Source organism: Peromyscus californicus, unplaced genomic scaffold (genome assembly GCF_007827085.1).
Source record: "Peromyscus californicus insignis strain IS unplaced genomic scaffold, ASM782708v3 Scaffold_9__1_contigs__length_137607984, whole genome shotgun sequence".
Taxonomy (NCBI): Eukaryota; Metazoa; Chordata; class Mammalia; order Rodentia; family Cricetidae; genus Peromyscus; species Peromyscus californicus.
The window spans coordinates 84,007,718-84,151,896 of NW_026294617.1; the positions used below are offsets into that span (position 1 = coordinate 84,007,718).

General features: G+C 41.6%; 5 protein-coding genes and 1 pseudogene across 5 annotated transcripts; 3 read left to right on the forward strand and 3 right to left on the reverse strand.

Annotated features, from left to right (window-relative positions):
* Positions 1-6,091: 6,091 nt before the first annotated feature.
* On the reverse strand, positions 6,092-23,746 carry Atp5pb (ATP synthase peripheral stalk-membrane subunit b). The gene is made up of 7 exons (XM_052729954.1): positions 23,612-23,746; positions 23,311-23,347; positions 18,109-18,254; positions 15,461-15,624; positions 13,040-13,165; positions 7,614-7,793; positions 6,092-6,485 (listed from the first exon to the last, which is right to left on the reverse strand). Exons 1-7 carry the CDS (start codon positions 23,649-23,651, stop codon positions 6,408-6,410), a joined length of 771 nt encoding a protein of 256 aa, XP_052585914.1. The 5' UTR covers positions 23,652-23,746; the 3' UTR covers positions 6,092-6,407.
* A 152-nt stretch (positions 23,747-23,898) lies between these two features.
* Wdr77 (WD repeat domain 77) lies at positions 23,899-32,734 on the forward strand. Its single transcript, XM_052729953.1, has 10 exons — positions 23,899-24,133; positions 24,372-24,557; positions 26,339-26,480; positions 26,752-26,801; positions 29,262-29,332; positions 29,466-29,520; positions 29,945-30,016; positions 30,595-30,703; positions 31,226-31,294; positions 32,003-32,734. Exons 1-10 carry the CDS (start codon positions 24,019-24,021, stop codon positions 32,160-32,162), a joined length of 1,029 nt encoding a protein of 342 aa, XP_052585913.1. The 5' UTR covers positions 23,899-24,018; the 3' UTR covers positions 32,163-32,734.
* A 1,245-nt stretch (positions 32,735-33,979) lies between these two features.
* Ovgp1 (oviductal glycoprotein 1) lies at positions 33,980-60,768 on the forward strand. Its single transcript, XM_052732214.1, is given in 13 exon segments — positions 33,980-34,018; positions 34,513-34,633; positions 41,336-41,365; positions 41,750-41,954; positions 42,635-42,691; positions 44,250-44,376; positions 44,379-44,417; positions 45,443-45,567; positions 55,823-55,931; positions 56,017-56,202; positions 57,509-57,625; positions 58,150-58,285; positions 59,177-60,768. Coding segments are annotated over 13 exon segments (2,505 nt in total). The 3' UTR covers positions 60,391-60,768.
* Positions 60,769-66,672: 5,904 nt separating this feature from the next.
* On the forward strand, positions 66,673-67,601 carry LOC128106755 (heterogeneous nuclear ribonucleoprotein A3-like; annotated as a pseudogene).
* A 10,793-nt stretch (positions 67,602-78,394) lies between these two features.
* On the reverse strand, positions 78,395-84,601 carry Pifo (primary cilia formation). Its single transcript, XM_052730930.1, is given in 8 exon segments — positions 78,395-79,712; positions 80,733-80,850; positions 82,715-82,845; positions 83,507-83,560; positions 83,562-83,606; positions 84,201-84,281; positions 84,283-84,344; positions 84,437-84,601. Coding segments are annotated over 8 exon segments (621 nt in total). The 5' UTR covers positions 84,498-84,601; the 3' UTR covers positions 78,395-79,643.
* Positions 84,602-99,485: 14,884 nt separating this feature from the next.
* On the reverse strand, positions 99,486-115,887 carry LOC128105895 (chitinase-like protein 3). Its single transcript, XM_052731206.1, has 11 exons — positions 115,863-115,887; positions 114,602-114,631; positions 113,877-114,078; positions 108,137-108,193; positions 107,272-107,437; positions 103,137-103,261; positions 102,861-102,984; positions 102,042-102,227; positions 100,904-101,023; positions 100,675-100,816; positions 99,486-99,604 (listed from the first exon to the last, which is right to left on the reverse strand). The coding sequence occupies exons 1-11, from the start codon at positions 115,885-115,887 to the stop codon at positions 99,486-99,488; spliced, it is 1,296 nt and encodes a 431-aa protein (XP_052587166.1).
* Between the last annotated feature and the right edge of the window lie 28,292 nt (positions 115,888-144,179).

The window sequence follows — 144,179 nt, forward strand, 5'->3', positions numbered from 1 at the left end:
GCTATTTAAAACATAAGGTTATTTTATTTATGGGTAGTTCCCATTCATATTTTCAAATCATAGTTGACCAGAAAGAACTGAAACTGGGCCTAGCAAACCCATGCGATAGCATGCTAACTGAGCACAGATGGACTTTTAAAAAAATTATTTATTCTTATTTATGTGCACTGGTGTTCTGCTTGCACATGTCTGTGTGAGGGTGTCAGATCTTGCAATTACAGACAGTTGTGAGCTGTCATGTGGGTGCTGGGAATTGAACCTGGGTCCTCTGGAAGAGCAGTTAGTGCTCTTAACCATTGTGCCATCCCTCTGGCTCCCACAGATGGACTTTCTTAGCCAGTTCCCTGATTATACAAATGCTTTCCAGTGTGTTTAATAACTTAATAATGAGACTGCTGCTTTTATGTATAAAATTTTAGTTACAACCCTGATTATTTTTTGGTGGCCACAATTATAATTAGTATTTAGCCAAACTCATGCTAAAAAAAAATTGGGATCTTCACAATTTCTGCTGAATTTTAAGGTGATTTACTTAGACAGAAAATGCCATAATTGGTTTGCATGTTTTAATCAGTCAGCTCTTATAAGTGATTTTCCCAATCCTTAGATATCTGGGAAGACTTTGAGAAGGATTCCTGTTCCTAAGTGTCATTAAAAGAGTAGCAAGTCAACGTTATAATGCACCTCACCATTTAGCAAACACTATCATATCTGCCACTATCAGATTAAAAGGAAGGTATTGACAAGAAAATTTAGTGAGAAGTCTAAACTACGAAAACAGGAAGACCATAATCCCTGCAGAATCAGGGATAATGATTTTTTTTTAACCAATCTTTGGTTCTTTTTGAAATTTATGTTGGTCGTGTGAGGTGGTACATGCTTTTTAATCCCAGCACTTGGGAGGCAGAGGCAAGTGGATGCCTGTGAGTTCGAGGCTAGCCTGGTCTACACAGTGAGTTCCAGGACAGCCAGGGTTACAGAAAGAGACCCTGCCTCAAAATAAAATAAAAATAAAACAAGTGAATGGTATTCATTTCAGAACATCGTAAATATTAGTATATCTTGTATTTTATTATAGTATATATTTATAATTGCTATAAACTATATTTAAAATATTGAAATGTATTCTTCCTGAAGAGTGTGGATTTCCACCAGATCTCACATTTAGAGCTACTTAGGGCCGTCTGCTTTTGCAGCAGTAGTTCTATACGAACGGGCAATCCAAATAAAATAATATCACATACAAAACCTAGACCCCCTACCCTGACAGATTAAATCATCTTACAGCACCACAAACAAACAGGTGACAAATCCAGGTGACAAAAACAACAATCCAGCCAGGAGTCGTGGCACACACTTGGAATCCCAGCACTTGAGAGGCTGAGGCAGGAGAATTGGCATAAGGTCAAGGACTAGCCTGGATTACACAGGATCTGTCTCAAAAATCGAAAACGAGTCTGGCATGGTGGGCCCACATTTTCAATCCTAGTATTTGGCAGAGGCAGGCAGATCTCTTTTGAGTTCAAGGACAGCCTGAGTTCTAGGCCAGTCAGGGCTCCATAGTTAGACCCTGTCTCAAAACAAAAACAACAAAAACAAACCACCAAAATAAGGGCCAGTGAGATGGCTCCGCAGGTAAAGGCACCTACCCCACAACTCTGGAAACCTGGGTTCAATTCCTAGATCCCATGTAACGGTGAAAGAAAAGAACTGACTTGAAAATTGTCCCTGATACACACACACACACACACACACACACACACACACACACACACACACACACACACACACCACAAATAATTTTTTATTTTCAAAAGAAAGTAAGAATAAGCCAAACTTGTGACAGAAGCGGGCACAAGAGACTGAGCTGTGAGACCTGTGCCACACAGTCATTCAAATGCCATCATTCCCCCGCCAAATAAGAAAAACACACCAGAAACCACCAAATAAACATTTAAAATGTCCTTTGATGATCCATTACTTAGTCTGGATTAGAAGGGTCTTTAATTTACCTTTCTGGGAAAACTCCAGTCGTAAGACGCGGCTGCCGAGGACTGAACTTTTGTTTCTCTCCCTAGTCTTCCTTTTCAGAAGTGGTGACACAGAGTGTACCCACTGTCCCCATCAGCTGTGTCGCAAAGATATGTTTGAGCTCCAAGCCACAGACTTCCTCTTTGAAACCGATGGTATTTTTTTTCCATTCCCTGGCTTCCCTCTCTTTAGAATGGGTCTCTTCTCACATTACATTTATTTAGACACTTACTTGGATATGTGTGTATACATGTACCATGGCATATGTGTTAAGGTCAGAGGACAGCTTCTGGGAGTTGGTTTTCTCCTTCCACCTTGTGGATCCCAGGGATCAAATTCAGGTTGTTGGGCTAGAAGACATGTATTTTATCCACTAAATATGTCTCCAGCCCACACCACGTGCTGTTCTAAACTGAGGACATGAAAGCAGGTAAAAGTTGGCTTTTCCCCACCTTGTGTGGAACTTTCAGGATGTCAGAGGTTGTTAACACACTGGAGGCAGATGAGTCCATGCGATGTGATGGGACAGAGTCCTTTCCATGTGGCTACAGCACGGGAAGAGTCTCAGCGGGAAAACACTGATACTGACTGACGTGAGTGAAGTGAGAGTCGGAGTTCTCGAACAGGAGGAGGGGATGCTCGGATAACAGACCATTTGAAAACTGTCAGGAAGGAGAGCAGGAAGATCAAAGACTAAAGAATGAATGAATGAAGTTGAAGAAGCAGGAATAATCCCTTGGAGCTTTTGTCTGTATAATAAGAGAAATGAGTATATCTATAGTAGAGGTTTAAGAAACAGCACATCTGCATTCTGAAACAATCACTAAAACTGAGGCGAGAACGGAATGGAAAGTGGCCAGGACAGACATGAATAGGCCAGTTGGGATCCCTGCAGGAACCCATCTGAGGACAATAGGGACTGAAATGGCAGCAGTAGAGAGATGATAGATTTGAGAGACATTAGGAGAGTGGCAGCAGAAACAAGGATAAAGACACGATGACCAAAGATAGCACTAAATGGCAAGACTCAGTCAGAACCCAAGAAGGAAACTGGAAATTCAAGACTTAAAGAGTGACAGCCATGTAACCACACATGTATTGAACACATACACTGACCCAGTCTGTTAGGTGGTAGAGAGAAAAACAAAACACAGTTATAACATAGTCCTTGAGTTGAAGTATTACGCACTCTTATGAATAGGTATCTTTATTCTACAAAACAATGTTCCAGATTGTGCATGCAAGAATGTTGTAGATGCTGTTATAGATTTACACACTATGGATTGGGACCCGAAAGAAAAAAAAAAAGTCAGGCTACTAAGGATGCTGTTGAGAAAAGCTTCAGAGAATGAAATGTTCAAGTTGCATTTTACTTTCAAAATCACAATTTGCTTTTCAAAATACAGTCTTCATATAGGCCATTGTCTTAGTTACTATTCTAGTGCTGCGAGGAGACACCAGGGCCAAGGCAACTTATACTAGAAAGCATTTAATTGGGGCTTGCTTATAGTTTTAGAGGGTTAGTCCATGACCATCATGTCAGGGGCATAGTGGCAGGCAGGCATGGTGCTGGAACAGCAGCCAAGAGCACACATACGATTTGAAAGTTGCAGGTAGAGAGAGAGCAAGACTGGGCCTGGCTTGGGCTTTTGAAACCTTAAAACCTACCCTCAATGACACACCTCCTCCAACTAGGCTACACCTCTTAATCCTCCTCTGTTCCACCAATTGGGTACCAAACATTTACATATATGAACCCACGGGGGCCATTCTCATTCAAACCACCATAGCCATGCTTAGAGAAATTCCAGTGGGATTTCTGGGCCTAGGAGCAAGAACTCCTGGGTTTGGAGATCAGAAAAGGAAAACAGAGTAAGGACAACAAACACCTACTGGATCTTTAACCACTGTCACCTTATAGGTAATGGAGAGACCACTGAGGAGTTACATGATTACTTTTGGGTTTACAGAATGTGTAGAGTGGTGAGGTACAGGACAGTGGTGAAATCCTTCCATATGGTTTGAACATAGGCCATAACTATGGGAGAGAAATGGTAGGGTAGACATCTGATGCATCCAGTCAGTTGTGAGAGGAAGTTTTCTGTACTGTATCCACTGCCCAATACTGTGGACATATAAGGATGAATGTAGAATTATGCACAAATGAGTTTCTGAATTTGGGATGCTTATGGACATTCAGAAAGATTGGGAGAGCAGTTGGGTACACAAATCTGGGATTCAGGAAACATCCTGATTTGCATGGTAGATAATGAGTTCTGGGGTCTGGGCTGCAGCTCAGTAGAATATTTATTTAACAGGTCCAAGGTTGGGGGCTCAAATCACAGCACTCTAAGAACACACATAAAACCTAAAACCACACTATTCCTCAGTGTTAATCATTTCTCTCCTTTTGAGGTGGAACATCTCTTGTGGTTAGGTAACACTACCTGACAAACCCTGGCCAGTGCATTAAAGATTTAACTGTTAATGCATGACTTCTTCTGACTGTTCCCTTCATAGGGCTCTTATGGAGGCTGTGATGAGCTAGTGACACTGACCTAGGTCTAAACGTAGATCTGAGTTCTCTACATGGAGGACAGTTTCTCTGGAGTCACCCAAACCTACACAAAATTCTCTAAGCAAAATCCAAATTCTTCCATGTTAAGCTCCTTAAATTTGGGGAAATTTTGTACACTGGTCATCTTGATTACATTTGTGATGTAGACAAGCAAGCCATCTGTATACATGTGATAGAAACTGTGGGTCTGGGTACTATCAAAGGTAGAAAATGAAGTACAATTCTGAGGATGGGACTTGGCCGAACTGCAGTAATTAGGAGAGCCAGAACAGACAGTGGAGTTGGTTAAGGGAACTGAGAAAGTGATGAGAGAAATGGCATGAATAGCCAGGTACTTGAGGCCAGAGGGGGAATGGAAGAAAAAGCAGTGGCCAAGTGTCAAATGTCACTTAGAGGTCAAATATGAGAACTGGAGAAAACATTGGATTTGGAATTAAGACATCGTAATCTTTCTGGCTAGAGCATTGGTGTAGTAAGGTAGAGACATCAGGTTCTTTGCAGATTTTGTATTTCTCCAGATACCACTGTAATTCATCACAAGACATTCATGAGCCCCTGAGCTAGACTAAATCCACGGCATATGTATGTGCCTATCATCCAGTTTTTAAAAAAGATTTTGCTTTAGGCTGTGTGTGGGTATGTGTACTTGAATGTAGGTGTCTGTGGAGGCCTGAGGCATTAGATTCCCTGGAGTTTACAGGTGGTTGTGAACTGCCCAATGTGTGAGTTGGGGACCAAATTTGGGTCTTCTGCAAGATCAATATGTGTTATTAATTACTGAGCCTGTTCTCCTACCCCACCATCCTCGTTTTGACATCAAGAACACTTGCATGGTTCAATGTCTCAATTACTTATCCTTTAACCCCACTGTCTAGATTTCAACAAAAATTACTGGCAGAAGACTTCTGAGCTATGAACCTGAAAATTTGCTTACTATTGACTTTTCCTACACAAAGTGCTCCACTCTACTTTCTGACTCCAAAATCCTCTTTTTCTCTGCCATTCCTGATCAACGTCTTTGAACACTAGTATTCTTTTATGGTTCTTTATTCAGTATTATGCTCTCTCCTGGAATATCCCATAAGCAAGATATGAATTAGTTCAATGCCATCTCTAAAACTCTGCAACATATATGTATGTACATGTGGGTTTGTGTGGAGGTGAGAAGACAACCTCTGGTGTCTATCTTGCCTGGCATCTTGTTTGCTGCTGTGTATACCATCATGGGCTACAAGCTTCTGGGGATTCTCTTGTCTCTGCCTCTCATCTTCTTCACAGGAGTGCTGTGATTACAGATGTGTGCTTCTGCACCCAGCTCTTACATGGTTCTGGCTTCTGCACCATCTGAAGTCAGGTCCTCATGAATGCATGGCAAGAACCCTTTACCCACTGAGCCACCTCCAGCTGTCAAAGACGTTTTTTAATCATATAATTCTTACTCATAATAAATGAAGTGCTATTTCAGAGTATAAAACTTATAAATTCTGTTTCAAATGTTATTTTATTGCAAGACGGTATAACTTGTTACAAGTTTAAACCATAACTTGGTAGTTTCTGTCAGGCAGCAGTTGCTGCAAATTACTAATTCAAAAGTGATCACCAGACAACTCCAGATACACAGCAAGGATCAGAAATACTTGACTGGCCAATAGTGTTAAGTCACTAAATCAATCTCGATCATTTTTCAGGAAAGGTACACTGTAATTTCAATAGCCAGCAATACAGGAAGAGTTCTTCACACAGACCAGTTCCCCTTTCAGTTAACTAACTCTGGCCATCTCAACAGAGACAGATGCATTCACATAACCGGCTGAGCCTGAGCCTTCTTTGCAAGCAGCTTTAGGTCCGCAACGCACTTGGCAATGGTCTCCTTTTCCTGTGACAAGGAAAGAGAAAGGTAGTTAGTTATCTCAAGAACATGTAAAAGGGGTATAATTCCTACTAGAACAGAACCTCAAGATTATTGCTTAATGTGGAAAGCTTACTAATTCCCTGGCCGACAGCTTTTACGAGTAAAACCTATAAAGAATTTAAGGCCAGATATGCCAATAACACCTTTACCTGATGTTAGTTTGGGTAATCAAAGCTCATTGAAAAAGACCAACCAACAAATACTAGTAATACAGAAATATTAATAATGAAAATAATTGGGGCTGAGAGATGGCTCAGCAGTCAAGTGTACTTCCTACTCTTTGAAAGGACCTGAATTTGGTTTTCAGCATCCACATCAGGTGGCTTACTGCTGTCTATAACTTCAGCTCCAGAGGATTTGAGGTTTCTGGCCTCCATAGGCACCTGCATTCATGTGTATGTACACATACATGCACCCCTACTAAAAATACCTATTATAAATAAACCTTAAAAAAATAATTATCAGTCTCTTTCCTATATATCTTTGGGTATTTTCTAAGTTTTTAAAATAAGAATTATTACAATCCATCAAATTCTGACAGACCATGTTTTTTTCTTTTTCATCATCTTTAAAAAAAAAAAAGATTATTTGTGTATGAGTGTTTTGTCACTGGGGTAGACTTTGAGATTTCAAAAGCTCATGCCAGGACTAGCCTTTTTCTTGTGGATCAGATATAAGTTCTCAGTTAGTGCTTGGTGCGGTGCCATGCCTGCCTGCCTGCCTGCCTGCCTGCTGCCCGCCATGATGTCATGGACTCTGCTACCCTTTGGAACTGTGAGCCCCAAACAATCTTTCTTTTATAAGTTGGCTTGGTCATGGTACTTTGTCAAAGTAGTAGAAAAGTAACTAAGACAGCAGGCAAAGACACTTGCCTCCAAACCTGAAAACTTCCTGAGTGCCATCCCAGGGAACTGCATGGTAGAGGGAAAGAACTGTCCTGTCCTACCCCTCCACCTCCCCACCTCAAGTTATCCTCTGACATCTACATGGGTGTCATGGCATCAGCATACGCGCACATACACAAACACACCCCCCCAGCACATTATTGTCAGGGTACCAGTCCAACCATAGAAACCACAAAATGTCATGTACCTGCTGTGCAGAAATGCTCTCCACCACATTCTTCTCCACCCAGTTTATCATGTGCTCTTCTTCCTTGCGACGCAGCATGTTCTGTACAGAAATATGGTAGTCCAGGCGATTCTTTACCTCCTTATATGCTCTATATAGCCGTTCTCGGTAGGTGACTTCCAAGGCCAAGGCAATATTATTCTGAGGGGAAGAATTAAGAAATGGTTTCATTTAATTAAGAAATGTTGTTTGCACACATGAAGGAACATTTCTGTTTCGGGGCTTTGCCAGCTAGCATACTCCATTTCTCACATGTTTATGTGAAATTCTTTTAATATGCAGGTAGTAAAACAGCATGTGGCAAATATTTACCAGCATGGCATAGACTACCATTTTCTTGCATTTCTTACATTCTTCCCTGTGGTGATATTTTATTTGTATGTTAATAAACAAAGTTTGCCTGGAGATCAGAGGACATAGATAGCCAGCCATAAACAAAAGTCAGGTGGTGGTAGCACCCTTTATCTGATCACATGGTGAGCAGAGTTTCTGTGCGTTCAAGGACACAGCCAAGCACGGTGACACACGCCTTTAATCCCAGTATCAACCATAGAGACCTGGAGGTCTGTACAGACAGGCAGTGACTAGGAAGTGAGGTGGCTGGGCTAAGAGCCAATGAAAGGGCAGAACAACAAGGCAATAAAGGCACAGTGTGGTAAGCTAAGGTTAAAAGATAGAAATAACAGAATAAAAGGGTAGATTATTAAATCTACTCTGAAAAGAATATGGCAGTGTGATAAGCTAAGGTTAGCTGGTGACTCTATTTCTCTGATCTCTACCGCTTTCGCCCCTGTATTTGGCTCTGTGTTTCTTATTTAATAAGACTGTTTAGAAATTTGTCTACATCTGGTGCCCAACTTGTTGGTATGAATTCGCAAAAAAGCTATTTGCCTGTGGCCTTATGGGCCCCAGCACCAGAGCTACACGTTGCTGGTTGCAGTGGCGCACACTTGGTAGGATTTGCTGAAGGAAGCAGAGGCAGAGTTTGAGGCCAGCCTAGGAGGCTTGCTGAGAAGCTGCGGCTGGGGCCAGGCCACAAATGGTGGTGGTGGGACCATGGAAACAGTGGCTGCTGTTCCATGTTGCTGGCTGCTTCTCATCATGTTGGTGGCTGTGGTGATGCTGCTACCTGGGACGAAGGGTTTACCGCTGCTTGTTCGGAGAAGAATTACCAGGACCATTGTGTTACAAGAAAGCATTAGCAAAAGTTAGTTTGGAGAAGTTTGTTGAGGCAAGTGGTGGGGAGAAATTGCTGTGAAGACACTCTCTTCTAGGGAAGAACGCTCGTGGTTCCAAGAAACAGACATTTATCGGACTGTGATTGCTTCAAACCACAGAGGCGGCAAAAAAAAAAAAAAAAAAAAAATTTCTGCAGGGAACCATGACCACACCTAATAGCAACTTTGAAATCTTCAAAGAGATGATGGGATCCCACAATGACAATTCCATATGGACTATGATAAAGCCATTAAACTGATTAACACCACTGAAAGATCTGCTTTGGACTACAAACTACAAAGGACAATTTTGAGATGGCTAGCTGAGATGATCCAGGATTCAGACTACTTGAGCAAGGACTTGAGACAAATGCTCTGCATTCTTCCATTATCTGAGACTGGACAACAAATAATACAGCTACCTCTCCCAGGACCTCACAATTAACCCAAAACCTTTCTTTTCAGGATCCCCTAAAGATGTTTTTGCCCCCAGAAAGCAGGAAGTTATTTTAAGAAAACGACACCCACATTTCCAAGGGTGGGTGGTTTTTGGTTGTTTAATGAGTTATGGATATTGTCATTGTTTACGATGGTTGGTTACAAGTTGTTAATTGTTAATGGTCAAAAAAAAAAAAGACTAAACAAAGGAGATTAGATTTAGGATTCTTGTTAAAAAATATAGATAAGAGGAAGATTATTGAATCTACTCTTAAAAAAAAGATAGAAATAACAGAATAAAAGGGTAGATTATTAAATCTACTCTGAAAAGAAAAAAGGGAAGATATAAAAATGGTAAGATAAAATGTAGATTTTTGACTCTACTCAGAAAAGAAAAAAGAGAGAATACGAATATGATAAGATAAAAAGGTAGATTGTTGAATCTACTGTTAAAAAGGAACTACTTGTTTTAAATAGGATAAGTAATAAAATTTTTTGTCTGAGTTTGTCAACTGTTAAAGGACTGGACATTGTTAATATATATAAAATGGGAGTTTTTTGTCTGAATCTGTCAAATGTTAATAGACTGGACATTGTTAATGTAATTCTTGACTGTATATATATTGTATATACTTATTGGATATAGTTATAAGCTTCTTTTATTGTTAAAAAAGGGGTGATATTGTGTCCCCATATATATTGTGCACCCTAATAAACTTATCTGGGGTCAGAGAACAGAACAGCCACTAGACAGATAAAGAGGCCAGAAAATGGTGGCACTCACACCTTTAATCCTAGCATTCTGGAGTCAGAGATCCATTTGGATCTCTGTGAGATCAAAGTCACACAGGAAACAGCCAGGCATGATGACACACGCCTTTAATCCCAGGAAGTGATGGCAGGAAGCAGAAAGGTATATAAGGCATGAGGACTAGGAACTAGAGTCTTGTTAAGCTTTTAGGCTTTTGAGCAGCAGTTCAGCTGAGATCCATTCGGATGAGGACACAGAGGCTTCCAGTTTGAGGAAACAAGATCAGCTGAGGAATTGGCAAGGTGAGGTTAGCTGTGGTTGGTTCTGTTTTTCTGATCTTTCAGCATTCACCCCACCTGGCTCTGGGTTTGTTTTTATTAATAAGACCTTCTAACAATTCATGTTACACTTCCCCAGAAATATTTAACACATCCAACAGAGATACATGCATACACATATTACTTTCCTTATGTTATACTACCCACCTCAATTTTAAAGTACACTGGAGTCCAGTATACTTGTGTTCCAGGATTCATTTACCCAAGATCTGCTAATAGGTTAGGCTGTTTCCGATCTTTTCTACTACAAACAGCTCCCCCCTCCCTGTGTGTGTGTGTGTGTGTGTGATATTTATCTTACGTTTGAATGGTAGTTTGTATTTTCTGAGTAACTACTATGTTCTAAACATTCTTGTGTTTGTGTCAATTTAGTCAAGTTTTAGAAATACATCATGGGTATCAGTGTATCTATTTTACAGAGAGAAACTGAGGCCGAAGTTGAACTTGCCCAAGGTTACAGAACTAATAAATTGTGAAACTAAGATCTGAACACAGGCAATCAGGCTACAAAGCCCCATACTCTTAAGATCTGTTCTTTGCTAACTGTCAAAACCAATTTGAAGGCTATCTGCAACAAGGTTACAGGGTGATCCCTTTAAATACAAGTGAAACCTTATCACTCCTCTGCCTGTGACAACTTTCTTTCAATCACTTTAGGTCAAGACCTTCTAGAAACATGAATGACTTGACATATTATAGTTCTTGGCTATGCTTCATCTTAGGTTATTCAGACCTTAAATTGCCATTTATTATCAGTTTATCATGGCCCAACACCTTTGTGACTATTAGGTAAATACTTAGGAATGTACAGACAGATCAGGTTTTATCATTTTATATATATTTGAGGCCTATAGAAGAGATTTTTTTGCTTTGCTGTAACTTGCCTACATAATGTTTCCACCAATGTGCTTTTATACGTTTTGACTGCATGTATGTAATTGCACTGTGTGTATATTTGTGTGCCCACAGAGGCCAGAAGAGAGTACCGGATCCCTTGGAACTGGGGTTACAGATGTAAGCCATCATGTGTGTGCTGGGAACCGATCCTGGGTTCTCTGCAAGAGCAGCAATTGCTCTTAACTGCTGAGCCACCTCTCCAGTGCCTCTACCAATGTATTTGAAAAATGTCTTGATTTAGAACTTCTTTTGTTCTGTTACTAAAGTGATACTATATTGGAGCACAGTATTTGGGATAACCTGAATGTGTTCTGGGGTCACTCGTATTTAGTTCCAGAATAAACTTTCTATATTCCCTTTAAGGTGAGAGTTGTCTTTTGTGTAGACAAAATACTATGCAAATACTATTGTGCAGTAAATACTATGAAGACATAAATTGTTTCTTGCTCTGTTTTTCTTCACACCTTGCCTTGACCACAGTATCCAGATAAGAACTCAACAAGTATGATGCTCAGAGCAATCCTTCTGTCTCAGCCTCCTGGGTAGTGGGTTATAGGTGTGAACCATCATACCAAGCTTGGCTTTAACATTTTCTGAGGTTTATAAATATTCATATGCTTAATGAATCCAATTAGTAAGAGTGTAGATTCTTAAGTCTTCAAGAGACCTAACTCTATAGGGCTTGAAATGGGTAAAAAAAACTAGTGAGTGGTGCATGGGGTAAGGAAACTTGAGAACCAGTGGCCTAGATCCTTACTATTAGTATTTTAGATACTTTATGTCAGTATCTGTTTTCATTGCATGCATGCTATATGTATGTGTGTAACATGCATGCCGCCTGTAGAAATCAGAAAAAGGTGTGATTCCCGAAACTGGAGTTAAGAATGGCTGTGAGCCACTATGAGGAACTGAACCTGAGTTTTCTGAAAGAGCAACAAGGGGTTGGGGATTTAGCTCAGTGATAGAGCGCTTGCCTAGCAAGTGCAAGGCCCTGGGTTCGGTCCTCAGCTCCGGAAAAAAAGAAAGAAAGAAAGAAAAAAAGAGCAACAATGTTCTTAACTGCTGAACCATCCCCACATGTGTGCTTATATAATGTAAAATTTCAGTATGAGACATCTTACCTTTAAATATCAGGCATTAGATACTAGGCTCAAAGAAAGTAATGACAAAATACCCTACATGTTTCTAATTTTAGAACCTAATTAAGCTCTGGGTACAATGAAAAGCTCTACTGCTTTCTAGACAGCTTTTTTGAATGTATGTTAAGGATCAAATTATCTAACGGCAAATGTTAAGATTTTCTTATTCAAGTATGTACAAAATGCAGAGTGTATTTCACCTTTGGCCTTTCTTACACAGTGCATGCCCTTTTAAAAAGGAGCCCTAACTTATTATTTATTTTCCTTTTGTATGGATTCAAAGAGTGTTCTTTCGCACTTTATACTGTTTCTAATTTTAGAACAATCCTAAGTATTTTTTTCACTTAGCAGTTCTTAAATATCTACATAATTGTAATTGTCAACTTCTAGGCAAATCTTCATTTCTATATAAAATAAGGCCCATCTTAAAAATTTAATCATTCCTCAAAATATTCTGACTTTTTGGTAGTGTTAGGCTTTCTTTCTTGTACATGGAAAGGAAGTAATCTACTGTTGAGCTACATCCCAGACACTAATTTTTGTTTCTGTTTTTGTCTTGGCCCACCCACAAGTGTCTTCCCCACCCTTAGAAGGTGCTGAAACCTACCCTCTGAACATCGAAGAGGTAGTGGCGCTTCTGAACCAGAGCCTGCTGTGCCTTCTCCATGTCAATTGCATCCTGGATCTGTTTTATGCTTGCTTGCTTGACTTCTTCCAGTTGAGCGATTTTTTCCTGTAATTATATTACAATGTCAGTGGAAACACAAATGGTACCAAAAAGATTCATTTTATGCTTTCTCAGTTTTAGCCTTCGTTTATAAAAATGCCCACAAGAAAGAAATACACAGGGAAACACACAAATCTTCAAAAGTATTACCTGTAAGAGTTACATATCATTCAATAAGAAAGATCAAGGAAGGAGGGTGTAGGATTAATTCAAACTAAGGATGTATGAAAAAGCCATACAAAAACTTGCTATTCTGTAGGATAATTAATGTATTATAATAATAAAGATAATAATAATAATAAAAAAAGAGCTTGAACAAAGATACCCTGCATAGGTGGGCCATACTGCTCCTAGAAGCCATAGGTTATTAAACAAACACCCCAGTGCCATGTGTGAGATAATAAATTGTTGGTTAGGGAGGCTCCAAGGGCCCCAATACAGTCTATTTCCATTGCTCTTGACTGAGCACCAGAACGAGATGGTTAAGATCCTACTGCTGAAGACACTTGGCTGCAGGACAGAGAAATCTAGTTTGAACTAAGACGGAAGTCTTTTGTCTGTCGGCTAGCTTTTACAATGCCTGAAAGTGCTAGGAAGACTGCTGAGGAAGAAAAGTCATCACTGTTTTTTTTCCTGCATCTGAACCCTTCAAGCTGTAATACCAACCTGCCAAGGAAGATATATCCAACGGTACAATAATGTTTGACTAGACTCTGTAAATCTAGTCCATATTCCATGGCTGAGAAGGCTATAACATATTGTTTTTTAAATGAATACAGTGTCAAACTGCTTTCTGCATATTTATGCTATACCCATAGATTAATGCAGCTCTTAGTCTTCGTCAGAGAAGCTTGTTTTCAGTGGGTGGCAATTATGAGACTCATTAACCAAAGTGCCAAGACTACATGACTGTGTAGTGCTCAGCCCTAAATGTGACATCCGTATCACTTTCACCAAGACTCAGGGAACATCAAGGGAGAGGAAGTGGAATGAATCTACGAGCTGGTGGCTATGGAAAATGCTGTGAGATGCTCTTTTCTGGACATGACATTAATGTCATTGCACTAATGAATTCACACCAGCTGGGAATATTTTACTTGTGCAAGACTGAGCTAGCTGTCAACATTCAATCATGGATGTGGGAGGGACTCATGAAGCCCCACACTTCACTACTGGCAGTTAATGGTTGCTGAGAGAGAGTCATTTTCTTTTCTTTTTTTTAACTGGAGCTGAGGACCGAACCCAGTGCCTTGTGCTTGCTAGGCAAGCGCTCTACCACTGAGCTAAATCCCCAACCCCAAGGGAGAGTCATTTTCTATTACCAGTATACCCACTGGTAAGTCGCCCATGCTTCTATAAAGAAACTCCCACCTATGCTCAAGCAAGCAACACTAATTAAAGTACATGAGTTACAAAAACAAAAGCAGGAAAAGGACCTGTTGGGAAGAAAGGTTCAGCAGAAATGGGAGGAGGGATGGAAGAGGGTAATGAAAAATGAATCTGATCAAAGTACATATAAGAAACTGTCAGAAGGAGAATGTCCACAAGTTCAAGGTTAGCCTGGTACACACACTGATCACTAGGCTAGCAAGGCTAGCAAGGCATACAGAGACCTTGTCTTAAAAAGTTAAAACAGCCAGGAGGTGGTGGCACACGCCTTTAATCCCAGCACTGGGAGGCATAGCCAGGTGGATCTCTGTGAGTTCAAGGCCAGCCTGGTCTACAGAGCAGCGAGATCCAGGACAGAACCAAAAGCTACACAGAGAAACCCTGTCTCAAAAAAAAAGAAAAGAAAAAGTTAAAACAAAATTCTGTCACTAAGGAGATGGACATTAAGGGATTCAGGAATTCAAGGTCAGCCTTGAATTTACAGAAAAGTTTAAGGTCAGCCTGTGCTACATGAAAGCCCTCAACAGGGTCCCAACATCACCAACCAACGAAACACAAATGGAAGCATAGTTTTTAATTCTAAAGAAATAACTGTTGCAATTTATTCCAGTTGATACTCAATGTAGAGATTAAACATCCTTAAAAATTTTTATTTGACAATTTTATACACACCGTTTTTTCTACTTAAAAGAGTTAAATGACATTTTTAGAAATGGGAAAAAGACTAGGAAAATCTGAAGAGTTCAGTAAATTTCAATTTTATATCAAAGCAGTAACTAACTACAATATGACTGTAACCATGGTAACTATTAATTGGTATACTTTCTCCTTTAACATTCATATAAATAATATTGGATAACTGAAATGTTTATGCTATAGTCTAAAGTGGGAAACAAAGTTTAAGATTCTTACCTCATTAAGTTTATCAAGAAATTCTCCAATAGAAGCACCATATTTCTTAATCACATAGACAATCAACCCTACTACTGTTATGGTAGAGAAGGTCTCTGGGGTAATCACATATATTTCTTTGGAGAGAAAATACAAGCTGAGCCCAGTTCCAAGCACGTAGGGTCCTGGAAGAACAGAGAGTTAACTCATATTTTAGATGTTATGCCTACATATTTTAAATGTTAACCTACATTTGGTTACTTCAAGGCCAAGTTAAAAATGATAATCAGATTATACACATACAGTTTAAGTAGTACACAGAGCTGAAAGAATAAAGATCTGGACTGAAGGAAATCTGTATCATATACACTACAATCTATCAGAAACAGAAATTAAAATAATCTCTGAACTCTCTTTCCACAAAGGGAAAGGGTACCTTCTTTGAAGGGCTGATAAAAACAGAAATAATATAAACATAAAGTACTTAGCACACAGGAACTATTCTACAAAGACAAACTGCTTTCTAGATTAATCTTTTCAGCAACAAATACTGATGACTGAATGGAAATACAGGACAGAACAAAACTATCCATTCTTTGCTGAGGAGTTATAAAAGATGTAAGAAAAAAGAGAAAAAAAACCCCAAATACTAAAAAATATACACATAAAAAGAATTACATTATCAGAATTCTCAACTTCTGTAGGCAACTAATTATAATACTTCCAATATAGTTACTTAAAACAAAACAAAACAAAACTAGGCCATGAGTTTAGAAAGAAGAGGATTGAGGACACAGTTTTCTTTTCTTTTTTCCTTTTTTTGGTTTTTTGAGACAAGGTTTCTCTGTGTAGCCCTGGCTGACCTCGAACTCACAGAGATCCGCCTGCTTTTGCCTCCCGAATGCTGGGATTAAAGGTGTGTGTCACCACTACGTGGCTTCAGACTTCTTATTGAAGTCTTGCATTCTTTTTAAATTTTTTTAAAGTTGGAATTTATGGGGTTGGAGAAATGCCTTAGTGGTCAAGAACATTTGCTGTTCTTGCAGAGGGCCCAGGCCTGAATTAGCACCCACAGGGCAGGTCACAACCTTTTGTAACTCCAGTTCCAGGAGATCAAAACTCTCTTCTGGCCTCTTAAGAGCACTGCATGCAAGTGGTACACAGATGTACATGCACGCAAAACATACATGCAAAAATTTAAGTCTTAAAAAGTTGAAATTTACGCCGGGCGGTGGTGGCGCACGCCTTTAATCCCAGCACTCGGGAGGCAGAGCCAGGCGGATCTCTGTGAGTTCGAGGCCAGCCTGGTCTACAGCGCGAGATCCAGGAAAGGCGCAAAGCTACACAGAGAAACCCTGTCTCGAAAAAAACCAAAAAAAAAAAAAAAAAAAAAAAAAAAAAAAAAAAAAAAGTTGAAATTTACGCTAGTGCATAGAGTGGACCTGGACTTCTCAAAAGAGTGTAACTAAAGTGACGCCCTGTCTCTCACACCTCCCAGACAAGTCTTGCTCTGTAGCCCTGGTTGGCACTAAACTTCCTGTGGCAATCTTGTCAGCTTCTGGCTGGGATTACAGGGATATGGCACCCTTGTCCAGCTAAGTGTCTACACTGTCATGATTTTTAAATTATAGTCTTTAGAACACAAATATTTGTATTAACATTCTCCTTGGCATCTTTTTTTTTTTTTTTCTCTCTCCTTGGTATCTTACCAGATGTTAGGATGGGACATAAGGCTTGTAAGAACAGCACTATAGTCTGAGTAGCAGTAGGGACAAATAATTTGAACAAGTATTACAAGAGTAAGAGTTACAGTCCCAACCATATAGAACCCAGATTTCTCAAAGTTTCAGGCTTCCCCCCGACCTCACTGTCTTTAGTGCATATATTTAAAATATGAGTTTATAAAAAAAAAGCCCATTGTATTAACATTTTAATGATTTATGAATATCTTGAAGACACTTATTTTCTTCCATTTCAAATAAGGAAATGCTATTTTAGGTCAGTCTAGGGCTAAAAACAAATTTTGGGTTTCCGGTGTTCCATGAAAGTAAGGCAGTGTGTAGAGACAAAAGAAAGCTAACTTAGCCACAGGACCTAAGATCCAATCCAGTTCAGCCGCAAGTGGGGTAAGACACCCTTGCAAACCACTTTTCTAGTGGTGAATAATGAAAGTGAAATCAGTCATTATAAAAAAATATGATTCTGAAAGTTTATGCCTTTTTATAAAAACAACTGATGAGGGAAGGTGTTCCTACTTGTTAAGACATGCATGTGAACATGCACACACACACTCCTCTCTCTAAATCTCTACTGCCTTATTTCTATTCATAGTTCCCTTTATTGTCTGACAGTATTACATACAGGTACTCATTTAAAAATTTTTTATCCTATAATACATGTTTCACAATATCAGACACTTAAACTTAGTTCATTATTGTATGGTTAGAATAATATCAGGAATAAATCAAAGAAATTAGCATGATTAGCATGTCAATAAATGGAAACAAAGCTACAAAAGTAAATTAAAATCCTGAAACAAAATTTATTTCAAAGAGAAGTTAGAGCAATTTTTTTTTTTTTAAAATATATGGAATCACTACTTTCTGAAAAAAGGACTTGACTTTAATGGTACCACTCAAATATATTACTAAAGACCAGACAATGCCCACCTGTTACACCAGTTTTAGGGTAAAGGAACTGGAAAAATTCTTCAGGGATCAGCCCTAGACGTACTTTTCCTCCATATTCGGGAAGAGGTGGTACAGGGGCAAGACGTGGCTGTCCTGTGTGAAAGACCTTTGTTGCCTGCAATACCCTACAAGCAATCATTATACAAATTAAAAACCAATTTTTCAGAGAAAACACAATGTACAAACAATTAACAAAAACAATGAATGGGGATAAAGACTGAGGTATTTCCTACTGTCATAAAAGAAAGAGAACAGACAGAAATAGGAAGGTCCAGGGCAGTGACTTAAGACTCTACTGAAATCTTTGTATAACACTATGGATCATTTACCAAGGACTTGATATGTGTCAATCAGGAGCAATGAAACACAAGAGAATGGACTACAGCCAGATGCCGTGAGTTAAAATCTTAAACCAACTACTAGACTTTGAGCAAAGAATTTGAAGTTTAAAAATATCTTTCTATTCTTCCTTTTTGTATTGTTTGTGTCTGCACACATGCACACCACCACACACGTGAAGGTCAGACAACAACTTGCAGTTGTTTCTCTCCTTCAGCTACGTGAATCTGGGAAACAGAACTCGGGTAGACCTGTCAGCTTTTGGCAGGTAGGTATCTTAACCTGCTAAGTCATCTTACCAGCACCTAGAACTGAAGTTTGTGTAATCTCAGATTTCTTTATGGAAGGAATAAAACATATTACTTTACAGGGCTATTATGAAGACTGAATTAATATATGTAACATTCTTAGAACGGAACTTGTCACATGGTAGGGTTCCACATGAATAGTTACCTAAATGCCAATGCTGCTGTAGGCAATCTGATACTGAGAATGTTGACTCTGAATATTCTCTTTGATGGACTGCTCATCACTATGTGACATAGGCCTTTTCAGTTTGCCAAGGTTACCTCAGTTGAAGCCTTCATTTTCTTTCTTAAACTATTTTAACATCCCCAAACATGATGGCTCTTCTTGTCAAATATTCCTTAAATGTAGCTCCTTCTTTCATATTACTGCCAACGCTTCTAAACATGAATCTGACATGAAAACTCTTCAGCAGGTTCTCTTCTGTTTACAGAAAACAAAACTATATAGCACAGCTGACCCAGTTCCTGCAAACTGAGCATCTTCATTTTTCTTTAGTGCCTTACCTCTACTCATATGAACTATTCATCTCTCTCAAAAACAAGCACTTGCCTTATACTGCTTCTTCTTGGTATGCCTTTTATTTAATGATAGCCAAATCCAAACAGTCTTCCAGATACCTCAAAGCATATCCTCTACAAAGACCTCAAAGCATATCCCCTACAAAGACAAACTTCAACAAATTATGCTGGGAAAAAATGGGTATCTACTTCCCAGCCTTTACAAAAACCTATCCCAAATGTAACAAAACCTTTAAGACAAACACAGGCAAGTACTTTCTGTGGGTGCTAATTGCTCAGGAAATAACGCCAACAACTGACATGTAATTTTATACAATTAAAACTCTTCTTCACAGCAAAGGAAATAAATAAATGAAGAGACAGCTACAGAATGGGAGAAAATCTTTGGTAAGTACATCTAACAGAATTAGTATCTATAAAATAAGACAAAACAAAACAAAACAACCCCTTAAATTTAAGAAATACAACCAAGTAAATAAATGAGCCAAGGAAATGGACAATATCCAAAAGGTGAGTAATAAACATAGAAAAAGGCTGAGCCTAGACCTTTAATCAAGCACTGGGGAGTTAGAGGTAGGGGAGCTCCTTGAGAGCAGCCTGGTCTACACAGCAATTTCCAGGCCAGCCAGGACTACAGAGGGAAGCTCTGTCTCAAAGAAAAATGGTTCAATATCACCAGCCAACAGGGAAATAAAAAAAACCACACTGAAGCTGGCATTGTGGTGCATGTCTTTAATCCCAGCACTCAGGAGGCAGAGGCAGGTGAATCTGAGTTCGAGGCCAGCCTGGTCTACAAAGTGAGTTCCAGGACATCGCAAGGGCTGCACACAGAGAAATCCTACCTCAAAAAACCAAAGCCAAAAAAAAAAAATCCAAACCAAAATAAAACAAAAAAACACCACATTGTCTCCCTCCTCTCCAATCAACATCTGAGGCAGGAGGGAAAGCCAGCCCTGAGGTCATAGGAGCAGGAGAGGTATCCCTGTCACTAATCAGCTACAGCACTTAGGAGAGTGGCCTCTAAACCGGCCTGGGCAATACAGCAGAGCTGATCCTGAAGGTGCAGGTGTGGGAGAACTGACCCTGAGGACATGAAAGCAGAACTGACTCAGCCCCATGCTCATCCTGTAAGGGGTGAACTAGCCAGGACAATGCAGGAGAGCTCACCCTGGTGGTGAGAACAAGGGAGAGCTGGTGGGCTGACCAATCCTGCAACTACCCAGGCCCAGAACCAGTTATGAATTAGCCCACACCAACATCTACCTCATCTGTGATCTACTGGAGCATGTGAAGGGACAGGTCCTGCAGACCCAAAGCTGCAGGATCTCCAAGACACAGGGCAACAGCAGAATAACCAACAGGAGTTCCAGTGAGGGCCTAGCAGTGTAGCAGATAGTGTGACAGAAACCAGAGGCCTCGAACCAGACCAATGACTTGCAACGAACACTTGCAAGTCAAGATATATGGATAAAAGGGTGTACTGCGTGACTCACTGTCACACTACAGCTTCCATGATGAGATTGATTTTTCCTTCTCTTCTTTTCCTCTTAAATTTTATTTTGGGGAGGGAGTGATACAAGGGCAGAGGGTAGATACAAAGGGACGGGGAAATGAATGGGACAGAGATGCATGATATAAAAGACACAAAGAATAAATAAAAGTTAAAAACAAACAAACAAAAAAATCCACCACATTGAGATTCATTCCAGTCAGAATAGAAATTATTAAGCCAAGTAACAAATGCTGGTGAGGACGTAAGGAAAAAGAGAAACCTTACATGCTGCTGGTGGGGGATGTAAATTAGTCCAGCCCCAAAATCAATAGGAAGGGCCCATAAAAAACTGAAAATAGATAATATCACTCAGCTAGAGCACCCCCGTCTATTTAAGCTAAGGATTGCAAGTCAGCATACCACAGAAATACTTGTACATCAGTGTTTATTGCATCACTATTCACAATAACTAAATTATGGAAGAAATCTAGGTGTCTGCGAACAGAGGAATGGATAGAGAAAATGTGCTATATGCACAATGAAATTTTATTCAAGTATACAGAATGAGATTATGTTGTCTGCAGGAAAATAGATATAATTGGAGATTATCATATAAGACAAATTCAGTCTCAGGAAGATAAAAATATCATGTTTTCTTTCATTTGTGGGTATTATTTTATAGAGGTACATAAAATCATGTCCATAACATGAAAATGGGAACCAAACTGTACAGAAGAATGAAGAGGACTAATGAGAGGGCAGAAAGGAGAAAAAAGATAGTAGATGAGCATGGGGGTGGGGCGCTAGGCTTGCTCAAGGTACATTATATACTTGTATAAAAATGTCCTTATAAAAGCCAGTACTTCATACAATGAACATATGACAATTAAAATTGAGCTTAGGCTGAAAAGATGGCCTAGCAGTCAAGAGTACTTGCTGTTCTTCTACAGGACCAGAGTTTAGTTCCCAGCACCTATGCTGGATTGCTCACAAGCACCCTTAACTCCAGCTGCAGATCTAACATCCTCTTCTTGCCTTTGCAAGCATTCATGCAGATACACTTGTGTGAAAGCAAGTGTGCACGCACACAGAAAAATAAAATTCTTAAAAAAACAAACAAACAAACAAGAAAACCCAAACCCAAAGCTTGGCATTTTCCAGAGAAAAGCAAGGCTGGTATGACTGGAATACAAAGCTACAGGGGAAGGTTGAAGAAGAACCAAAAGATAGGTGGGGTTGACTCAGGCTGAGTTTTCTTGGTTTTGCTAAGTCTGGATTTTATTTCAAGATGAATATGAGCTCTGAAGGTTCTAGGTGTGAGATTGTCATAATCTCTATGCTACATGGACAATGGGCTGCACTGGGATAAAAACAGAAGTTAAGACTAAAGGGCTAATGAAATTGCCCCATTCAAAACCATTGGCTGCTCATGCCATAATAATGGTGGTAGGCATAGTCAAAGAATTCCAGGAAAAGGCGCAAAGCTACACAGAGAAACCCTGTCTCAAAAAATCAAAAACAAAAACAAAAAACAAAAAAAAACCCCAAAGAATAATCTCCAGGCTGAGCATTGCTGATGTACTAGAATGGAGTGTGACAGAGGAGAAATGAAGGCTGCTTCTTGTATCTTCTCTATGCAGTTCACTTATCACTTGTGCCATGATTCATACTTGGCAGTGCCAAGGATCACACCAAGGGTACATTTCCAGCATACAGCTATTTTTCAATGTTTGCATGGAGTGATTTTTTTATAAGATGAAAGCAGTCAATGACAGTTTCACTTTATTGCACACACAAGACATTTACACCTAAATGAGGCCATTTTTTTTCAAGCATTCTGTAGTTATTTAACTGTGAAAGCTTCATGATTAAATTTAGGAGTTAAAATGTTTCACACACAGCGATATGTTTTAAGAAAAGAATTTTAACTGCAACAGCGCCAACATTTCTAAGTACACACAATGTACCAAGCACTGTTTCCTGAGTTTTACAAGAACTAAGTCTCTTATGTCTCATAATCCATAATATATGGCTCTAAGAGACAGTGAGTGGAGGAGCCAGGTGAACCCCGCTCCACCTCTGGAGCCTGTAAACTGTTCTATGCAGCTGTCCTGACTCCAGTTGTTGTGAGCTCCGTGAAGATGCACTGTCCTTCTCATTCTGTGATCGTCAAGATAAACATTTCCCAATTAATGCATGATTTCTGACTCCTGATACGACAACAGAAGACTGAAATCTGGGAGACACCCAAAACAACATGCTTTATTTTGTTACATTTAATCAGATCTGTTCTTGGGTGTAATCTAGTAACTGATTCAGAGCTTTGTGTCCCTGAAGGTCACTCACTGTGAGGGGCGAGAGTTACCCTCTTATGTGTCTGTCACAGAGGGAGATGATAACGTTCAAGGCAACTAGAATAAGCGTCTGAGTGAAGATTTAGGCTCGTCAAAATGAAGGAAAACGGTCATTTCTGGCTTAAAGCTAAGAAAAGGAAACCGAGTAATAAAACGCGGTGACACTTACCCTGGTCCCAGGACAGCCGCGTTTTTCAGACACGGGGCTGCAAACACACAAGGCGCAGGTTAGCAAAGCCAAGGTGAAATTCAGTTTCTACCTTCCTCGGTCGCCGCGAGACGGGGTCCCTACGCCCATGCATCCCTCCTTGACGTCCCCCCCGAGATCCTACATTGTCAGGCAGCTCGGCTCACTCCTCTGCTCAGGCCCAAACGTCGCTGTCCTTGCTTCACCCACTTTCCGCTTCCCTGGGACCCTAGCTTCTTCCCAGTCATCCTGACAGGCCAGCCCTGGGGTCTACGTCTCTCACCCGCTGTGGCGGCGGCAGAAAGTACCACCCGGGACAGCATGGTCCGCAAATGTCCAGACAGCGGTCTTTCGCGTCCCTTTGACCCCAAGCCGAGACTATCAGCGTAGGAGCAAGATGGCCGCTCGCATATCTCGCGAGAAGAGAGAGGAGTAGTTTCTCTCTGCCCTGCTAGATTTTTTTTTTTTTTTTTCTCGCGAGAAGGGGGGAAAAAAAAAAAAAAAACCCTGAAATCCCGCGGCAGGAAGGGCAGAAGGAAAGCGAGCTGGAAGTGTAGGCGCAGATCTCGCGAGGAGAGCGTATCCCTTGGAGAGGGGCGGAGGCGCAGAGCTGCACCACGTGGGGGGGTTCCGCCAGCGCGGAATCGGTATCGCCTAGTTTGGGTCCAGGTTGGATTTGGAATCGTGGAGATGCGGAAGGAAACCCCAACCCCGCTCGTGCCCCCGGCGGCCCGCGAGTGGAACCTGCCCCCCAATGCACCCGCCTGCATGGAACGGCAGTTGGAGGCTGCACGGTACCGGTCTGGTGAGCCGAGATTCTGGGCCTGGAAGCCCCTTTACCGAGCCCCGGTACTGACCCTGCCAAGTCCACCCAGCCCCTTGTGCCCTCCGGACTCCTACCAAGCGTTCGGGGGCTGCCCAGCCCTGGCCCACAAACCTGATCTCAAATCCAGACCCGGCCGGCGTTGGGTTTTCTGAGGTTACCATAGGAACGAGCCGGGCCTGCCACCTGACACCTTGTAACTTCCTTCTCCCCACCGTAGATGGTTCCCTTCTGCTCGGGGCCTCCAGTCTGAGTGGTCGCTGCTGGGCCGGCTCTCTGTGGTTTTTCAAGGATCCGAATGCGGCCCCCAACGAAGGCTTCTGTTCTGCGGGCGTCCAGACCGAGGCCGGAGTAGCTGACCTCACTTGGGTGGGGGACAAAGGTATCCTAGTGGCATCTGATTCAGGTGAGTCACTCCCTCCCCTGGAACTGAAGATGTAGGTTGGGATTGGAAAAGGTTTTAAACTGCTAGGGGGCCAGTTTGAATTGTCCAGTCAATTCACGCAAAAAAAATTAAGAAATGGATTGCAATTTTCCCTTGGCCCCCAGTCAGCCTAGACCAAAGAGAATGCTGATTTAAGAGGTGGTGCTGAAGACAGTCAGTACTACCTTTATTCCTGTTTATTTTGTTTTTTGAGACAGTCTCTCACCATGTAGTCCTGGCTGTCTCAGAAGTCACTAAGTAGATGAGGCTGGCCTTGAACTCACAGGGGTCTTTCCCTTGTTTCTGCCTTCCCTGTGTTGGGATAAAAGACATGTGCCACCATGCCTGGCCTCCTATTTTTACTGTTGTGGGTATTCTGGGAATTGAACCCAGCCACCTTGCTAGGCAACTGAGTGTCAGGCTGAGCAATTATAGGCTTTGGTGTTAAAGGAAAAAAAAAAAATGAATGAAATTGGGGGTGAATCTTAGGCAAGTTAGGGATGAGTATGATCAAACTATTGTGTGCATGGACAAAATTCTCAAAGAATCAAACATTACATTAAAAATCATATTAAATGAAAATTATATTAAATAAAATTTAGAAGTTGATGGGAACTGGGTGTGGGTGCTGCCTATCCCAGCAGAAGCAGGGGGGAGCTCTGTGAGTTATATGCCAGCCTGTTCTACATAGAGAGTTCCAGGCCAGCCAAAGCTATATAAGGAGACCCTGTCTCAAAAAGATTTATTTGGGGTCTGGAAAGATGACCTGGTGGTTACAAATGCTGACTGCTTTTCCAGAGGACCCAAGTTGGATTCCCAGCACCCACATTACCACTAACAACCATTTCTAACTCTAGTTTTTGGGGAATCCAGTGCTCTGTTTTGGCCTCCATGGGCACTGAATATACAGTTAAAAGTATCTCATGTGTGTGTGTGTGTGTGTGTGTGTGTGTGTGTGTGTGTGTGTGTGTAACTCTGTAGACCAGGCTGGCCTCGAACTCACAGAGATCCATCTGCCTCTACCTCCCGAGTGCTGGGATTAAAGGCGTGCGCCACCTATTGTATGCATGTATTCTTTTTTTTTTTTTTTTTTTTGGTTTTTTGAGACAGGGTTTCTCTGTGTAGCTTTGCGCCTTTCCTGGGACTCGCTTGGTAGCCCAGGCTGGCCTCGAACTCACAGAGATCCTCCTGGCTCTGCCTCCCGAGTACTGGGATTAAAGGCGTGCGCCACCACCGCCCGGCGTATGCATGTATTCTTAAGGTGTAGGGTGTGAAAGTTGAAAAGTAGAACATTAGAGATTGGGCCTCTCTGGCAGTGTTGAACGTTAAAATAGTGCAAGGCATTTTTTTTCAAGCAGTCTAATCAAATATTTATTAATGTCTGAATAACTGGGAAGAGATAATTTTATATCACTGAACTGTGCCGTGTAAGGCTTTATCTTTGTCTTCCTGGGAACCAGTTTCCCAGTATCCTCTCTGGAAGCAAAACAATTGATTTTATATCGATTTCCCTGTCTTTTTTCTAGCAGTTTTCCTCACATAGTCATCTGGGCTGTTGTTAGGAAAGCAGTAAGGTAACTTAAAACCAAAGGACCTGGAAGTTAGCTAAGCCCTTTAATTATGTGGACTTTGCTTTTACAGGAACAACTTTTTGTTAGCTCAGTAACAATGCCTGCTTGAGTCCTAGGCATGAGTTACCACCTTGGTCTAACCCAGGGTTGTGCTTCCCTCACCTACACCTCACCCCACTCTATCCTCAACAGGTGCTGTTGAATTGTGGGAACTAGATGAGAATGAGACACTTATTGTCAACAAGTTCTGCAAGTATGAGCATGATGACATTGTGTCTACTGTCACTGTCCTGAGCTCTGGCACACAAGCTGTCAGTGGTAGCAAAGACTTCTGGTGGGTCCCTGCTTTCATTACTCCCTCTCTAGGCTTCCTGTGGGTATCCTTACTATCCTCTTAATTTCACTGAGTAATGTTTTGGGCTGTTTTTAGAGTATAGTGAGTAAAAGCATGTCTGTTTCCTTAGAGATTTGGTAGTGCATTATAAATAAGACAGCAGGAGTTTAGGAGGCAGATAGGGGACATGTTGGTCAAACATGTTTTGTTTGAGTACATTTTTACATTGATAGTGCAAGTCACGATTCCTATTTCCTTTTTTGCATTATAGCATCAAAATTTGGGACCTGGCTCAGCAGATGTCACTGAATTCATACCGAGGTAAGTATTCCTTCTTGATTGGTACTGGCTGTAGTTATCTTTTATTTTCTCCTTTGGGATCTTTGAACTTTGTTTGGATAATAATAGCAAGTCTGTGTTCTCTTGGTAGCTTCTACTTACCCCCTACCTGCAGTCAGGTTCCATTATCTGTCACCTATCTGTTTCTCTGTGTTCCTGTTTCTGTTGGTTTAACAGCCTTTTGACTACATGGGTGTCTTAGTTACTGTTTTTTCCTGTGAAACAACATCATGATTAAGGAAAAAGCATTTAGTTGAAGGCTTGCTTACAGTTTCAGTGGGTTAGTCCATGACCGTCATCGTGAGAATGGGGGCAAGCAAGCAGGCATGGTGCTGGAGCGGTAACTAAGCTTACATCCTAATTCAGAAGCATGTGGCAGGAAGATAGCAAGACTGGGCCTGGTGTGGGCTTTTGAAACCTTGAGGTTTGAAGCCTATCCTCAGTGACAAACCTCCTCCAATAAGGCCACACCTCCCAGTCCTTCCTAAATAGTCCACCATTTAGGAGCCAAACATTTTAAACCACAGTGGCCAACAGCCTCTATCATCTTATACTTAGGGTTCATCAGATTCTTTTGAGTCTCCATTTGGTATGTCCCCTTCCTGTCCATTTCTTACATTCCATTTACCATCAGGCTTTAGCAGTAGCAGTAGATAGTTTCACTCATCTCTTCACCTGTAATCTTTGACTCTTTCCGTTCTTCATTGGTTTCTTGTAGCCTGCAGATCAAGATTCCATTTTCTTGTCAGCGTTCAAGCTTTATTATGACAGTAAGCTGTGCACCAGCTTGGCCCAGACAAAGTAGAGCCTTGTTCTCAGAGGATAAGCCCTGGGACTTGTGCATGTGTGTGAATGTGTGCTTGCATGTGGATGTCAGAAGTCTACTTTGGAGATACCTACTTTGTTTTTCAATCCTGATTCTCTGACTAGGACGTGGAGCTCACAGATGAGAGGAGACTGACCAGCCAGGGAGCCGCAGGGTTCACTTGTCTCTGCCTCCCCAGAGCTGAGATTATAAGCAAGTGCCACCATACTTGGCTTTTTCCGTAGATTCCGGGGTTGAATTCAGGTCTTCATGCTGATGTGGGAAGCGCTTTACTGATTGAGCTGTCTCTCCTGCCCAAGACTTTTGAATTTTCACCTCTGTAAAACATTTTTCAGGGCATTTCATCTCTTTCTTTAATGTGCTTTCTACTTTGCTTCATTAACAGAACCAGCAATTGACTTTATTTTGGTAGCAGTTCTTCATGGTTTCTGAATTCATGAAGATGGATTCTAGTGAGGATAGAAGGATGGAAGGTGATTTAATCCTTAAGACAGAACCATTTGAGTGCTCTGGAAGGGCTGGTTAAACGACCTCAGTGATTTCTTCAGCCACTAGCTAATTTGTAGCAGTGATTTTTTTTTTTTTTTTTTGCATATAGACCTCCTAAAAGAATTTAAAAGCTATACCCTCCCATACATTTTAACATTGTTAATGAAAAGATTTTAGTAGGCAAGTGAGATGGCTTGGTGGGAGACCTGTGTTTGATCTTTGGATTCCACTGGTGGAAGAACAGAACTGACTCCTGCAAGCTGTCCTTGGATCTCCATGTATGTGCTATGGCACATATGCACACATACACAATTAATAGATGAATGTTTCTAAAAAATTAGGCAGTTGCCGAGAAGTTAATTTTTTGTCATATCATTGTTATACATTTTTTTCTAAGCATGTGTTTTTCAGTGTCAGTAACCTACTCATAGAAACTATTTACAAATAGCCTAATGACGAAAACTAATTTGTATTGTTAGCAGCATTAGATTTCACTTCCTTTTAGAAAAGGTCCAGCTTGGTTTATTAATTCAGATAAGCTAATTGGTTATGTTCTTATGACAGCAACCATTTCATTTTCCAGTTTTCACTGTTAGAAACAGAAAGGCAAGTCACAGAGCTGCCCTTGTATTTGTGGGGTGGCTGAGACAGGGTCAGTCCCTTCACTGAGTTCTCCCACGAGCCTTTTGCTCTTTGGCTCTTAGGTTGAGAGCCTTAGGTTATCAGACTGGAAGGTACATGTTCCACCGATAAAGTGGGAGAAGGGTGATGGGAAAGCAGATGAGAAAACTGACTTTGCTTAAAACGTAGCACCAGAACTCCCGAGGTTTTCTGTACTACTTAGAGGTCTGTGTCTCTATTAGGGAAACTCTTAGAGAACTGGTTAGCCTCTTCCTTTGAAACATCCATATTGCAAACTCCTCCTCTGTTCTTTCCAAGATTGTAATTGGACTTCATCATCTCTACTAGTTCTTTATTTTCCCTTAGCCTTTCAGGTTTTTTAACTATCAACTTTTCCTCTGGTTGTTGTTTTGGTTTATAATCTGTCATAATATTTATTAAGTTATATGATGGAAGCAGGCCTACTTCTTAGAGTCTCTTTTCTCTGCCATGTTTCTCCTTCACAGCTCATGCTGGCCAGGTCACCTGTGTTGCTGCCTCTCCCCACAAGGACTCTGTGTTTCTTTCATGCAGTGAGGTGAGATCCAGTCACTTCTTTCCAACCACAGCTGAACTTTAATAGTCCCATATCCTATTAAATCTCCAGTGTGGAGACTGGCCAGCAGCTGTTCTTTTGGCTTATGGAACCCTTTTTCTGTTCCTCTTCCTAGGACAGTCGAATTTTGCTCTGGGATACCCGCTGTCCTAAGCCAGCATCACAGATGGGTGAGTCTTAGACCACTGATGAGGAGAAAGTGGGAATAGGAACCCACTTGGAAGAGGCTTTGTTTGCCCAGAGTCAGAGCAGAGTTGCCAGGTGCCCACCCTCTGTGACATCATTTTCAGTGTCACTGATGCTCTGCTGACCTAGTGCAGTGAGTACCAAGAGGAAGGACTAGCGTCAAACAGAGACAAAGGGCTGGAGTTATGCTATAGTTTTATGCTTTGTGCTTTAAATGTATACCCCAAATGACAAGAGACTGATGGATAGATGCAGGTTGTGAGGCTCGGGGATGAGGACAGGCATGATTGCCATAGCAGTATTTAAGAAACCCAGTGAAAGTGTTCCCAGGACTTTGTGACTTCTTTTGAAAAACTGCTTCTTCTAGGTTGTGGCTTTTGTTTCAAACCTCCCTTTTCTCCTTTCTAGGCTGCAATACTTCTGGCTACCTTCCTACCTCCCTGGCTTGGCATCCTCAGCAGAGTGAAGTCTTTGTCTTTGGTAAGGCAGCATGACATGCTGACCGGGCATGGGCAGGATGGGAAAATGCTCCCTGCACAGTGTACATGCTCTTGTCCGTACACCTAGGCACTACATGAATTATGCCAGTTTTGTTTAGCTTTGGAGAACGTATTTTTTTCCTAGTGGGTTTGATTCCTCATTGTTCCAGCTCCCCTATTCTGAGCATGGTTAGTGACTGCACATGGTAACAGCTTGTAGTTAAAGTAATAACTTTATCCAGTAATTGTCACAGCCACAGTGACTTACTGATCCTGCCTTACACAAGGAAACTGGTGCTCAGGGTGGTGCTTGTCCATATCTTGAGGGATGTAAGATTCAAATCCAGGTCTGGCTGATAACAAAGCCTATGTGGGTTTGTTGTTGTTTTCTCTCCTAAGTCAGGGTCTTTCTGTGTAGCTCTGGCTGCCCTGGAACTTGGTATGTAGACCAGGCTGGCCTTGAACTCTGGGAGATCATCCTGCCTCTGCCTCCTGAATGCTAAGATTAAAGGCATGCTTGACCATGCCCAGCCTGAAGTGTATGTTCTTAACTACTGTGACAAGCTGTTTCTTCTACAGGTGATGAGAATGGATCTGTCTCCCTTGTGGACACCAAGAATGCAAGCTGTACCCTCAGCTCAGCTGTACACTCCCAGTGTGTCACTAGACTGGTATTCTCTCCACACAGGTACTGTTTGTCACCAAGGACCTGGAAGGGATGGGTGGGGACTCTGGTGAAGGAGTAGGAATGGAGTGATAAGGGATGTGTCTATTAGCAAAGCATTAGCTGGTTACATTGTTCCTTAGATGGGACAGTGCTCTAGCTTGGTTTTCCTAAGCTAGTCAATGTAGTCCTTATTAGGGGTTGTATAGGCTGAAATGTGATCTCATTCCTGTTCAACACAGCTTGGTTAACAATGTAGGCTTCTGGCACCATGTGGTTGAGGAGTCTGATTCTGGGTAATTGCTAATGTAGAGAGGGACCCATTGGGGTAGTTGGTTGCCAGGATGGTTTCTTTGAGCATGGGCTCTGTTCGATTTTCCCTGTCTTTGTTTGGAATTGTAGTGGCAGCAAGACGTTAACCTGAACTGCGTACCAGGCTGGCTTCTCACTTGGCTCAGTTTACGGTGGGGTTGGAGCTAGCCCAGTCAGGTTTTGGTTGTGGAATCTGTGGGCTTTATCGTCTCTTCCCTTTGTGCCCTCTCCTAGTGTTCCCTTTCTGGCCTCTCTCAGTGAAGACTGCTCACTTGCTGTGCTGGATTCAAGCCTTTCTGAGATGTAAGTTTGAAGTAGAATCCCATGATCAGGAATTGGGGATCAAGACCAATGGGCAAGCAGGTCTGTTTTCTCTTCAGGAACATGCATGCAGAATTCTTCCTTTGTTGGGTCTGGAAAAATGGCTCAGCACTTAAGACCACTTCCTTTTGTTCCCAGCATCCACATCATTCTGCTCACAGCTATATACCACTCCATATAGAAAGCATATGATGCCTCTGGCTTCTGTGAGCATCTGCACTTAGGTGCACATACTCACTTAAACATTATTAAAAATAAAAATAAATAGAAGAAATTTCTCGACAACCACCCCTATTCTCGCCAAGAGTTCTCTCCATTTGTGTCTATGTGTGTGCAGAGACTGAGCACTGGAAGCAGTCTGATTGTAGGCTAAGTCTAGCTAGCATTCCAGCTTCAGGTAGGGAACCACTTTGGTAGCGTAAAAGGCACTGGGAGGAAGACCTGGGTGTACATCTTCCTTTGCTATGATTTCCTGCTTGGTTGTAGATAGATATATCCATTTCCTTGCTCTGCCCACCATTTCTTTAGACTGCATTTGATGATTGAACTTCCAGTCTGGTGATGAGGCTGTACAGTGGTGAAATGTTTCAAAAAATGTGTCCAGAGCATGTTAGGTTTTCTTTCTGTCTTATCACTTGGGTTTTTGTCTTGTCTCTTACCACACCCCCATTTCAACTCCCTTTGTTCTAGGTTTAGAAGTCGAGCCCACAGAGACTTCGTGAGAGATGCTACGTGGTCTCCACTCAACCACTCCCTCCTTACCACAGTTGGCTGGGACCATCAAGTCATCCACCATGTTGTGCCCCTAGAGCCTCTCCCAGCCCCTGGACCTGAGAATGTTGTGGAGTAGAATGGATTTCAAAAAAAAAAACAAGCCCTCCACCCGCAAGAATCTACTTGGCTTGCCCCTGCCTTCTGATTGTGAGAGCACAGGAGCCTTGTAGAGCATGTTTACTCCCTAGTCCCGTGCAGTAAATAGGCAGAATCTCAGCCTCAGGGAGGCTGCATTCCATAGTGACTAGGAGGAAAAACTTCCTTTATAAATGGATGTATGTGTGAGAACACATGTATATGAGTGTATTGAGTAGTTTGGGGTGGGGGAAATTATCCTTCAGCTTTCCCAAAGTAATGTTCTGTATTCCCCACAAAGTGACCAGAGGGTTTTATGCTCCCTAAGTCCAAGAATTGGCTATTTTGTTTGGCATATGGAATGTGGGTATCCCTAGATTCGTGGGAGTAGTTCTGCTACTCAGATGGGGTAACTTATTTTTATATAGAGTTTAATTCATTATTATGGGAAATACTTCCATTCACAAAAGTCCAGCCCACTGTACCTTGAGAGGACACAGAAAATACTACAAATCCCTGTTAAGCCGAATCAAATCCATTTTCTGGGTAAATAAATTTGGCTGTTGCAATGTAGTCCTTGCTCACCCTGTGCCCTCCTCATTGTTGTGTATGAGAGATATGAGTGCTGTCCTGTCCTAGATTTCACAGAAAGTTTTAGGGATGATGGAGCACTTAAAGGTGTTTCAGTGAAGTCACAAACAGAGAACTGTTTGTCATTTTTCCTACCTAAAGATACCCCTGAGGCCTGATTGCCACTGGACACCTTCCTCTGGAGATAGGAAGTCTGAGTGCTGTATTTGTGGACTCCTGAGATTTGAGATCTAGTATTAGGGAAACTCAGAAATACTGAAGCTGTGGTTATTTTTGGCCTGCCTCACTTAGGTGAGTCACCAGAGTGTCAGTCTTCCTGCCCACTGTATTCCACCATCCCAAAGTAGCTAGTCAAGTTAGAACTTTCTCCTTGGTGGTCTAGCCACTCCATTTAGTTCATGATAAATAACTGATTATATTGGAGCTTAGGACCACTGGTTATATACTTTAGAGCTTTCCAACTTATAGTTTGGGAAAAAGCACATGAAGTGAGCCCCTTGAAGGAATATGGGCTTCCCTTCTATACTTGCTAGTCATAAGGCTCTGTTGTGATTACCCTTGAGTGAAACACTTGAGAATTTGCAGTCATGGTCACCCAGGACTGGGTGGGAGTACGGGTTTCCAATGCTCTTAAGTTCTGGGGAAAGAATAAAATGGGTAGGTGGAATTACTGTATGCTGCTTAGAGATAAAGCTTGTGTTTTGTCGCTTAGGGAAGAAGGGCAGGTAGCATTTACATGGCCTGTCTCTTGGGCTCAAGGTTGATAGAGTGGGGGGAAAACTTAAATAAGACTTAAAAATAAAAAACCGTTAGAATGGCTAAAATGACACCATTATTTAAAAATGAATAGTGGGTAGATAAGAGCACTGCTCTTCAGAGAACCTAAGTTTGATTCCCAGGCTCACAACCACCTGTAACACCAGATCAGATACCTCTGGCCTCCAAAGTCATCACATGCACATAAAAATCTTGAAAGTTTCCTTTTAGGTCTGTATTGATAGAAAGTAGTTCACATTGATTAATGCTTGTCACAGATGTACGAAGCTAGTCAAAGCCACAAGTAATGACAAACATAATTTTTTGGGATGATTGTATATTATAAGCAGAGAAGATACTTAAGAATAAAAGACCTGGAAATAATCGGGAGTATATGGGCTGGAGTTGTAGCAGGTCATTCATTGTTTTGAGAGTATTTCCAGTCCTGCAAGGCCCGAGTAACAGTGAACAATGGGGGCATTTTGCTTGTTGAAAAGCATTGTTCATCAGGTTAGTATTACTGTTCAAATGTCTGGACATGAGTGAATGCTTTTCCTCAGCCCTGTTATTCACACTTAGAAATCTGTTAGCCTGACCACTGTTGAACTGCTGACCCCCTGGCCCACTAAGGTCTGAGACTTGTTCCTAGAGTGGTTAGTTCTTGGGATGTGAAACACTGAAGGTCTGTATAGTCTCAGGTGACATCAGATATTACTGATTCTTTATGTATCTCACTGTAGAACAGCTGGTCCCTGGTTCTTTAGTAAAGAGCCATGTGGCCATTGCTTGTGGCTTACTGTCACAGCTTCAAAATTACCCAAAGTCAGGGTCAGGAGATTGATCAGTGGGTAGAAGTGCTTGCCATCAAGCCTGATGAGCTGAGTTCTGGGACCCACATGGTGAAAGGATAGTACTGACTCTGCAAGTCGTCCTCTGCCCACCTATATGCACATAAATTTAGAAAGTACCCAAACTCAAACTGCTTTGGGCTTCTATATTTTTAGTATAAAAGGAAGGACAGGCTATTGGGGAAAAAGCCTTATATTCTAAAACTCATCAACTCCACAGGTCATCATAACATTGCTGTTGGTAGATGGGAGAGTAAAGAGCTCTGGCTTTTAAAAGGTACTGTATTTAGACAGAATGAACAATGTCTTGTTTTCTTTGTGTTTTGATAATTATCTGGCTTAGCTTTGAGTCCACCAAGTAAATGTGAATAGGAAAAGACAAGATAACCTTTATTGTGTGTGTGTGTGGTGTCGTGTGTGTGTGTGTGTGTGTGTGTGTGTGTGTGTGCGCGCGCGCGCATGCGTGTATTATGAAGGCTTAGAGCATGTAAACAAAGTCCATGTGTGGGAGAAACTACAGAGAATTTGTATCTAGGTCAGCATGTGTAGTGAGCTGCTTATTGCCAATATGGATAATACTGGGGAAAAAGTTCAGAACCAGAATTGTTTTTGTTTGGGAAAGGGTAAGCAAGCTCCAGTCTCAGAAATTTTCTCCAGAACTTCATCTCTAGTCTACACCAATACTGTTGGAAAGTAAGCAGGGCATGTAGACCACTGTTGAATATCCAAACACATTTCCTTATGAGGTTTTCCATGACTGTTGGGCTTTGGACTTCCATGGAAGCATGGATGTTTTAATCTTACTGTGTAAGATTATAGGACAGGGACACCCAAAAGGGGCTGAAGGAGGAATGAGCTTCTGGAAGGGAGGAATAATTAAGTTACATGGAACACAATGCATGATCCTACAGTCTTATGTTTAATGTGGTCTTCCATTTACTGTGGAATACTTATTATGATATTCTTGCTGTTCTTTGTGTGAAGGAATAGACTGTCAAAGTCCAAAAGCTCAGTAAATAGAGTTTAGTCCCTAACATACGGTTTTGGTGGAAGCCAGCCAGTATCACTGGTTGAAAAGTCACTCATGATAACAGATTTCATTTGCCCCTGTGATGTTAAGAGTGCCAGATTGTAGGCAAGCATTTCATTTTAGAGGCATTGTGCTAAAAGCATTAAGAATTAGTTTCAAATGAAAATTTTCCACTTTGGTAGTAGTTCTCACTTGGGATCTCAGCAATGCAATGAAGATTGTAGCTGAGAATACATTTTATATCTACAAGCTAAATTGGCTTTGGGTTCTGCAGTCTACAATTTGTCAGAAATCATGACATTGACCAGGCTTAGAAACATTAAGCTGAGTGTGCCTGGTTTCCCTGGATGTACATTTTCTCATTCCAAAGGCAGACTGCTTAACTTGTGGATCTGTAGCTATGGAGGTAGTCATGGATCCTTCAGTGAAGAGCTCACATCTTCAGCCTGGGATATGAGGGCATGTTTCAAAAACAAAAAAAAACAAACAAACAAAAAAGAAACTTGGAACAATTTGCTTAATTTTTAAATCCAGTGTTATACAAGTCTAAGTGAGTACTGGCATGCGCTCAAACATGTCAGAATAAAAAGACAAGGAACATGAGCTGTGAAAACATTGCTTTATGTGATAATGCACATTTTCTAATAAACATTCAATATGAAGATAAAAGGTAAAAGCCTTCATGCTTAACCAACAGTTATCTTTTATAATAAATACTGGGAAACAGCCTTCACAAGATGAGGTAATTGGCTAGAAAATGCTCATTCAGGTCTACTGTGAAACATGCTCAATACTCTGGAATTTTGTATCATTCACACAACTAATTTAAACATGCTTCTGCAATTCCTCCACAGTGTCAAAAGTTTTTAGTCAAATGCTTTGATCAAACAAAAGACTTCACATCTGCTGCTTCACGTCATGCTCCTTCGGGGAATTTTTTAGTTACCCAAGTAACATACCTTAGTAAATGCCTTTCCCCATAAGAATGGGCTAAGCACTAAGGAATATATTGCTAGTAAATGCCTTTCCCCATAAGAATGGGCTAAGCACTAAGGAATATATTCTAAGTGCCAGTGGATGTGTTACATAAGCCTTGGCTGGGTTGTTTGTTTGTTTGTTTGTTTGTTTGTTTTTTTTTCTTTTTTTAAATTTATTTTAATTTATTTTGCAATACAATTCAGTTCTACATATCAGTCACGGATTCCCTTGTTTTCCCCCCTCCCGTCCCCCTCACCTTCCCCCCAACGCCCCCCCCCCATTCCCATCTCCTCCACGGGCAAAGCCTTCCCCACAGACTGAGGTCAACCTGGTAGACTCAGTCCAGGTAGGTCTAGTACCCTCGCTCCCCGGCCAAGCCAAACAATCCTGCATAGGCCCCAGGTTTCAAACAGCCAACTCATGCAATGAGCACAAGATCTGGTCCCACTGCCTGGATGCCTCCCAAACAGATCAAGCCAATCAACTGTCTCACCCATTCGGAGGGCCTAATCCAGTGTGGACCCCTCAGCCATTGGTTCATAGTTCATGTGTTTCCATTCATTTGGCTATTTGTCCCTGTGCTTTATCCAACATTGGTCTCAACAATTCTCGCTCATCTAAACCCTCCTCATTCTCGTTGATTGGACTCCCAGAGATCCACCCAGGGCCTAGTCATGGATCTCTGCATCCAGATCCCTCAGTAGTTGGATGAGGTTTCTAGCACAACAATTAGGGTGTTTGGCCATCCCATCACCAGAGTAGGTCAGTTCGGCGCTGTCTCTCGACCATTGCCGGCAGTCTGTTGTGTGGGTATGTTTGTGGATTTCTGTGGGCCTCTCTAGCACTTTTGCTTCTTCCTGTTCTCATGTGGTCTTCATTTACCATGGTCTCCTATTCCTTGTTCTCCCTCTCTGTTGTTGATCCAGCTGGGATCTCCCGCTCCCCCAAGCTCTCTTTCCCTTGACCCTCGCCTTTCATTACCCCCACTCATGTCCAGGCTGTTCATGTAGATCTCATTCCATTTCTCTGTCATTGGGCGATCCCTGTGTCTTTCTTGGGGTCCTGTTTTCTGGTAGTCTTGAACGCATTGGCATTGGAGACTACTTCCTAAATAGAACACCAGTAGCACAGACTCTGAGAGAAACAATCAATCAATGGGACCTTTTGAAACTGAGAAGCTTTTGTAGAGCAAAAGATACGGTCAACAAGGCAAAGCGACAGCCTACAGAATGGGGAAAAGATCTTCACCAACCCCACATCTGACAGAGGACTGATATCCAGAATATATAAGGAACTCAAGAAATTAGACATCAAAATGCCCAACAGTCCAATTAAGAAATGGGCTATAGAACTAAACAGAGAATTCTCAACAGAGGAAACTCAAATGGCCGAAAGACATTTAAGGAATTGCTCATCATCCCTAATCATCAGGGAAATGCAAATCAAAATAACTCTGAGATACCACCTTACGCCTGTCAGAAATGGCTAAGATCAAAACACTGAAGACACCTTATGCTGGAGAGGATGTGGAGCTAGGGGAACTTTCCTCCCACTGCTGGTGGGAATGCAAGCTTGTACAACCACTTTGGAAATCAATATGGCGCTTTCTTAGAAAATTGGGAATCAATCTCCCCCAAGATCCAGCTATACCACTCTTGGGCATATACCCAAGAAATGCTCAACCACACCATAAGAGCACTTGTTCAGCTATGTTCATATCAGCATTGTTTGTAATAGCCAGAACATGGAAACAACCCAGATGCCCTTCAACTGAAGAATGGATAAACAAAATGTGGTACATATACACAATGGAATACTACTCAGCAGAAAAAAACAATGGCATCATGAGGTTTGCAGACAAATGGATGGATCTAGAAAAAAATCATCCTGAGTGAGGTAACCCAGACTCAGAAAGACAAACATGGTATGTACTCACTCATAGCAGGATACTAGACATGAAACAAGGATGAATTGTCTGCTACTCACATCACCAGGGAGGCTACCCGGAAAACAGGACCCCAAGAAAGACACAGGGATCGCCCAATGTTGTTTGTTTTAATGCAAGAACTGAAGGAATAAGATTGTGAACAGACACATTGATTTCAAATTTGATTCTTATTTAATGTGATTATCAACCACTATACAGAATCAGAGTTGCCAGCTTTTTGGCATGGTCACCCCTGAATTAGACTTGGCTTTCTCAGCATCATAGCTACTCCTGTGGATGTGGAGAAATGAGGTACAGACTGGCAGACAAATTACACTGACAGCTAGTGCTCCTGGCAACAGTGCGAGTTGAAGGGCACAAATCTACTTAAAAGGGCATCTCAGCCGTGCAGGAAGTCTTGAAAGGCAGGAATCGCAGTGGAAGAAGGCTCAGAAGTAGACCAACATTTCCTATCAAGGTCTCAAAAGGGAACCAGGAATTACCCCCCCCCCCCCCGCCCCCCCCCCGCAGGCCACGAGGAAGAGAGCCGGACAAGACAAAGGCTCCAGAATCCAACTGCAAATGCCAATTAATGTATAGATCAGGTTGCAAAGTCATAGACCCAATAACAACAATTAGGGCACGTGACTAGTGACTGGGAAACAAGCATGGTCATAAGAGTGAAAAAGAACATTAAGAGTCATTAAACCAATGGTGTAAGTTCTTGTTGGTCCTAATTTGTGTTGGCTTTGGGAGGCTTGTTGATCTGATTTAGGTTAACAGTAGCCCAAGGAATAGAAGATACATGAAGCATGTAGACAGGGCTCAAGGGACCCCCAGGGATGATACAGTGCAGGAAGGGGCCCTAGGGTCTGTTTGATATTAAAGCCCATGCTTCCTCACTGCAAGCATTGTTGCTTTCCAAGAAACACACACACACACACACACACACACACACACACACACACACACACACACACACACACACACATTCTACTCCATTTGTCTTTTGTTCTGATATCTAAGTAAACTACTGGTTTAAAGATTATGAAGTTAGCCGGCGTGGTGGCGCACGCCTTTAATCCCAGCACTCAGGAGGCAGAGCCAGGTGGATCTCTGTGAGTTCGAGGCCAGCCTGGGCTACCAAGTGAGTTCCAGGAAAGGCGCAAAGCTACACAGAGAAACCCTGTCTCGAAAAACCAAAAAAAAAAAAAAAAAAAAAAGATTATGAAGTTTCTTGCTTATTTCATTCCATAAATGAAGGACAGATGTTCAACAGATTTCACTACTGGGCACTATGATTTCTCTGAATCCTCCATTGCATTGACATCTGCTTAGCCCCTCCTATTAATACATAGGCAGGCAACATCTGTCTCAGAGAGAGGGCACACAGTCCAAAACCATCTGGAACATGAAAGAGAGAAGATCGATGATCAAAAGCAACATTTCTTTAAAATTAGCTCTTGGGTGTCCATAATCATATTCATATTCTTGATGCTCAGGGCTCATTCTCATGGTTGGCTCATATACTCACCCAGATGTCTTCTGACTCTTGCAAAGTTTCAGGGTTCTTTTTATTTTTGCTGAGAAAGTGATGGCTCTATCAGCTCCACTTCCCATGCAGGACAACCAGTAGCTGCTGCTGTCCCCTGCCATACCAATCTCTCAGACCTCAAGGCTGCATCTCAGTTGACAGTGCAAGGTCAGAGGAAGCAGGGAAGGAGCTAGCGCAATAGTTTTTCCAGTCTGGTTGTACATTAGACACTGGGTCTGAACTCTCACTCTGTGTCATGTAGAGAACATGCTGTTTTAGTGTATTTACTTTACCTGTTGACATAAGCTGCCTGTTGAGTGTCAGTATTTTGAGTTTGAGCATCCTGCTCTTTATTCAACTTCCTAATAACATCTGGTAATTAATTAAGCTTATCTCTTCAGTTTTCTGTATATTCCTGGGAGGTAAGAATGAACTATTAACTCAAGGAAAACAGGCTTTCCTTTATGTGTGGAAACTGCAGGGGCTCAGTAACTCATCCAAAAGTATAAAACTTCTAAGTGATATCACAGAAATTCATACCTTTCCCCCTAATGCGTGAATCCAAAGTTGAAGCTTTGGAGCTATATGGTACACTGCCTTCCCGATAATCTTTATGGCCGTGCTCCATCACGCAGTGTTTCCCCTCCACCTCAGCTGTGGGGAGCTGGATATCAGGAAATGGGGCAATTGCCAGACAAGGCTCAGGAACACTGCCCTTGTCTTTGTTAAAGCCTGTGGTGAATACTTGACTCCTGCTAATGTCAGGCCAGGAATATGGCTTTGTTGGCCCTGAGAACCTACACATTTCTGAGGTCATTGTGAGGTCATCGTTTCTGGCATGGCATGTGTGTGTAGCTGGGCTCTCCCTATGCTGCACACGGGCCAGCTCCTATTAAAGGGACTTGAGCTCCATTCCCAGAGCTGCCAGACAGCTGAGATGGGGGAGACTGCTGTTGTGGGTTGGTGAGTATGGCAGAGCCTAGCAATGCTACACAGCTCAGGAGATACTAGTTTTGTCATTTCTCTGGTGCCCAGTAGAGCAGCCTGGGACTCAGGGAGTCTGGATTAGGTACATATGAGATAGACGTAATAAAAGAATCAGAGGCACTCAGAGGGAAAGGGTCAGGGCATCCGTTCTCCAACCTAGTTGTTTTCATCTTTTGGCTTCATTTTGGACCAGGTTATTCAGGATTTCGGAGGAGAGTGCTTTGATATGAGTACTTCTGAATTTATTGTCAGAATTGAGAACCACTGACTGAGAGCCTTAGCTTGGACTTCTATCATTGTCCCTATGCAAAGCATGTACAGGTACATGTGATGATTAGAAACGGGGCTTAGACTAGCTCCACTATGTTAACTTTGAAGGAGAGGAAACCAGAGTGGTGTGTGTCCACTATTTGCGCATCTGCATGTGTGTATGGTGCTGAGCTGGAGGGGGCACTTGCTAACTGCAGGGTGTATGGGGGTATATCACACTGCATGTGTATATGAATTCCTCCCTTTTCTGCAGGCCTTGTTCTTCTGACGAAACACAATGATGGTAAGGAAACCACCTTCCTTCCAAAGCCAGGGAGATTCTCTGGCTAGGAAATCTCCTTTCAGTGTCTCCTGGACTCCCATCTGTCTTGGCTCCTTGGTCAGAGGTTATTGATCCAATACAATTAAGCACAGGACGCTGGCCACTTGGTGTTTGTATGGCTCAGTACGTGCCAGGATCTAGACCGATAAGGCATTCTTCCTTCTCTTGGGCCTCAGTAGAAAGGGCAAGAGGTCTAGGGACATGTGGAGGAGGTGTTGTTATATGCGGGAGGGATGGAGGCTGTTACAGTGACCTGGTCTTCTTTTGGCTGTGCTTTCTCTACCCTCCAGAAGCCGAGTTCCCTCCTTGCCCATGATCTCTGCTAATACTTGCTGTCCTTGCCAGGTACTGCCTACAAGCTAGTGTGTTATTTCACCAACTGGGCTCACAGTCGGCCAGACCCTGCCTCCATCTTGCCCCATGACCTGGACCCCTTTCTTTGTACACACCTGATATTTGCCTTTGCCTCAATGAACAACAATCAGATTGTTGCCAAGAATCTCCAGGATGAGAAAATTCTCTACCCAGAGTTCAACAAACTCAAGGAGAGGTATGTTAGACGTGCGGTTGGAGTTTCAGATTTTATAGCCAGAGGAAAATTAAGCCTATTTCTCTTTTTACTCTTAAATTTTCCTGATTTTCCTATCCCTACCTTTCTCTCAAATGGGGATCTGAGTGCTTCCAACTTAAGAGCTCTCTATTGCCCAGCCTCCTGAGCTTGCCTCAATGACTTGGTAGTTAATATTGCCTGTCCCTGGATGTCTTCATACTCCTTTCTCCTGGTAAACTCTGGCTCACCTTTTGAGCACAGTCGTGAGGGATTAATGCTGCTAAAGTGCTTCAGAGAGGTGAGTGGGATGCTTGTCTACGTGTTTGCTGTTGTGTTTCAGACAGTCAAGGGCACATAGTCATTGCTCAGTGAATATTTGTTGAGTCGGAAAATGAGTGACAAGAAACATTTTAGACTTTTCTGGAAATATTACGGGGTAGTGAAGGAGCTTGGGGCACTTTGTATAGTCTTGGTGCACAGAGCTGTAATGGTCATTGGATTGATTACTCATCTCTATTTTCTTTACTTTTGTACTCTCCCTCACATACCTTCTCCAATTCTTCTCATGTCCCCTGCTCCATTTCCCTTTGTTTTCCCAATGCACAGAAGAAAGAAGAGCAGGGACTGCATCTGCTCGTAGAGTAGGGATCTGCTCACCCATTTTCTCCCCCACCTTCCAGGAACAGGGCGCTGAAAACACTGCTGTCCATCGGAGGGTGGAGCTTCGGCACGGCACGGTGAGCAGCTCTGTCACTGTCTTGTCTCTGGGAGGTAGAGTAAGATGGGCTGGAAATGAGAATAATGGTGTGTGTGTGTGTGTGTGTGTGTGTGTGTGTGTGTGTGTGTGTGTGTGCTTGTGTAAAAGCTAGCTTGGATACAGAGACAGCAAAGCCCATGTTGATACTTTCTCAAGTGCTGGATTCAAGGGATCCTTTTCCATGGAGGATTACAGGAGGAAAAGAGGTTCCTAAAGGTGGTGAGAAAAGGGGCAGGGGAACACGAGAGACCGTATGGCGCACTTAGGACTGACAGTGTGGCACAGTGGCAGAGCACAGTGGTGAACAGGACCAAGACCCTGAGTCTGACCCTTAGCGCCATCTGAAAACACACACACACACACACACACACACACACACACACACACACACACACACACACACCACAACAAAACAAACCAAAACACAAGATACAAAATCATAGGGAAAAATACCAAGGAAAATAGGCATTGGATGTGGAACTTAGGGCGAGAAATGAGTAACAGGTAAAACAGGACACCCACAAATGTGTCTTTAACTCTTTTTGTTGGAGGCAGGGATTTTGTTTCTGAAGAGAGTTGTTTTATATAGGACAAGAAGAGTAACCCCCAAACCTCACCGGCCCTGGGCTTTCTCACTCTGTGCACGGAGCTGGAGCTGGCTGTGTTAGAGATGAAGAAGCAACAAATGCTCCTTTGGTGCCATTGTGGGGACTCACAGATTGCATCCTTCATGAAGTGGCAGCTCTTGGTAGTGTCCCCATCAAGATTCAGTAGGGAAATGACGAACCACCTTCATATTCTTAGAAGGACACCTTCCTTACTTCCTAGCTAAGGTCTGGGGCAGAGTCTGCCTTCCAGCCTTGGAGGGAGACTTGATAGCCTGGTGTGTGTAGGACGCCCCTTGTAAGGGACCTCCAGGTGGGATGGAGGATTCCAGGTGTGAGGTATCCGACAACTAGCTCTGTCCAACCCAGGCCTCATCTCTGTTCCTTTGACTTGCTGTGAGCCTAAAGCCAAATGAGATGCCACATGTATGTACGTATGCATGTTTGTATGTATGTATGTATGTATTCATGTACATATATATGTATAGATGAATGATTTCTTGTAAAATGGCTATATTTCAAATTATTAGGAAAAGAAAGCAGCAGTCACAAGTGTTAAGGAACTTCCAGGTTTCTTCCAGGTGTCCTCACCCCTCAAGAGGGCCCAGCTGAGTGGTGGCCAATAGACAATGGAACCCAGGTCCATTTATCTCTGGGTCTACTTACTTTATAATTACTTTTCACAGGATTAATCTGGATTTGCTTAAAGTTCAGCTCTGATAAGCAATAATTACTTCTAAGTGTTTTGCTATGGAAAAGAAAACAAAAATATCAAAAAAGCCAGAGAATGAAAGAGCTAGGGGTGGGAATTCTTCTTGAAAGCACTTCGCCTCTTGTGCCAACTTAAGCTGCCGTATGGGAGACCTCGCTAGGGCCTCCGAGGACACTGGTTTTGAAGACAGTGTTCTTTGCCTTACCCTGGACTTCCTGCAGGTTCACCACTATGCTGTCCACACTTGCCAGCCGTGAAGAGTTTGTTGATTCAGTGGTATTCTTCCTGAGAACACATGGCTTTGATGGGCTTGATCTCTTCTTCTTGTACCCTGGACTACGAGGCAGCCCCCCTTGCATGACCGGTGGAATTTTCTCTTCTTAATTGAAGTAAGGCCAACAAGCAAATGGTTCTACTTTTCCCTTCCTTCCTTTCTTTCTTTCTTTCTTCTTTCTTTCTTTCTTTCTTTCTTTCTTTCTTTCTTTCTTTCTTTCTTTCTTTCTTTCTTTCTTTCTCTCTTTCTCTCTCTTTCTCTCTTTCTCTCTCTCTCTCTCTCTCATCTCTTCTCTCTCTCTCTCTCTCTCTTTCTTTTTTAAGGTTTACTCATTTATTTGAAGTTTTTTTTTCCATTTTACATACAGCCCCATTTTCCCCCTCTCTCCCCTTCTCCTACTCCCCCCCAACTCTCCCCATCCCACTCCCACCCACCCCTCATAGTGGGTAAGCCCTCCCTTGGGTACTCAACACAGGCTGGCATACCAAGTTGGGGCAGGCCCAAGCCCCTCCCCACTGCATCAAGGCTGAGTAAGGCATGGCACCATAGGGAATGGGCTCTAAAAAAAGCCAGTTCATGCACTTAGGATGAATCCTGGTCCCATTGCCAAGGGACTCACAATCACTTCAAGCCGCACAACCGTCACCCTCATTCAGAGGGCCTAGTGCAGATTGTTCTACTTTTCATTTGGGGTGAGTGAATGTCAGAGAGGTAACACAAGTTTGGGGCAGGGGAAAGGAACCGAATCTTCTTTGACTGACATTCCCTGGAGGTGCTGGGTCACACTGCTGTGGAGCAGTTGTCCATGGCTGTTTCTGTCTCTATCTGGATCTTGCCCCAGCTCTGTAGCTAAGGGATACTTTCTCTCTGAAGCTTTCTGGCCCTTTTCAGGAAGTGCCAGTCTACATCCTGTGTCCCTCACCTGCTTTTCTTCCCTCTGTTAACTCAAGTACCGTGTTGGTATGCTGTCTGTCTTTCACATAGTCTTGGGCAGAACCCATGTTCTCTTTCTGTCCCAAGTCTGACTTAAAGAGCTTAAACAATTTCTGGATGATGCTTTTCTCCCATGACTTTTTTTTTGGTGTGTGTGTGTGTGTGTGTGTGTGTGTGTGTGTGTGTGTGTGTGTGTCTTTCTCCTAGGAGCTCCAGTTTGCTTTTGAGAAGGAGGCACTGTTCACCCAGCGCCCAAAGCTGCTGCTGTCGGCTGCTGTCTCTGGCATCGCATACATCATTCAAACATCTTATGATGTGCACCTTTTAGGAAGGTGAGCGGATGTTGCTCCAGAGTGGCTAAAGCTCTGTCTGAGCCTCCATTTGCTGTTCCCATGTGGGTGAGGTTCTGGGTGAGCCGAGGAGTAGTGTGAGGAGCTAGTGAGGTGAGCATTGGAGTGGTATCTTATCCATCCCTGGAGTTCAATTAAAATCTCAGAACTGGCTTTTGTACTGATGGCTTATGACACCATTACCACAGGCAGAGTTTAGGGCCCATTCCTGGAACTCATAGGTAGAGAATGCCATGGGCCTGGCCTCTTCCTCCCCTGAACACAGGAATAGACATAGACGATGCAATAGATGACAGCGGCAGATGGCAGGTGAGTAGCAAGTGATGCCACAGGAAACAGCACAGGAAAATGCCCAGTCGTGCTCACGTTCCAGAGTAGATCTTGTTGCAGAAGTTAAAAAGCAGACAAAAATAGATAGGTCATAATTCTTTCTAGACGTGCTGGCTCTGAACCAGTGTTCTTGACTCACAGTCAAGTACTAATGAAGAAAGCAAGGCTCATGCAGAGGAAGAGAAGGACACGATGTCCCTGTGTAATCGCGTGAGGGAGAGGTGTTTTCATGTGGGAGGAAAAGAGAGACACAACAAGGGAGAAAGCTTATTAGTGTTCACTGTGTTGCCAGGTAACAGTGAGAGAGGGCTGCCTTTACCTAACTGGGTGACTTTTAAAAATTTAATATGAGTTTCTAATTATTTAACTTTCAAATGTATAAAGTTGGTTGGATAGGGCATTTAATTTTTTTTTTTTTTTAGATACTGGTGCTCTTCATGGGGATTTTGTTTCATTGACCTAATACAAAGAATAGATGAGCACAAACAGACAAGTTTCTCTCTGCACCATTTTGAATTCTTCTCATAAGGAATAGTTTGCTTTTTCTACTTATTGGTTAAACAACCCATAATTTCCATTTGAGACATTGTCATATAATATTTCTTTCTCATTCATCTATAAATGGACCCACAACAGGCATAGCCCTGGAAGAATGGTGTATGAGCCTCAGTGAACCAGACATAGTGCTGAGAACTTTGACACACATGACCTCGACTCTCTACAATGACCCAGCACGTGTTAGTAACATCATCTTCATTGTGTGGTTTGGGAAACTTTGCTTCAAAAGAAGGATAGTAACTTACTAATGTCACATTGTCAGACAAGGATGAATGGGTGTTTGGGACTGAACTTCACTGCTCCTCACCATTTCATGCAGCCTCCCCTTGACAGGACTCTGCCCACGGAGATCATTTTCAAAGTAAAAATGATGCAGAAAAAAATAGCCATCTATTAAAAATTATTCCTTTGTCATCTCCTGTTTCTTGTCATGACTGCAATGGAGGCAAGCATCAATTGTTTGAAATATTCAATAACAATCCCTTAGATGGTAGTTCTAATTTTAGCATCCTGCGAACTCAGTTTCTTCAGGCAATGAATAATTTGCATGCAAAGTTTACTTCTGAGCAAGACGTTAGAGTTGAAACCAAGGACACTTGGAATAGCTTCATAGGAGAAGCTGGTCTCAGAACTGTATTAAACTTGCTAAAAATTCAACATTGATGGCACACTATTGATTATGTGCTTAATCTTTTTATAGTTTTCAAGTGTCTATTCTACTTCAGCACAATAACTATTTATACCTCCGTAATGATAATGGCAAGGCAATAATTTTTAGAAGCATGTTGGAATCCTATTTTATTTTAGCAATAATCTTTGCCACCCCTAGGTCATTCTCCTTCCAAGATTTCTGAAAATATTGAAAACTGTGACATGAAGGGGGACAGACACAGAGCTGTTCTATCCACTGCTCTTTCTCATAATTTAGGACTTATTCTCAATGGTGATTTCACTAATTACTGAAGACGTCCTGTCATATCTCACTCTCATCCACTCAAACACAACTTTGTCATGATTCTTGGTGACTTCTTTGGATCAAAACTTGGCAGGTGTGTCAGCTACCTTTCTCACTGCTGGGACGAAGTACCTGACACACGTGAGTTAGGAGGGGAAAGAATTTACTTTGACTGACAGTTTAAAGGTACAGCCCACCTTGACAGGGAAGTTCTGGAGGCAGCATCTGTAAGTGACTAGTCACACTGTATTATCAATCATGGAGCTGAAAGTGATGAAGGCTGATGCTCAGTGGGCTTCCTTTTTACTTAGTTCATGACCCGAGCCCATGGAACAGTGCCACTCACAATTAGGGTAGTCTTCCTGTAGTGGGTCCCTGGTCCTCCTATGACCTTGAGGTACCAGCCCCTAGGGGTGGTACAGGTACCCACTACATCCTCCCCACCTCAGTTGGCCTATCTAGAAAATTCTTTGCATATACATCCAGAGATCTATGTCCTAGGCAATTCTAGATTCTGTAAAGTTGACAGTGTAGCAAGGTAGTAAGTATTTTAAGCTTTGCAGTCCAAGAGATATAGCCAGATATAGATTTCAGGTACTTACATCACACTGAAGAAGCCTCTCCTGCCCCTCTCTACCTACATCATTTGCCAGGGTATCACTATGGTCATGGAACTCTTAAGCTCTTAGCATGTGCTCTCTTCCTAGGAATCTCCCACACCTTGAGCAGGTGGCCAGAGGAAGTGACCTGACTCATATAAGCAGTGATCTGGGGCTGAAGTTACATAGCTGGGCACCTTGGTTGCAATAGCAGAGTCCATGGGTAGGAAGGGAGGAGCGTGAGTCTTAAGATGAGAACATCACTGTTCTGTTTTTTATTTTTTAATTTTACATATCAGCCACGGATTCCCCTGTACTCAATCCCCCACCCCACTGCCCTCCCCCTCAATCCACCCCCCATTCCCATCTCCTCCAGGGCAAGGACTCCACTGGGGATTCAGCTCAGCCTGGTAGATTTAGTCGAGGCAGGTCCAGTCCCCTCCTCCCTTCATCCAGGCTGAGCAAAGTGTCCTAGAATAGGCCCCAGGCTCCAAAAAGCCAACTCATACACTAAGGACAGGTCCCAGTCCCACTGCCTGGGGGCCACCCAAACAGTTCAAGCTAATCGACTGTCTCACTTATCCAGAGGGCCTGATCCAGTTAGGGACCCCTCAGCTATTGGTTCATAGTTCATGTGTTTCCATTAGTTTGGCTACTTGTCCCTGTGCTTTTTCCAATCATGGTCTCAACATCTCTTGCTCATATAATCCCTCCCCTCTCTCAATGATTGGATTCCTGGAGCTCCACCTGGGGCCTGGCCATGGATCTCTGCATCTGCTTCCATCAGTCATTGGATGAGAGTTCTGTTATGACAGTTAGGGTGTTCAGCCATCAGATCACCTGAGTAGGTCAGCTCAGGCACTCTCTCAACCATTGCCAGTAGTCTATTGTGGAGGTATCTTTGTGGATTTCTGGGGACTTCTCTAGCACTTTGCTTCTTCCTATTCCCATGGGGTCTTCATTTATCATGGTATCTCTTTCCTTGTTCTCCCTCTCTGTTCTTGATCCAGCTGGGATCTCCCACTCCCCTAAGCTCTCTTTCTCCTGACCCTTGCCCTTCATTACCACCTGCCCCCCGTCATGTCCAGTTTGCTCATGTAGATCTCATCCATTTCTCTGTCATTGGGTGATCCCTGTGGCTTTCTTAGGGTCTTCTTTACTAGGTAGCCTACCTGGAGTTGTGAGTAGCAGTCTGGTCATCCTTTGTTTTACATCTAGTATCCACCTATGAGTGAGTACATACCATGTTTGTCTTTCTGAGTCTGGGTTACCTCACTCAGGATGACTTTTTCTAGATCCATCCATTTGCCTGCAAACCTCATGATGTCATTATTTTTCTCTGCTGAGTAGTACTCCATTGTGTATATGTCCACATTTTATTTATCCATTCTTCAGTTGAAGGACATCTAGGTTGTTTCCAGGTTCTGGCTATTACAAACAATGCTGCTATGAACATAGCTGAGCATGTGTCCTTGTGGTATGATTGAGCATTCCTTGGGAATATGCCCAAGAGTGGTATAGCTGGGTCTTGGGGGAGATTAATTTCCAATTTTCAAAGAAAGCGCTATATTGATTTCCAAAGTGGTGGTTCAAGCTTGCATTCCCACCAACAGTGGAGGAGAGTTCCCCTTGCTCTACATCCTCTCCATCATAAGCTGTCTTCAGTGTTTTTGATCTTAGCCATTCTGACAGGTGTAAGGTGGTATCTCAGAGTCATTTTGATTTGCATTTCTCTGATGATTAGGGATGTTGAGCAATTCCTTAAATGTCTTTCAGCATTTGTGCTTCCTCTGTTGAGAATTCTCTGTTTAGCTCTATATCCCATTTCTTTTTTTTTTTAAATAACTTTCTTTTTTTTTTTTTTTAAGATTTATTTATTTATTATGTATACAGTGTTCTGCCTGCATGTGTCCCTGCAGGCCAGAAGAGGGAGCCAGATCTCATTACAGATGGTTGTGAGCCACCATGTGGGTGCTGGGAATTGAACTCAGGACCTCTGGAAGAACAGCCAGTGTTCTTAACCTCTGAGCCATCTCTCCAGCCCCTATATCCCATTTCTTAATTGGACTGTTGGGCATTTTGATGTCTAATTTCTTGAGTTCTTTTTTTATTCTGGATATCAGTCGTCTGTCAGATGTGGGGTTGGTGAAGATCTTTTCCCATTCTGTAGGCTGTTGCTTTGTCTTGTTACTGTGTCCTTTGCTCTATAAAAGCTTCTCAGTTTCAAGAGGTCCAATTGATTAATTGTTTCTCTCAGTGTCTGTGCTATTGGTGTTATATTTAGGAAGTGATCTCTCGTGCCAATGCATTCAAGACTACTTCCTACTTTCTCTTCTGTCAGGTTCAGAGTAACTGGATTTACGTTGAGGTCTTTGATCCATTTGGACTTAAGTTTTGTGCACGGTGACAGATATGGATCTATATGCAGCCTTCTACATGTTGATATCCAGTTATGCCAGCACCATTTGTTGAAGATGCTTTCTTTTTTCCATTGTACAGTTCTGGCTTCTTTGTCAAAAATTATATGTTCATAGGTGTGTGGATTAATGTCAGGGTCTTCAGTTCTATTCCATTGGTCCACCTGTCAGTTTTTATGCCAGTACCAAGCTGTTCTTATTACTGTAGCTCTATAGTAGAGCTTGAGGCCAGGGATCGTGATGCCTCCAGAGGTTGTTTTATTGTACAGGATTCTTTTGGCTATCCTGGGTTTTTTGTTTTTCCATATGAAGTTGAGTATTATTCTTTCCAGGTCTGTGAAAAATTGTGTTGGTATTTTGATGGGGATTGCATTGAATCTATAGATTGCTTTTGGTAAGATTGCCATTTTTACTATGTTAATCCTGCCTATCCATGAGCATGGGAGATCTTTCCATTTTCTGACATCTTCAATTTATTTTTTCAGGGACTTAAAGTTCTTGTCATACAGGTCCTTCACTTGCTTAGTTAGAGTTACCCCCAAGGTATTTTGTATCATTTGTGGCTATTGTAAAAGGTGATGTATCTCTGATTTCCTTCTCAACCTGTTTGTCAATTGTATATAGGAGGGCTACTGATTTTTTTGAGTTGATCTTGTATTTTGCTACGTTGCTGAAGGTGTTTATGAGCTGTATGAGTTCCGTGGTCGAATTTTTGGGGTCACTTATGTGTGACACTATCATGTCATCTGCAAATAGCAAAAGCTTGACTTTTTCCTTTCTAATTTGTATCCCCTTGATCTCCTTATGTTGTCTTATTGCTCTGGCTAGAACTTCAAGTACTATATTGAATAAGTATGGGGAGAGCAGACAGCCTTGCCTTGTTCCTGATTTTAGTGGAATCACTTTGAGTTTCTCTCCATTTACTTTGATGCTGGCTGTTGGCTTGCTGTAAATTGCCTTTATTATGTTTAGGTATGTTCCCTGTATTCCTGATCGCTTCAAGACCTTTCTCTTGAAGGGGTGTTGGATTTTGTCAAATGCCTTTTCAGCATCTAGTGAGATGATCATGTGTTTTTTTTCTTTCAATTTGTTTATATGGTGCATTACATTGACAGACTTTCATATGTTGAACCACCCTTGCATCCCTGGGATGAAGCCTACTTGAACATGGTGGATAATTGTTTTGATGTGTTCTTGGAGTCTGTTTGCCAGTATTTTATTATTTTTGCATTAATGTTCATGATGGAGATTGGTCTGTAGTTTTCTTTCTTTGTTGCATCTTTCTTTGGCTTGGGAATCAGGGTAATTGTAGCCTCACAGAAGGAGTTTGGTAATGTTCTTTCTGTTTCTATTGTGTGGAACAATTTAAAGAATATTGGTATTAACTCTTCTTTGAATATCTGGTAGAATTCTGCGCTGAAACCATCTGGTCCTGGACTTTTTTTTTGTTGGGAAACTTTTAATGACTGATTCCTTAGGGGTTATTGGACTATTTAAATAGTTTATCTGCTCTTGATTTAGCTTAGGTATGTGGTGCCTATCCAGAAAATTATCCATTTCTTTTAGATTTTCCAGTTTTGTGGAGTAGAGGTTTTTGAAGTATGACCTGATGATTCTCTGGATTTCCTCATTGTCTGTTGTTAGGTCCCCCTTTTCATTTCTGATTTTGTTAATTTGGATGCTCTCTCTCTGTCTTTTGGGTAGTTTGGATAAGGGCTTGTCTATCTTGTTGATTTTCTCAAAGAACCAACTCTTTGTTTCATTAATTCTTTGTATTGTTCTCTTTGTTTCTATTTTATTGATTTCAGCTCTCACTTTGATTATTTCCTGGCGTCTATTCCTCCTGGGTGACTTTGCTTCTTGTTGTTCTAGAGCTTTCAGGTGTGCTATTAAGTCACTAGTGTGAGATTTCTCCAACTTCTTTATGTGGGCATTTAGTGCTATGAATTTCCCTCTTAGCACTGCTTTCATAGTGTCCCATAAGTTTGGGTATGTTGTATATTCATTTTCATTGGTCTCTAGGAAGTCTTTAATTTCTTTCTTTATTTCTTCCTTGACCCATTGGTGATTCAGTTGAGCATTATTCAGTAGGCTTTCTGTAGTTTTTGTTGTTGTTGAAATCTAACTTTAGACCATGGTGGTCTGATAGAACATAGGAGGTTATTCCAATTGTTTTGTATCTGTTGAGATTTGCTTTGTGACCAAGTATGTGGTCGATTTTAGAGAAGGTTCCATGGGGTGCTGAGAAGAAGGTATAATCTTTTTTGTTAGGATGGAATGTTCTGTAGATATCAATTAAGTCCATTTGAGTCATAACATCAGTTAAGTCCTTTATTTCTCTGTTAAGTTTCATTTTGGGAGATCTGTCTAGTGGTGAGAGTGGGGTGTTGAAGTCTCCCACTATTAATGTGTGGGGTTTTATATGTGATTTAAGCTTTAGTAATGTTTCTTTTAATGTGAGTGCCCTGTGTTTGGGGCATAAGTGTTCAGAATTGAAACTTCATCTTGGTGGATCTTTCCTGTGATTAGTATGTAATGCCCTTCTTGATCTCTTTTGATTGATTTTAGTTTGAAGTCTATTTTGTTGGATATTAGGATGGCTACACTAGCTTGATTCTTAAGACCATTTGATTGGAAAGACTTTTCCCAGCCTTTTATTCTTAGGTAGTGTCTATCTTTGAATTTGAGGTGTGTTTCTTGTATGCAGCAGAAAGATGGGTCCTGCTTTCCTATCCATTCTGTTAGCCTGTGTCTTTTTATAGGTGAATTAAGTCCATTGATATTAAGGGATATTAATGACCAGTGATTGTTCATTCCTGTTATCTTTTGGTGGTAGTGTGTGTGTACTTCTCTTCTTTGGGGTTTACTGCTGTGGTGTTATCTATTGCCTATGTTTTTGTGGGTGTATCTGACTTCCTTAAGTTGGAATTTTCCTTCTAGTGTTTTCTGTAGGGCTGGGTTTGTGGATAAGTATTGTTTAAATCTGGCTTTGTCTTGGAATGTCTTGTTCACTCCGTCTATGATGATTGAAAGTTTTGCTGGGTATATTAGTCTAGGCTGGCATCCATGGTATCTTAGTGTCTGCATTACATCTGTCCAGGTCCTTCTGGCTTTCAAAGTCTCCATTGAGAAATTGGGTGTTATTCTGATGGGTTTGCCTTTATAAGTCACTTGGCCTTTTTCCTTTGCTGCTCTTAATATTCTTTCTTTATTCTGTACATTTAGTTGTTTAATTATTATGTGGCAAGGGGACTTTTTTGGGGGGATCTAGTCTGTTTGGTGTTCTATAGGCTTCTTGTATCTTCATGGGCATTTCCTTCTTTAAGTTGGGAAAGTTTTCTTCTATGATCTTGTTGAATATATATTCTGTGCCTTTGAGTTGATATTCTTCTCCTTCCTCTATCCCTATTATTCTTAGGTTTGTTCATTTCATGGTGTCCCAGAGTTCTTGGACATTTTGTGTTATAATTTTTTTTGGCATTAGTATTTTCTTTGACGACGAATCTATTTCCTCTATTGTATCCTCTACACCAGAGATCCTCTCTTCCCTCTCTTGTATTCTGGTGGTTATGCTTGCATCTGTGTTTCCTGTTCATTTACTCAGATTTTCTATTTCCAGCATTCCCTCTGTTTGTGTCATCTTCATTGTTTCTATTTCCCTTTTCAGGTCTTGCACTGTTTCCCTCACCTGTTTCATTGCTTTTTCATGATTTTCTTTAAGGGATTTATTGTTTTCTTCTGCCTTATTTTATTTGTCTTTTCCTCTAGTTCTTTATAGATTTCTTCCCATTTTTTTGTTTGACTTTTCATTTTCTTTATCAATAAAGAAAATTATCCTCCACTTTTTTGTTTATCTTTTCCTCAATTTCATTTTTCATTTTTTCTTTAAAGGCCTCTAGCATCTTCATGATGCTATTCTTAAGGCTGCTTTCTTCTGCTTCTTCCACTTTGTGATGTTCAGGTCTTGCTGTTGGAGTAGGGCTAGGATCTGGTGATGCTGTATTGCTCTTTATGTTGTTGCATGTACTTCTGCCTTGACTTCTGCCCATCCCCCATCTATTAGGTATAAGAGGTGCCTGTGTCTGAGCGAGTTGCTGTTGGTCCACTGTGTGTTTGTTGTGTTTGTGTCTCAGGGGGCCCTTCTGGGTCTAATCTTAGCTCTTGGTCTGATTGGAGCAGGCAGCTTCTGTGTCTCAGCGAGCTGCTCTTGGTCAACTCAAGCTAGTTGATTCTGTGACTCACGGATTCGTTCTTGGTCTTATCATGGCTCTTGGTCCAGTCAGAGCTGACAGATTCTGCGGTTCAGGAAGCCTCTCTTGGTCCAATGAGAGGTGGTAGATTCTACTTCTCAGAAAGCCACTCTTGGTCTAATCAGGGCTGGCAGATTCCCTATCTCCTGAGTTTACTCTTGGTCCAATGATGGCTCTTTGTCCAATGAGAGCTCTCTCTTTTTCTGGGCTGGATGGGAGCTCTCTGGGCTGGATGGGAGCTCTCTGGACCGGATGGTAGCTGGGGGTTGGTCTCCAAGTCTCAGGAAGTGGTAGGGTCTCGGGCGGATGGGTATGGGGGCAGGGTGTGTAGATTGCAGGGTCTGCTGGGGGGGTCTTAGAGAAGGGGAACCTTCCAGCAGGAGCCCTGCCCGCTGGCTGGCAACTGGGGCCGAATTTGCCAGTCCTCCCCAGGAATGGCTTGGGGCCCAGGGATGGGACCTAGGGCAAGCCTCCCTGGATATCAGATATGGCATTTTAATGTGTCTGTAATCACAGCATCAGGGAGGTAGAAGAAGGAGGACCATGAGTTTGAGATTAGCGTGTTTGCATAGTCAGTTCTAGATCAGCATGTGTTATATAGTGAGACACTGTCATGAAAGACAGACAGACAGATAGACAGGCAGACAGACAGAGAGGGAGACTCTATTTATCACATTCACCAGATATAATTAGAGAATCAGTATAAACCCTTACATTCTGGCATGATAACATTTGGTTGTTATGATTATGAAAGCATTCTGGAAGAATGGGTGTCAGTGGTTCTTTGACATGCATCTCTTGTACTCTTGCGGGGCAGGACTGTGCCTCGATTCATGACAGTTTATTCAGACCTCTGCCAGCACTCTGTCAGGCCTGCATGTATTCATTTTCTTGTCTGAGCTCTTTCTACCTCCACACATACTCTCAAGATGCACAGAGCTTGATGCACAGCTATCTCTAGCCAGCAATTCATTCCATCTCAAAGTGACTTGCTTAGCGTGGGCAGGTCCACAAGAGCAAGAAGCTTTGATGGCCAGCTTACAGCTATTTAGTTGAACAGTGCTGTGAGGATCCGAATTGAGTATTTAGTTGGTCTGACATTTATATCTCCCCCTCTGTTCCTTACAGACGTCTGGATTTCATTAATGTATTGTCTTATGACTTACATGGAAGTTGGGAAAAGTTTACAGGACACAACAGTCCTCTGTTCTCCCTTCCTGATGACTCCAAATCTTCGGTGAGGAAAGGAAAGGTCTCAGGTGGTCCAAATTTCCATCCTTGAGCCCAGGCAATTGGTGATGTTGTCTTCTTTCCACTTACAGGCCTATGCTATGGATTACTGGAGAAAACTTGGGGCACCTGCAGATAAACTTATCATGGGCTTCCCCGCCTATGGACGTACCTTTCAACTCCTCGAGGAATCTAAGAATGGATTGCAGGCTGCCTCAACGGGACCAGCATCTCCTGGGTATTACACCAAGCAGGCTGGCTTCCTGGCTTACTATGAGGTGATGGGATTAGAGACCTCTGTCTAGTAGCTGGGGCTCTTCCCTCACACTGGAGCAAGGGTTAGTGCCAGAGCCATGGTAGGTGAGAGCTAGAGACAGGCCAAAGAGACAGTGTTTTTTTTTTTTTTTTTTTTCCGGATAAGGAGATTCACTGAAATATTTTTCCTTTGGGGTTGTGGAGTCCTTTGTGAGGGATAAGAGGCCACGGAGAACATAAATGGAAAGGAAAAAAAGTAAAGAATCTTAAATGTTACATAGGTAATTCAGACTTGGTCAATGGCCTAAAAAAATGCTGGCCTTTTAGTGCGCGCGCACACACACACACACACACACACACACACACACACACACACACACACACGAGAATCTTAGGGGTAAGTAGAGGACAGATGCAGAGGTATAGCCCTCCCTTAGGGAAGAATGGAGATGCTGCATGTGCCTCTAAGCTCTGCTCTCTGTTGGTTCATTGGAGATATTTTCCAGCTGATCTCATGAAACATGATTGTGCATCATGTCATAGTTGAAAGAACATTTTTTTAAGGGCATAATAGATTACAGAAACTTCAACACACAAAACCTTTAAAGTACAACCAACCAACCAAACAACCAGCCAAACAACTTAACCAACCAACAAAAAACACATCAACAACCAAAAAAAAAAAAAAAAAGAAAAAAAAGAGAACCTCACAAAGCATGACTTAGATGTTAACTTCTGCAGTACAACTTGAACACCTATATGCCTCTGCAATATTCAGTTTCTAGCACAATGCTGGGCTTGAAATGGGTACTCAAGAGCGTGGTGGATTGTAACAAGTTCACACTGCCTTCAAGACCTTTAGAGGTACTAGAAGTTCAGGTGCTAGTTGGATAGCTACCTAGATGGTTCTGAGCTCTAATAAACACAAGAGAGGTGTGTTTATGAAGACAACAAACAGATTTAGTCCTGGTCACATTTGTGGTGCTGGTGTTATTTACCAAACCCTGACTTTGTTTCTGGTGAATGTCAATCACTTTTCTCTCTCTCTCTCTCTCTCTCTCTCTCTCTCTCTCTCTCTCTCTCTCTCTCTCTCTCTCTCTCTCTCTTTTGTAAACCATAGACGCTAGAGGAAGGCCATGTAACAGAAGGGGCATAGTATGCAGAGACAGTCCTCTGTGAACAGTTTTCTCACTCCCTCTTTGGTTTGTCATCTCAGGCCCTGGTGAGATGGACCTTTTCCTGGACCTTTCTCCTGAGACAAGAATCAACTGAGTCTTCTGTACTTCTCTTCAAGGCATTTCATGGAACTTACATGTGTTCTCCTGGCAGGTTTGTTCCTTTATCCAGAGAGCAGAACAGCGCTGGATTGATTATCAGTATGTCCCATATGCCTATAAGGGGAAGGAGTGGGTTGCCTACGATGACACCATCAGCTTCACTTACAAGGTGAGACACTTGCTCTTTCCTGTTCCAGTACTCAGGTTCTCATTAGCTTAGATGGGACTCTCCTTAATACTGCGTGTGTATACGCATGAGCATATATATACAGACATGGTTCATATTACACTAAGCATCCATGAATATTCCTGATAGGTGGCAGGGATGAGGTGACCTTGACTGCTTTAAATACCTTGCAAAATATGTGGAATCATATAGATTTTATCATTTTTCTTTTGTCTGATTATTTTACTTAGCATAGTATCTTCCAAAACTCATTCATGTTGTAGTTTGTAGGCATTCTTTTGGCCCTAAAATATTGGAATGTTATTTTTCTTGAATGCGGTGATCAAGGAAGATAAGAGTCATATAAAAATGTTCAGATTACACTAATGAGCAATAGAGGCTAGAGTCCAATGCAGATGATTATCATAAACGCCCTCCTCCATTGCCTTCTACAGGTTTGCTCATCTTTGTTGTCTTCCCTCTATCCAGACTGGAGGGTGGTTAGAAACTGACTGTTGCTTTTGCAGGCAACATTCGTGAAAAGAGAACATTTTGGGGGTGCCATGGTGTGGACACTGGATATGGACGATGCCAGGGGCCTTTTCTGTGGCAATGGCCCTTTCCCCCTTGTCCATATATTGAATGAGCTCTTGGTGCAGGCAGGTGAGTAACCGGGACCTGGGAGCCAGGGTTGTGAGTGGCAGACCACCAGACACTGGTGGGTCCATTCTGCTGGGTCTAACTTCTTTGACTTGACATTGAATGAAGAGAGCAAACTTCACTGTCAGCCAAATTTGACCTGTTTGAGCTTCCTTTGCCTCATCTGAAAGTGAAATCGTTCTAGATGCAGGACATTATGAAGAATAAATGAGATATTGAATGAACAGCATACTTTTTCATAGTTAACATTAATTTCTGTTTTTTCCTTCTCATATCTTGGGCAAGGGACTAGAGAAGGTGCACACACACACACACACACACACACACACACACACACGCACGCGTTGTGTTGATATTAGCGGCTACACTGGCAGTTAGGAAATCGTATGTAAGAGTTGAATTCCCTTAGAGATTCAGGACTGGAGCTCAGCCAGGCCAAGCACTTATGTGAGCTCTAATCTAATGGCTTACCACTTACTGTCTAGAGTCTCCAGGCCTCAGCTTTGTTTCTGACACCTCCTCCAGTATGGCATACTGACAGCTTCTTTTCCTTGAACAATAGGTCTGGCTAGAGGTACCCAGGGAGGTTAAAGTGAGGGTTTAAACATGGGGACCTAAGAGCCTTCCTTGAATTAGTCACCAGAAACGCAGCAAATCCACAGATGGCCCTCAGTTTGGGTCTATGCTAACACCTTAGGGTAAGGGAACAGAGCTTCAGTGTGGTGGGATTTTTATCTTCTTTCTCTGGGGAGTAAATCATGAAATCCTTCACTGCTGGATTTTTGGATCAAATTCTTCAGCTTTGGAGTGGCTTTAGCATTGCTGAGAATTAATAAGAAAGGAAAGAAGAGGTAGAAACCTTACTATTTTTTTTCTGATGATTTTTTTCTCCAGAGTTCAATCCAACTCCTTTGCCACAATTTTGGTTTACATCGCCTGTGAATTCCTCAAGACCTGGCTCTGAGAGTCTGCCTGTGACAGAGGGGTTCCCCACTGATACTGTAAAGATTTTGTCCCCAGGAGAAGCTATGGCCACTGAAGTCCACAGAAATGAAAATGTAACTACAGTCCCTAATGGTGGATTCGTGACCCCTGAGGGAACAACGTCTCCTGCAACACATGTGGTAGCTCTAGAAAGTAGCACTGTGGCTCCTGAGGCAAAAATCACAACCTCACTGGACCTTCCATCTGAGACCACTACTGGGAAGACAGTGACAGCCCAGACACAGACAACTAGGGAAGAGACCATGGCCACAGTGGGTAGTCAGTCTGTGACCCCTGGGGCGGAGACCACAGACACAGTGGGTAATCAGTCTGTGATCCCTGGGGTGGAGACCACGGCCACAGTGGGTAATCAGTCTGTCATCCCTGGGGTTGAGACCACAGCCACAGTGGGTAATCAGTCTGTGATCCCTGGGGCGGAGACCACGGCCACAGTGGGTAATCAGTCTGTGATCCCTGGGGCAGAGACCACGGCCACAGTGGGTAATCAGTCTGTGGTCCCTGGGGAGGAGACCACGGCCACAGTGGGTAATCAGTTCGTGACCCCTGGGGTAGAGACCACAGACACAGTGGGTAATCAGTTTGTGATCCCTTGGCCGGAGACCACAGACACAGTGGATAATCAGTCTGTGATCCCTGGGGAGGAGACCATGGCCACAGTGGATAATCAGTTTGTGATCCCTTGGCCGGAGACCACAGACACAGTGGATAATCAGTCTGTGATCCCTGGGGAGGAGACCATGGCCACAGTGGGTAATCAGCCTGTGATCCCTGAGGAGGAGACCACGGCCACAGTGGGTAATCAGTCTGTGATCCCTGAGGAGGAGACCACAGACACAGTGGGTAATCAGCCTGTGATCCCTGAGGAGGAGACCACAGCCACAGTGGGTAATCAGCCTGTGACTCCTGGAGGGATGGATACAACTCTTGTCTATCTTCAGACTATGACTCCCAGTGAGAAGGGAACTTTGAGGAAGAAGGCTGTGGTCCTTGAAAAGATCACTGTTCCCCCTAGAGAGATGTCCGTTGCCCCTAATGGGCAGAGCACAGCTCTAAAGTGGGAGAGATTGATTACTGAAGTGGAGACTCACCCCCAGGATGGATAAATTGGTCTTCATGTAGCAGCGGAGAACAGAATGCTGTCCTCCAACACTGTTGTCCTGTTCCCAGGATACGCTCCTTTCTCTTTTGAAAATGGCTTCACTCTTACTGATGGAAACCACTGCTTTGTCAACACCATAGCCCTTCTAACAAATCTCCTCTCTCTTACAAAAAGAACACCTAGAACACTCTGTTACAGATCAAAGATCATGAGCTCCATTGGTGGCAAATCCCCGGGAAAAACCCTTGTTTTTTTTCTTCTATGTGATATGACAGAAGTCACCTCATGCTGCCACCTATGAACCATTTGTGGGGCAAAGCTGGCACCAAAGCCACCATGGGGCAATCTCATTTTTGTCTAATAAACTGGAAGCATGAGAATCTTCCTGTGGTCTTTGCAATTATTTTATTTTTTCTTTATGTATATGTGTGTGCCTGTTTTATTTATGTATATGTGTGTGTGTGTGCCCCACACATGCGTGTCTGGGGAGGTTGGAAGAGGGCACTGGCTTTCTTGGAACCAGAGTTAAAGGAGGTTGTGAGCTGCCTGGCGTGGGTGCTGCAAACCCAGTTCTGGGGGGTCTACAAGAGCAGCAAGTACTTTTAACTTCTGAATGGTTTCTCTAGCTCACTCTGAGATTCTTAAAATGATGTCAACAAACCAATTGTCAGCTTCCTTCTTTCAAGGTGAATTTCCTCCATTGCTGGTTTTGGAAACATCTTTGAGTCTAGTCTACAGTGATGTTTCCCTTTGTACATAATGGGTTTCCTTCTCTAACGTGAGCACCCACACACATCACTGGGGACCAGAGCCAAAATCTATCTCTTCTAGAAAGGTTTCTCATAATCCTCAAGGGGAGCTGTGAGGAAGAGGGAGAAAATGAATTTTCCAAGGGCATTTTCTGTTTGGGGAATTTTATTTGTTCCTGTAAAAAACACTCTCACTTACTTTCTCCTCAAGAAGACGTTGAAAAACAAAGCATTAATTTAAAACTATTTTAATAGGGGCTGGAAGAATGGGTCAGCAGTTAAGAGAAATGGCTATTCTTCCGGAGAATAGAATTTTGTTCCCAGAATCCAGACTTAAAACTGTTTCTAATTCCAGCACGAGGTTATTTGATGCCCCCTTCTGGCTTTTGGGCACCAGGCACACACAGAGCACAAAAAATATATTCAGGCTCTTCATGTGAGTTCCTGGCTTATACTCAGGTTGTCAAGTTTATGTGTCAAGCCTATTTATGATTGGATCCATCTCCCTTGCCCATCTCTGTGGTCTTAATACAACATGTCAGTCTCCAGAGCTTTCTCCTTAGATATGGCTTAGTGCCCATACAGCGTAGATTCTGGGAAGAGTTTTCCTTGGGAAGCAAGCAGTAATTCATTCAAAGCAAGCCATCATTAAGTGGGAAAATGTGAGCTGGGAGTTTATTTAGAATGATTAGATGGCATTCTGAAGTCTCTGGATCTAAGTGCCACTAGTTGGGCACCACTTTGTGGGAAATGGACTCTATTTTGCTGACTTCCTATGATACCAAGGAAAATGTATAAATCTTGAGTCTGTGAACTATGATAATTTTTAAAAAAGCTTGAGTAGCCAGGGTTTTACCAAGGCTAGATTAATAACGTATCAGAACTCCAATGATAAAAGTTAAAACTCTGAATTTTGAAGTCGTAACATCATATGTATCATATTTAAGTCTCATTTTTTTTTCACGTACCTTAAGTCACTTCCTCAGACCTTTACAATTTGCATAAACTTTAAACTTTTCCTTTTCCTTCTGGAAACATGCACTCATTTACTATGAGACATAGGCGCTTGATTACTGAGAGCAGTCATTGAAAAGCAAGTTTTTTTTTTTTAAATGAAAGTAAATAAGTAGCAACAGCATGGTTGGTTGAATTTGTCTTTACACTGAAGCCTGTTTTGTGAGTTTACCTTTCTCAGCATAAAGCCTGCCAGAAAGGTAAACCTGTCTGTGAGTTTGCATTTATCAGCAGGAGACCTAGTAGGTCTAGAAAAAGCAAGACCTGATTTTTACCTATAAAATGGACTGGCCTGGCAGCTGCAACGTTTGTGGGAGAATCTGGCTAAATCTGCTTGCTGCTGTTAAACTGGTAAAACAGGACAAACCATCAACACCATCACTGAGATCTGAGAAGGCTAAGTCTGAGTAAGAAGTATAAACCAAATGACTTCTGTAACAAGTAGAACGACAGAGATCTGCTACTTGGACAGCCAGCCTATGGTCCTCCATGATGATCTGGATGGCTTTGTTTGGGGTAGAGGTCTTCAGTCTTTGGCTGTCAGACAGGACAGCACTAAGTCTCTGGCTGCCACACAGGGTAGAATCAGCCTTTGGCCCGGAAGTTCTGAGAGATTTTCTTGTGTAAGATGAACTTGGGGAAAGTGACCTACCTTGGCAAGTCAGAGTAGGGCAGTCCACCCAACAGTTGTCTACTGTTTGGGTGGGGCCTGGGTGGTGGCCTAGGTATGGGGACAGTTCTTTGCCTAGTGGCTAGGGTGACCATATTCAAAGCAAGGCATAGATGGAGTCCTTTGCTGTCCATCTTCTTTGGAGTTAGCCCCAGTGCTGCTACCAGAAGCTGATATTTTTGTCTATCAAAAGGTGTTAGGTCCCAAGCAATTCCATTTCCCAAAGTCTGGCATTTAGATAAAAGTCAGCATTCCCTCGGACATATGGTTCTTCTATCAACCTATGCCTATGTTGCCTATTAGCATATCAAGGTTTATGCTAGCCTCTAGGCTCCGTATGTCCCTCAGTCCCTACTAACTTGAGTGCCTATTTCAGAATCATCCTGTCTGGCATACCCCATCCCCTACCCTAAATCTCTCCAGCCCTGAGCTTCACTGCTTGCCTCCCTTCTCTTCCCCATATAACTCAGCCAGTTAGCTCTGTGCTTTCTCAGTTCTGCTCTTCACTCCGCTCCTTGGCCTCTCTCCATCCGTTTGCCTGCTCTCCTCTTTCCTCTCTCTTTTCCTCTCTGCTCTCAACACCTCCTCTCATGGCCTGGTCTATTCTGCTGGCCATGTTCAGTCTGGACTCTTCTGGATTCTTCTGGCTGTTCCCTTCCTCGAGGCTATGATAAAAATCTTCTGGACCATACCTCATTTTCATTCACAGGGGAGGGACTGAGTGCTGTTATCCAATCTATTAAGTATACCTGATTTCAAACAAACTTTACATTCTTTTTTACTTGCTTTGGGCTCAACTTTCACATATGCAGAAGGCTAAAACTTGTCCCTGCAAATGAATTGTGTTTGTATTTAGCATGACTACAAGCTTTAATGTTCTGAGTACATTAAAGAATCTATCTGATCATTTATAAAGTGACTGACCATTAACTTGTACGTCTCAATTACCTTTAATGCTTTACAACAAATTAGTAGCTTTTTAATAAGATTAGGATTTTACAATTTTATCTATTAAGTTTGAGCTTTAAAAGTTTGAATTGAAGGTTTAATTGAAATTCTTTATTATCAAAATCAAACTTTAAACCATAAATACAGCACATAGACTGGGAACCTCATCTTTCTGCTTTTTAACAGTATAATAATATCTTTTATAGAATATTACAATTTTTTCATATGACTCAGTTTCTCTAAATAGTTAAAACTTAACAAAGTTAGCAAAGACAAAGGCTAGACACGTGGAGGTCAGAAGCAACGTGCAGGAATTGACTTTCTTTTTCCACTGTGGGTTGTGGGGATCAAACTCAGGCCATCAGGCTTGTGTGACAAATACTTTTACCTGTTGAGCAATATCACCAGCTTCAGTACCTCTTACTACAGAAAGTACTAGAATAACAGGGTCCAGAATGGACTGTTCTATACACACACACACACACACACACACACACACACACACACACGAAAATTTATACACAGCCTGGAAATGCTGTTGTTTTGTGATCCTCTCACAAATCTTTTGAACTTCTGAATTTTCAGAGTTCAAAGTAAAAATGAGAGATACAACAGCAAAAACCTAGTACCATTCATTAATCACGTACATGTTCTTTTCTTTAAATGAAAACCAAGCTAATTCTGTGCAGGTGTGAATGTGTTGCAGAGTAAGTGGGGAGTGTAGCTGTCTAGGTTCCAAGAGTGTGGGTTTCTTCATCTCTCTTGTCTGTCTGTAGAAGGTATTTGATGGCAAGATTGATCATTGTTCAGCATGGCTGCTGGAGGGCCTGCTCAAGGTAATAGGTGAAGAAGAAACCTACAATCAACCTTACTAAAGTAAACATGGAGGAGAAATGGCAGGGATTCTGCTCATGACTGTCTTGGTGCAGAAACAAAGCTCGGATGCTCCGTATGTCCCTCCTCAGTAACACATCAGCTGGGTTATCTGGCGTGATGCCTGGGGTTTTCCCAAGCAGGCTCCACCACTGCCCTAGTCTGTGCAGGGACAGGATGTTGATTGTGCAGAGTGTTTGTGGAAGCCTGCAGGTTTCTTCTTTGGTAAAAATGTTTGCCAGGAGGTCTAGGATTTTTTTTTTGTACAGGGATTCATATTCTCTCTGTCACTTAAAGATGTTCAATAATCTTGCTGCTGGGATGAAAACATCACTTGTTTCTACAGCTCAGCATGGAGTTCTGGAGGCACTGGATGTAGTCAGGTCCTGCACATTGGCCAAGATCTAGACAGAGCAGAAGAATCTAAGTATGTCAGGAAAGTGATTAACAAAGTTGCCAATTTGGATGGGGACATTCTAGAATGAATGTAGTTTAATATTGCACATATAGCAAGAGGGGAAGTCAGGCTTCTTATTTCAGGAAAAAGGTATATTCTGTTCCTGATTTTCCTGAGACTCCTACACAAAGTTCCATGCTGTTTTCCCCAGCATCATCATTTGCTTAGGACTTTGTCCTTGTCTCCTCTGCTTCTCATTGAAGATGTGGCTGCCTTCTCATTCCATCCCCACCTAATATGAGAAATTCTAGGCGATATAATGAGAGCTTATTAGTGAGCAAAACAGGCAAAATATAATTTAATCTTTACAAGTAATTTATTATTATTTTTATTCTGTATGAGGTGTGTACATGCTACCGCATGTGTGTAGAGGTCAGAGGACAACTTGTGGGAATCAATCCTCTTACATCATTTGGGTCCTGGAATCAAACTTAGATGGTCAGGCTTGATGGCGGGGACTTTCACCCATTTAACCACCTCACTGGCCCAAAATACGTGTATTTTCATAGGACATTTTGGAGTCCTACCACCTTCTCCCACTTAGATAGTTGGCTCTGTAACTAAAAAGTGGGAGTGGAGACAGTGGAGCAGAAATACAAATTTGATGGCTTGTTCTTATGTGCTTGTGTGTGCCTTCTCCATGGAAGCCTCCATTAAATGCAATGGTGACATTAGAACTTGCTTACTGTTGACTTGATCTAAATTACACTTGTTTGTTTATTTCATGTGTGCACAGACACATGCTACGGTGCTCCTGTGGAGGTCAAAGGACAACTTGAGGGAGTTGGTTCTCTTCCTCCACTCTGTGGATTCCAGGGACTGATCCCAGGTCACCAGCCTTACTGCTTTCATCCACTGAGCCATCTCACCAGCCCGCTGATGACAAGTACTTAAATGACAAAGCTGAGACAGTGAGGAGCTCGCACCGTGCACACATTATTTCACGTTGTGTCAAGGAAACAGACTCAGAGAGCTTATGCACGAATATGCTGAAATGCAAGCTTTCTACGTGTACGAAGAAAGCCTGGGTGTTGAGAAACTGACAGTGGACAGAGACACGGATGCCAAATGCGGGTAGTCTTTAGAACAGCTGGGATGGTAATTGCTTGGCTGTTTTGAGATGGGTGGGAAAGGGGGCAAGGCACAGGCTGAAACAATAAGACAGTTGTCTAGGAAAAAACTATTGTCACCTGACTTGAGTTTTCAATCTTTCAAGACCATACATTTTGTAAATTAGGAATATTGTCACCAGGTGGCAGTAGCACACAGGGTTATTTTTAAAATTTATTATTATTATTATTATTATTATTATTATTATTATTATTATTATTTAGGGAATGAGAAAAACAATTGCTAAACATGTCCATGAAAATGAAATCAAGAGTTGGAAGAGGTGAGTCTGGTCTCAAAATGAAGGTAAACCCACTGCCTTGTCTCCCCAGCCTGACTCTGGTCTCTACTGCTGCTGCTGGGGGAGGAGGGTCATGATCCAAAGGAACCAGAACAGTTGAGGAAGCTGTTTTCTATTGGTGGTCTGAGCTTTGAAACCACATGGATGACAGCCTAAGAGAACATTTTGAGAAATGGGGCATGCTTGCAGACTGTGTGGTAATGAGAGATCCCCAAACAAACCTCCAGGAGCTTTGGTTTTGTGACTCACACTTGTGTTGAAGAGGTGGAAGCCGTAATGTGTGCTTGGCCACGCAAGGTTGATGGATGTGCAGTGGATCCTAAGAGCCACTTACAGAGAGGATTCTCTAGAAGGGAAGGAAGTTTTGTTGGTAGTATTAAAGAAGATATAGAAGAACTTAATCTAAGAGACTACTTTGAAAAGTATGGCAAGATTGAAACTAGAGAAGTTACGGAAGACAGGCAGAGTGGAAAAAAGAGACAATTTACATTTGTAACTTTTGATGATCATGACACAGCTGATAAAATTGTTCAGAAATACCACACTATTAATGAGCAAAACTGTGAAGCAGAAAAGGCCCTTTCTAAACAAGAGATGCAGCCTGCTGGATCACAGAGAGGTCATAGAGGTGGATCTGGCAATTTTATGGGTCTTGGAGGAAACTTTGGAGGCAGTGGAGATAATTTTGGTCATGGTGGAAACTATGGAAGAGGAGACTATTGATGATGGAGGTGGTGGCAGCAGAGGTAGTTATGGAGGTGGTGATGGTGGATATAATGGATTTGGAGGTGATGGTGGCAACTCTGCTGGTGGTCCTGGTTATAGTAGTAGAGGAGTCTATGGTGGTGGTGGACCAGGATATGGAAACCAAGGTGGTGGAGGAGGAGGATATGGTGGTTATAATGATGGAGGAAATTTTGGTGGAGATAAATATGGTGGTTGTGGGAACTACAATGACTTTGGTAATTATAGTGGACAACAGCAATCAAATTATGGACCCATGAAGGGGGACAGTTTTGGGAGAAGAAGCTCAGGCAGTCTCTATAGTGGTGGCTATGATGGAAGTGGTAGGTATGGTAGCAGAAGGTTTTAAAAACAACAGAAAAGGGCTCCAGTTCTTAGCAGAAGAGAGAGCGGGGAGTTGTCAGGAACACTACAGGTTTCATTGAGACAGTCATCCCACCTGTATTAGAGGACCTGTACAAATCTGCCACGGAAGGAACGATGGTCCATAGAAAAGTTAGGCAGCTTAAACATGAAATCCTTCTTGCTCAGGACTGTCATAGCCACAGTTTGCAAAAAGTGAGCTATTGAATCGAGCAATGTAGTGTCAATTAGATGGACATTCCTGAGTTGTTTTTTTTTAAAACCTGTTGTAGCTTTTTCTTCTCCTTTTCTTTACACCAGGTATATTGCCCTGTAAATTGTGCCAGTGGTACCAGGAATAAAAAAAAAATTAAGAAATGTTTAACTTTTCAGTATTGGTGTAGTTCAGTTTTTCTACATTTTAGTACAGAAACTTTAGTTAAATGCAGTTTTGAAGGTGTTTCCTTGTGAGATAACAAGTAAAGAAGATCGTTGTTAACTACTATTTTGTATGAATTTTGGTAAAGTTGAAAATTTGTATGAAATTTTATAAAGAAACACCTACTGGCCTGCAGCTTAAGGGGAATCTATTCTCCCCATTTCCCAAAGCATCATGAAAAGGTCTGACATGTGGAGAGAGTAGGTATTTGTATGTTTGCAATGTGTGTTTTAGATAATTAGGATTGGATAATAAAAATTAGCATATTTGTGAATTTAATAACCTTATAATGAAATATATTTTATTATATAAATATAATTACCTTCAAATGAAAAAGACCTCAAAAGTTCCTATTTGGTTTTTGTGGATTTTCTTTCAAAATGTAATCATGATTTTAGCGTGTTATGGAGTTCTAGCCATGTTGAGATCATCTCCATTCCACATTTACCTTGGTCACACTGAAACTGCTACCAATACTTTGGGATATGAAGTATTTATACTGCCCTCTACTTAAGTTCTGGAAAAGGATGGTGGATGTATTTCATCTCCTGTATTAACAATCTACTTTTAATACAGGATGACTAAGTTTGCTGTTTCTGAGCAAACTGATAGGTACCTGGTTTATTCTGCTTTTCAAATTTAAAGTCCCAAAGTTCGTTGATCCAGTCAATTTTCTGGGTTTAGTCTCCCCTCCCCACACACACAACTTTTCAGAGCAGAGGAATAAAAGTCACTCATTTGAACCCCTAACTGGCTGGCATGCTTTCCCATTTATTTCCTATACATTTTTTTTTTTTTTTGGTTTTTCGAGACAGGGTTTCTCTGTGTAGCTTTGTGCCTTTTCCTGGAACTCACTTGGTAGCCCAGGCTGGCCTCGAACTCACAGAGATCCGCCTGGCTCTGCCTCCCGAGTGCTGGGATTAAAGGCGTGCGCCACCACCGCCCGGCTTTATTTCCTATACATTTTGCTGGATGATGAAGCCAAGGATTGTTAAGATATCATTGTCCAAAACAAAGCAGGAGAAAATGTAGCACAGTTGTTTAGTGTAAGCACCTCACTCCCCAAAGATCTGAGTTCAAATTTGGATAGTCCTGAATGCGTAAATCCACAAAGAACACACTGTAGACAAATTTCTAAGCAGTCTTATTAAATAAAAAAAAAAACACGGAGCAAGATATAGGGGTGAAAGCCTCTAAGATCAGGGAAATAGGAATAGTCACCTAATAGTCAGCTAACCTTACCTCACCATGCCGCAGTTTCCAAAGTGTACTACTTCCTGTCTACCCACGCCTTTATTGCCTTGCTGTTCTGCCCTCTCATTGGCTCTTAGCCCAGCTACCTCACTGCCTTGTCACTGCCTGTCTGTACAGATCTTCAGGTCTCTATGGTTGGTACTGGGATTAAAGGCGTGCATCACCACACTTGGCTCTGTTCCCTAGTATGGCCTTGAACACACAGATACCCTGCCTGCCAAAGTGATTGGATTAAGGGCATGTGCTACCACTGCCTGACTTTTGTGTTTACTTAAAATGGCTTACTATTTCCTCTGATCTCCAGGCAAACTTTATTTATTAACACACAAATAAAATATCACCCCATTTCCCCTTTTTTTGTCTAATAAAAATAAAAAAATAAAAATGTTATAATTAATATAAGAAAAACTGTATACAATAAGTACAATAACTATATACAATCTATACAAGCAATAAATACATCAACAATGTCTAGTCCATTTACATTTGACAAATTCAGAGAAAATATTCCATTATATATCCTATTTTGGTGAGTCCAAAATGTACCTAATTCACTTTCTATTCTAACTTGTACTACCAACAGAAAACTATCTTATGATGTCTGTCTTTCAAACTTACACATTTAACACCTCTTAGTGAGTTTCTTTTCTGAATTTTTTTTTTTTTTTTTGGTTTTTCGAGACAGGGTTTCTCTGTGTAGCTTTGTGCCTTTTCCTGGAACTCACTTGGTAGCCCAGGCTGGCCTCGAACTCACAGAGATCCGCATGGCTCTGCTTCCCGAGTGCTGGGATTAAAGGCGTGCGCCACCACCGCCCGGCATTTTTTCTGAATTTCTTAACAAGGAAATTGTTACTACAACTATCTAATCTTCAACTCTCTCAGAGACCCAAGAAGGAAATAATATTACCTAGTAAAACAGGAAGTGTAAACAAACGACTTCCAAAAAAACTGTGAGTTGACAGAAACAGCCAGCTACCTGGACAGTCACCCAAGGTTCTTCTGCACATGGGGCATCATATTCAGCCTACAGGCTTAGCATATCTGACAGACTCATTTGTGAAGTAGGATGTACACAAGGCCCACAGATTGACCTCACATTTGGTGCGAGTATTCCATGTACCAGATAAACTCGAATTCTGCCAGTGTCCTGTCATGATTCAGGATTTTAAATTCTGGAAATTGCTGGTGTTTTTGGAATTCAGCTGCCTATTCTTCTCAGCTTGTGGATAGCTTCATCTCAGTGTCCTATTCTTCTCCATATCCCATTCTTCTCGGCTTGTGGGTGGTTTCATCTAGGCATCCCATTCTTCTTGGCTTGTGGGTGGCTTCATCTCCTTTGTTAAATGCCAGTCTACCAGTGAGAGGTTAGACTCAGTCAGCCTAGTTACTCTTTTAAGAATAACTGTTTCAGCTACTGTTTCACGGCACACCAGAAGCTGTCAGTCCATTGCCTGTTCAGCTGCCTTTGAAGAAAGGGGCACTGTAACTTTTCTGGATTGCAAAGCAACTTCAGTGATGGTGCCATGTTGTCCTGGCCTCAGAGGATGCCTGTTGCCAAAGCTGCAACCGCATTTGTCTTTGCAAGTATTGGTAGTCCTTTGTTTCGTGTCCTGTTTGTCCATTTTGGATAGCATACTGTCAGCAGTCGATTCAAGGGCACTTTGTTGCCCAGTGGCTAACTTTTGCCACAATGAAAGTTAACTCCATATGCAGTTTCTTCAATGCCCATATCTTCTCTGAAGTAAATTGGTGCTGCCAGGAGCTGATATGTCTCATAGCCATAAAAGAAGAAAAAAAATCTAAGTTATTAAAACATTTTAAATGCCATATTCTGTATATCTCTGAAGGGCTTGAAGATGACCTGTCTATCTAAAATATATCTCTGCTTGACCTTGAAAACATAACTAATATGATTACAAGTTTGATTGTAATGTCTAACTACTAACTTTCATTTCTTTATATCATAATAGTTGGTAATAATAACATTCAAGGATTAGCAAATTGCATTACACTGTTAAATGAACTGTATAAGTACAATATCTTGAACAAGATTATAAATATATGTATGGCATTTTCTAACAATATCAGTCTCAATATACATAATTTGTATACAATATATAAAAATCCAATCCAATGTAAAGTATTTAAAACTAGTAGTTGTCTTTTAAAAGTAGATTCAATAATCTACCTTTTTATCTATATCAGATCTATCTCCCCTCTCTTTTCTTTTCAGAGTAGATTCAATACTCTATCCTTTATTCTATCATTTATATATATCCCTTTTTCAGAGTAGATTCAATAATCTACCTCTTCTTTATATCCTCTTTTTTCTTTTCTTTTTATTTTTTCCCAAATAAGAACCTTAAATCTAATCTCCTTTGTTTAGCTCTTTTCCTGACCATTAACAACAACAACTTGTAACCAACCCTCCTAAACAATGACAACTATCCCAAATCCAAAACCACTGAAAGACCAAAAACCACCTGCCCCACCCCACATCTTGGGAATGTGAGTGTTGTGTTCTTAAAATTGTTTCCTGCTGTTTGTGGGTGAAGACATCTTTAGGGGATCCTGAAAAGAAAAATTTTGGGCTACTTGTCAAGTTCCAGGAGGGGTAGCTATATCATTTGTTGTCCAGTCTCTGCATAATGCCAAAGTGCAGGTCTTATCTCAAGTCCTTGTTCAAGTAGTCTGAGGCTGGATCATATCAGCTAGCCATCTTGAAACTGTTCTGAGCAGTTTGGGTGATGTTTGTCAGCTTAGTGGTATTATTATTGTCCATGTGAAATTGTTGTCATGGGGCCCCATCAACTTTCTGGAGGCTTCAAATTTGCTGTTAGGCCTGGTTTGATTCCCTGGAGAAAACTGATAGAGACTCGAACACAAAAACATGTATAGGCAGCTAAATGAAGCCTTTTTTTTTTTTAGAATTAATTAGTACTCTATATGACCATTAATATAATGGAGTTTTTTGTCTGAATCTGTCAAATGTTAATGGACTAGACATTGTTAATGTAATTCTTGACTGTATATATTGTATATACTTATTGGAAATAGCTATAAGCTTCTTTTGTTATCTTAGACAAAAAGGAGGAAATGTGGTGATATTGTGTCCCCCCCCAATATATTGAGCACCCTAGTAAACTTATCTGGGGTCAGAGAACAGAACAGCCACTAGACAGACATAGAGGCCAGAAAATGGTGGCACACATATCTTTAATCCTAGCATTCTGGAGGCAGAGATCCATCTGGATCTCTGTGAGTCCAAAGTCACACTGGAAACAGCAAGGCATGCTAGCACATGCCTTTAATCCCAGGAAGTGATGGCAGGAAGCAGAAAGGTATATAAGGCATGAGGACCAGGAACTAGAGGCTTTTTAAGCTTTTAGCTTTTAGCAGCAGTTCAGCTGAGATCCATTTGGGTGAGGACTCAGAGGCTTCCAGTCTGAGGAAGCAGGATTGGCTGAGAAGTTGGTGAGGTGAGGTTAGCTGTGGCTTGTTCTGCTTCTCTGATCATTCGGCATTCACCCTAATACCTGGCTCTGGGTTTGTTTTTATTAATAAGACTTTTTTTTTTGTTTTGTTTTTTGAGACAGGGTTTCTCTGTGTAGCTTTGTGCCTTTCCTGGATCTCGCTCTGTAGACCAGGCTGGCCTCGAACTCACAGAGATCCGCCTGCCTCTGCCTCCCGAGTGCTGGGATTAAAGGCGTGCGCCCCCACCACCCAGCTTAATAAGACCTTTTAAGATCTGTGTTACAACACACGATTGTTCTTTGTATACATTTCATGCTAAAACACGGTGGTGTGAATTACAATTTGTTCAGAGACCCTGGGTGAGAGGAGTTTTAGATACCAAGGTCATATACATGAAAAATGTCTACTGTCACGCCAGCTAGTGCAATTTCATTTGAGTCCCAAGTATGTGCTCTGCCTGCTGTTGCTTCCTTGTTCAGTTGAAGGTTGAATTTAAATTGGCTTTTGAAATATTAGCAAAACAAGTGACAAAACGGGGGCTGAGGTGTGCTGGTGTTTGAACATGCTCTCTTCTTGCTCTAATTCTGTACCTCTGTGCATCATCAATATCTGGATGCATGCAGTGCTAGCATGGATCTTTGGTCATTACAAATAGTGAAGTTTCCCCAGAAAACACTCACAAACCAATAAATGTAACAGACAACAACAACAAAAAAAAATGAAATCAAATTATGTTTCTCATTACCATTAAAGTTAACATCATCACACACCCTGAAACAAAGAGCTTGGGCTTAGTCGGCTGTGATTGGTCAGAGGTCTGAGGTCAGACAAATCACACTTGACATGCCACTGCTGTCTTTTATTAACTGTGATCCTGGGAGAGCTATGTCACCCTAATATGGGTATTGCCATGATCAAATATCATATGCACCTGGTATAAATTTGTTGCTAAGTAAGTGAGACTTGTGAGTAGAAGCATACCCTCAGTGGCTCTATTTCACTTAAAAAAAAAACTTTACAAAAAGAAATGTTAAGTCAGACTTTTGGAGGATTGAGCATGACATTTCCAACATGAATCTTCAATCTGAGAATAAGGGGAGGGAGACAAACTCCATCTGGGACTGGTTGAACAGCAGGTGAATGGTGCCACTAGCTGTTTCATGCCATCAGAGCATATTTGGCTTTGTGTGGTCACTGCTGTTTGGCTGTTCTGACGCATTAGAGTAATGGAATAATGTGTTTTTTCCTTCCTTAGGACTTGGCTCTCAGCAGCTCCTGGCCCACACTGCTCCCCCTTTGTACTCTTATCTGTAGTTTAATTTTCCTTGCATGCAAACTCTGTGCCCAGGCTAATTCTTGATTTGTCGTGTGTGTGTGTGTGTGTGTGTGTGTGTGTGTGTGTGTGTGTGTGTTCACACATGCATGTGTGTACCCACTGTGGTGAGTACATTGAAATCTGTACATATATGTGGATATGAATGTCCTAGAGGATGCTACTGCATGCCTCATGTCTTTTCTCTGTGACAAATCAAAGTGGGTGAAGTTAGAGACAGTTCAAGAATGAGCCTCATTCCTTAGAGCTGTATCAGTACAACCAAAATCCAAAATCCGAGATGAGTACTCAAGAAAGCAAGATGGGCTGGCCACTGTTGGCCTGGGTATCAGACTAGGCCTTTCATGCTTTTTAGCATTCTTTTCCAGAAGGCCAAGGGGGAATTTTGAAGATGAATCACAGGAAGTGGATTGGGGACTTGGCCTTTTGGGTTCCCAGTTGTCTGGAGCTCCTCAGCTTCATCTTTACCTTCTCTTAGTCTGTGATCAACTGCAATGACATGGAGAGCATGTCCACTGTCACTTACATCATCATCAGGCCCATTTCTCTCTCTCCCTACTTCTCTGTTCAATGCACACACTTACTTCCAGGGTACCTGTTGTATACTTTGGTCAGGTTTGCCTTAGCAACAGTTCTTTGTTCCAGCTTGTACCTGGGCAGCTGGTGGAACCACTGGGGTTCAGGCTGATGTTGAATAAGAATTCAGAGCTCAATGTGAGTGTTGTGGAATATAAAGTGGTTACTGCAGGTTTGGGGTTGTGGTCACTAACCTGACCTTCCCCAGTTGACAGTCCCTGTGGATTATGGGAGACATTTTCCTCAAGAAACATTATTTTAGGACATGGCCAACAATGAGAAGTGGTGGTGGGGCTTTGTCTCCTCTGCCCAGATTAGCTAGAATTTTCTTTCCATCTTTCTCTGCAGGGCTGTAGGGTCCCCCTGGTGTTTCTGTGGGCCAACAGCACCATTTTTATGGTCTTGAGGCCTTCTGATCACCAGAATTTTACTTTCTACAACTAATAGGGAAACTCAAAACATCTTTAGTGTTCTTTCCAAAATCGTGTGTGCCTTGATTTTAGTGGTTTATTCTAAGCAAGAATGTTGTAGCTAGAGTTTTCCTGCCTTGCCCACAGTCAGGACAAATCTCTGTCACCCATCAGTCCCACAGCCGCTCAGACCCAACCAAGTAAACACAGAGACTTATATTGCTTACAAACTGTATGACCGTGGCAGGCTTCTTGCTAACTGTTCTTATAGCTTAAATTAATCCATTTCCATAAATCTATACCTTGCCATGTGGCTCTTGGCTTACCGGCATCTTCACATGCTGCTTGTCATGGTGGCGGCTGGCAGTGACTCCCTCTGCCTTCCTGTTTTCTCTGTTCTCCTCTCTGTTAGTCCTGCCTATACTTCCTGCCTGGCCACTGGCCAATCAGTGTTTTATTTATTGACCAATCAGAGCAATTTGACCTACAGACCATCCCACAGCAAAATGTAGCAATGGCTACTTTAGAGGCTCTGTTGACTCATTAATGGGAGAGAGAAGGAAAGGCATTTGAAGGTGTAAGTGCCCCACAGATGTGACAGGTGACAGGCACTGTGTACTTTGTGGTGAAATCTGGCTTTAGGCCACCAATTCCTCTAGAACTCTCACCCCTGACATTATTTTTCTCTTCACACTTAGGAAATAATGTGAAGCCAAGAAACCACTTAAGAATGACAGAAAAGCAAAAGACAAGATGAAGCAGAACAAAGCCCTAGGCAGCAGGTCAAACAGATGCTCTGAAGGACAAATCTCATGAGAAGCACCTTCCTTTTTGAGAGGAAACACCCACTTTTAATGAGTCTAAATGTGCCTGCAGTTCTTGGTGTAGGGTTGAGACCTTCTGGGCTTTCCCATACATACTTTGGTGTGCCAATTATTGTTGTCCTTGTTCAGCTCATGTTTAAGCAGTCTTGTTGACGAGACTTTATGGATGCAGCCTCTGAGATTACAAGGAGAGGAGAGGAGACGAGAGGAGACGAGAGGAGAGGAGAGAGAGAAAGAGAAGAGAGAGAAAGAGGAGAAAGAGAAAGAGGAGAGAGAGAAAGAGGAGAGAGGAGAAAGGAGAGAGGAGAGAGAGAGAAAGAGAGAGAGAGAGAGAGAGGAGAGGAGAGGAGAGAGAGAGGAGAGAGAGAGGAGAGAGAGAGAGAGAGACTCAGAGCAAGCTCCCTGATCCTCTGGCTCTTAGAATATTTCTGCCTTCTCTTCCACAATGTCTCCTGGGCATAGGGATGTTTTGAAGATATATCCCTTGGGACTGGGCTCCACAACTGTGTTTGGATTGATTGTGGATTTCTGTAATGGTCTGGACTTTTTCAAAGAGAAGTTTTCTTGATGAGGGATGAGAATTACACTTATCTGTTGTTGTAAGTACAAATATATAACCTTAATCTTAATTTACATGGGAAGGGACTGAGGCAGGGAAGTGTGATCATATAGTTAGGGTAAAAGCAGATCTAGATTCACTCTGTAATAAATTTTTTTTTTTCACATATAGCAGCTAATCAACTCAACTACATCACAGGGGAATGCAAACCAGAAACAAACCATGGTTTGGGGCCCCAGCAAATTTTGTTCAGGTTCCACTCTTGAGCATCTTTCCTGCTTGATGGAGCCCAGTAGTTGACAGTTGGCCATTGGAGGTGGGTTCCTTCAATGTAGAGAGCTGTGTTCAGGAAACCAACTATAGGCATTCCCCAGAAAACTTTAAATTTTCTATAGTGGAGAGTTAACATGAACACTATGTAACTAAAAGATTTGTCCAGGTAAAAGATGCAAAACATTCCCAGATAGCTTGTAGGAGTGAGAATGGATGTAGCTACATGTTTCCTGTTGTCATTTTCTGGGTCCCATCTCCTCACACACAATGGAGCTGATCAGTTGACCTCACTAAATTGAGTTATATATGTTTGGCATCATTCCTTTTTAAGTATAAGTATATTTATTAATTCTTTGAGAATTTCTTACCATATTTTGATTTTATTTACCCCCAACCCCTCACTTAACTTCCCCTCAGGCCCACCTCCTCCTTACTCTTCAAAACTTCTGCTCTCTTCTTTTTAAAATTTAATAGCCCATCGACTCCAATTTCCTTTTTTCTTTAGTGTTGAGCTTCTCTTGTGGGAGAAATAGATTCCTCTTGCCAAGAGAAGTGGAGACACAGGTTTGCCCAAATCCACCTCAGTCCTCACCTCTTGCTCTGTCACTGCCACTGATTCAGTAGCATCTCTACTCATACTATGGCCTTTGACCTCAAGAGGTTACAGCAGAGATCTTCAGTTAAGAGACATAGCTTCTGGAAAGTTCTCTGATACACAGTTAAATACAAGTTACTATGAACTGTCTGAAATTTGTCAGCAGGTAAAAAATTTATCAGCCTGTTGGAAAAAATGGATGCAATTGGCAAAGCTAGAGTAAGAAAATTTTACTCCTGAGTCATAGAAGATAACAACAACAGAGACATCTCACAGCTTGTGGTCTTTCACCATAATTGTCGTTTGTGGAGGGTGTGTTCCTCACCTCTCATTAGCACTCTCACCACATTAAAGAAATGTTTCTCTTCCTGCCTCGTGCCCTTGTTAAGGGTAGAGAATAGGGCTGGAGGTTCATAGCTACGCAGGTAGGAGGAAAGAGCAGATAATTTAGAAGAAAACAACTCCAAGGTGAAAGAGGAGAAGACACAGAGACTCTTCGTGGTGGAGGTGACGCCAAGTTAGAACTTTACTGGGGGAAGTGCTTTTAACAACATCCCTAGAGGAGAATGCAGAAGGGCAGTTTTTGAAAATACTACCAATGTTTATTAATCAGAGCTCTTTAGATGTTCTTTAATATAAAGATATAAAGAAATAAATATTGAGTAATTCGTACTGAGTCATTGTTGGCTTGTGTAATATGTTTTCTAAATTAAAATTTCTAGCTAGCATACCAACAGACTGCACTGCCCTGCCTCTTACCGGTCCTTCTCCCTCCTGGAGTCCCTTTTCTATTCATAAATGGCCCCCTTCTACTTTCTTGGGCCCCCTTCTACTTTCTTGCCACATACATATGTTTCAAACTCTAGATTTGGGGTCAAATTTGATGGATGACAGGAGCCAGCAGAAACAAATGATCCATACATACCTTACGAGAGTCAAATCAGCAGCTTGGTTTGGAGAGGCTGAGTTCTGTGGAAGTGTGCTTATATACGCCAATCCTGTGGTTTTGACACCATGTGAATGAAGAAAAGAAATAAACACAGAGGACATGGCTGCTCCTAGGTATGCTGGAGGAGAAAGTTTATTGTAGATAAAAGGGAGAGAATAGCCAGAGGCAGGAACATCTGGGAGCATCCAGAGAGAACACAACCCTGAGTTGGACCATGCGAGGAGAGGGGTGAGGGGAGAGTGAAGAGCCAGACCAAGAGGCCAGGAGTGCAAAAGATAGATTAAAAAGGGGGCAGGTAACCAAAATGGCTGAATTATATAGGGAAGGACAGCCCAGTCCCTGGGCTGGAGAAGTTTAGGGTAGGGATTGGGATGTCTCAGCCAGGAGGGCCATGTAACAGGTAGGGACCCAGTAGCCAGGTCCTCTTTGATATGCTAAATAGGCATCTCAGCTAGCCATTTGTCCCAGGTCTGAGACCTAATATATACACAGATGTGCACTTTAAAGGTGGCTGCTGTGGATTCTTCTTTTTATTTACTTTTTGCTTTTTGAGTCAGGGTCTCTCTATACAGCCCTGGCTGTCCTGGAACTCACAATGTAGTCTAGGGTGCTATCTGCCTCTGCTTCCCAAGTGTTGGGTTTAAAGGTGAGTGCCACTGTGCCCAGCTGCTGTGAATTCTTATTTCATACTTCAAGACTCACTTGAAAATCTTCACTCAACGTCCTAAACACCTTCTTTCAGACTTCAGCTTAGGTATGTGCTGATTCCTAGAATATTCCCAATACTTGTCCCTCTGCCTGACATTAAGTAGGAACTTGGTATGCAGGCTAAACAGGTGATGTCATGGGTAATGGGACTTTTTTGGGTTCTTTGAGTTTTATGCCAGTTTAAGAAAGAACAGAACCAGGACATTTCCATTTCTATACCCGAGAACTGATAAAGTTTGAAAGAACTCCCCAAACATAAATGTTTTAACCTGAATTTATTTTCTATGTCTTGTGGGTTCAAATCCTACCTAAGCCCTTGACATATATGGGCTAGTGGCAAGGCTAGTGGTAGAACATTCAAGACTGATGCCTAAGAATTGGAGGTAGTGGTTAAGGGATACCTGAGTATTTCTCAACATTGAAACTACCTGGTTGGACATCCAACAGGGACCATTAGACCACAAACAAAGAGACAGAGTAGGAACATTCTAGAACAGTCTTTATGTTTCATAGGGTGACTGTGAGACCCTTGCCCCTCCCTGGATGCCGAATTGGCCAACAAGAGACCCCAGGAACACAGAAGTACAGGAGCAGTTCTGTCCTCAGGTCTGGAGATTCTGTGGTCAGGAAATCACGTGAAGACAGTGCCCACTTCTCATTTGTAATACAGGCTAAAGTAGGCCACACGGTTCCGATGCTTTCTAAAGTCCTTGTCTGTGGAGAGCTGCAATAAAAGAAGATTGACTGGCTCAGTATCCCAGCAGGAATCCTTTACTTCTGATCTTCCTGACTATGTGAAATAGAACTTCACATATTAACCCTGTGATCCAGGTAAAGCCCAACCCAAGAGTAATTGAGGTGTAATGATTCGTGATAACTGAAAACATACATGATAACATACTTTGGTGTTCATCATGCTAGCAATTATTGGCTACTTGGAAATTTTTGAGTAGTTGGTCAGCATCTTGAAGACAAGGATTGTATGTTTAACTATATGTTATCCATAGGTCTTAACACATATATCCATATATTAGGCATTTAACAAATACTTATGGATTTAATAATAAATTCCACTAGGAAAAAACCATGAATCTAGAATTATTATAGCAAACCCATACTAAGTATATATTCTATGTACTGTATTAAATGGCTTTCCATATTATATGTTATTAATCTTTACCACAATGCCAGATAAACTGGATTATTAAATTCATTTTAAAGATAAGAAAATTGATACATAGAAAAAGGCCTAAAGGTCACACAGAAAGGCAATGCTGGATTCCTATTTGAAGACAGGTAGTACTTTCCTGTTTTTGCTCTTACTTAAAATGCTCTCAAATTCTCCAGTGGTCTAACACATGGGATATGTCAGAAAGAACAATACATCAGGAGTTATAGATGTGGATTGCAGCCACCCAGTCACCTAATCATTACTATTCTCAGCATCTTCTTATGTTATATAGGATATTTTCCCATGTATACCCTAAGGAATTATCAAGAGCAGCTAATTCCTTATGTAAGGATCAAATAAAATATGATATTTGGCCAGTCATAATTATCTATAAAAAGCTAATGCAGACATATGACTCTTCAAAAAGATTCTAACATTGACATACGCACAAAATATAATAACTTCAGGGGACCATGATCTTGTCAAAGTTCCCTTACAGACTTAGGTTTAAGAACAAATGATAATATAGGATAGCATTGTATAGAATGGTATGTTAACGACCAATCTTATTACCTCAGCCTTTAGAGTTCTTTTCTCTAGACATGGAATCTGACACCAGTCTGGAGATCCAAATTTCATTGGCCAAACAACTTTTGGGGGTGACTTCTTCTCTGGATTGTATGTACCAGGTCTAGAAATAAACATGCAAATATCATGGTTGATGACTGAACATGAGTTCCACCCTTCCTTGGAAAAAACAAGACTAAGTTTTCAATGTCAGGCAACGTGTGTTTCATTTCCCTGTTAGTGTATTTCTAATTAGGCTGCCAGTGTGAAAGAGAGCCTCAACATCCAGGTAGGGTTAAAGATAGACTCTAAAAGTAATTTTGTGGTGATACTTTATTTGTGCTTTAATAAATAAAGTTTGCCTGGAGATCAGAGGAAATAGCAAGCTATTTTAAAGTAAACAAAGAAGTCAGGCAGTGGTAGCACATGCTCTTAATTCTATCACTTAGCAGGCAGGGTCTCTCTGTGTGTTCAAGGCTACACTAGGGAACAGAGCCAAGCGTGATGACACATGCCTTTAATCCCATTTTCCAACCATAGAGTTCTGGAGGTCTGTATAGACAGACATAAAGTGACAGAGCTGGCCAGGAACAGGAAGTGGTATAGCTAGACTAGAGAGCAAATCAGATGGCAGAACAGCAAGGCAATAAAGGTGTGGGTAGACAAGAAGTAACTCTCATTTGGAAGCTGCTGAGTTGGTGAGGTAAGGTTTGGCTGGTGGCTTTCCCCTATTTCCCTGACCTTTCTCTAAGGCTTTCACCCCTATATTTTGGCTCTGTGTTTTTTATTTAATAAAACCGTTTAGATATTTAATCTACAGTATTTCTGTAATTTAGTGTCCTTAGCTGAAAGAGGATCCCAGGAGAGTGACTGATAAGGGATCCACCATGGTGATGGATTAGTACTGCCTACAATTTGAACTTGGTGAAATATATGCAGAGACAAACTTTCTGAAATCTAGGGACAAGCAAAGCAGAGTCAGTTGCTTTGGTTCTTAGACAACAATATTATTTTTGAATTGCCTGTGTTTGTAAAGCTGTTACAGATTCTATTGTGAGGAATGGTTTGTAGAGTAGATACAGAATCAAGACTAACTTCCTTAACACAAGCCTTGGAAAAAATTACCTTCATTCTCTGGTCCTTGGATTTCTCATCAGTTATGGAAAGATTTTTGACTATTTCCACTGCAGGTGCATATACCTGAGTGGGTTCATAGGCATCTAGACTAAATTCCATTGGCTTTCAATGCCTAGATACTCTAACCTGCCCTTCTGTGTTCACATTTCCTCTGTTCTCACTGTACTCCAGCCATGACCAAGTCTTCCTTTTCTATCTGATCCAATGTCTTCTCAACTTAAAGCACTTGCACTTGCTCTTCTTTCTGCCTGGGGTGCTCTGTCTCCACACAATAGATTAAAACCACTTCGCAGGACTGGCTTAATCTATTCATTCAGATCTCAGAACAAGTGGCATTTACTGAGTGTTTTCCTTAATAATCTCAGACAAGGTAGCCTCCAACTTATAACTCTGTCACATCGTAATCCTGTTCTAATGTCTTCATAGGACAACACCAGCTCCCCACATTTATGGTGTGCCCATGGTAGTCTTAGCTTACAGATACTGTCCTGAGGGAACTGCCACTTGGTTCCTTTCACATCCTGGACGTGTTACAATTTGACTAATAAATCCTTATTGCTGTTGGCATTTCCTTGAGTACTTAATTCTGATTTCTTTGGTTCTGACTTACTCTCCAAGAGATCAGGATCCCTGTTTGGTGGGTATACTGAATGATCTGTGGAAGATACAAAACCTTCTGACACGTTAGTAAATATCTATTGAATTAATAACCGGTTCTAACAATGATACAGTACTGGAGACCAGAGAAGTTAGAGGTTAAGTCTTTACAGATTTAGCTGGGAAAGTTTTGATGTAATTCCTGCTTTATGTGCTTCTTCCCTATGAAATGCACAGTAAAACAGGAGACATACCCAGGATAAGAATTGCCCTGAGCTTCACTCCTAAATCGAGGCATCAAGGCATTAAATGGTGCAAAGCTTTGTTTGGATTTTTCATTCCAAGTACAAACTTTCTGGTACATTCCTGGATATGGTGTCACATCCTGTAATCACTAAAAGGACTGGTGTGTTAGAGGCTGATAAAATATCATCTATATTATCACAAATTATTTAAGATAAAACATGACAATCATTTAATACTGCTTATAAATCAGCTACAGTTCAGTGTGTCAAAGGTGTAGAAATAGGCCCTATGTAGGCAAAACCCTAAATATGGATGTGGTTTAGCTATGTAAATATAATATATATATATATAGTATGGGTAAAGAATCAAAGGCAAGTTGGTACAGTTTACCACTGGGATATTTTTATAGTTAGATTGCCAGTCCTAGACTGTCCAGCAGGAAAGTAGAATCTTAGTTAGTCAGGGGCTGTAGCTCAGTGGAAGCACATTTGCCTGGTATAGTCTAGGCTCAGAACTCATCAGAAAAAGGAGAAAGATAAGGATTTTGTTTTCTGCTCACAATTAGACTTGAAATCCAGTCAGACACACACTCACGCACAATGAAAAAGTTGGAATTTGTCCTTTAACTGACAAGATAGTGTGATGTAAATAAACTTAGCTTCTATATTTTAAAGCTCTGTCTGAGGACTATTTCTTCAGTGAACTGTTTTCACTCTCCCAGGGTTACTTCCTGCTTGCAGTGTTAATGCCTCAACTTTTTATGTTGCCACACGAACCGCTTTACAATCCCAGAACATTACCTTGCTGACTGGCTTAAACCTCACGGCTGTCCTGGCTCCAATAGCATAACCTTTTTGTACTGGTCGGGACATGAGACAGGCTGTATGCTAAACCATTCCACTTCCGGTGGAAGGAAGAGAGGGAAGGGGGGGGGGGGGGTGGGGAGAAGAAAAAAATATCAGTAATACAATCATAAAGCAGCCTTCAAAGTGGAGTGAATTTAGAATGTTCCTATGTGAACTTCTTTGCAAGACATTATGGTTTTTTCTTGTCTTGATTCTTTTCTAGTTAAAACCATAGTGTTAAACACAAACAACAGGAGGGACTGTGCAAAGAAGTCTGGCTGGAGAGAGGAGTACATTGAATTTCTGTGAATTCCAGTGACTTCCATCTTCAGAGCCCCTGTAACAACTGAATTTGCGTTTATGGAAGAGGCAGCCCGAGGACTGAACTAAGCAGGAAGAAACTGACATCAGCTCAAAGGGATGCTGGAAGTAAAGATGGAGCAGGGATTGCATAAGGATACAGCTTGCGTTTGGTGGGGATGGAAAGGGGTGAACTATGGGCCTTTACACATTGGCTCTACAGCTGCTTGTGGACCAGGGCTCCTTCTCATGTTGGCACCCAGATAAAAAAAGGCACACATAGAGTAATTTTTCTGTCAGAACACTTGTGTATCCTTCCATAGGGTACTGAAGGGAGGTGAATACTCACATCTGCTGCCGTGTAACACCCCGGACCTGTGTGGGGCGATCCCCTGACAGGGAGAAACGTGTTCCCCAACCAGGTTGGGGGGGTGGTAGTGAGGAAAGAGTTTCCTCTTCTGACGTGTCCCAAAGGAGTAATCATCCACCTTCCCTAAAGATCAAGAGGAGAAACTCCAAGTGAGCACGAGGGTGGAGGGAAGCATCAGGGCTGGTCCGTAGGACGACCTGGCGGCCAACTCTTACGTAAACCTCGCTGCGTAACTCCACGGAGCGAGTGAGCGAGCTGTACTTTCTCCGTGTTCATCTCTCCTGGTCTTCTTACCCCTTTTTCTGCTGTCTGTTCTGTAGTCCTCTGCTACTCTTCTCATCTACTTTGCTGAAGCACATCGTGCACTACTAGGGTTCGCACTGTGTACTACGTTGCCAAGGGAACGGAGCGGCTGAGAGCCAGAGAGGTGGAGCATAATGCCCTGAGTGCGCATGAGCAGCGGATTGGCCCGCGCGCATCGGTCACTTCAGATCTAGGCTCTGAGGATATCTTAATTCATCCTCTGAACTGAGGGTGGGGCCTGCTAGACATAAAATAGAAGGGCTGAGTAGGTGAGAGGGTGTCAAACTGCTTCGGAAACATCCACGAGGAATGCAGTGCTGTAAAGGTAGGGGCATGGGATTCAGACCGCCTTAGGTCCGAACTACTGGTACCAGGGAAGCTGAAAAAACTCAGGAACTGTGTTGACAAGTGAGGAGGATGTGTAGTTGAACAATGACAGGAGCAGAGGATGCGGGCAAGGTTGAGCTGAAAGCTAGGACACTATCAGGTCCATCTTAGGCACATTTTTCTGAGAGAGAGAGAGAGAGAGAGAGAGAGAGAGATGAGAGAGAGAGAGAGAGAGGAGAGAGAGAGAGAGAGAGAGAGAGAGAGAGAGAGAGAGCAGAGAGAGAGACAGAGAGAGAGACAGAGAGAGAGACAGAGAGAGAGAGACAGAGAGAGAGAGGGAGGGAGGGAGACAGAGAGAGACAGAGACAGAGAGAGACAGAGAGACTGAGACAGAGGGAGAGAAGGAGAGACAGAGGGAGAGAGCTACATAGAGGCAAAGAAACAGAAAGAGACGTGTGTGTGTGTGTGTGTGTGTGTGTGTGTGTGTACAAGGGTGAGGAGGTAGGGGAGTGTAGGGGTGGGTATGGGTAACGGGCTTTCAAAGACTAGTGGCTCTCAGTGGAACAGTAAGAGTGCATTGGCACTGCAGAATTGCTTAATAATTAAAAAAATTCTTTAATTTCTAAGTCTCAGTGTCTTCATGATTCAATTGATAAGGTTGCTGAGAATTTTGAAGCAATGGAAACAAAACCATGTGGTGTCGGCTTCCTAGCGGTTGACAGTGCGAAAGGTTTGCATCACTGAAGATAAGAGCCAGCTAGCCTCTGAGTCCCCTAACATGAGGAAAAACGTCCGTGTTTGTCATTCACCTTTAAACTTGGTCCTGGGCAGAAACAAGGACTTGTTTTCGCTGTGTTGTAGACCAGCTTTAGGAGTTGTCCAGGTATGGGGGGTAAGGAGGCACACTGGCTGCTGCCTGCTGCTCTTTGTCTCTTTAAAGATGATCCTGCAGTGCACGTGTGCTTTAGGCTAACACTTTTTTCAGAGATAATTTTACAGATTTATTTAGTTTTTAAAAATTCATTTATTTTACTTTATTTTCTTTTTAGTGTGTGTGTGTGTGTGTGTGTGTGTGTGTGTGTGTGTGTGCGAGCACATCCAATTATATGCATGTGTGCCACTTGCATGCAGGTGTCTGTGGAGGCTAGAAGAAGGTGTCAGATCTCCTGGAACTTGTGGGCGCTGAGAACCCAATTTGGGCCCTCTGCAAGAGCAACAAATTGTTAGCCACTGAGCTATCTCTCCAGCCAAATTTTTTTTTTTTTTTTTTTTTTGGTTTTTCGAGACAGGGTTTTTTTTTTTTTTTTTTTAAGTGAAAGTTGGCCCCTTAGTGCAGATCTTTATTCCCAGCTACTTAGGAAGCTGAGGCAGGAGGATCACAGGTTCCAGGCCTTCTCTAGCTGCGGACTAAGTTCAGTCTGGGTAACTGAGACCTACTTCAAACTGAAAAATGAAAAGAGGGCTGGTGATATTGCTCAGAAGTAGAGAGATTGCCCAGAATGCATGAAGCCCTAGGTTCATTTCCCAAAGCTACAAAGTAAGTAAAATGATGCTATTTTGAAAGTTTACAAAAGCACACTTAACATATTTTATTTTTCAATCAACACAAAATTATGACTATTCATGTCTTCATATGCTGTTTCAGTATGTGCGTATACTGTGTGATATTAAAATCGGGGAGAACATCCATCTCCCCAAACATTTGTCATCTCCGTGTTGTAAACCTTCAAATTCCTGTCTTCTGGCTGGGGAGAGCATTTTTTACCTAAACATTATTGGAGTGACGCTCTTGGCCAGCGTGCCAGAATGCCTAAACATCCTGTAGTGCCCTGCCTAGTTACCCAGTGAATTGTTCTGTGTACTGCATAATGTCCAACTGTCCGTCTACAAACAACAGTTGGGAAAGAGCCAGGAGTGGTGGTGTACTCTGAGGCCAGCCTGAGTTACATGTGCTCCTGCTTCAGACAAAAACTTAAAAAACTGTCCGACTTTCTGTCGATCTATTATCTAGCAATGTGTCTATCATTTATTTATGTATCATCTATACATGTATCTGTATCTATCAATATATGTATGTTTGAATCTACCTACCTACCTACCTATCTTTAAACAAGAACTAATGAAGAAAACCCAGAATATGGGAGGTTGTTATAAGGAGCTAAGATTAAAAAAAATATTTTTGAGAATTTCATACATGCAGACAATAAAATCATATCTCCCCCATTTCCTTTTCCAACTCCCCCCATAATTCCACTTCACCTCCTTCCCAACTCTATAACTTTACATTTTTTGACAACTCATTAAGTCCATTATTGCTGCCTGTGTGTGTATGGATGGGGGCCATTCATTGGAGCATGGGGAACTACTAGTTGCCATAAGGGAGCTAAACTAAAATGGACTAAAAATTGGGTCTCAAAGTCATAGTATATAATTTACTTCAAGAATTTTATAAAAATATGACTATGGTACTACTAATGATAAGGAAAATATAAATATATATTGGTACTAATTTGATAATTTTCACTTCTATTATTGTTTTAGGAAGTACTAATATATTTAAAAATTTTTGAATATTTTTTTGTTTGTTTTTTTCAAGGCAGAGTTTCTCTGTGTAGTCCTGGCTGTCCTGGAACTTGCCCTGTAGACCAGGATGGCCTTACACTTAGAGATCTGCCTGCCTCTGCCTCCTAGTGCTGGGATTAAAGGTGTGTGTCACCACACCTGGGTAACATTTTTATTCTTAAGACAACTAGTTTTAAAACAATATTTTGATTTTGATCCACACAAATAGTACATAGTTATAAGGTACATTATGACACTTCAATACACTTATAGTATGTATAATGATCAAATCAGCAGCTTGCTTCTAAGATATTAAAAAATAAGAAAAAGCTTAGAATTTAAATATGTAAGAAAATACTATTATTCTAGTTTATAACAGAATGAAAAACACGAAAAGGTAACTCAAAACAGAAAAAGCCCAATTTCTTTTATTTTCTTAAATTTCTATAATGTGATTACATTGCTAAATACTTTGATTTTAAAATAAAAAGAGAAATAAAATTAAATCACTAATTTGATGTATAGCTCAGGCTTCAAAATTAGGTGGTTTATTTTAGAGTTCTGATCATGTACTAATTTGTAGGATTCCCTGTCTATAATAATCTGTTGTTTTTAATCCTTTTTCTATGAACAAATTATTTCCTGGCTAACTTACTATGTCACTTGATATTTTTAAAAAGCAACAATTTATACCTATAATACATATTAACAAAATGTAAGATGTCTTACAACATGAATATATATAACATATCCCTAAAATATGAATAAATAATAATAAAATTAACAGAAAATTAATATGTAGATCATAAAGATCTTATTTCTTTGTTGAGTCTCTGATCTGGCCTTAAACATGCTTGAAGGTAAAGTCAAAATTGAGGTCATACCCCCATCACAAATTTAGGGCAGTTATTCATGAAACAAACCCTTACAGCTGTTCATTATTGGCTTTGTTTATACGACAAAGTGTGATGTGGTAGAAAATTTTCTCAAAAGTTCTTGAGATAGCAAATCCATAAGAGCTTTTATCTATATCTGGTGGGGTGAATGTATATGTGGGGAGATATTTGTTATTTTCTTTTACCCAAGGAAAATCTGATAACACAGCACATTGTAGGCAAGTCTGTGCAAGATTTCAAGAACATAGCCAACACACAGGGAAGTTTGATGCTTTTCATGACTTAATACAAGGTAACAGCCCAGAGGAATTCTAAGAGAACAAGATGGACTGAATTATTTTTGTATAAAAATCATGTTTTTCCAGCAGTCTTTCAGCAAAGCTTCACTACTTCATTGTTAATATTCCTTTATTGACTCTGGGACTTTTAGCACTGACTTATCAAGTCCTTGAACACACTGTTTATAGGACATCTTTTAGCCGGGTGGTGGTGGCGCACACCTTTAATCCAGCACTTGGGAGGCAGAACCAGGCAGATCTTTGTGAGTTCGAGGCCAGTCTGGTCTACAGAGTGAGATCCAGGAAAGGTGCAAAGCTACACAGAGAAATCCTGTCTCAAAACAACAACAACAAAACAACAACAAAAACAAAAAAAAAAAGGATACCTTTAAACCTTCAACCTGTGTTTTAGGAAATATTCATATTTTCAATTTCTCATATTTTTGAGAATTCCATTTGCATCATTAGTGACATGAAACATATCTTGCAAAGTATGTTGAAAGTAGGCAGCTCATTGATACCCAGCACTAGTATAAGGCAGCCTAGTATAAGGCAGCCCGTCAATACCCAGCACTGGCAGGCTGGTATAGGCAGCCTGTCAACATCCAGCACTGGCAGGCTAGTATAGGCAGCCCATTGATATCCAGCATTGGTAGGCTAGTTTCCTTCCTGATAGCTAACTTGTTGATAGTAACAGTACAGGGCAGAAGACAATGGAACACTGTCTTCTAGTGCCCAAAGTAGCAAGACTCGAAGGATGGCATTCAAATTCCATAGGAAGGTCAACAAAAAGTGCATGGGTGGGTGGTAGTATCAGATGAAAGAAAGCCAGAGGCGTTGCAAAGATAGAGGTTATTTTCAGTCAACACAAAAGCCAGTGTTCCTAGAACCTGGGTCATTTCTGAATGTGTTTGCATCTACCTCACAACACAGCCTCAGAATATATTATGCAAAAGCTTGATGGAATAAAATACAAAGGAAACCACTCTATGTCCAGAATGGAAGACTTTAAAGTACCACTCTTAGTAATGGACAATATAAACAGACTAAAATCAGGATGGTGCCGGGCGGTGGTGGCGCACGCCTTTAATCCCAGCACTCGGGAGGCAGAGCCAGGCGGATCTCTGTGAGTTCGAGGCCAGCCTGGGCTACCAAGTGAGTTCCAGGAAAGGCGCAAAGCTACACAGAGAAACCCTGTCTCGAAAAACCAAAAAAAAAAATCAGGATGGTAAGATTTGGTTAACACTACTGTCACCTTGGAGCTGGGCAGATGGCTCTGTGAGTGACAGTGCTTGCTGTGGAAGCATGGGAACCTGAGGTCAGGACTCAGCACTCACACTGAGTGACTGCACGCATGATTGTAACCCCAGTGGTGTGGGGAGTGGAGGCAGGAGGCTCACTGGGACTTGCTGGTTACTAGCCTTGCTCCAAATTTAGTGAGAGACCTGGTACAGAGTGAATGTGGAAAGTGAGACAGTGGGGAGTACAGTGTTCTCTGGCCTCCTGTGTGTGTTCTGCACATGGTGCCCCCAACATGTGTACATACCATCCACACACCACACCCACCCACATATATACACATACCAAAAATATTAAAAAACTACATCTATCAAATGATGGAATCGCCACATGAGGAACATTACACTGATCTAATAACTGAAGAATGGATGTAGATGTGCTTTTAAGTCCTTGGACACATTTATTCAGACTTGTGCTTGTTTCAGAGATCTAAAACTGTCACACTAGTGAAATTTGAGTTCATGGAGAGTCTGTTCCTTAACTACAGGGGAAATGAAATAGATCCACAAAAAGTCATTAACAGACAGAAAATTATTTTAACCAAATGATAAAGAAAATATGATACACATAAGGTAGCCAAAATAATGAGCAGTCAAAAAAAATTGTAGCATTAAATGCGTGTGTTAAAAAATGAGAAGGCTATAAAATATGAATGTAAGAACTCATCTCAAGAAATTAGAGAACTTGTATTAAATTAAATCTGAAGGAAGGAAAACAAAGGCAGCAAGAAAAACTATGTATATCTATTTGTCAAAGAGAAAAACCGAATATGTAGTGAGAAAAATCTAAACATGTTGAGCCTGGATGGATAGTATGTGCCTATAGTTTCGGCTGCTTAGGAGGTTGAGGCAGGAGGATCGTCAGAGTCCAGGAGTTTGAGGCCAGCCTCAGAAATATACTGTGACCTTTACCTAAAAAAAATTAGAAAACCAGCTCTTTAAGAACACAAAGAAAATTAATAAATCACTGATAATAGTGTTTAGGGTAAAACGTAAGGGAAGGAACAAACAACTGAGATAAAAAAAAGGGCAGCTTTATTAGAGACTTTGCAAACACTGACAGCAAGTGGAAACCATAAGACTATATTCAATTAAGTTTATTTTATTATTTATTTTTTATTATTTTTGGAACTGAGGATGGAACCCAGGGCCTTGCGCTTGCTAGGTAAGCGCTCTACCACTGAGCTAAATCCCCAACCCTCAATTAAGTTTAAAGAGTTAGATGAAGTCAGCAGTTTTTAGAAAAGTTATTGTAGTAGTTTTTAGGAAAGTTTTTAGAAAAGTGTAATCTCAAAAGTATTATAAGTAGAATTCACAGTATATGGCTTTTTTTAAAATATATCAGCCTAGCTAGGCTATAGTTTCTGATTATTTCATTAAAATTTTAGGGTTTACTTGAAGAGATTTTGGAGATATGACTAAAGTCCCTCATCAGTTGACTTCAAGTAAAGTTTATTCCTTAATCTGGATGGGCTTTTAAAGGTTCCACTAAGAGATAGGGTACAGTAAGAGAAGGAAAATGCCAACTGCCTCTGCATAGCATCAGCCTGTGGAGTGACTTGGCCTGCCTGTGTTTTGGACTTGCTTAGCCAGCTCCCCCAACCTGAAATGCACCCAGGTTAAGGACCTTCCTGCAGATATCTTTTAAAAGACCGTTAAGCATTTGAATGGCAAGGAAAGGCTGGAGAAATTATTGTGGATTGAAAGATATTGATGAAACATGACAGTGGAGCGCAGCGTAAATTCCTGGAGAGGGTCCTAGATGAGATAGGGTTGTGACCGTTGGAGGAGCTCAACAGTGTGTGTGTGAATTCAAGGGTAGTACTGCATTGCTGCTGGTTTACAGAGTGGCAGTGCCATACAGACACAGTGCGAGGGAGTTTTCTGCTGGGAGTTTCACTGGAGGCTTTATGGAGGACTGGGCACCATGTCAGAAAAAGTGTATTCAAAAGAAGACACACACACAGACACGCAGACACACACAGACACACAGACACAGACACAGACATACACACACACACATACACACACGAGAAAGAGAGAGAGAGAGAGAGAGAGAGAGAGAGAGAGAGAGAGAGAGAGAGAGAGAGAGAGAGTGCAAGACAATGTCATACAACTGAAGAACTGGGATGAATGAAAAGGTTGTTCTTTGTGCAACTCTTCTTTAGGTTTGAAATGGTTTCAAAATAGTAATTTGAACCAAGAGAGACCATTTAGAAAGTGAGAAAGTGAGCCAAGGTGTCAGAGACGGTGACAGCAGCAAAGCATTGAGGCCTGTGGCATTCAACACAGAACCACTGAAATGTGTGGCCATTGAGTGCTTGAAACATGGCTACTCCAAGTTAGAGAAGCTGTGCTAGTCTACACTCGTTCGTTGTGACAAAATACCTACACCAAGGAATTTAAAAGGAAAACATGTTTGTTTTGGCTCCCGGCTTCAAGGTTTTAGCTGTGGTTACTCAGCTTTGCTGTTTTGGGCCTGTGCTGAGGCAGGATGCCATGGCAGGCAGCGAAGGGAAAGCAGAGCTGTTCACTCAGTGGCAGCAAGGAAGTAGGGTCTGGGGTGCAGGGAGCAGGGACAAGTTGTAGCCTTCAAGGACAGGTCCTCAGTGACCTACTTCCTCCAATTAGACCCTACTTCTAAAGTTTCCAGAACTTGCCTATAGTTCATCAAGCTATGAAGTCATGGGTGTTTAAACACATCAGTGAGCCCAGAGCCCTCATGATCCAGTCAACTCTCAAAGTGAACACTGCCCATTGAGATCAAGTCTTCACATGAGCTTCCAGGGGGATGTTTTAGGTCCCAGACATAACTACAAGTGAAACACACACTGTATTTTAAAAACACACTGAACAAGGTGTAAACTAGGTTTTGCGTTGATAACACATTGAAATGACAGTATTTGGTGTTAAATCAAACCACGATTAAAATGAACTTCTTGTGTTTTATTCTTTTAATTTGGCTACTTGGAAACTTAAAATTATACACATGGCATATGTTGTATTTTTATGGGGCAATTCTGACCTAGAGTGTATAAAGTACTGTTACAAAGTAGTAAGAAAAATCATTTCATTTAAAAGATGAACAAGACTTGAGTGTTAACTTCACAAAAGAACACCGAAATAACTGGCAAGTACATAAAAGTGCTTGTCTGAGAACTTATAAAGGCAGTTGGAAGCTGGAATGTGATGGACACTGAGTGACCAAGAGCCTGAGGATGATAAGAACATGAAACAGTAAAAACTCTAGCCTGAACTTCTGGTGGATGTGGTTGGTGGTTTGAATGAGATGCCCCCATAAGTCTTGGGCATTTGAATACTTGCTGCCCAGTTGGTAGCTATTTGGGGAGAATTAGAAGATGTGGCCCTGCTAGATAAAGTATGTCACTTGGAGAGGGCTTTGAGGATTCAAAGACTCAGGCTGTTTGCCTCTTGTTGGCAGTTTGAGATGCGAACTCTTAGCTGTGCTCCAGCAGCCTGCTCTTTCCACTCCACTATCATAGACTGTAATCTTCTGGAACCATAAGCTCTTTCTTCTATGAACTGCCTTGGCCATGCAGTTTTATCCCACTAAGAGAAAAGTAATCAACACAGCGGAAATGTAAACCAGTCATTGCGTTCACCCTGGATAACTGTGGTGACCTTTATAAGACTGACCATAGACGGCTCTGTGGCCCCTTAATTTTTCCTCCTCGGCATTTACTTGGCAGTAATGCACACAATTGTGTACTGAAAGACACGTGCCAAAAAGTTAAGAGCAACATTGGTCATAATAGTACTAAACTAGAAACAAAAATATCCATTACTAATGAAATTGAAAAACTAAATCATGGAATAGTAATATAAAGGACAGCAGTGGAGATGCAATGTAAACAGATGATAAGAGGATCCCAGGGCTGGGAAGGGGGCTCACGTGGTAAAGTGCTTGCTGCACAAACACGAGGCCCTGAGTTCAGGGCCCAGGACCCACATAAAAAGCATAGTGGTACGTTTCTGTAACTCTGGCAATGGGGAGGTGGAGACAGGATTATTCTTGGGGCCCGATGGCTGGCCAGCATGGGAGTCCCAGGCTAACTGAGTCTCTGTCTCAACAAGACAAGGTGGTTATCACCTGAAGGATGACACACAAGGTATTTAATGAAAGAATCAGAGACTGTAGCCTAGCTAGGTTGATATATATAAGAAAAAAAAGTCTCAGAAAACATTCTTATATTGCACCAACATCCTGCTCCTCAGGGAACTCATGGGCTTTGGTATCTATCCCCAATTGTCTTACCAATGTCCACTCTGATGGCAGCCAAATGATCATATATTTCATCATTCTGCAAATATTCACCTACTCACATATGAACACACACATACACAGACAAAAATAATGAAAAAAAGCCCGGGAGTCACTCATCCTCAAGGACAGCTTCTCTTTGTAGCAGACTGAAGCCATTACAGGAAACCGATAGCCTGGAGTTGTGGAGTCCAGTCTCAATGGCTACATCTACAAAACACTCCTGCCCCTAAGGCTCCGGGAACACTGTGGAAGAGGAGGGCAGAAAGACTGTAAGAGCTAGAGGATCAGGGAACTTTCTGTAAGATTGTTTCTCCTAGTCGTGCCAGAAACTGCATCCATAAAGTCTAAACACAGTTGCTGAAACATGAGCTGAATAAGGACAACACAATAAACATGCTGAAGTGGACCGGCAAAGCCCAGGAGGCCTCACCCTACCCAAAAAACGTACGGGCAACTAAGGGATGCTGAGAGTGGGAGAAAAGTTTCCTCCGAAGAAGAGCACACATGCTTGTTATTCAATACCAAAATTTCAGGCCTGAGAACATACATGCAAATAGCATTATACAGACTGAGCAGGTTATAATTAGGAATATATACGTATATACATCTATTGATATATAAATGTAACAACAATTAATGAAAAAAGAGGCCATAAATTTGAAAGAGCGAGGAGGAGTATACAGGAATGTTTGAAGGGAGGAGAGGGAAGGAGAAAATGATGTAATTATATCATCATCTCAACAATCACAGAAATTAAACAAAAGAGGCTGGAGAGATGGCTCAGTGGGTAGGAATGTTTGCTGTTCAAGAATGAGGGCCTGAATTTGGATCCCCATCACTTCTATAAAAAGCCAGGCGTGGTACTCATACCTATAATCCCAGCACTGGACAGAAGAGGATCACTGGGGCTTGTTGGTCTCTGGCCTAGCTAAAAATGTCGAGATCTGGGGTCACTGAGAGAACTTCTCTCAAGGGAATAAGGTGGAGTCTGGTAGAGGAGGACTCCTGATGTGTTCTTGTGGCCTCAAATGCGTATCACCCCCACATGCCCATGTGCATCCATCTCATTTGTACGTAACACAAAACAAAATGAAAATCTTGCAAGGCAATAATAGAGTCTCACTGGGTTGAATGAAGGAACTCAGATAGATGAACATTCATAAGATAACATAAGTCAGTTTGTATGAAATTTCAAAATAAGTAAACCTAATCTATGAGTTAGGAGTCAGGACAGCTAGACCAGCAGGGCAGGCTGAGAGGCCCTGTGGAGGAGGTTGTGGAGTGACAGTGAATTTCTATCTTGGTGTACTGATTATACCAGTGAGCTCACCAATCACTTCATGTTTGATTTAGACCCCTTTCAGTATGTACTATACACCAATAAAATAATTTATGTCAGTATCTCTGAGCCAAATGTTCTGGTACTACCTGTGACCCAAGCAGTCTGGAGGTGGAAGCCAGAGAATACTGAGTTTGTGACGATTCTGAGCTACATAATGAGACTTTGTTTCAAAGAACGCAGGGAAAACCTAGTAAATGAAACAACACTGTTTACTCCCTGAAATTCACTCATGACCTATCCCATCCCTCTTTTTAGACATAAAGGGATTTTATCTACAAGTAACCCATGTTCAGGTAGTTATTTGCCTTTTCCTGTTACCAGAAGCTAGTAAGATAGTATTGTCTTCCTCCCTTCATTCCTTTGTTTGTTCGTTCATTTGTTCATTCGTTCCTTTCTTTTTTTGAGACAAGGTCTCTTTATGTATCCCCGGCTGTCCAGGAGCTTGTTATGTGTATCAGGCAGGCCTCAAATTCAGAGATCTGTCTGTCTGTGCCTCCCGAGACCTAGAATTAAAGGTGTGCACCAACATACCTGGTGTTAATTTTATTAACACTGTTTTTTTCTTTCTTTTTTTTCTTTTGTTTTGTTTGGCGTCCAATTGTAAATCCTCTCTAATGCTCATATGAGATAAAATTTGATCTTTTTTTTTTTTTTTTTGAGACAAGGTTTCCCTGTGCAGCTTTGCGCCTTTCTGGGAACTCACTTGGTAGCCCAGGCTGGCCTGAACTCACAGAGATCCACCTGGCCCTACCTCCTGAGTGCTGGGATTAAAGGCGTGCACCACCACTGCCTGGCATGATCTTCTTAATCCTAATTTTATTTATTGTAAAATACATGGTGCAAGAATTCAACCTCACTGTCTTTTAAAGTAGTTATGGTTGAGCATCTCTTTGCTGGTATACATGACCTATTACCAGAATTCAGTTTTCTTTTTAAAACTAAAATTAGGGCATTATATATGAGCTTATGAAATTGTGTAATGTGTTACTGATTAATTTAACAACAGAACAAGGAAGTGAACATCATGAAATGATTTGTCACCCAAAGTAGGCCTTAGATCTGAACAAGGTTAGGGACCTCTGATCTGGGGAGTAAAAATACTGCTTCAGGTGTCCAGAGAAAGTGGACAGAGGAGAAGAAACAGACTTCCTAAGTCCTCCCTTTTAGACTTTCTTAAGTGTCAGACTTTGCCATTCAGTAGTAGCAAGTGAACTACTTGGGCTCTGAAGTCTCTCCAACTGGTGTGCACTAAGTACTGGCTTGTGTTTCCTAGCTTCATGATCTTGTGGGAGCTACTGAAACTCTGAAGCCCTATGGAGTATGGCAGGAGTCATGTCTTTCCTCCAGGGGCTGCCAGGAGATTGTAGGAGTCTCCACAGGGGCAGATCGTGCAGAGTGAGTATAACTTGTTAATGCAGAGCTGGAAACTCATTTCTAGTCTACCACTCTGTGTTCAGGGCACCAGCTGGCTCCAGGGGTACTTCTGTTCTGCTTTTTCTGCTTGGGGAATTTGCCAAGGCTTTTGGCATAGTAGGCAGAGGCTTCTCCTTCCCACCTAGGACCAGGTTCCTCCTGCCATCCTCATGTGATCTCTAGCCTGTCTTTTCAAAATTTATCTCCTACCACAAAGGGATTTATTATATATATAATATATATATAATATATATAATATAATTATATAATAAACATTATATATATATATATATATATATGTATATGTATATATGAGTCTGAGAGCGTCATTACCTTGATGGAAATTCCAAAAGACTGGATGGTTGCTCTGTTGTGTGAATTCATTGTCTTTGGTCTTGTCAGGCAGGTCTTCTGTCTTAGGGTTTCCAGATGTCTCGAGAGATTTGGGCCATAACTGTAGTGCATGGGAACTTTCAGGAAGCCTGGGCTCATTTGTTTGCATGAGACACCACTCTCTCGATGTTTTTAAGCAAGAAAATGAGGGGTGCTCTCAAGACTGGCTGCTAAGCAACAGCTCTGCTCTAGAAGTTCCCCTTTGTGACATTGCTTTCTGCAAATCAGCATTGTCATATAAAGGCTGCTGGAAAGCCTGATTTGAGTAGTAACTCTACCAATGATCAACAACAGGATCCTGGGCTAATTCCCTTCAGCTCTGGTATATGTTAACATGCCTTGTTCATTTCTACCAAGAGGAGCTTGTCCTCGCCATAACTCTGCCTGAGAAACTTCCCAGATGAGAAAATTGTTGGCTGCCTTTGGCTTTGGCTAAGATCGTCCCACAAGAATCCTTGTCTGGGACTGGACAAACCAAAGTATTGTCATTCACTGGGTACTTTTAAACAAGCTTTCACCTTGTTCATTTCCTTCTTTTATTTATTGTTCAACACAACCACTCTGCCTTTCACACTGAGGGGGGCATCTGGCGTGTAGTAGAAAGCGCTTGGAGTTTGCGGTGACTGGTTATTCCCCAGGGGGAGGACTGTCTGCCAGTTGCCAGTGCTATCATCTCTCATGAGATCTCCGTGTTTGGTGTCAGGAGATGGAGTAAAACAGTAGAGAAGGGTCCGAGCTGTGGTTGCCTGGCTCTGGCTCTGGTTTTGCAAGGAACCAAGTTTCTCCAGGCCACTTCTCCCAGGAAGTAGTAGTATCTGTCTTATGAGGTTTGTGTGAGGACTAAGTAAGAAAATGTATGTTCAATACTTAGAGTTTGAGCTGGATGTGGTGGCATCTGCTTGTAGTCACAACTGCCCCAGAGGTTTAGGCAGGAGGATCACTGAGCCCAGGATATTGAGACTGGTCTGGGTTATACAGGGAGACCTATTCTAAAAGGCAAGAAACAAAACCAAAATAATTTGATACATAAAGTGAGTCTAAAGTGGGTTCTGGAGAAAAACAGAGCCATTATATTCTTATTACATGAGAACATTTTTTTAATTGTAAGTAAGAGAAACACACTTGAGTGCTTTAAGGAACAAACAAGAAGTGTATAGTTAAAAGGGAGTCTTATAGACTCTAAAGGCACAAATGCATCTGGCTTCATAAAGGAGCTAGAATCAGGAGCTGTGAAGCTATTGGTAAGTGCTCTCACTAGATCCTACATTCTAGCTTTGGCATTTAGAGTAACTTTCTCTTCTCAGTCCTCTGCAGCTCCTGAGCTTACATTCTGCCACTCTTTAGTGACAGACAGACCAACAGTCCTTGTTTTCAGTTGTGAATTCCAGGAAGTGATAATCTAATCTGCTCCACTGAGTCTAATGACCAGCTAATCAGACAACCATGTGAGGGGTGACAGCAGCTGGCAGCTACTACTATGGTTTTAAGTACAGTACATTTTTTTTAAGATCCTGCTAGCTCATATTCTGGGCAGATACCCCATGATGTATCCACTGCCCCTCCATGATGAGTCCACAGTTATCAATCCTGGAAACACTGGAGCAACACTGGACCTTCAGCAGAAGTAGAATGATGTGCTGAGCTTCCAATCTTGGACAAGACGAGCTGTGCTGCTTATGCTAGTGAGTCCAGGAGTCACTGCAGCTCCTTCCTGAAAGTGGTCATGATGCTACAGACCGTCCCTGTAAATGTCCTCATCTTGTCCTGTGCACCAACAGTTTAGCCATCTCCCTCTCACAGTCTCAGCCAGCATGCAGATGTACACAGGCAGACGGAAGACTGTAGGTTGATGGCTCCACTCCATTCTCACACAGTCTTTCCACCTTTCACCCGAAGCAGCTGGTATTTCCACATTGAGCAAAGGCGTCCACCCAATCACAAGAAACCCCCAGGGAACTCATGTTTTGACTGTTGATTTTGTTTTGGTACTTTAGGTAGATTCAAGACGACTTTTATAAAGCTCAAAGAAGACTTCAGCACACTGGGAAAAGCTGACAGGGACAAGTTCATGACTAGTTTTTTCATAACAGGTTATTTGAGTAGAAGGTCCATTTGGAAATTGTGCTGGGATGAGATTCCACTTGGGAAGTGCCAGAAGGCATTTTGATTATTCTCTTGGCATGGGTGACACAGAATCTACTGCCTCAGAGCCTCTCTTCCAGCTCCCACTTCCACTTTCTAGAGGATCATTTACTTGCTGAAGATCTGAAACAGAGGCCGTACAACCTGAGAAACACAGCACAAAGTGATGAGGAGGGACCCTCACGAGAAGGCAGGCTTCTGCTGGAGGTGAAAAGAAGTATGGACATGGTGGCCTTGACCAGGGGTTAGATCAGAGGATAATTCTATGCTCAAGATTTAAGAAGTTATATCAACCCAAGTCCTCACACATTTCCCTGTCTTCCTATCTTGCCTCAAAGCCATCTGGACTTGGAATGAATGCTGTGGAATAATCCTGTACACTGTGAATGTGTATTATTCTCATTGGTTAATAAAAACCTGACACGCTGGTAGCTGGGCAGTAAGTTAGGCAGGAAAGCCAAACTGAGAATGATGGGAAGAAGGAGGGCAGAGTCAGAGAGATGCCAGCCAACTTCCTAGGAAGCAAGACATGCTAGAGGACAGGTAAAGCCACGAGCCAAGTGGCAATACATAGATGAATAGAAATGAGTTAATTTAAATGTAAGAGTTAGCTAGTAACAAGTCTGAGCTATTGGCTGAGCATTTGTAAATAATATAAGCCTCTCTGTGTTTATTTGGGACTGGGTAGCTAGGACAGGAAAACTTTGCTTACAAATGAAAAAAGTATTTTTTCTCCATTTAACTCATTAAAACATACTTGCGGATGTACCTACTATGTAAAGTAAAAAGTTTTTAAGATCCAGGTAAAAATATGCTCCAATATAAAAAACAATCTGCCTAGCAACGTGAGAGTACTATTGAGCCTTCCTGATAAATCTCCCCAGAGAGGGGTAAGTGAGACATTGAAGAACAGCCCCATAGAGACATAGATGCTTATAGTGATGCTCAGCACAATTTCTGTAGATTGTTGCACACTCCAAAGATTTATCAGACTTGGACCCTGCTTCTAGGTATTCTTGGTTTGCCCAAAAGGTATACCATCCCCGGCATGGAAGTTGAGGGTTTGTAAAAGCTCAGTGACTGTCACTTGGGCAAGAGCAGTGGGATGAAGTGGGAAGAGTCTCCATGGGCAACGGATATAGGCATGTCAAGGCTTCCCTCGAGCTGATGGAGGGATATTTGCATACCCTTGGCATGTCCCTGGTGTTACATACTTGTACTGTACACTCTGAGAGCATTCTTCAGGGCAGAGGTCAGAGGGAACTGTCCCTGATTGCAGAAAGCACCAGTGAAGTCATCCATGTCAAGGGTCCATAGCATGGCACCTCCCAGGTTGTTCTGTGTAAGCCATTTGGCCTGTTGAAGGATAGAGGATAACAATAGTTGTTTGATTTCTTGAAGTTCAGGGTTGGGGCTTCAGAACGTCCATAGGACTGACTTTACCTTGATATAAAAGCTTTTAACATTATCATAGCCAACCCATTTGTTGCCCTGATAAGCATAGGGCACTTCCTGAGCAGCATCCCAGGCCTCAGTGGCTCCATCGTTAAGGAAGGTGCAAATCTTTAAAAGCCAAGAGACAAAAATATTTTAAATATTATGTCATGCAAGAGAAAAAGGTAGACTTCATTTTTTTCTTCCTTTAATATATGTGTCTAGTGGGGGTTTTCCTTAGTTTTCTAGTGGATTTTATTTGGAGTTAAGAAGTTTGAGGTATTTTTCTTTTGGTGGTTTTGGGGATGAAAGTCATGGCCTTGCTCATGCTACATAAGTACTCTGCAACTGAGCCTCATCCACAGCCCATTTTTTTTATTACTTACTTGTTTTTGTTATAGAGTCTCAGTCTATAGCAGACTTCAAACTGTTGACTCCTTTACCTCTGCATTCTGAAAGCTGATATTACAGCTTTATATATATAGCACCATACTGGACAGAAATATTCATGATGTATCATTGTACACTATGATACATTTTTTTTTTTTTGGTTTTTCGAGACAGGGTTTCTCTGTGTAGCTTTGCGCCTTTCCTGGAACTCACTTGGTAGTCCAGGCTGGCCTCGAACTCACAGAGATCCACCTGGCTCTGCCTCCCGAGTGCTGGGATTAAAGGCGTGCGCCACCACCGCCCGGCTGATACATTTTTTAAAAGTGTATATGGTACTAGAAATTGAACCCAAGGCCATACTAATTAAGGCAAGAGCTAGACCACTGAGTAACACCCTCAGCTCATGCTATTTTTCAAATGCTCATTTACTGTCCATATTTTAGGGTTGGATTTTTAGAACTGTAGTAATATGGGACATACATTCATTTACTCCTTTATCCATATAAACAGACTTTAGAATGCTGTCTGTTGCATGAAGGGATATTATATATTGTTACCTACTCCTCATTTTATTAAATATAGACTATAAATACAAAACTTTCAAGCATTTAGAATGATACTCCGCTTAGAGCTTAGAGCAGACACTGGACAGAATGAACATTCAAATTCAGTAGATTTCTATCCCTCAACTCCTGGGCAACAACAGCACAGCTCCGGGCCTGATATTCACAGAGCACTGTACAGACAATGTACTGACCTCATAATAGGCCCAGATGCCAGACTCCTCTGTATAGGGCCCTAGGACACCAGCACTAGCAGTAGGGGTGCCAATTGCAGTGTTGGAGGGGTCACTCAGAGTGAAGGTTTGTCCATATGCTGGGAATCCCACAATGAGCTTCTCAGGAGCGGCTCCATTTTCAATCCAGTAGGTCATGATGTAATCCTGTAGTGGCAGCATGTTAGCTATAGGCCTTAGGTAGCTGGTGACCTGTGCTGGGGTATGTTAGTTCCCTGTTCTAACTGCTCAGATTATATGTTGGTTATTGATCAGTTTTCTTTTCAAAATACTTCCCTGAAGTTGTAGTTAATGAGGTATATAAGAATACTGCATACTCAAAATTTGATGTTTTAAATTTTGTGATGAAACTTTTATAATTTGGACCATTTCCAGTCTGCATTTGCAACTGTGTACTGTGGAATGGTCTTTCTGTATGCTGTTAATATGTGTTGTTACCATTGGTTAATAAAGAAGCTGCTATGGCTTACGGCAAGGCAAAATAGAGCCAGGAAGGGAATCCAAGCAGAGAGACAAGGAGAAGAAAGGCAGAGTTAGAGGAGATGCTGAGCACTGCCAGGGGAGCAAGATGTAATGGAACACAGGTAAAGCCATGAAGCCAAGTGGCAAAACATAGATGAATAGAAATGGGTTGAATGAAGTTGTAAGAGCTAGTTAATGATAAGCCTGAGCCACAGGCCAAACAGTTTTATAATTAGTATATGCCTCTGTGTGTTTATTTGGAACCAAGCTGCTGCAGGATACAGGAAAACTGATGGCTGCAACTGTGTAGGGTCTTACCACATTGAGGAAGGTGTTGGTACCAGTGTCATTTAGGGACTTGTAGAGGGGACTGTTTTCTCCAGTGTAGCCATCTTGGGAGCCATGGAGATTGTAGGTCATGACCTGGATGTAGTCTAGGGAGCTGTGGATGAAGGATGCTGTTTAAAATAATTTTGGATGGTCATTTGTCATACCTATGCCAGGAAAATGCGCCCTTGCAAAGCCTATAAACAAAGTCCATGGGCAGCAAAGCATCCCAAGGATGAAGATTTCAGAATATGGTAGACCACTTACTGTGACAGTTGGGGGATCTCATAGCCAGAGCGGATGGTGGTGATGACACCAGCTACTGTGGCAGTGATCACCAGCCTGGGGCAATTGTTCTCAAAGGCTTCCCATTCAAAAGCTTCATGCATTTCCTACAGAATATTAAAATAGTACAGTAAGTATATCACAAGTTCATTTCAGCTCTCCTGATAACATGAGTATATATTTAAAAAAATCCCTTTCACATTTTGTTTTACCTTATTCTGTCACCATCTCAACAGTCAGTAGAACAGGTGGTATTAATAGTCATTTAATATTCATGGGGTTTGAGAAACTTCACTATGTCCCACCTAAAGTTGGTCATCCCAAATCCAGATCCCAGGTGACTGAGAGCTTTGCCACCACCACCACCACGTTTCAAAGCCTCCCTTGCTGCGGTTCCCTAAATGGAGCTTTCAGTGGTAGAGAAAGTGTTCTCCTTTTTCAGTAGCTGAAGTATGTCAGGGGACCAACATCTCGTTGAATGAAATGCAAAGCTGCTTAAGGGAGAGGTGGTAATGACTGAGTGACAGCTAGTCAGTGCCAGATGGTAATCTACCTCTTCATTATGTGACTTTAATCTTACATGAAGCACTGGGGTCAGCTCTTACAATTGCCTTATTTCCGAGTGCCAGGTCATCTTCCAACAGAATGCTCACAGAAATTGCCGTGTGTGCAAGTGGCTGAGTGACTAGGACATTTTACTCGACAATGAGGCATTATAAGAAGGGTGTTAGAGCTGTCTTGAAATATTAACCCCATATATTGCAGGCATGTGCTTTTATATTGTGCTGTTGTGGTGGGCTGGAGGCATGCTTCAATTAAAAATAGAGATAGTCTGTAGAAGCCAGGAAACTAGAAAGGGGCCATTGGGGTACAGGGAATGAAGAAAGAGCTTAAAGGGGGGGGGGTAGGATAATAGACAACAGATAGTCTGGAGGGGGAAAAGGGAACAATGGGGAGGGTTTAAGTGTGGAGTGGGAGGTTAGTGTAGAATACAGTAGGGGTAAGAGGAAGGATAACTAACACTAAGAATGTTTGACAAAACCATAGGGAAACCTACTATTTTATAAGTTTCCTAAAACACGTTTATTGAAAAACCTGAATTGGAGTTACCTGCATCGGGGATGGTGTAAAGCCCCTTCCAGAAGCCATAGGTTACCAAACAAAAAAAGCCCAGGGCCAGATGTGGTATACTAGACTTCAAGTCATTGGCCAGGGGGGCGGGGGGTCCCGCAGACCCCCAGGACAACACAGGCTGTTAACATTGCTGTGGGTTACCCACTCGAACTTTATGGTGAGAGCCTATCGATAAGAACATCATACACTGTGATCAAACGATATAGAAAAGTCAATCTGGTGCTGACCTGGAAGCTCCCTCTCTGCCCCGGCTAGCTTTCATGGAGCCAGAAGGTACTTGGAAGGCTGGTGGGGAAGAAAAGCCACCAGAAATTGTACCAGCTGTGACCTGTGTGAGCTACAGTAACAACTGGCCTGAAAAGATATATCAACTAGTGCAATATAGGCATGGATATTATGGAGGCAATGAACACCTTTCTAATGAGCTTAATTCCTGCTCCACGGAGGGGAATTCATGCCTGGTACTGTAAGTCTGGCCAACAACCTGTGAGCTGGGGGGTCATAGGCCCTGCAAATACTGTGTTCCTAGTATTGAACTGCCGCCTAAATAACTTGTGCCCACAGACGAGTGCAGCTCCCATTATGCATCAAATGACAGTTAATGCAGACTCGCAGCTGGTGGAGTGTCCTGCTCTCAATAGGCTATCTGGATCACACCCCACTTCCCCAAGGCTCAGGGAACACTGGAGAAAACGGGGTGAGCCAGAGGTTGGGGGAGATGGCTGAGAAATAATGCCTTCTAGCTACAATAGGGCTGTTGTACCCACAAATTCACAACAGTTGTGGTTGTCTCCACAAGAATGGCACAAGATCAAGCTAATCAACACTTCATTATCGAGAGGGAAGGGTCTCAAGGGCTCTTACCCTTAGGTAACTAAGATGGCTACAGTGGGAAAGAGAATCAATTTTCCTCAGCCTGGTCCGTGGTAGTTTGCCTATTCTCCAGCAGATGGCGCCATACACACACGCAAATCTGAGCAGCGGTCATTGGCCTCTTTAAACAGAAACCCTGAAGTTGGGAGTGGGATGAGGGAAGTCCGGGAAGAATTGAAAGGGGGTAGCGGTGGGGGAGGTGATGAATATGAGCTAAGTACACTGATTTATGTATGAAATTACCAAAGAATAAATACAAACAAAAATAATGGAATTACTGTGTCTGATAATTAGAACTATCAGACAAAAGTAAACTGAGTCAGTGAGTTATTTAGTGTTGAAACTCTCCAGAGGCTGCCCGACAATATGGAAATAATCTGTCGCTGTGGGTATAGGACAGTAGTAGAGATCAGGCCCCAAAGGAGTAGAAAATAGAAGTAAAGAATGGGAATAAATAAAAGCCATCTGTCATCTTTGATTTCATAATCTATTCGTTTTTGCTTGGTGATCATCTGTCTTGCTGACAACACAAGTTCATCAAGTCAAGTTCTTCCCCACGAGCTCTGGATTTGCATTCACCCGATGCATCCTGGCCATTCAGATACATCACAGTCCCCGTGTTGGGGTGTAAAGGAATCAATTCTCCTGCTCTAAACCTACTCTTTCACTGCATTTACTATCTTAACTAACCCATTTATGCCCATACAGTCCTTTAAGGCAGAAAACTGGGGATCTTCTATATTTTCTACTAGAAATTATCCCCAGGTCCTACTGACGTCTATCCTTGAACGTCTCTTCGTACATGCCCTCCTTCCCCAGCGTAGAAGCGCTGCTTTCCTCTGACGCCGGTATCTTCCATTGGAACTTGCTTGGCTTGACGACTCTACTTGTCTGTGGTTAATGTCCGAACAGTAAGTCAGACCCAAACGTTTGGTCATATTTCTCTACTGTGTACAGTCCTTCTCAGCATTCCCAATTATCTCGAGGGAGAATTCCTGATCATTCAGCTAAGGACCCACACGGTCAGATGCTTGTTACTTGTGCAAACTCATACTCTTTCTCCCAATCATTTGATCACTGATCTCCATGTCTTCATTTGGGGCCTGCCCATTCTGACCTAACTGAGGAACACCAATGTTTTTCCAAGACTAAGACTGAGAAGTTCTTACTGGGGTAAGCTCTTTCTAATTCTGCTTCACACAAACTTCTCTGGGTTTCTTTTGTATTCTGGACCTTTATCATGGCATTTATCATAATCATGTGTCTGCAATTGCTGGTTATGTTTCAGTCTTCTGCCTCATAGTTCTTTGAAGCCAAAGATTTTGCCTTATTCTTATTTGAAGCTTAAATCCAATATGTGCTAGAGAGCATGGTTTACTCTAATAACAACAGATTGTGTCATGCAATTATTCCTGGCGGCATTGAATTCTGTTGTCAGATAACACAGGCAGTTATGATATATACTTAGTTACTTATCTGTAGAACAAAGATCATAATACTCATGGTACTTTTATCATAGAGCACTTAATACACAAAGATCTGTGCAAGTTCAACCAGACAAAACACCAGCATAGAGTGGGGAGGTTATGGAGAAATTTCATTCCTAGTGAAGGAATTATTAGTAATTGATAATTTCCAGGAAAAGTTAACTTTCTTTAAGGGTGTGGCCCCTGATAGGTGGGGCATGCTCCAGTCAGTGGCTGTACAACCAAGGGTGCATAGACAACTCTAACTGGAAGTGTGTGTGTGTGTGTGTGTGTGTGTGTGTGTGTGTGTGAGAGAGAGAGAGAGAGAGAGAGAGAGAGAGAGAGAGAGAGAGAGAGAGAGAGAGAGAGAGAGAGAGAGAGAGAAATCAGAGGTGGATTTGGGAGAAGATGTATGGTATCCTCAAATGTGAATCTGAACCATCATTCCTAAAACAATATGAGATATCTGGAATGTAATTGTGGAAGGGGTATGTAATACAGCCTGGTCTTCATAATGCTAAGATTCTGTACTTCTAAATTCAGTTGAGTTTGGTTTTACTCTGTAACCACCCAGTTATCCTTGGAAAGAACAGACGTTCAATCTTTTAGAGCTGAAGACACTCATGCTTTTCCTGCTTCCCTACCTGCACGAGGACAGTGAAGAGATGCTTGTCCTTAGTAGGGCTCCCATGAGACCCAGGGAACTGCCAGTCCAGGTTCAGCCCGTCAAACCCATACTGGCGCAGGAATTTGATGGCTGAGTTAATGAAAGTCTGGCGGTTGTGAGGAGTGGAGACCATGGCACTGAACCTGAGAGAGTCCAAAAGAAGGCAGGGTAAGGCCTCTCCGACATTAACACATCAGAATAAAAACACTTTACAGCCCAAAGTCTACCTCTGAGCCCTTCACTAGGATGCCTCAATCTGATGAACGCTTGCTCCTCTTTTTGTCCCAGCATCCCTTTGCAATCACTACTCTTGTCAGCCTCAGGACTCAGCATCCCCTCTGTGTTGTTATCCCTTTTATTTCCATTGTCGGGCAGCCTCTGGAGAGTTCCCCAAATTATCTTTGTTTCTTTGGATAGCCAGCCATGACAACTTACCGTGTTGTCTTCAAATACCCTCCAAGTTCATGTGCTCTCTAAGAGTCTTATTTATGAGTAGACTTTTGATTTCCCTTCTCCAACAGACAAAGAAGTTGTACAAGACCTTCCTGAGCCACTGTGACCCTGAAATACCTTAGGTAGATGCACTCTGGGAGCAGGTAATTAATGCTCAAAGGATGCTGTATTTGAATACCCACTTGAATTTGACCATTTGATGTCATAGTGATCTTTTCAATATGTTCTGCTTAGAGGTAAGGTTCCAGTCAGTGGACAGAGTTAACAGTTCACTCATGGATCCCTTCAGCAGCTTCTCGGACGTTGTGAAGGACTGCAATAGATGCTATGCTGGGCTTGCTTGCTTTCCGTTCAGTGAACGAAAAAGTGGCTTTCTAGAGAGAACTTACGGGGCAGGTCCAAAGTCCCAGCCTCCAACGGCCAGGAGGGTTTTCAGCTGAGTGTTCCTTAAAAGCAAAAGATAAAAATGATTTTAAAAATCCATGGCCCCCTATTTAAAAGAGCTGGTAGTATTCAGTATTGTCCTGACATGATATGACACACATTAGTACAATTTTCTTCCATTACCATAAACTTTCTCTTTTTTTTTAAAAAATTTATCATAATTGTAATTCAAGTCCCTGAGGAAAATTTGAATTGTAGAGTTGTGTTTGTTTTTTATTTTAGGGTAGTGACTGACAATAATTATGGTGTCTATAACTTAAAGTATAATCAGCCCATATTCTTTTCCATTGGATAAAATAATAAATATTGTTTGAACATTATTATTTTCCCAGTCTCCTTCACAACAGCATAAATTTGTCAGGCTAGAATTACACACATTCTTGAGAATACTGACTATGAACATCAACTCCTATAAGAAAATTCTAGGTTTATTGCACCTTTCTTAGAGATTCTGATTTTGTGTGCTAGGGTAGGTCTGTATGTTTTTTTTTTTAAAAAGTGGTCCATGTAGTTTTGTTGCAAGAACTGTGTGGGCCACACTTGGCACCATGCCTGGTAAAGGAGTTTACTTCCAGTTTGGGATATAGCATCTGTTCATCCTGCTGCACTCATGATAGTGCCATTACATTGGGAGAAGTCACCTGACTCTTCCTTCTTGCTGATGTGGTCGAACTGAACGAATCTGCTAATTACTAGATATGAAGCCTTATTTGGTTTTTACACAAAGAAGAACTCTATTGGAATATATCAAATTGTTCAATTTGTGGGCCCAGTGATGTCTAAATTCTAACATCATCCACTTCTTGTTTCCTGATATAAGTAGCAGAGGTTGGTTGGAGTTCCCTTTCCCCACAAACTCTCCAAAGAAGACAATGAAAGGAAGAAACATAGCCCCTATTTTTCATGTGCTAGTCATAGTAGTGATGTGACAGATCATCTACATCCTTGCTACTTTACACATAGCTCCTAGACTGGTCAGCATCATGTACCAAAGGTTTACCAGAAATGTACCATCTTGTCCACATGCAGAAGAACAAAGGGGTTAGACTGATGTCTCATACAATATCCAAAAATCAACTCAGAGTGGATTAAAGAGCTAAACACAAGATTTGAAACTATCAAAGTACTAGAAGAAAATATGAGGAGAGCTCTTGGAGAGTGGCCTGGGCAGTAACTTTTAAGATATGGTCCCCAAAGCACAGACAACAAATTCAAGAATAAACTGAAATAATTCTGGAGAGAGAGATAGAGATAGAGATAGAGAATGAAATTATGAACTCAGGAGTTAAAAAAAAGACATAATGGAATTTTCAGGCAAATGGATGGAACCCGAAAAAAATCACTGAGTGAGGTATCTCAGACTCAGGAAAATGAATATGGTATGCATTTGCTTATATGTGGATATTATATGTGAAGTTAATCCTAGCCAAGCTATGACAGAATCAAACTAAATTCTTAATCTGTAGGCCCACAGATGGTAGGGATAGAGCAAGGGACTAGAGAGAATATACTCATTAGGAAAGGGAAATAGCATCGAGAGTTATGGATGGGAGGCTGGAGTGAGAGGATCACATGGGGAGGGGAAGAGGAGAGGGGGTTGTAGAAAGGAATAAAGGGAGAGATAGCTAAAATTAAGGGGCATTTTGAGTGGTAGTATGGAAACCTAATACAGTAGAAATTTCCTAAAATATATACATATGTGAAGGCAATTTAAATGAAATTGCTGAATAATGGGGGAGTCCCAACTAACCATCTCTTGTCACTAAACGAAGCTCCCAATACCAGGATTGGGTTATAGCTATTGAGTTGTTGGCCAAAGGAGCACTACAAGAATCCCCAAACAACTCAGGCTATGTGAAGACTATATAGGTTGCTCTCCACAAACTGACAGCAAGACCTCATTGCTGAAGACAACAGCTACACAACTTATTGAACATGGAGATGTCTAACTGGTGCCTACATAGAACCTTCACCCCCTATATTGCAGCATCTTTGGTACAGGAATGTACTCTGCACACTCTCAAAAAGAGAAATGTAAACGTCAATCCAGCCACAAACACTTTATCTATAATGGTGTACTGCCTGCAAGATAAGCTAGGGCAATGATGGCCCAAAGCTTGTGGGAGTAACGAACTAATAATGGATCTGACTTAAGGCCCCCTCTTTGAGATGGAACTCTTACCAACACTGACAGGTAACCAAAACCTGAGAGTAGATAGCTCAGGGATCTAGGGTAAAACCAAATAATACTGATATAAAAGAAGAAAAATAGCAATAAAATGACTCTTAATGATATTCTGCTATACTCATAGACGAACACCGTGTTCAGCCATCATCAGAGACGCTTACTCCCAAAGCAGATGGGAACAAATGCAGAAACCCACAGTCAGACATTATGCAGAGAGCGAGAGACCTTGGAACACTCAGCCCTAAATGGGATGTCTCCATCAAATCCCTCCCCTCAGAGCTCAGGGAACCCTATGGAAGAGGGCGTGGAAGTATTTAAGAGCCAGAGGGGATGGAGGACACCAAGAAAATAAGACCCTCTAAATCAAAATGAGCAAAGCTCATACAAACTCAGTGAGGCTGAAGAAACATTCACAGGGCCTGCATGGGTCTGCACCAGGTCCTCTGTATTTAGTGTTCTTACGGGATTAAGAGTGTGCAAACCAGTGAGTCTCTGGCTCTTGTGCCTTCTCTTGTGCTCTTTTCCTTCTCTTGCTCTGTCCTGTCCAACTTTGATATAGCTTTTGTTTTATCTTGTTATATTAAAAATGAACGAATGAATGAAAACTTAGCCATTAGGGCAAAGGTTAACAACTGAGCTGTCATTATATCTGCTGGGAGAGGGAATATCAGTTTTCTCTTACACAGAAATATCTGAGTACATCAACCACTCCAGTACAGGCCTCATGTTCATGAGTAGTTGACCAGCATGTAATGGAATCCACATTTTTTTATTTGGTTACAGTTTGATTTTTTTTTTTTGGTGTTTTATTTTGTTTTCTTGTTCTTTTTTTGGGGGGGTTGTATTTTTATTTTTGAAAAAGAAAAAAAAATGGGTAGGCAGGGAGAGGGGAGAGGATCTGGAAGGATTTGGGGGAAGGGAAGAATATGATCAAAATATATTTAAATTTTTTAATAATGAAAATATAATAAAGAAAAGGATACGACCCCTCATATGAAAAGCCGTATAACTGATCTATGAAAATTTTAGCAATAATTTTTTTTGCAATAATTTTTTATAACAGAGGTTTCTATGACTGAAATTGGAAACATCTGTATACTTGTTTGAAAGTATCCTGTTTTATGTGTTTCAGGGTAGATATTTATGACACTATCTACTTTTACCATAACTGCTCAAAATTCGAGAAATCAAAGTTTGAATATATAATCAATTAGATTTTTTGCCTCACATTTTTCTCTCATATGTGGACTCTAGGGGTGTGTGTGTGTATGTGTGTGTGTGTGTGTGTGTGTGTGTGTGTGTGTGTGTATGTGTGTGTGTGTGTGTTAAAAATAGAAATGAGGTTGACAAGATATTTAAATAAGTTTTTAAAGAAATTGCAGAGAAAGTTTGGATCTCTAGATCCCATGAATTCCAGGTAGGCTTAGTGGCTAGCCTGTAATTCCAGCCTCAGAAGGCAGAAAGGGATCCCTGGAGCAAGCTGGCTAGGGAGAAAAGGCATATGGGTGAGCTCTGGGTTTAATTGAGAGACCTGCTTCAGCCTTGGGTCTCCACATGCATGGACATTCACAGGTACACTCACACATGTGTGGTAATACACATAAAGGCATGCATATAAACACTCACTTACACTCACACACCACACACACAGAAATGGAAAAAGAAAAAAATAGAAACGTGACTATTAATGTAGGAAAGGAATTTAAGGGACAGAGAAAAATGGAAATAATAGAATACAAGAGACATGAAAGTAGAAGGTGGACTACTTAGTGGGGGGACAAAGATGAGAGAGAGAGAGAGAGAGAGAGAGAGAGAGAGAGAGAGAGAGAGAGAGAGGGAATGGGAGAGAGAAGGAGGAAGGACATGGATAAATATACACAAAATATTATGGTGTAAATGTGTGAGTTGCCATAATGAAACCAGTTACTCTCTGTGATTACTTCAGAAGAAATGAAAATGAATAAAACCACCCATGAACTTTAGAAGGGGAGAAAATATTTGTAATCCATACATCTGAGAAAGAGTTAGCATTCAAAAAAATCAGAAATTGGAAGAGAAATCATCATTTAAAAATGAGAAGAAATCTGATTAGACATTTCTCAAAGAAGGTAAAAGCCTAAGAGTACGTGTATGAAAACAAACAAATGAACAAACACAAAAACCCTAAACACCATTGCTAATCAGAGCTATAACCACATTGACTTATCACCTAACACGTGTTAGAATGGCTAACATCAAAAGGTAACTAATACCTCAAGGATGTATAAAGAATTACCAAAATACTATTGACTTAAACACAAATAGCAAAAGCCCTAGAGAAAGCACCGTGTAGATTCCTCACAAAATACAGACAGATTGCACATGATTCATCAACGTCACTATTCAAAGAAAATGAAATCAGTGTCTTGAAGATACAGCACTCAGATAGTATTCATAACATTGAATAATAAGATCCAAGATATGGAATCCCATCAAGTGTCCACCAATGGACAAGATCCTAGGTTGGTGCCTTATCCAGTTGTTATCATAGAAGCTTCCTCTGGCAGCAGATGGGGGCAAGTGAAGAGACCCACCACCAGATATTATGCAGAGAGAGTCTAAACTGGAAGTTTCCTTTGGATCCCTCCCCTAGGAGATCAGGGAATCCCCAGGAAGAGGGAGAGGAAAGATTGTAGGAGTCAGAGGTTATGAAGGACACCAGGAGAAAGAACATGACCCACTGAATCAACTAAGCAGGGTTCACATGGGCTCACATGGGCTCACATGGGCTCACATGGGCTCACAGAGACTGAAGCAGCAAGCACAGCCTGCTGGGGTCTTCACCATATGTGTTATGCTATGGCTGCTAGCTTGGTGTCTTTTGTGGGACTCCTAACAGTGGGAGCATGTATATTTCTGATTCTTTTGACTGCTCTTGGGACTCTTTTCCTCCTATTGGGCTGCCCTGTCCAGCCTCGATATGAGGCCTTTTGTCTTGTCTTATTGTATCCTGCTTTGTCCCATTTGACTGTTGTCTCTTGGAGGCCTGTTCTTTCCTGAAGAGGAAACAGAAGAGGAATGGATCTGAGGGAGAGGGGAGATGTAGGAGAGCTGGAAGGAGTGGAAGGAGGTGAAACTGGTCAGGATGTATTGTATGAGAGAAGAATTTATTTTCACTAAAAAATTGAAAAAAATTCAAGAATATTTTAATAAAAAATTCAGTGAGACAGGAAGAAAAAGTTCAAGAGACCTTTGTGTAAAAAACATTCACCACAAAAAAGGTAAGTGTGTGAAGTAAAGATATGTTAGTGAGGTCATGAACCATTCTAAATGTAGGCAGCATTCAAAACTCATGTGTGTAATAATTATATGTAATTGATTTCAATAAAAACTGATGACATTGGCTGGGTCCTCATCCCAAACCCATGGATTCTGAACTACATTGAAAGAAGCATTTACATGTGGCAACTATCAACGCAAGAGACACAAAATCAGACAGTCTGCTGCCATTCTCTGACCTGCTTTTTAGGGCATTTAAAGCTTGATAGTCAGTGAAGTCATTCATGCTTTTCATGGTGATCTTGTTGTTCCGCATACTAGCAAAGGCATAGATGAGGTAAGAACACAGGCAGGGGTCAATATCAGCAGGACTGAAACTTCCCAGTCTTGGCCTGTTCCGGGCCACATTATTATAGTAGCACATCAGCTGGTAGGAAGAACCTGTGGACGGTGAGTAAGAACAGTGGCCTGATGTAGATGGTAGTGAACTCCGTTGACGGTTTGGCCCTGCCTCTTTCCCTTGCTGGGCCTCAGGCACCTGTTCCCTGGGAAGTGATAATGTAACCTGAGTCCAGACATTGCAATTTAGACACCAGGCACTGACTTGAAGTTGATTATTGTAACTGCGACATTCATTTTTGAATCTTGGATAAGTTAGAAGACTAGTTAGATGGCATGCCACTGTTTCTGTGATGCTCAGCACGAGCTGGCTTGTTAATGCTAAGGTGGGCACACCACAGAGGTCGACGCTGATAGCTGAGCTGAAATAGTCAACTCCCAACAGTGAAATTCTATCTCTTTCCCTCATTGGTTTATCTCTTGACAACTTTTTCAAATAAAGTCATATGAGAGTTTAATTTAAAAATCCCAAATAAGAAGAAAGTACATTAAGTAACTCTTAGAGATTTGAGGCTTATGGTGGGAATAGGTTTTGTAAACAATAAAATGTGAAGTCATGACATACCCAGGTGAGAATTCAGCAGAAGTGCCAAACCTAGAGAGATAGAGAGAACAAACATTTACTGTGAAACATTTGCCTGAATCCTTGAGTATCAAACTCCAACGCAGTAGGGCCAATCTACTGGCCATAGATTGGAACAGCCCAAGTGAAACTTTGCAGCCATTTCAAGGGGTGGCATTTTCAGTGAACAAACATTTCAATCTACTCATATGACTTAGTGGAAAATGGCAATGGCCATCCTTGTCCACTTTCTGTGTCCTAATTAATTGTTACTGAATGTAAAGTTCACAGAACTAATACTGTCTGAAATTACTTCAGTTTCCTTTACTTAGTAATCACCCCTTTAGACTGTGTGTCACCTTCCAGAGTTTGAGCCCAGCTTTCTGACAGTCAAGCCATCCACCAAAGCAGAGAACAGTATTCCCACAGTCTGAGTTGTTTGAAGCATCTTTGAAGAGACCTTGCTAGAGGAACAAAGATGTGAAGTTCCAGGCACCTCTCATTGGCTTCAACAGAGCAGGTTTTGAGACAGCATGTCTTACTAATTAGCCCAGACCAGCCTTGAACTAGAGAACCTTCTCCCATGTCTCTTGATAGCTGGAATGATAGGCCTGAACCACCATCATGTAACCAGACCACTTCTGAGTCTTTTATGTGTTGAGCTTCAGTGTTCATCTGAAAAAGTTTCTGAAGCTTAACCAAGTTTAAAAAGCACAAATTTAGAACTACTAGGAAGATTTCAATGACTTGGCTCAAAACCACTACCGAATAAATCTCTCTGAATGGTTGTCTGTGAGCAACACTTTTACTCCATCAGTGCAGCAGACCTATGGAGGATAAACGAGTAATAAATCTGAAAACAGTAGAATAAAGACAACTAGGATAGCTGCATCTTAACTTTCTACTGATTTTCTTCTCTGTAAAAGCTAGTTCTAGTAAATAAGTAAATAAATATAATGCCAATTAAAGGCAGATAGTATAGGAATATGAATGTCTGGACAAAATGGGAACCAGCAGAAAAGTATTGTTAAAAATGAGCCACTTTTCAGGCTATGCCCGTGTCATCAGTGAAGGCAGAAGAAGAGTTATCACAGCCGTGAGGTTAGGAAAACCAGACTTCCTGAATGATGGAAGAAAATTTGAAATGATGAAAGAAGAACAGTAATGCATAGAGCTGTAGTGTGACGATGCCTCATGGTTGTCAGATCCTGAGAACAAAAGAAGACAGGCACCATTGAGTCTTTATGTCTGATTGCCAACTCACCTGTGACAAGAATGAGCTTGCTCATGATGTCTTCAGTACTGCTTCAGCAGAGCCTCAGTTGGCTTTTTAAACCATTTAAGACTGAGGTAATCCCAAGGTTTGTCAGGTAGAAAGTGTTTACTAGGATGTACGTGACTAAACAGTAAACCACCAGCTTTCCTCCCCTACTGACTCACTTCCTTTAGTATCTCACTGCTACCACCTTTCCTGTTTTGTGTGATAAAACAATGATGTGCCTTAGCCGTCAGGTGGAGACAACCAGCACAGGGAGTATTCATTCCCTTAATTTCATTTTTTGGCAGTTCCCAAGCACACAGCGCTGCTCAGGTGCTGCAGTTAAGTTTTATTGCACTTATTTCATTCCTGACATAAGATAATTTTCTTGCAGGAAAACAAATAATAAAACCACTTCACATTTTTTTTCTGTTTTTAAACCCCTCTTCTTGGAATCATTTGCATGTAACTCTTGTGGTCAGTGCTAATGGACCTTCACTCTTTAGGGGCCACATTTTGAATATTGAATATTGTGTGCACACTTGTTCTTTGGAATGAATTCCAGTAATGGTTATAAGATAAATTTATTTAAGAATGTATGGGCCCTGAAATGTTCCTTCTCAGGCTTCTACCCTCTTAGTGTTCTGTAGCATAAATTGACATCCAGGAGTTGTTGAAAAAGATTTGCGGTTGCCAATACATAAAGATGATGGTATTGAAATGTTTCTTTTACTAGAAATACTTGTTACTTGATTATTTCTTGAGTTTTAAAAATGGAAATTAATTCATTATAGTCTTCCCAAACACCATCTTCTAGTATGATCTTACATTAAATTTCCGTTTTAGTTAAAATGGTGTGCTTAATACCTCAACATAATTTGCGTGCCTCTGTCAAGCTGTTACATCCTCTCACATCTTACTTTCTACCCCAATCATAGAATTCAAAGTCCAGATCAGACCCTGTCTTTATCATTCATTGATGCCCTTCCTCTTAATCCTTTTATGTACTCTAGTCCATGTTGTCTGTACAGCTTATGACTTGTGATAATATCTAGAACTCAAGTAGTAGGCAAATGTATGGCCTCCTTGTACCCCATCAGAGTTACCATGAATCCAGGCTCCTTTCATCATTTGATACATTTGAAAATTAAAATGTATCTATTCTGCTACAATAACTATGTCTTCTGTAATGGTTTCTGTCTATTTCAAAGAAAAATTTCCTTGAGGAGAAGGGGAAGACAACATTTATCTGTGGGTATAAGGACAGGTATTTAAATTTTGGTTAAGGATACTACTGGTTTAGTAAAGTGGAGGTTGTAGGTTCTCCTCCAAGATTCATTACTTCACTAGTCCTAGGTACATGACTAGGTTTCCAGTCACTATAGAAAACCACAGTTGATCAAAATGTAGAGTTGTTTGGCCCATTGCTGATACATCTATAACACAATTCCTGCACCTAAGGCTCAGGGATCATTGCAAGAGAGGGGGTAAAAGGATTGTAAGAGCCAGAGGAACAGGGAGTTTGATGTGAGATTGTGTCTTCTAGAAATGTCAGAACTTCCACCCATGAAGTCTCACAAACATGGCTGCTTAAAACATGACCTGAACAAGAATGACACCAATAGAACATGATAATGTGGATGGGGGAAAACTCATGAAGCCTCAACCCTGACAAAGAACTACAGTTAGCTAAAGAATGCTGAGATATAGTATTTCCCAGGAACAGTACACCAACCAATTGGTTGTCCAATACCAAATGGTCAGTCCTGAAAAGTATATGTAACAATAGACAGACCAAGCATATTGTATTCATGTACTTATGAGTATTATGTATAAATACATACACATATATGTATATAGCAACAATTCAAGAAAAATGGATTATAACTATGAAAGAGTGCAAGGGGAGTGTATATGTGAGTGTTTGAAGGGAGGAAAGGGAAGCAGGAAATGATGTAATTATACTATAATCTCAAAAAAATTATTAAAAAGCTAATTAGATCTTGAGGATTTGGTTCCCATCCACAGAATCAGACAAAGTATCTTCATGCACATTTATGTTTCTACAATTCTATTCTTAAAAATGGATGGAATATACCTAGAATCTCAGTTATGGATCCCCAGTTTGTCCTTCCCCATGCCCTCCACCCCACCCACAATAATGATTTAGGAACACATGGAGTTCTAAGAACTGGACCCCATGCACGAATTTTCCCACCCCTGAGGCAGTCTGCCTACTTGGCAGCCATCCCAACCAGTTATCAGCCCATGGACATAATGTTCTAGGACTGTGAACCCAGGTAGGGACCCTCAGATCAAGCACATCACCCAGCCATTCACCAGCTACCCTACCCACCACATTTCACAGGGAAAGCATGACATCCTGAGACTATGACTCTAGTAGTGGCATCTGAGCCAGTCTGTCCACTGTCTGCCAGCCACACCGCTCATTGTGCTGTTCTGGGACAGTGTGGAGTCCTATGACAAGAAACCTCAAGTAGGGATACCCCAGACCCAGTCCATCTACTCTTCAGCTATGCCCCTCAGCCTCAGCACTCCAGGACTGCAAGGATCTCTGATTCTTAGAATCCCAGGTAGGGAACCCCAGAGCCAGTCTGCCACCCCACCCACCAGGTACCCCATGACAGCATGGTGCCCTGTGCCCCAGACTCCAGATGGGGTTCCCTTAGCCTAACTGCAAACTCACCGTCCTCTGCCTGAAGATGATGGTTTGGTGTCCCATAGAGTACCATTCACTATTATTGAGAGTGACCCCATCTTATGCTACTTAAGGACCATCTGTAGAACCCTGTTGGCCCTCCACAGACATCTGAAGATTGGAAGCAAGAATCTTCTAAGGTTAAAGAAGGTTTGTTCTTGAGCTCAGTTGCTTAACAACAGAAGTTGCACATATCCCTAGCTGAAGTGGGACTCCTTAAGATACCTCATTCTCATATCAATAGAGAGTTGTCGCAAGACTAAATCCAAAACCATTCAGCTGGTCCACAACCAAGCAAGTTGGGGGGTAACATCAAACAAAGATCCAAATATCCACCTAACAAAGGTGAAACTAGATACTCATACCAAGAAAAACCAACACCAACCTAATTCCAGATCCCCATCTTCTATTGCAAAAACAAAACTAACATGGATAACTAAGAAAATATGTCTCCTTGTTTCCTAGTTTCTCTGGAGCTGTGGGTTGTAGAAGGATGTATGGATCACCCTGGGAAGGGGAAATAGATGAGATCTCTATGAGTAAACTGGGGGTGAGGGGGGGCAATAGAAGGTAGGGGATGGGGGATGAGAACATAAGGGAACTTGATGGTTGAGCTGGAACAGGGACAGAGTGGTAGAGCAATGAAAGAGATACCATGATAGAGGGAGTCATCATGGGGATAGTGAGTAACCTGGTGCTAGGGAAGTTCCCAGGAATCCACAAGGATGACCCCAGATTAGACTCACAGCAATAATGGAGAGGATGCTTGAACTGGCTTACCCCAGTAATCAGATTGGTAAATACCCTAACTGTCATCATAGAGCCTTCATCCAGTAACTGATGGAAGCAGATGCAGAGATCCACAGCCAAGCACCAGGCTGAGCTCTAGGAGTCCAGTCAAAGAGAGAGAAGAAGGATTCTATGAGCTAGGGGCATCAAGTTCATGATGGGGAAACCTACAGAGATAGCCAAACCAAGCTAGTAGGAACTCATTTACTTTAGACCAATAGCTGTGGACCTTTCATGGAACTAGACTAGGCTCTCTGAATAAGCGATACAATTGTGTAGCCTGATCTGCTTAAGGCCCCCCCTGGCAGTAGGATCAGAATCTACCCCTGGTGCATGAGTTGGCTCTTTGGAACTCACTACCTTTGGTGGGACACCTTGCCCAGCCTTGATGCAGGGGGAGGGGCTTGGACCTGCCTCAACTGAATGTACTAGGCTCTGCTTACTCCCCATGGGAGGCCTTACCTTTTCAGAAGAGGGAATGGGAGATAGGTTGGGGGGAAAGGCTTGGGGATCTGGAGGAGGGAAGAGAGGGGGAATCTGTGGTTGGTATGTAAAATGAATAAAACATTTCTTAATTAAAAGAAAAAAGAAAATATGTCTCCTTAAGAAATTATTACCCTCATTGTAATGTTCTCTGAGAAAAACAATCTAATTGATTAAGATAATGATTTCACAATAGCAATTATAAATATGTTCAATGAACTCAAATAGGATCTGAATAAATAACTTAATAAAGACCACAGAAATACAGACAATTGAATGATGTATTGAAAACAATTCAAGACATGAAAATAGAATTTAATAAAGAGAATCACTGAAGAAAAGCCAAAATATTATAAAACTTGAAGAATCTCAGTCAAACAAAAAGCTCAGAGAAAAGCCTGACCAGAAGATTTGGGACCATGAAGAAGAGGGAATATCAAGTCTCAAGGTCAAAGTGAGGAACTGGATCATTCAGTCAATGAAAACAATCTAAAAAAAAAGGAACTCCATGCAAGAACTCTGATACATAATAGAAAGATCAAATCTATGAATAATAGACATAGAGGAAGAAATACAGGTCAAAGGCACAGAAAACATTTCCAACAAAATCATAGAAGAAAGTTTCAAGAATTATGAAAAGACTCTATCAAGGTTTGAAAGGCATATAGAATACCAAATAGAAAGAACTAGGAAAGAAACTCCTGCATCACATAATAATCAAACACTAAATGTATTGAACAATTTTTTTTTTATTGAAAGCTGCAAGAAATAAAGACCAATTCACATATAAAGGCAGGCCCATAAGAACAGCATCTTTCCGGGCGGTGGTGGTGCACGCCTTTAATCCCAGCACTCGGGAGGCATAAGCAGGCAGATCTCTGTGAGTTCAAGGCCAGCCTGGTCTCCAAAGCGAGTTCCAGGAAAGGCGCAAAGCTACACAAAGAAACCCTGTCTCGAAAGACCAATAAAAAAAAAAAAAAAGAACAGCATCTTGATTTTTCAACAGAGACTTTGAAAGCTAGATGGGATTAGACCAATTTTTCACAAGTCCCAAATGATCTCAGGTTCAAACCTAGAATATTGTATGCAAAACTATCAGTCATAGTTGTAGGAGAAATAAAAAGTTTCAGTGTTAAAAACAGATTTAAGGAACTTATATTCACCAAACCAGCCCTTTAGAGGATACTAGAAATATTACTTCAGTCTTTAAGAGTTTAAACACACCCAAGAGGGCACAAGGAATAAACAATTCCACAACAGTCCATGAAAAGAGATCTAAAAAATACAAATCAAAATGAAAACAGAAATTAATAAATGTTTAGTAATAACTCTGAATATCAATAGTCACTATCCCCCATACCCTCCCCAAAATATATTGGATTAGAGAACATAGTCCATCTTTTGGTAGAGCTTACCTCACCATCAGTAGACACCATGATAGGGTAAAAGGATGCAAAAAGCTGTTCTAAGCAAATGGAACTAAGAAATAAGCAGGGTTAATTATGATACTATAGTTCAAAATAGACTTAAAACCAAAACTAGTTAGAAGAGATAGGAAAGGACAATTCATACTCATTAATGAAAAATCCACTAAAAGGATATTATAATTCTAAACATTTAAACACCTAATACAGGCACACCCAATTTAGCAAAAGAAACACTATTAGATCTAAAACTACAAAGTGAACTTCAACAATGATAGAGGGATGGCTTCAGTATTCCACTCTCAGCAATAGATCATCCAGACAAACAAAGCAAAACAACCCCCAAACAAAACAATAACAAGAAAACAAAACAAAAATCCCACAAAAAACTTTGTAGTGAAACTCTGGAGTTAAATGGAATAAATCAAATATATCTACTAGACATACAGAACATTCCACCCAAATGCTAATAATACACTTTCTTCTCAGCAGCCCATGAAACTTTCTCAAAAATTGACCACATATTAGTATACAAAATATGTCTCAACAAATTTAGGAAAATTTGAATGATAACCTGGATTCTATTTGACCACAAAAGTATAAAGCTGGATGTAAAGCAAAACATAAAAACAAAACTAGAAATCTCAGAACATACATGAATTCATGGAAACTAGACAAAATACAACTGAATGAAAAATTTGGCCAAAGGAGAAATCAAGAAGGAAATTTAAAACAAATCCCGAGAACTAAGTGAAAATAAAGACAATACATTGTACCCAAAGCCGTGAGACAGAATGAAGACAGTCCTAAGAGGAAGGTGTACTCTAAGTGCATAGATAAAAATTTAGAGATTAAATATTAACAACTGAATGATGTTCTTGAAGGAAAACAAGAACAAATGAAACTTGGAAATAATATTCAGGAAGAGACAATAAAAATCAGGGCACATACTAAATAGAGATAAGAAAATAAAAACAAAAAAACCAATGCAATATAAAGAACTGATGAAATGAAGAGTTGGTTCTTTGAAAAAATTAACAAGATTTACAATTAGCCAAAGTAACCAAAAGAGAGAGGGAACCCAACTTAATAAAACAGAGAAAAAGGCAAACACTACAACAGATACTGAAGAAATTTGGATAATCATAAGGACATACTTTAAAAAATCTATATTCTTCTAAACTGAAAAATCTCAAAGAAATGAATGAATTTCCAGATATATATGACTTGTCAAAATTAATGAAATAATTTTGATGAAATAAAGTAAATAAGTTAAATAGACCAATAACAATCAATGAGATAGAAACAGCAAGGAAAAATTTCACAACTAAAAAAGCCTAGAATCAGATGGATACAGCACAGAACTCTACCAGACCTTCAAAGAAGAACTAACATAAACTCTCCTCAACCTATTCAACAAAACAGAATAAGTAGTTCAAAAATTCTTTTTACAAAGCCAGTATTACCCTGATACCAATACCAAAGACTCAATAAAAGGGAAAATTATAGACCAATCTCCCTGATGAACATAGATGTAAAAATTCTCCACAAAATACTTGCACAACAAAATCATTTATTATTTATTCATTCATTTATTTTTTACTGCAGTGATTGTTTTCATTTTCTTTTTTTTAATTAAGAAAATTTCTACTCACCTATATACCACCCACAGATCTCACCTCCTCCCTCATCCTACATGCCCCCAGCCCTCCCTCCAAAGCCACCCTTCCATTCGCACACCCTCCAAATCAAGGTCTCCTATGGGGAGTCAACAGAGCCCGGCACACCGAAAAAGTCCCTCCCTGCCACACCAAGGCTGTGCAAGTTGCCACACCACAGGCACAAGGCTCCCAAAAGCCTGCCCATGCACCGGGGATGGATTCCGATCGCCGCGCCAGGGTGTCCCCTAAACAGTTCAGGCTAAAAAACTGTCTCCTGCATCCAGAGGGCCTAGTCCAGTCCCATGGAGGCTTCACAGCCACTAGTCCACAGTTCATGGGTCTCCACCAGTGTGGCTAGTCATCTCTGCATGTCTTCCCTTCATGAACTCATCATCCCCTGCCTGCAGAATCCCTCCTCTCTCCCATCAACTGGATTCTTGGAGCTCAGCCTGGCAACTGGCTACGGATCCCTGCATCCACTTCCATCAGTCACTGGATAAAGGCTCTATGATGACTGTTAGGGTATTCACTAGACCAGTCACCAGAGTAGACCAGTCCAGGCACCCCCTCCATCACTGCTAGCAGTCCAAGGTGGGGTTATCTCTGTGGAATCCTGAGAGCTTCCCCTGCACTTTGCCTCTTCCCACTCCCATGATGTCTTCATTTATCATGGTATCTCCTTCCCTGCTCTCCCATCCGTCCCTGCTCCAGCTCCACCCTCCCATTTCCCTATGTTCTCATCCCCCCATTCCTTGCCCTCTGCCACCCCTCCAACCCAGCCTGCTTATGCAGATCCCATCCACTTCTACTTCGCTGGGCGATCCCTGTGTCCCTCCCAGGATCCCTCCCTGTCAGCTAGCCTCTCCGGAGCCATGGGCTGAAGTCTGGCTGTCCCTTGCCCTGCATCTAGTACCCACTTATGAGTGATTACATACCATGTTTGTCCTTCTGAGTCTGGATTACCTCACTCAGGATGATATTGTCTAGTTCCATCCATTTGCTTGCAAATTTCATGATATCATTGTTTTTTACTGCTGAGTAGTACTCCATTGTGTATATGTGCCACATTTTCTTTATCCATTCTTCAGTTGAGGGGCATCTAGGCTGTTTCCAGGTTCTGGCTATTATGAGTAATGCTGCTATGAACATAGTTGAGCATGTGTCCTTGTGGTATGACTGAACATTCCTTGGGTATATGCCCAAGAGTGGTATAGCTGGGTCTTGAGGAAAATTGAGTCCCAATTTTCTGAGAAACTGCCATAGTGATTTTCAGAGTGGCTATATAAGTTTGTATTCCCACCAACAGTAGAGGAGTGTTCCCCTTGCTCCACATCCTCTCCAACATAAGCTGTCTTCAGTGTTTTTGATCATAGCCATTCTAGCAGGTGTAAGATGATACTGAGTCATTTTGATTTGCATTTCCCTGATGACTAAGCATGTTGAGCAATTTCTTAAATGTCTTTCAGCCATTTGAGCTTTTTCTGTTGAGAATTCTCTGTTCAGCTCTATAGCCCATTTTTTAATTGTACTGTTAGGAATTTTGATGTCTAGTTTCTTGACTTCTTTATATATTCTGGATATCAGCCCTCTGTCAGATTTGGGGTTTCTGAAGATCTTTTCCTATTCTGTAGGCTGTCATTTTGTTTTATTTACTGTGTCCTTTGCTCTACAGAAGCTCCTCAGTTTCAGGAGGCCCCATTTATTAATTGTTGCTCTCAGTGTGCTACTGGTGTTATATTTAGGAAGTGGTCTCCTGTGCCGATGCATTCGAGACTACCTCCTACTTTCTCTTCTATTGAGTTCAGTGTAACTGGATTTATGTTGAGGTCTTTGATCCACTTGGACTTGAGTTTTGTGTATGGCAACAGATATGGATCTATTTGCAATCTTCTGCATGTTGACATCCAGTTATGCCAGCACCATTTGTTGAAGATGCTTTCTTTTTTCCATTGTACAGTTTTGGCTTCTTTGTCAAAAATCATATGTGTGCGGATTAATGTTAGGGTCTACAATTCATTTCCATTGGTCCACATGTTGGTTTTTATGCCAGTACCAAGCTGTTTTTATTACTGTAGCTCTATAGTAGAGCTTGAGGTCAGGGATCGTGATGCCTCCAGAGATTATTTTATTGTACAGGATTCTTTTGGCTATCCTGGGTTTTTTGTTTTTCCAAATGAAGTTGAGTATTATTCTTTCCAGGTCTGTGAAGAATTGTGTTGGCGTTTTGATGGGGATTGCATTTAATCTGTAGATTGCTTTTGGTAAGACTGCCATTTTTACTATGTTAATTCTACCTATCTATGAGCATGGGAGATCTTTCCATTTTCTGATATCTTCTTCGATTTCTTTCTTCAGAGACTTAAAGTTCTTATCATACAGGTCTTTCACTTGCTTAGTTAGTTACCTCAAGGTATTTTATATTATTTGTGGCTATTGTAAAGGGGATATTTCTCTAATTTCTTTTTCAACCTATTTATCATTTGTATATAGGAGGGCTACTAATTTTTTTTTGAGTTAATCTTGTATCCTGCCACCTTGCTGAAGGAGTTTATCAGCTGTAGGAGTTCTCTGGTAGAATTTTTGTGGTCACTTATGTATACTATCATATTGTCTGCAAATAGTGAAAGTTTGACTTCTTCCTTTCCAATTTGTATCCCCTTGATCTCCTTTTGTTGTCTTATTGCTCTAGCTAGAACTTCAAGTACTATATTGAATAAGTATGGGGAGAGCAGACAGCCTTGTCTTGTTCCTGATTTTAGTGGAATCACTTTGAGTTTCTCTCCATTTAATTTGATGTTGGCTGTCGGCTTGCTGTAAATTGCCTTTATTATGTTTAGGTATGTTCCTTTTTTACAACAAATTTAAGAGCATGTGAAATAGAATTATTTGCCATGATCAAGTGATCTTCATCCCAGAAATACAGGGATGGTTCAGCATACATAAGTCATAAACTATAGTCTACCACATAAATAGACTCAAGGACAGAAACCATCTTGATCATCTCATTAGATGTAGAAAAGATCTTTGACAATATCCAACATCACTTATAATCAAAGTCTATATTATCTAGGGATATAGGACATATTTCAACACAATAAAGGCAGTATATGACAAGTTCACAGTGAACATTAGGCTAAATGAGAAAAGGTCAAAATATTTACATTAAAATCAGGATCAAGGCAAGATTGTCCACTGTCCTGTTGAATATAGCATTTGCAATCCTAGCCAAGTAAAGGAGATTCAAGGGATACAAATTGGAAAAGAAGTCAGAACATCCTTACTTCAGAAGATATGATTCTATACACAAAAGCCCCCAAAGAGTCCACCAGAGCAAAGTAGCAGGACACAAATTAACATACAAAAACAAGTAGCTTCTTTTGGCCCATCTTCCTTTTCCCTCTTTTATTATATATTTTCCTCATATAATATATAGTGATTATGGATGCCCTTCTCTCTACTCCTTCCAGTTCCTCCCCATCTCCTTTCCCACCCAGATCCACCCTCTTTTTGTTTTTCATTAGAAAACAAACATTCTAAGGGATTATAATATAATATGAAATGATATGATATAATAAACATACTATAATAAGATAAAACAAAAACTAACATATTGAAATAGGACAAAACAAAGAAATATAGAGAAAAGAGCTCAAGAAAAGACACAAGAAACAGACATAGTTGAAGAGACTCACTTGTTTGCATACCCATGAATCATGTAAAAACACAAAACTGAAAACCATACTATATACATAAAGGATCTGTAGAGTAAAAGGAGAAAAAGTAAACAAACACATACAAAATATATAAATAAAAAAATAAAAAAGATTTTAAAAAAGCCTTGACATGGCATTATGAGACAAGGAACTTCAAAAGATGTCGCTGAGTTTATTTTCTGTTGGCCATCTACTTCTGGGCATGCAACCTATCCTTAAGAGCGGTTTGTTTCCCTAGTGAGACTCCTATGGAGAAAACTAAATTTTCACTTGCAAGTGGTTATTAATTGGAAATAGATTCTGGGTTAGGAATGGAGGCATGTGTCCACTTCTCCTTTTAGCTCTAGGACCCCATCTGGTGTAAATCTGTGCAGGACTGTGCATGCTGCCTCAGTCTCTGTGAGTTCATTAGTGCTTCAATCTTATTGATTTAGAAGGCATGTTTCCTTGTTGTCCTCCATACCCTCTACCTCTTACACTTTTTCTGTCTCCTCTTCCGTAGGGTTCCCTGATCCATGAGGGGAGGGATTTGATAGAGACATCTCATTTAGGACTGAGTGTTCCAAGGTCTCTCACCCTCTGTATATTGTCTGGCTATGGGTTTCTGTATTTGTTCACATCTGCTGTGGGAGGAAGCTTCTCCAATAATGGCTGAGCAAGTCACTGATTTACAGTATAGCAGAATGTCATTAAGAGTACTTTTTTTCTATATTTTTTAGTAGAACAGTAGTATTAGTTTTTACCTTAGGTCCATGTGTAGCTGGAAGTTTCTCCGGTCCAGAAAAACTTCCAGCTACATCCATGAGCTATCTAGTCTCTGGTTCTTAATCATCCAAGCAGTGACAGGTATGAGTTCCATCTTGTGGAGCAGGCTTTAAGTCAAATCAGATATTGGTTAGTTACACCTACAAGCTTTTGCCACCATTGTGCTAGCATATCTTGCAGGCAGGACACCATTGTAGATCAAAGGATATGTGGTTCTACAACTGAAGAAACATGACACCTAGCTCATTGTGTTGGATTTTCATGGGGATTGCATTGAATCTACAGATTGCTTTTTGGTAGGGCAGCCATTTTTACTATGTTAATCCTACAGATCCATGAGATTTTATCATACAAGTTTTCCACTTGCTTGGTAAGAGTTATCCCAGGATATTTTATATTATTTGAGGCTATTGTGAAGGTTGTTGTTTCCTTGGTTCCTATTTCAGTCTGTTTGTCATTTGTATGTAGGAAGGCTACTGATTTTTGTGAGTTAATTTTGTATCCAACTATTTTCTCAGTTCTATCTGAGAAGACAATTAATGGCTCCATGGGAGAGAGGGTCATTTCTTATTTTTCTTCAGGAGTAAAGATACTGGTAAGTTGCCCAAGATTCAATAAATACCCATGCACATATAAGCAACTTCAATTAAACTCAGTGGGTTATTCAAAACCAGAAAGAGCAAAGGAGCTCACAGAGATTGAACCAACAATCACAGAACCTGCATGGATCTGACCTAGGCCCTCTGCATATATGTTGTGGTTGTGTTGCTTGATCTTCTTGTGGGATTTCTAACAGTGGGAGTGGGGGCTATTCTTGACTCTTTTCTTTTAAATTTTTTTCATTTTATATACCAACCCCTGTTCCCTCCCCTTCTCCTGTTCCTCCCTCCTCCCCCCATTCTATCACCATCCCCTCCTCATAGGTGGTAAAGCCTCCCTTGGGTATTCAACATAGGCTGGCATACCAAGTTGGGGCAGGACCAAGTCCCTCTCAAGGCTGAGTAAGGCATCTTACCATAGAGAATGGGCTGTAAAAAGCCAGTTCATGTAGCTGGGATAAGTCTTGGTCTCATTGCCAGGGGACCCACAAACACATCAAGCCACACAACTGTCACCCACATTCAGAGAGCCTAGTGCAGTTTCATGCAGGCTCCCCAGCTGTCAGTCCATGAGCTCCCACTAGATTGGGTCAGCTGTCTCTGTGGTTTTTCCCACCATGATCCTGACACCCCTTGCTCCTATAATCCCTCCTCCCTCTCTTCAACTGAACTCCATGAGCTTGGCCAAGTGCTTGGCTGTGGGTCTCTGCCTCTGCTTCCATCAGTCACTGGATGTAGGTTCTATAATAACAATTAGGGTAGATACCAATCAGAGTACAGGGGAAAGCTAGTTCAAGCACCCTCTCCACCACTGCTATGAGACTTAGCTGGGGACATCCTTGTGAGGTCCTGGGGATTTCCCTAGCTCCAGATTTCTCCCTAACTCCTCAAAGGTTCACTCTGTCAAGATATCTCTCTCATTGCTCTCCCTCTCTATCCCTCCCCCAACTCGGCCATCTCAAACCCTTATGCTCACCTCCCATTCCCTGCCCTCTACTTCCCCCTCCCAGTCTATCCAGGAGATCTTAACCCTTTCTCCTTCCTGGGGCTGTCCTTGACTCTTTTGTCTGCATTTGGGACCCCTTTCTTCCTACTGGGTTGCCTCATCCATCCTTAATAGGAGGGGAGGTACCTTGTCTTTTTTTTTTTAAATGGGAGAAGTAAATAGCATTTATTGAATTCCTACAATATCCTTGGCATGGTGGCAGGCATTTTTTATAAACTTTCAAAATATTTGAAGCTTATTTTATTTATTTCCTTTTTTCTTTTTTTATATTTTTTTTCATTTTTCTCTATTAAGAAATTTTCTCCTCACTCCACATACCATCCACAGATACCACCTCCTCCCACCTCTTTCCCAAGCCACCCCACATCCCCACATCCCCCATGGGGAGTCAGCAGAGCCCAGAACGTTGAGCCTAGGCAGGTCCAAGCTCCTTCCCACTGCACCAAGGCTGTGCAAAGTGTCACACCACAGGCACCAGATTCCCAGAAGCCTGCCCATAGACTAGGGACAGATTCCAATCCCCCTGCATGGGTGCCTCCAAACAGTTCAAGCCAAACAGCCATCTTCCATATCCAGAGGGCTTAGTCCAGTCCCATGGGGGCTCCATAACCACTAGTCCACAGTTCATGGGCTTCCACTAGTGTGGCCAGTCATCTCTGCACATCCTTCCATCATGATCTCAATGTCCCTTGCCTTCAGAATCCCTCCTATCTCTCATCAATTGGATTCCCAGAGCTCAGCCTGGTGCTTGGCTGTGGATCTCTGCATCTGCCTCCATCGGTCACTGGAACAAAGGCTCTATGATAACAGCTAGGTTATTTGCTAGCCTGGTCACCAGAGTAGACCAGTCCAGGCACCCTCTGGACCACTGCCAGCAGACCAAGGTGGGGTCATTCTTGTGGATTCCTGAGAGCCTCCCCAACTCCCTGACTCTTCCTATTCCCATGATGTCCTCATCTATCATGGTATCTTCCTCCCTGCCCTGAGGTACCTAGTCTTACTGCAACTTGATGTGCCATGTTTGGTTGATATCCCCGGGAGACCTGACCTTTTCTGGAAACAACACATGGCCACAGAGAGCTGAGAAAGAGGTTGACTTATCAGAAAATCCAGGACTGTGATGGAGCCTTGGTGGTTCTGATGAGCCCCGTGATGGGACATGATTGTTACAAGGTAGGAGAGACTCCGGAGGATTTTTGTATCACAGACCAAAAAGTAAATTGGGTTTGTAAAATAACAGGCCAACCAAGAGATAGTAAGAACTAAGAAAGTAGCAAAAGGGTTCTATCTATGTCTTTAAATGGCAATGTGGTAAGATCTCAACTTCAATCCCAGCACTTGGGAGGCAGAGGCAGGTGGATCTTTGTGAGTTCGAGGCCAGCCTGGTCTACAGAGAGAGATCCAGGAAAGGCACAAAGCTGCACAGAGAAACCCTGTCTCGAAAAATAAAACAAACAAACAAACAAACAAACAAAAAACCCTCAACTTCCTATTGGGGAAAAATTAGACTTTAGACCTTAAATGTCAGTCCAACATAGGGATGGAGAACAGGGAAATGCCAGTGAGGCACACTGTTCCCATTGCTGAGGAGAAGAAGGTCTCCTGGGATAGAAACTTCAACCAGATACTTCCATAATCAGGTGGCCAGTAGCACCTGTAGATGAAGACCATGCGGGGTAACTGGAATCCCCATGTTGAACTGCAGATTTTTTGGTTGTGGTGGTTTGAATGAAAATGGCCTCTATAGACTCATGTTTGTAGACATGGTCCTCGGCTGGAGGAACTGTTTGGGATAGAATAAAAGGTGTGGCCTTGTTGGAGGAGGTGTATCATTGGGGGTAGGCTTTGAGGTTTCAAAAGACTTACATCATTCCCAATTTGCTCTCTGCTTCCTGCTTGTGGAATGAGATGTTTGCTCCTTTCTGCTACTCCAGCTGCCTGCCACCTAACCTTCTCTCTACCATCATAGACTCCAACCTTCTGGAACTTCAAGCTCAATTAAACTCATTCTTTAATAAGTTGCCTTGGTCATAGTGTTTGATCACAGCAATAGAAAAGTAGATAATACATAGGTTTTTTTGGTAAATATGAAAAATACTCGGTCTTGGGTGGAATGTAGAACCATGTCTTCCTTGATTTCTATAGCCTCCAGGAGCATCAGAGGCAATGAAGATCAGTTGATCAGTATAGATTTAAAGTGGTGTAGGTGAAAGGATTGAGTTTGACTCAGAAGTGGGCAGGTGTCTCCCTTGTGAATGCTGTATATACTTTTCAGTTAGGGGTAGAGACTGTCCAACCAGGGGCTCTTTCAACAGTCGGGAGTGGCCAGTGGAGAAGCATAAACTGGCTGCAGCTGTAGTAGCCAATGTTCTGCTTGCCTTAAGCCAGTGGATGATTCCCTGATAGCCAGGCTTTTGTGGTCCTGATAGCCAAGAAGCCAGATGATCCATGACCCCTGTAGTTTGGTTGACTAGTGGTCTTGATAGCTAGGTGGGTGGGCCAATATCTCTATCTTAGCCTTGGGCCTAGCCAAACAGCCTGAACTGACCTCACCAAGTTCATTGGTGTGGGAAAATGCGTGGAGGCTCCATGCAAATGTTCTAAGAGGAAGCCCGACAACTGATACGAAAGAATGGAATGTTAAACTTTTTCTTTCCTTTCTTCCTAGCTTCTGTCTCCTGAGACCAACGGACACTTGGAGAAACCAACTGATACTTTCATGATTTTGTTGACTTTTAATTACTAATAGTCCATGTATCTTGTTCTTTCTGCTTATCTGAAAAGCTCAGGACTACCACAAGGACTTTGTGTAATCTTGGCTCCTTCTACATGGACTTTAAGTAAGAAGATGAGGCATATTCTCCAGACTGGCTGCTATGCAATAGCCCACTCTAGAAATTCACTTCCAAATCATTGTGATGTTACTTTCTGCAGGGCAGTATTATGGTATACAGGTAGCTAGAAAGGTCACATTTTGAGAATTAGCACTACTAATGATCAATGATAGGATCCAGGGCACATCATTTATCATTGCATGGTCTGAATTTTTCACCCTGTAGCATAAGTATAATAATCATCACATAGGAAATATCATCTAGAGTACTTTGCTTGGAATGCTCAATCTGTTAATCTGTTAATCCCCTTCTGCTTTTAAGCCCTCATTCATTCATTTATTGGACAACAATTGCTCATTAAACCCTTGTAGCATATCAGACAGTCTTCCAGATAATAAAGAACAACCCTCATCCACATGAAAGCTAATTCAACTGGGAGAAAATGGTAAGTGCATAAAATGTATGGCACGCAAGGTAGTGATAAATATTCAGAAAAAATAAATCAAGCATAGACAGCAAGGGGAGAGGCATAAAGGGAATTTCAATCTTCAGTGAAATCACCACAAAAACATCACTGGGAAGGCAACTTTCTTAGAATGGCCTGGAGTAATTTTTCCTACAATCTCCATGGTCATACACATCACATGGGCAGCAGCACTGAATCCTGAGGTGTGGCTCAGCTCTGATTCTACTGCTTGACTCTGCAGTCCTGTCTCCGGCAAACCTCCAACATGATTCACTATGTGACCCACACAGAGATTCTTCTTGCATTATATTAGCTCTGTCATTAAGTAAGGCCTTGAACTCTCAGAGTCCTATATCTTGATTTACAGGCAACAGGAAGTGGTCTGAAACACTGGGCATGGCTTCAGCATATATGAGACCTCAAAATCTACCTCCACGGTGACACACTTTTTCCAAAAAGGCCATACCTACTTCAACAAAGCCACGCCTCCTAATAATACCAATTCCTATGAGCTTATGAGAACCAATTACATTCAAACTACCACACCTGCACTTAAGAGAGTTTTGGGAAGAGTAAATATGAATCCAAGTTATTGCAGGTGGCCAAAGTAATACACTTTAAGTACTATCTTCTGGCTCAAGGAGTAAGCATTAAAAGACTTAGGAATTGTAGTAACCACAGAGGAACTTGGAAAACCAGTTAGCCACATAACCTACCCTTCAGAAAAGCAAAACAAACAAACAAACAAACAAACAAACAAACAAACAAATAACCCTAGTTCAGTACTGAATGGAAGAATGAAAAGGGTAATATTTGCAACAATTTCAGTTATGAACAAAGAATATTATGTCCAAAAGTTATCAATCAATTATAAAGGCAACAGCTAGTAATTTAATTCATGTAAGAAAACAGAAGACAACTACAATCTCTGATTGGCAAAATAAAACCAATAAGGAAATCAAGGAGAAAAAAACCCACAGTGTTAGAGAAGCCTTTGTTTAAGCAACGTTGATGGACATGTAACTGATTTAAACATAAGACTAGACCTGTCCAGTCTAGTGAATACCCTAACTGTTATCATAGAGTCTTCATCCAGGGACTGAGGGAAGCAGATGCAGAGATCCATGGCCAGGCACCAGGCTGAGCTCCGGGAATCCAATCAATGAGAGAGAGGAGGGATTCTGTGGGCAGGGGATGTAGAGGTCATGATGGGAAAATGTGCAGAGATGACCAGACACACTAGTAGAAACCCATGAACTGTGGACTAATAGCTATGGAGCCCCCATAGGACTAGACTAGGCCCTCTGGATATGGGAGACAGTTGTTTAGCTTGAACTGTTAAGGGGGTACCCAGGCAGGGGGATCGGGATCTGTCTCTGGTGCATGGGCAGGCTTTTTGGAGCCCAGTGCCAACAGTGTAACACCTTGCACAGCCTTGGTGCAGCAGGGAGGGGCTTGGACCTGCCACAGCTGAGTGTGCCAGGCTCTGCTGACTCCCCATGGGAGACCTTGATTTGGAACATGTGGGGATGGGGGGTGGGTTGGGAGGGAAGGCTGGGGGGTGGGAAGAGGTGGGATCTGTGGTTGGTATGTAAAATGAATAGAAAATTTCTTAATAAAAAAAGAAAAAAAGGACTAGATCTATCACAATCAAACTCATACTAAAAGTTAAGTAAAAGTAATATATAGAGACTTATCTCCCCAACTCTGTAGCAGAAAACCCACTGCAGTCTCGCTTTCTTATCTGACTCCATCTGCAACGGATCATAAGGATCTTATCCCTCAACCTTCCTTCCCCCAAACCATCCCATCAGCCCAGCCTCCAACACAAGCAGACATTCACTAGCAACACACCAGTTAAGCAGAACAGGGAAACATGTCAGCTGAAGACTTTTACCATTCCCTCTTCCCCTCCAAATCCAATCCCTCAGTCTCATCCCTAGCACTGCAACAGAACACCAGCTGCACCTTCCTTCCCCCTGCCCATATATCCCTCCTAACTCCCTCCCCCTACCCAGTTGCTTTATCCAAGGCCCCAGCTCCAGAAGGCACCCCCTGCTAACAGGCCATATTTACCACCTGCCAGAAAAACAGGTAGGCTGCCCACAAACCTTTTCTCTCTGTTTCCCCAGATTCAGTCCCTCACTTTCATCCCCAGTTTTGCAGCAGAACATGCATGACAGCCTTCTCTGCCCTCCTGATTCCATCTTCTGTGGATCACACAGATATTCCCATCCCATTCTCCTCTTGCTTGTTACTTCATCCAAGTCCCCAACTCTACCAGGCACCCCCTGCTAACCCAAGGGCTGCTCATTCCAGGACAACAAGTAGGCTGAAGGCAGACCCACACCTTTTCTAGTACTCCTGAGATACAGTCTCTCCAGTCTCACACCCACATCTGTAGCAGGGAATCTTCCATGATCACCCTTTCCTCTTTGACTCCATCCCAAAAAGATCACAAAGACCTTCCCCAAACCATCCTTCCCCCAAACTCATTCCAGTATCCCAGTCTCCAACACCAGCAGGCATTACCTGTGAACACACCAGTTGAGCAGGTCAGAAAAACAGGCAACACACAGCCATCATACTCTCAGAAAATCCAGGGAGGAAAATGAAACTAACAAAAGACCCAATCAACAAAGACAAATGCTGAAACCAGCACCCAGACCTATAATCATCCCAAACCCAGATGCCTAGACACCAGCATAAAAACACAGTAACAGCCAGGGCAATCCTAGCCTCCACTAGAGCTCAGCTATCCTATCACCCAGGCCCTGAATATTGCAACATAGCTGAAGCACAAGGAAAAGACCTAAAAACCAACTGAAGATATGAAGATAATAGAGGTCCTAAAAGAGGAAACGAATGAATCCCTTAAAGAAATCCAGGAAAACACAGACAGTTGAAGGAAATAAATAAAACTATTCAAGACCTGAAAATGGAAATAAAATTAGTAAAACACAAACAGAAGGAATTCTAGAAATGAAAAATCAAGGAATACAAACCGGAACTACAGAGAAAAAAAGCTTCACCAACAGAATATAAGTGATTGAAGAGAGAATCTCAGGCATTGAAGATACTATAGAAGAAATGGATACACTGGTTGTAGAAAATGTTAAATCTAAAAAACTTCTGTGGCTGGGGTGAGAGGAACTCAGCCAAACACACCAACCAAGCCGGGTAGTTGGGCACTATAATTATCTCTTTGTGATGAGGAAGCATGGCCCAGTCCAGCATCATGGCAAACTGAATGAGACAAGGAGATCCACAGATGATCTGGGGCTTTCCACTCTGATCTCCAAGCAGAAAACTCAAGCCCACCTGGCACCTTGTAGCACAAGCCAGATGGGCACTATTAGATTGAGCAGAGATGGCAAGGGAGCTGACCCCTTAACCAGCTGCAACGCATAGGAAAGTGAGCTTTTTACTTCACTTGGGCAGCACAGAAGAGTTGACCTGGTTGAGAGCACATGTGAGCCAACCCTGAGATCATGATTGTGGGAGAGAGATCTAACACCACCCCTCATTTGCCATATGTTGGCATGGACTGGGGAGAGATGCCTTTCCCCACCCCCTGCCTATCAACACCTTAGGCAGGTGGGAGAGCTAATCCTGAGGTAACAAGAGTAAGAGAACTGTCCTTGCCTCCCACAGGCTGCAACACTCAGGACAGTAGGCCCTGCACCTTGCCTGGGCAGCACAATAGAGCTGGTGCAGGTGTGGGGGACCCAGCCCAGAAATGGTGAGCACTCAAGAGCTCTCCCCACCACTCATCTGTCTTATGGCTGTATGGGCAGGGGAGAGTTGCCCTCTTTTCCCCCATCCATCAATGCCTGAGGCAGGTGGGAGAGGTGACCCTGAGGTCACAAGAGTGGAAGAGCTCTCCTTGTGCCCCACCAGCTGCAACACTTGGGAGAGCAGGCCCTGCACATCAGTGGGGTAACATAATAGAACCAACCCTGGTGGAGAAGGTGTAAGTCAGCCCCAAAGTTGTAAGTAATGGGAGAGCTGCCCCCACTACTCATCTGTCATGTGGTGATGTGGGTGAAGGAGAGATGCCCCTCTTACCCCTCATCCTTTACTGCCTGCAGCAGATGAGAGAGCTGACCCTCCTCCTTACCAGCTGCAACACTCAGGAAATCAGGCCCTGCTCTTCTCCTGGTCAGCACAGCAGAACTGACTGGGTATTTGGAGGTAAGGATGACCCAGCCCCAAGGTTGTGAGCAAAAGAGAGCTGTCTCTATTACTCATGTGACATGTGGCAGCATGAGTAGAGGAGAGAACATGCCCATGAGACAGGTGGAGGAGCTAGCCATGGAATCATAAAAGCAGGAGAGCTGTCCCTGACCCTCACCAGCTGCAGAACTCAGGAAACTAGCTCCTCTACCTCACAGGGGTAGCACAATAGAGCTGGCCCTCATGGTGTAGGTTGGGGAGAGCAGACCCTGAGGGTGTGAAAGCAGGAGAACTGGTCCCACCCCTCACTCATTGCAACAGGAGGTGAGTTAGCTGGAGTAATGCTGGAGAGCTCACCTTGGTGGTGAGGACAGGGGAGGACTATGGACAGCAGCCCAGGCCCAGAACCAGGGTTATGACTTAACCCACCCCAACACCCACCTAATCTTATGATCTGCTGGAACATGTGAAGGAACCTAATGCACAAACCCAAAGCTGCAGGATCTCTACAACACAGAGCAACAACAGGATATCCAAGAAAAGTCCCAGTGAGGGCCCACCATAGTGTGATAGAAACCAGAGGCCTTGAACCAGACCAATGACTTTTGCAATGAACACATGCAAGTAAAGATAAATGGACAAAGGGCTTTATTGCATAACTCGCTGTATCACACTGCAGCTTCCATGATATTTTTAATTTTTCCCTTTTTCTTTTCCCGTTCTCTTAAATTCTGTATTATTTTTGGGGGTGTGTATGTATGTAGGGGTGGAGGGCAGATGCGAAGGGATGGGGAAATGAATGGGATCAAGATTCATGATGTAAAAGACACATAGAATAAATAAGAAGAGAGAGAAAAAGCTGTAAGGGAATAAGAGGAAGAAATACATTTAGGCAGAACTATTAGAATTACAGCTGACTTCTCCATGGAGACTCTAAAATCAGAAGGGCCTAGACATATGTCCTGCAGACTCGGAGAGACCACAGATGCCAGTCCAGACTACTACTATTCCCAGCAAAACTTTCAATCACCAAAGGTGAAGAAAATAAGATAGTCCATGATGAAGTCAAATTTAAACAACATCTACCTATAAATCCAGCCCCACGGAATGTACTATAAGGAAAACTCAACTTAAGGTGGCTAACTACACCCATGAAAAAGGAAAATAATAATCTCATATCAGCAAAATTGAGGGACTCACACCCACCACCACCACCATCACCACCACTACCACCACCACCACCACCACCACCACCACCACCACCACCACCATCACCACCATAAGGTACAAAATAACAGAAATCAACAGTCATTAGTTATTAATCTCTCTCAATATCAATGGGCTCAATTCCCAAGAAAAAGACCATCAGAATGAAAGTGAAAATAGTACTCATCCTTCTACTGTATCCAAGAAACACACCTCAACATCATGGATAAACATTAGCTCAGAGTAAAGTTTTGGAAAAAGATATTCCAAGCAGATGGATCTAACTAGTAAGCTGGTATAGCCATTTTAATAAAAAAAAAAGACTTCAAACCAAAACTAATCCAAAGAGATAGGGAAGGACACTACATACTCATCAAAAGAAAACTTACCAAGATGACATTTCTATTCTTAACATCTATGCTCCGAACACGAGGGCACAGAAGTTTCCAAAAGAGACACTACTGTAGCTTAAATCTCATATTGATCCTCACACACCAATAGTGGTAGACTTCAGTACCCACTCTTACCAAGGGACATGCCATTCAGACAAAAACTAAACAGAAATACTGGAACTAACAGATTTTATAAGTGAAATGGACCTAACAGATATTTACAGAACATTTCACCCTAACACAAAATAATATACCTTCTACTCTGCACTGCATGGAAGTTTCTCCACAATTGACCACATACTGGATCACAAAGCAAGTTCCAACAGATATAAGAAAATTGAAATAACTCTCCACATCCTACTAGACCACTATGGCTTAAAATTAGACAAACAACAACAACAAACAGAAATAACAGAAAGATTACAAACTCATGGAAACTGAACAACTCCCCACTGAATGAAAAATGGGTCAAAATAGAAATAAAGAAATTAAAGACATTCTGAAATTCAATGAAAATGAATATGCAACATAACCAAACTTATGGGACACAATGAAAGCAGTGTTATGAGAAAATTCATACCACTAAGTACCTACATTAAAAAACTTCAAAGATTTTGCACTAGCAGCTAAACAGAACACCTGAAAGTTTTAGAACAAAAAGAAGTAGTCACACCTAATAGGAGTAAATGGAAATAAATAATCAAACTCAGGGCTGAAATCAATAAAATAGAAATGGAACAATATGAAGAATCAAGCAAAACAAAGTGTTTGTTCTTTGAGAAAATAAACAAGATAAAACCTCTTATCCAAACTAAGAGACACACACACAGAGAATATCTAAACCAACAAAATCAGAAGCAAAAAGGGCAACATAACAACAGACACCAGGGAAATTCAAGAAGCATTAGGTCAGACTTCAAAGACCTGTACACCACAAAATTGGAAAATTTAAAAGACATGAACAATTTTCTCAATAGGTACCACCTACCAAAGTTAAATTAAGATCAGATAAACAGCTTAAATAGACATATAACCTCAAAGGAATTAGAAGCAGTCATTGAAAGTCTCCCAACCAAAAGGAACCCAGGGCCAGGCAGTTTTGGTGAAGAATACTACCAGACTTTCAAAAAGAGTTAATGCTAATACTCCTCAAGTTATTCTATAAAATAGAAACAGAAGTAACATACCTCATTTTTTGAGGCCACAGTCACCCTGACAGCCAAACCACACAGAATCAACAAAAAGTGAATTGCAGATCAAATTCCCTCATGAACATAGATGAAAATATAATCAATAAAATACAACTAAATCCAAGAACACATCAAAAACATCATACACTGTAGCTGAAGATTTGCTGTGTCCCACCTGGCCCGTGGTCGGGACAAATCTTTCCCACTCATGTCCTCCAAGTAAACACACAGAGGCTTATATTAATTAAAACTGCTCAGGCATTAGCTCAGGCTTCCTACTGACTAGTTCTTGCACTTAAACTCAGCCCATTTCTGTTAATCTATATGTCACCACATGTTCTGTGGCTTTACCTGTGTGCCATTACATGCTGCTTCCTGGATGGCAGGCTGGTGTCTCCTGACTTAGCCTTCCTCTTCCCAGAATTCTCCTTGTCTGCTTATCCCACCTATACTTCCTGCCTGGCTACTGGCCAATCAGCATTTTATTAAACCAGTGTACAAAAGCATTATGTCACAGCAATTCACTATGATCAAGTATGCTCCATCTCACAGATGTAGGGGTGGCTCAACATACAAAAATCAGTCAGTGTAATCTACCATATAAATAAACTGAAAGAAAAACAAACCACATTGTAACACAAATTACTGCACAGTCATATTAATAAAAAACCCAGAGTCAGATATTGAGGTAAATTCTGAAATATCGGTGAGCCGGAACAAGCCACAGCCAACCTCAGCTGATCTTTTTTCCTCAGACTGAACATCTCTGAGTCCTCATCCAAGTGGATCTTAGCTGAACTGCCGTTAAAAGCCTAAAAGCTTAAAAAGCCTCTAGTTCCTGGTCCTCACACCTTATGTACCTTTGTGCTTCCTGTCATCACTTCCTTGGATTAAAGGTGTGTGTCACCATACCTGGCTGTTTCCAGTGTGGCCTTGAACTCACAGAGATCTGGATGGATCTCTGCCTCCCAAGTGATGGGATTAAAAGTGTGTGTGCCACCATTTTCTGGCCTCTATGTCTATCTAGTGACTGTTCTGTTCTCTGACCCCAGATAAATTTATTAGGGTGCACAATATATTGGAGGACACACTATGACCAGACCACATGATCATTTCATTCAATGCTGAAAAAGTCTTTGAAAAATCCAACACACCTCCATGATAAAAGTCTTAGAGAGATTAGGCATGAAAGGGACTTACCTATACATAATAAAGGCAATTTACAGTAAGCTTATAGCCAAAATAAAATTAAATGGAGGGAAATTCAAAGCAGTTCTACTAAAATCAGGAATGAGATAAGGCTGTCTACTCTCTCCATATGTATTTAATATAGCACTTGAAATTTTAGCTAGAGCATAAGATAACTGAAGGAAATCAATTGGAAATGAAGTCAAAGTATTGCTATTTGCAGATGATATGATAATATATATAAGTGACCCTAGAAATTCTACCAGGGAACTCTTACATCTGATACATACCTTGAGCCCTTCAGCAAAGTGGCTGGATACAAGAGATTAACTAGAAAAAAACCCCAGTAGCCCTCTAATATACAAATGACAAATGGACTTCATAAAAACTGACATGTTGATGAATGGAATAGAACCCAATTGAAGACCCTGACATTAATCCACACACCTAATTTTGACAAAGAAGACAAAATTGTACAATGGAAAAAAGAAGGCATCTTCAACAAATGGTGCTGGAATAACTGGATGTCAACATGCAGAAGATTGAAAATAGATCCACGTCTATTACCATGCATAAAACTCAAATCCAAGTGGATCAAAGACCTCAACATAAATTCAGTTACACTGAACCTGATAGAAGAGAAAGTAGGAAGTAGTCTTGGACACACTGGCACAGGAGATCACTTCCTAAATATAACACCAATAGCACAGACTGAGAGCAACAATTAATAAATGGGACCTCATGGAACTGAGAAGCTTCTGTAAGGCAAAGGACACAGTAAATAAGACAAAGCAATAGCCTATAGAATGGGAAAAGATCTTCAGCAATCCCACATCTGACAGAAGGCTGATATCCAAAATATATAAAGAACTCAAGAATCTAGACATAAAAATATCAAGCAATTCAATTAAAACACAGGCTATAGAGCTAAGCAGAGAATTCTCAATAGAAGAATCTCAAATGGTTGAAAGACATTTAAGGAATTGCTCAACATCCTTAGTCATCAGGGAAATGCAAATCAAAATGACTCTGAGATACCATCATATACCTGTCAGAATGGCTAAGATCAAAAACACTGAAGACAGCTTATGTTGGAGAGGATGTGGAGCTAGGGGCACACTCCTACACTGTTGGTGAGAATGCAAACTTATATAGCCACTCTGGAAATCACTATGGTGGTTTCTCAGAAAACTGGGAATCAATTTTTCTCAAGACCCAGCTATACCACTCTTGGGCATATTCCCAAGGAATGTTCAGTCATACCACAAGGATACATGCTCAACTATGTTCATAGCAGCATTATTTGTAATAGCCAGAACCTGGAAACAACCTAGATGCCCTTCAACTGAAGAATGGGTAAAGAAAATGTGGTACTTATGCACATTGGAGTACTACTCAGCAGAGAAAAACAATGACATTGTGAGATTTGCAGGAAAATGGATGGAGCTAGAAAATATCATCCTGAGTGAGGTAAGCCAGAGTTAGAAAGACAAACATGGTATGTACACACTCATAAGTGAATACTAGATGTAAAGCAAAGGACAACAAAATTACAACCCATAGCTCCAGAGAAACTAGCTAACAAGGAGCACCCTAAGATGGCTACATGGATAGTTCTGGGAAGGAGAAATAGATGAGATTCCCTGAGTAAACCGGGAGTGAGGGGGCAATAGAGGGGAGGGCATGGGGAATGAGAGCATAAGATGGTCAAGCTGGAACAAGGACTGAGTGGGAGAGCAATGAAAGAGAATTGGTCCTGGGAGTCAAATCTAGGTCCTATAGAAGAGCATCAGGTGCTCTTAACTGCTGACTCATCTCTCTAGGCCCCTAAAACAACAATTTTGAATTATGAATAAATACTTATGACAGTGAACACTTGCAAATAAAGATAAATGGACTAAAGGGTAAACTGTGTGTCTCAATGGGCCACACTACAGCTTCGATGACTAGATTATTTTCCTGTTTTGTTTAGTTTTGGGTTTTCCTTTAAAATTTTTATTTTGGTGGGGGGAGCTTACAGGGGCAGAAAGCAGATGTGAGGGGATGGGGAGAAAAGTGGAATTGGAATGCAAATCCACAAAGAATCAACAAACATTAAAAAACCTTTCTAGGCCTCTAGGACCTAGGTCCTGGGACACAACCAGTACCCAAGACCCTCACCCATATCTGCCCCACCCTGTGGGCAGTGCCCCCCCAAGACCTCCTATCAGACCCTGCAATCTACAAGACCCATGCCCTACCCTAATATCCATCCCCTGCAACCCCAGTGGCTTCCTGAGACACAGAATCTGCCAACTCTCATTGGAGCAAGGAGCTTCCTGAGACACAGAATCGGTCAGCTCTGATTTGACTAAGACCAAGAGCAGCTCCTTGAGATACAGAATCTGCCAGCTCCAATTAAACAAAGAGCTAAGATTGGACCTAGAGTGGCCCCCTGGGATACAGACACAGCAATTACAGATTAGATCAATAGCAGCTCATTCAGACACAGGCACCTTTTGCACCTATTGGAGGAAGAGATGGTAGATGCCAGAGTGAAAATACATACAAAGTAAAGAGCAATATAGCATCATCAGAACCTAGCCCCTCTACAACAGCAAGACCTGAACATTACAACGTAGAAGGAGAAGAAAGTGTCCTTAAAAATAATTTCACAAAGATGCTAGAGGCTTTTAAAGAGTCAATGAAAAATACCCTTAAAGGAACTGAGGGAAAGACAAACAAGACTGGAAGAAATCAATAAATTCCTTAAAGAAAGCCTAGAAATAACAATTAAACAGGTGAAGGAAACAGTTTAAGATTTGAAAACAGAAATAGAGGCAATAAAGAAGACACAAACTATGGGAATGCTGGAAATGGAAAATCTGAGTAAATGAACAAGAACTACAGATGCAAGCATAACCAACAGAATGAAAGAGATTAAAGAGGCAATCTCTGGTGCTGAAGATATGACAGAGGGAATTGATTCAGCAGTAAAGGAAAACACCAAAGCCAAAAAAGTCATAACAAAATGTTCAGGAAATCTGGGACACCATGAAAAGACCAAACCTATGAATAATAGGGATAGAGGAAGGAGAAGAATACCAACTCAAAGGCACAGAAAATATATTCAACAAAATCACAGAAGAAAATTTACCCAACTTAAAGAAGGAAATGCCTATGAAGACACAAGAAGCTTATAGAACACCAAGTAGACTAGACCCCCCAAAAAGTCCCCTTGCCACATAATAATTAAAACACTAAACATACAGAATAAAGGAAGAATATTAAGAGCAGCAAAGGAAAAAGGCCAACTGATTTATAAAGGCAGAACAATCAGAATAGTACCTGATTCTCAATTGAGACTTTGAAAGTCAGAAGGTCCTGGACAGATGTAACACAACCATTAAGAAACCATGGATGTCATCCTAGATTTACATACCCAGCAAAACTCTCAATCACCATAGATGGAGTGAACAGACATTCCAAGACAAAACCAGATTTAAACAATACCTATCCACAAAACCAGCCTTACAGAAAGCACAGGAAATAGATAACTCCAGAGAGTAAATCCAAAAGAAGGGAAATAAGCACACACTACCACCAAGAGATAACAGGAATTAACAATCACTGGTCATTAATATCCCTTAATATCAATGGACTCAATTCACCTGTAAAAAGACATAGGCTAACAGAATGGACATGAAATCAGGATCCATCTTTCTGCTGCATA

Coding starts and splice junctions, on each gene's coding strand:
- LOC128105895 (XM_052731206.1), bottom strand. CDS start 115,887: ATGAGCAAGCTCATTCTTGTCACAG. Junction 108,194..113,876: donor TTAAATGCCCTAAAAAGCAG/GTCAGAGAATGG, acceptor TTTGCTTTTAAG/GAACACTCAGCTGAAAACCC. Junction 107,438..108,136: donor TGGGACTTTGGACCTGCCCC/GTAAGTTCTCTC, acceptor GGACTCTCTCAG/GTTCAGTGCCATGGTCTCCA.
- Wdr77 (XM_052729953.1), top strand. CDS start 24,019: ATGCGGAAGGAAACCCCAACCCCGCTCGTGCCCCCGGCGGCCCGCGAG. Junction 24,558..26,338: donor CCTAGTGGCATCTGATTCAG/GTGAGTCACTCC, acceptor TATCCTCAACAG/GTGCTGTTGAATTGTGGGAA. Junction 29,333..29,465: donor TGTTTCTTTCATGCAGTGAG/GTGAGATCCAGT, acceptor TCCTCTTCCTAG/GACAGTCGAATTTTGCTCTG.
- Atp5pb (XM_052729954.1), bottom strand. CDS start 23,651: ATGCTGTCCCGGGTGGTACTTTCTGCCGCCGCCACAGCGG. Junction 18,255..23,310: donor GCGGCTGTCCTGGGACCAGG/GTAAGTGTCACC, acceptor GATTGCTTGTAG/GGTATTGCAGGCAACAAAGG. Junction 13,166..15,460: donor TTCTTGATAAACTTAATGAG/GTAAGAATCTTA, acceptor ATATAATTACAG/GAAAAAATCGCTCAACTGGA.